Source organism: Hevea brasiliensis, chromosome 1 (genome assembly GCF_030052815.1).
Source record: "Hevea brasiliensis isolate MT/VB/25A 57/8 chromosome 1, ASM3005281v1, whole genome shotgun sequence".
Classification (NCBI taxonomy): Eukaryota; Viridiplantae; Streptophyta; class Magnoliopsida; order Malpighiales; family Euphorbiaceae; genus Hevea; species Hevea brasiliensis.
In genome coordinates this window covers 125142972-125265147 of record NC_079493.1, presented here as the reverse complement: position 1 = coordinate 125265147, position 122176 = coordinate 125142972, and the positions used below count along the sequence as shown (strand labels likewise).

The window sequence follows — 122176 nt, the reverse complement described above, 5'->3', positions numbered from 1 at the left end:
AATTTGAAAGAGATTTGTTAGGTATACTGACTACATTAAAAAGTGTAGTAAGAATATTTTTTTGTTATTTTTTCAGTTTGTATTATTACATTATTGTTTACCATAATGGTTTAGCCGAGTGATTCACAACAATTGTTAGAAGTTTACAGAGGCAAATTTCTTAGTTCTCTTAATTCAATGTGTCCATTAATCTGTGTCTCTGTGAAGTGTTCACACACAGTTGATCTTATTGAAACCTTAATGTGCAACTTCCTTGAAAGATAACTCCAAGTGGGCAATTGGGCATATGTCTTTGTCAAGCCTAACATGTAGCTTCCTCCCTATTAGTTGATTCCTCTCCACAAAATGGTTATGGGCACGGTATCAACAATCTTGACCGAGTAACGTCTTGATCACTCGATAAACCTAAAGCGGGACATATTCCCCTCTTTTCCTCTTCTATTTCAAAGAACTTACTCGAGAGCCAGGACAATGTTTGAATGATACAGTGAGGGAAAGGAAATTCTTGAAACATGGGGATGCACTGCTTAAGCATACTTACATCATTGGGAAAAAAAAATCAAATTTAGACAAAAATGCACCAAGAAAGCAGAAATGTGAGATTAAAAATTCATTAGACCACACATAATAGTTATTCTGAACATTACATGTAACTAAGTAAACAACAACAGCAAGAACAGATAATCTTCAGCGCAAGATCTTTAAGATAATCCAACTGTATGCACATTACTGCTGATCCAGGAACTGACTTTTTCTGCATATAGAAATGATCTTATGCACTTTCTTGCCACAAGAACTCCCCATTCTCTACCAGAACAACTTATTTGAGCCATGGAAATTAAAGTTCCTTGCATAATTTTTTTTTGTTGAAACGCTAAGTTACCAAGTAAACAGGTCCATAGGCTTTGACACCATGAGGGTTATTAAGTTGATCAAGACACATATATGGTGTCTGATTCCCTGTTTTCTTCGTAGGGTTGAAAAGGTTAGTGAGTGGACCAGAAGTTTGTCGCCGGTGCTTTGGTTCGACAGCTCTGCCACTTCCATATATTGGACCAGAGACATGACCCTTTCTTGGATTCGAAATATGAGAGCTATTTGCAGGTTCTGTGCTCCTTTTCTTGTCAGATTTCCACCATTTGAAGAGAGCGTTTTTCCAAGACTTTTTGCTTTTTTTCTCTTCTCCTCCTGTTCTCGTTTTTCCAGCTTCTTCTGCATTTGACAGTGAGGTCTGGAGATTCATTTGTCTTGCATGCTGCCTTGCTTCTTCCAGGAACTGATCAAGCCACAAAAACAGATAAAATTAATGAACTTGTAGAAGACACTTTAGGAAGTCTCCCATATGTCCCCTCTATACCAAATACTACTTGGACATGCCTCCAACTAAATTGTACAATACCACTAAAACATCAAAATCAGAATAGTTCACTGATACTGACAAGCTTAGTTTAGTTTTGTAGATCAATTACTGGTAGAGTACACCATCTATTTTCTGTCTTTGTATCACATCAAGAAACTAAGACAATTATGTTTCGCAAGCATATGCAAACAAAAAATTATTTGCTACTTGAGAAGAGAGAGAATTATTAATACTGATGTTAATTAACTTTTATTTGAAGATATTGCAGTTTCTCTAACAATATGAAAGTAAGGTGGCAGATAAGAAAAACATAGAGCCAGAGGAGAACTAAAAGTGCATACAGGTTGTTTACCTGTGTAAAATCCACTTCAGGATCAAACTCATAGCCACCATAATCACTTGCCTCGTAGTTTGGATATACCGGAGATTTCTTCATCGATCGTTGCCTGAAAATTGTTGGAGTCAATAACACAAACTAAAACCAAGATTAAACAACACAAGAATAATATGTCTTCAGAACAAGTAAGCCATTAATTTATTTGCAATGAAGGTTAGGGGGAATAAATGAAAATATAGGCAGTTGGGATGAAATTAAGAGGCAAGAAGATGAAGAAGTGAAGTTTACAATTGTCTAACTTCAATTATTTCTTTACTAAAGAAAGGTAACAGAGAAAGAGAAAGATGGGTTGAAAAGAAGATCCTATAATCATTTCAGATATGCTATCTCCTAGTGCAAAAAAGGCAATGCCCAACCACCCAACTGATATTTTATCAAGTAAATTGCAGCCTATAGAAATAGAAACTTTTTGGTAGTTGAAATGGTATTGTAAACCTTTAATTAACATTTGGTTTGGAAAGGATATGGGGGGTAAATGGGATGGTAAAATTCATCAGATAACAGCATTCCATTTATACCAAAAAATGATACTCAGAATCAGACAGACATCTAGCCAGCTAATAAACTTTTAATAAAAGAAAGGAAGGTAAATGGAATAGAATAATGAATGAATTATAATTGATAGCTTCCCTATCAATTTTAAACCTTCTCAATCAAAGGCAAGAGCATAAATTAACAAATAAGTAATGTTTATTTGCAGTAATCATACTTCAAGAACCAAATCCCCTTCTGCCGAGTCTTGAATATGAATAAAGGGAAAAGAAAATGTAGCAGCAAGGCTAGCTACTATTTGCAGATTACACAAGTAGACTAATATGGGAGAGAGAGAGAGAGAGAGAGAGAGAGATGCACGTAAATTAAACAATGATTATCTAAAAAATGGTGTAATTATTATAAAGGTGACAGAAATGAAAAGGGCTGTTTTATCTTGCATGGGGGGTTGGGAGATGTGTATTTGCATCATAGTAGCCGCATGTTTCGCAGTGATTGAGGCTTTCCTTTTTGAAGTTTTGGTCGGGAAATTCTTGCCTAAGTATATGATAATAATAACAGCCTGCACTGAGGTGCAATAGCCAGCATGAGGTTTGGTACCCACTTCACAAGTTGATGCTTTTGACCCCTAGAAGCTAGAACTTTATTTCTCAATTTAAGGGGAATCAAACAAAAACAAGAATTATCAATAGACCAGTAGCTCTATCCCTATGCCACTGCTAGAGTTGGTTTTACTGTTTACAGAATATTGCATTGGGTCGAGTTTTTCATTCTTCTTGTCCAAAAATATTCACCTTGTTACATTTTCTTTCGCTTATTCTTTTGAATTGGATGCGAATTGAACAAATTAAAACAAAAGAAAATCAAAGACTGAGTTAATTAAAGATTGGATAAAGATCCGAACATGGAAAAGATTTGACCCCACCATCCATTAATCCTACAGTTAACCAAGAACAATATCATTAACAAACCACAAAGACATGTATAATGGTTTCATATTTACAGACAACAGAACGTGGTTTCCCGTCTCTTTTGGTCAGGCAACGGCGTATGGTTTTACCATGATCATGTTTTACAGGCAACAGATGAATCGGTGAGAGTAGCAGTACATCAAGGCTAGGAGGGAAAGGGAAATCTACAGTACCACATAATGTGGCTGAGATATTAATATTAACATAAATTGTTACGATCACTTGTGCCCCACATTGAAGGTATGGGATTTCAATGTGGGGTATATATCCCAATAACGAGCTTTTCGAGTGTGACGCCGCCGGAATAATAGTGTTTGTCCGAGGCTAGATTAAAATTTTCGTTTCGCAGTCTAGATGTCAAAGCATAGGCAATGTCATTACGATGCCAAAGATGGAAATCAGCAACAACATCACCCTGGTTGGTAATGTCTGCTTCCTGCTGTTTCTTCTTGTGTCCTTCAACGTATCTACTCTTTTCACATCTCCCCATGAATTATCAAGTTTTTCCATTGTAGGTCTGGATTTCTCCTTCTGTGCCACCTGCTCAGAAATAATCTTCCCAGAGTGCTGTTGGTGGTTATAAACTTCTCCACGTACTCTGGAAACCACTTCCCAAATGTTGGGCTGCTCAGAAAAGAATTGCCAATTAAAAAATTTAAAATGAAAAAAAGAGCATAGGAAGGAAAGAGATGACTGAGTGTTATACAAGGCCAGCCATTGCAAAGTCTATTTCGAATACCAATGCACATTTGTAGATCAAGCTTTGCAGAAAGCTAAGACGGCAATGACCAAGAAAAGCATCAAACTTTTCAGTGTCTATGCACATGATAGATACAGTAGACATAGAAACAAGACCCTGTCTGAAATTGAAAAGATCTGCAAAGAAGGAAGAAAAACACTCCATAACCAATAACAATAGAAATGACCAAAAAGGGGGCGTGTTCTTGCATTGGCTGGTCACCATGAAATATGCTTTTGTGTTAAAAAGAAAATAGATATAAATATGAAGAAACAAACCATTTTGCAGAAAACTACGAGAAGTAAAACTTAAAAGTTGAGAAGAAATCCGGCGAAGGTGTAGCAACTTCTTGCAACTTCTTACAATTGAAAGCTGAAGAAGTTTTTGCAAGAAGTGCTTTCTCAGCAACAGTATAAGTTCTGTCGTAACTCAAACTCTATACCTGTATATACGACATATGCAATACAATACAAGTTAACCCTTTGGCTCATCTGTTACAAAAGAATTCGTCCTGGATGAAAAGCAGTTCATAGGAAAGGTGGAAAGGGATGTCAATTTCAGTAATGCTTCGAACGTTCCAATACAAGGATGCCGCAGCATTAAGAACAGAGCCTAGAGTTCCTCCAGGAAAAAAAAAAAAAAAAAAAAAAAACATAACAAGCCCTTTCTCATTAGTCTAGTCAAAATTACAGCATCGCTGATCACCTCTTCTATTTTGAGCTTTTAAGTATCCAGTAATACTCCTAATATGAGCTACTAACTCAACAAGTTCAACAAATAATTCAATTCAATTTGTATATTTTACTATAAATTATAAAACGCCATGTGCTTAGTCTACTTGACAATTTAAATTAGGAGCTTCTTCTTCTTCTTCTTTTTTACTGTCAGCAAGATACATATTAACCCTCGAGTGTAATCATAGAAACTGGCATAAATTTGTCATTTTTTGGCCCTTAAATTTGCGTCTATCTCTATAGTTTTTCTAGATAGAGGAATATCCTCTCTTTGTCCAGTTTCGTTTTTCTCTCTTAGGTTTTAGCCAAGTGCCTTCGGTGGCCCTCCCTTGCCCAGAAGGATATTGTTTTGCTCCGACATGGTGATGGGTTCTCCTCCTCTCTCCAGTCTGGGTAGAATAGTTTTGGGTTTGTTTGTTTCGTTTTGCAGACATTGAAGTTTAATAATGAGAGGCTTTGGAGAAGATCTGTTATAGGAAGCTGTGGCTTGAAGTCTCCTCTCTCGGAGATGCATGGCTTGTTTGAAAGAGCAAGGAATCCAAAGACTGTCCTTGGAAAACTAGCTTAGCAGGAATATAATAAGCTCTAGTCCCCAAAAATGAAAATAATACTAATATCACGTGATAAATCACATGACCCTCCTTCTTCCCGATGTGTCAGCAGTCATCGTAGTCAGAAGGTCAGAGACAAAAATTGTAACAGTCAAAGTGCAGCACATGATCCCACTGGCATTAGATCCCTATTCAGATTTTTACAATCTTTGCTCAAACTTTCAGTTTGTTTATAAACAACAACTATTTAAACAATCTCACCTCCTTCACCATCTTCTTTCCACCGTACTAGAAGCCACGGAAACCAGCTCAAGAATCAAACATGAAGGCATATTCTACAGCACTAACTGCTCTTGCTCTTCTGCTTTTAATTTCTCTATCTGGTTGGCTAAATAGGTCTCAAGCAGAGGGCCGTCCTCTGTCACAGGCACCTTCTTCCTCCTCAGCATCTTCCATGGCTTCAACTTCACAAGCTTTCAGGGACTTGCCAGTGGCTGAGAATAACCCATTCAAGAAACTTGACTCCAGCTTTAGAAGAATACCTCCAAGCACTTCCAATCCCACACAAAATAAGTAACTTCTTGTGCCAACAGTTTTCAAGCCTTTACACCGTCGGCAGGTTTCCTTTAATTGACCCTGTACTACTATGTTTTGGTATCAGGTGCAAACCTCCATTAGATGGCTGAACGAGTTACATAACAGTACATTTAGAGTTTTTGCAGCCCATTCTCCCTTTTTGTTCTTTAAATCGTTTTCTTCTATACTCTTGCTAATGTAGTGTATGGTAGTGTTTTACTTCAACGGCCAACCGGCCAAGTGTAACAGCAGTTCATAATGCATTTACAATATTTGCTGTCTCATGCTACTGAGTTATAAAAAAAAATGTGTTTCTTTTTTTTTTTCAATTTCTTATGTCTAGAATAAACAAATCATAAGGACGCTTAAAAAGCAAGGAAAAAAAAACTATAAAACAACGAAAGGTATCTGCTGTGATGATAATCTATGTGACCAAATTGCCATTCCTGAAATGCATGCTCTGCAAAGCTCAAGTAAGGCATTACAAAGCTAACAGTAAAAATGATACAATGCATCATCATACTTTTAACTTCTTTTTTGAAACTTTTGTAGGTTTATGCTTTCTGTGTCGCTTCTTCCCCTTCATATCAGTAGATAGGAACGGTATCTGGTGTGTGCTTTCCACAACTTTCTTTGATGTTCCAACAGTCTCAGAAACAGCACGACCCTTTCTGTTTTTCTCAGATGTCAGATGATAATCAATCTCTTTCCTCATTTTCTTTATTCCTTTTGGTTGTGATGTATTCTTGGAAGTATCAGCAAGAAATGAGTCACTTCTTGATCGCTTGTTTTCATTAGATCCAAATGCAGCATAAAATTCTTTGTACGTTGATTGTTTTGATGCTTGCATGGCCTTCCATTGATCAGGCCGGTTAGCAAATCTGTTGCAGTAAAGCAAATAACATACAAAGTTCAGACAAAACAGTAAATAGCCAAAACCCAACTCTAACAAGGAATTCTAAAAGCGCCACAAAGTAACATACTGATTTCCAAATTGTCTACGCCTGCATAGGTGCAGGGTAGAAATTAAACTTGTGGCATCATAATTGCTCACGCTCTATGAGAGAGGATCCCTCTATGTGTTTGTATCCAGGAAAAAAAGCAAGATGGAAATAAAATTTCAAGCAAGAACCAACAACAATAGGTGATAAGTTACAATATGCTAAAAAATAATATCTTACCTGTCAATATCTAGTTTCCTTAAGAGATAGGGACCTTGCTTTGTCTTGGATAGTTCAGGTTGCACTGCTAACAAGTCTGATGCTATGGCCTCTCTTAGTGAGACACTACTGGCAGTGAAGCACTTCTCAATGGTGAATGAACCAGATGAATGCATTGCAAGCTCTCCAAAATGTCCTCGTAACCTTCAGAAGTTCAGAGTAATCGAAACAAATTAGAAAGACGAAAAAAAAAAGACATTCAAAGCTGTTCCCAAATAAAGTCCCATGTTCAATTCAAGAAGGATTGATCTTTATGCATATGAGAGCTTCCACGATACAAAGCCCAAATTATTGGAATGCTTCTCATGTTTACTGTCCCTCTCTCTCCTACTAAATGAACAACATTCATGGCCTGAAAAGAAAAACAAAATATTATATCAACTAGAACAGCATGCTCACTGCTCAGTTGTCAGGTCACTGGTCCATGTGGACTTGGGTAGTGACAAATAATTACCCAGTTAATACCAGTTAATACTTTCATCAATTCCATATAATAACCATACTATAGTTTTGTCAGAAAATAAAAGCTAAAATTGAATACAGATCAAAACTTCCCAAAAATAAAGTACATATCATAATATCATTTGAATCCATATCATAAAGTAAATGAGCAAATATTGCAGCAAGACATACTTCATAATTAATCTATGCTTCTGTTTGCCAGAAGCATTGGAACTAAGAAAAGCTTCAATAACACGTGCCCCCCCAGCATCTTTTGCGGTTTGAAGGACATGGTCAATTTCCATGGATGTAAGACTGTTAATGAAAGGCTGAATGAGCTCCTGCCAGTCAAACAGAATATCCAATGCTTGTGTGAGGAATTAGAAGACCACAATGTATTAATATAGACACTGGTTCATTTGAACATTCTGGAGATTCCTCATATGTTATAATAAATAAGACATAAACAATTATAGGAACTAAAGTATCTTACTTCCACATTGCCAGATCATATCATTACAGTTTACACAGAGTTATCTTCTCTTCAGATTCAGGAATTCATGAATAGCCTCACTATAAGTCTTTGAGCTACACTACAATGCATATTTCAAAATGAAATGATAGTCCAAATAATATGACCTTTTACCTCTATAAGATCAAAAATTATGCCAAAAATCTTGGTATCTATAATAGAAATCCATGAACATAAGATATTTTCTCTGAAAATGGGCAACTTCCACTTATATTTCACGTACATTATCTTGATTGGAATGGTGAAGTCCAATACTTATTTTCCAATTTCCTAACCCCTAACTTTTTTGAATTGAAATATCTATAAATAATAAGAAATTTTTCTCTTGACAGTAATATAAGTTGTATATGTAAATCCATAGATGCCATTAATGTGGCAATAAATGCAACATGAAAAAGAACAGCTTAAGCCTTATAAGTCAATAACTACTACTGAGCATGGATAACTCATAATGGCACAAAGTTTAACATGAAAAGAGCAGCTTAAGCCTTAGCAGTGAATAATAATGACAAGTCAGGGCCCAATAGATGTTTATGTTTTGTCAGCTGGAACCAAAACGACAACATAAACTACAGAACAGCTCGGAGACCATACATAGACAGCATAACAAAGGATATCTATAATTTTTACCAGTTCCTTTCAACAGTCAAGAAGAAAGATGGCCAACTAAAAGAATAATAGAAGCTCATACTGGTGTTTTGTTTCACTAGCTTTTATTTCTTCTGTTCACCCAAAGCAAACTATATGTACACACTACACAGACACACATTTATGTACACATGTAGCAGGCATAAAATCACCTAAAAAAAATCATCCCCAGTATGGATGATCCACGTTTATAGCATCTGTTTACAATATGGTGACTGGGCTACCACAAATATAAATGATGAGGAAATAAACATAAATACAAGGCAACATACACTTTGAAATCTGAAAATTGCTTGAAGAATCAGAGAACCCATGACATGCATCTTAAAATCACTCGGCCACTTCCAATTAGACTTGTCCTCAAAGGCAAAGTAACTTTCAAGAAATAGTATCCGAGGAACAATGCATCTTGGAGACTCATTTGGTAAACAAACAGCTGCAGTAAGGGCCTGACAGCACTGCCAAACAAGTAATGAAAAGATAACCATTTTTGAGTGATGATTTGTACTTTTACATAGCACAATTGTCATGAAGTGTATTTCAACTACTTAAAAAAAATCATTAATTTTCATTTATAAGATATAAATATTCAAACATAAGAACAGGAAAATAATACGGCAGTGGTATTCAAGTAATAAACCTTATTTTCATGGATATGAAGCCTTTGGCATGCAGCAATAAGAGATGCAATAACTCCTGACCTCCCCATTTCAAGAAGATCTTTAAATTTTGGACCAAGTGCCTCCCAAATCATCTCCATCTTGTAGTAAAAAATAATTATAAAAAGATAAGGTTCCATTAACACTCAAAGATACTAACTTTTAGTACAACATACTCCAACAGAAATATTTATGCTGATTTTATAGTAACATAATGACCATGGTAAAAGATAAGGACAGGATTCAAGATTTCAAGCATAGAATGTAATTATACACATACTTGTTCTTGATTTCTTGCATGAGAAACTAATGCTTGAATAACAAAGTTGCCACAGTGATGGGATGAAAGCTCAAATAATGATTTCCTGAAAACTTTAGTGAACATTTTGTTATACAAGCTTTCAGGAGCAACTCCCAAGATCACCTGCAGATTTTGCAAATAATTCAAATAATTAACATATATGGATAGCTACCATATGGAAACCAAAAGTGTATTACATAAATTTAGCATCACTATAGCATGTACAACAAATGAGTAAATAGGGATGAGTAAGCATCCAAGTGTAATTCCATGGCTCATTTTGTAGCCATCTTCACAGCAAAGAAACCACGAGTGCAGGCTATGCAGAAATCTATGTGCAGAAATAATTTAGCAAAAGCTAGAATAAATGATTATCCTTGGTCAGTTCTGTCAATATGCCAAAACAATAGTGTTATTTTTCTTATAAAAGATGAAATGAGAAATTGACTCTCAAACAGTGGCCACTGGATGTAAACAATAGTAGAGTGGATTTTATAATATAGCATTTGTCGCATAAAAACATGTTGAAGTTATTACCAGGAAATGGAAAATTGTGCATTGTTTGGATAATGCTTATGAAAACATAATTTGTCAGCATGAAAATTGTTAACAACTATGGACCTTAACAAGGCACATCATGAATGCAACAGAAAAAACAAGTCATATGTTAACAAGAATACAAGTTGCAAAAATAATACATAGAATGGGAAACTTTAATGAAACAGAAATGATATGTTCCTCACCTCCATTAAGTGGCTGTATGCAGTTTCTTTCATCAATTCTACAACTTCAACAACTGCTGTCGTATTTATGAAGTTCTCTTCTGTTAAATTTTCTTCTTTGCATCCAAGCAAAATAGCAATTATTTGCATTAACTCTTGACTTTGCCCAGCTAATAACTTCAAAGCCGTCTGCCACAAGTACAGTGTTAATCACATAGCATGACCTTTTATTCTTAGTATTAGAACTTCATCTGAATTAATGACAAATCAACAAATAAGAATTTTGAAAGATTCATATTACTCAAAAAATATGCACAAAGAGAGGGAGACGGAAATAATCTTTATTAATGGAAATTTGGGTTAAGTTTTACCCAGTGCCCACTCACTAAGAAAATATCTCACATGAAAAGAAGAAGAAGAAGAAGAGCAAGAAGAGCAATAGAGAGTGTGTTTCCAAACACAATGATTGAAACCTACTCGCAAAAGGTAAAATTGACCAAAATAATTTAGCAAAGAATTGATTTATAGGCTTCAGAGCATTAGTAGACAAATGAATAGAAATTTCAATTAGCCAGACTAGCACCTGAGATTATATATCCCAGCTTAAAGTTCTAGAATGGAGTAGTAAGAACTAAAAGTTCATACTCCAATAAAATATCTTTAAGCTTTTCCACCCATCCTTGTAAAAGTGGCATAAGAAAACAGATATAAACTATAAAGAGAAAGAAAGTTCAAACATACCTGCAAAACCAAACTGCTATATTGATCAACTTGCAGGGTTTTAATGTCTTCATGGGTGCATTTCAACATTTCTGACACAAGAAACTTCAATAAACTGGGAAATCCCAGCTGATGTTTAACTGAGTTGTTCCCACCCTCCCGAGTTTCCTTGAGGTTAAGTCGCTCTGCCAAAATTGTTGATGGCTTTGCTCCATGAAACTCTGGGGAATCTAATGGCACTCCCCCACAAAGACAAAGAAGACTTCGAAGAACATGAGATCCATAACAGTTACACATCATATCAACAGGATTGGAAACAATCACCTGTGAGGGATCAGGGATCAAATAATGTTTATAAGAAAATAAAATATAATGTGAAGTTATATTCTTCTTAAGCATAGGCTTTTTCTACCATAAACTTTCAAAGAGAATAAAAATGAAAAGGTACAGGCAATTTTATTTGAAAAAACAGGAATTGGAAAAGCCACCTTGTTGTAAGATTATAATAAAAAAAAAAATCACCTACTAAATACCTTGCATATCATAGTTAGAGTCTCTTCAATAATAGAATAAGCCTCATTATCCTGAAGATGCGTAGCTAAAGACTTGAGTGCTGTCTCAGCAACATGAGAACCAGATCTATCCATTGCAATTAAAGGGAAGATCTTCGCACAGCCCCGAAGGAAACTACAAAGGTGGTCCACATTGCAGCCCTCAAGGAGAGTTTGCAAAGTATGGCTTATAATATAATCAGTTGCCAATTCAAATTCTTTCCCTTGAGCTTCTTCAAGGGCATTAGCACAAATAACTGATCGCTCCTCCAAGTCAATCCCACTACTTTCAAAAAGATTTGCAATCTCTGAAAAGTATTTTACCGTTTCAGGATCAACCTGTTTCCTACAAGTATTATCCAGTAACTGACATGCTTAACTGGCCACAGTCCAAAATTGTAAATTATCACAGCAAAAAGCATGGAAACAAAATAAGATAAGCAAAAACATGCAATTTTAAAAGATAAAAACCAATTCAAATCCTCTTCAACATGAGTTCACAAGTTACCTGATAACCAATGGTTGGAGGTCTGATGTATTTTTATGCTTGGAGGACTTTTTATGACCGATAATTCCAGCACCCACCCATCCAGTTCCAGAAACATTTTTGCTAGAATTATCCCCATCAAAACCAAACCTTTCTTTCTTGGCCTTCCTGCCCATACCCTTTTTCCTTTTACTTTGCTTATATGATTTATCCTCCTCACCCATTGAGCTATCTTCCACCAAATTGCAACTTCTGGTCCTTCTCGAAACTAAAGCTTGCGAACCAACAGAAACCATACGCTACCCAGCAACAACAGTTCCCTATCACAAACCCAGAAAAATGAAAGAGTGAAAATATATTAGATATGGAGAAACTTATGCAAAAGCTAATAGCTCAGCTCAAATGAATCACTCAATATCCCAACACAAATTAGAATTGAGGAAAAACAATTAATACTTATTAAATTCGATAGGCTAAACCATGAATCAAACAAATGGATTCAAGTCAATAAAGCAGCAAAACCTACCTTAAACCCTAACTGGTAAGAACTAACAACGCTCAGAGCCAGAGAGAGATATGGAGAGGAGGCTGTTTTGGGCTCAACGGCCCACATAGAAAGCCCAATTAAATGTTTTTGGGCCTCAGTGACTCATCTTGAATTCCCAATTCAGAGATTTGTTGGGCCTCTTATGGCCCATCTTGGAAGCACAATTAAAGTTTTGGGCCTTGGAGGCCCAACATTGAAGCTAAATTTACAAGTGTTCCTGATAATAATTTTTTCCAACAAAAATTTATTTTTTTAATGTTAATTATTATTATTATTAATTAAACAAGACCATGTATTTTTATTATTATTATTTTATTATTTTTATATTAAAAATAAAGCATATTAAAAAGATGTATCTAATATAAATTTAAATTCATATAATAATAAATTTAATTACTATTAGAATAAATATTTATATTAGGATATATATAAATTAATTAAAATATATATATAAAGTGCTCGAATTCATATAAAAAAATTTAATTTAAACGGTAGATATACTAATCTAATATGAGCTCAAGCTTTTTATAGATATACTCCATTAAAAATTTAAAGTAATTTTATAAAAAATTATAATTGAAAATTAAAAAGCATTATAGAAATACATAATTTTTAAGAATATTTAAATGTAATAAACAAAAAATATATTTCTACACATTTCAATTGATTCCACTTGACAATTGATGGATGGGAGAGGATTATTGTAATTTTAATATTCGAATTTTATATTTCATTTAATTTTAATTAAAATTAAAATTTAATTATTAAATTAATTAAATTAAATTAAATTTATTATTATTCAAATTATTATATTAACATTTAATTAATTTAAATTAATAATGAAGCATAAAATTAAGAAAATTATATTTCAATTTCATAATTAATTATAATGTACGACTTCAATCTTCATGGTTAAAAAAAAATGTAATTAAAAAGTTACCAAATGAATCGCATAAAAAGAATGGAAGATAACTTTTTGCTTTTTTTACCCTTAATTTCTTTGCTTTTGCAAAAGCAAAAGCGAAAGCTTGAGTACGTGGGGAACACAATGACCCTCTTTTCTTGGGTTTTCTCATTAATTATTTTAGAGAAACTTATGATTTTATCTTTAAATTTTATTTAATATCATATTTTAATCTCTAAATTTTAAAATATTAATTATTTAATTTTAAATCTTTAAATTTTAAGAAATAAATTATATAATTTTTATAATTTTAATATATATAATAATTTAATCTCTGTAATATTTATAATAATTTTAATAATTTATAGAATTATTAAATTATTTTATATATTAAAATTATAAAAATTAAAATATGATATAATGTAAAATTTAAAAATTAAATAATTAATTTTTTAAAATTTAAAAATTAAAACTTATTATAAAATAAAATAATCTAAAAATTAAATTGTAAATTTTTCATTATTTTATTTTCCCTAATAATGATAATTTTTCCCTTTTAACAAAAAAAAAATAATTTTTTATCATTTTAAATTTATTTTTTTAATTTAACTTAAAATAAATTATTCATGTTAATTAATATTAAATTGATGGAGGCTCACCATTAAATTTATTTAAAACAATAATTCAATTAAATATTTTTATTTATAAAAAATCATAATCATATTGAAATTAAGTTTTTTTTTATTATATAATAATTTCCCTACAGCTTGAAAGTGAAATTTAAAAGTGTGGCTCTAAAATTAGATATAAGATAAAAGCTAAAATGTTCTATTTATTTTCCATATTTATTGAAAGTTTAATTTAGTTTATTTTTAATTTTTTGTCTAATTTAATTTAAAATTTTTAATTTAAGTTTAATTTAACTTAAAAATCAAGAAATTAAGTTTCTTAATTTTTAAATTTAAAAAAAAATTAAAAAATTTAGTCTTAAAATTAAGAAATTTAAATTTTTTATTTTTTATTTAAATTGATAAATCAAGAAATTTAGTTAATAAATTTTAATTTTTAAGTTAAATTAAACTTAGATTAAAAATTTTAAACTAATTTAATAAAAAATTAAAAATAAACTAAATTAAACTTTTTTAATAAATCCATAAATATAATAAAGCTTTAAGCCAAAGATAAAAAGCCCTGCGTAGGATGTAATCATTTGCATAAGTGACATAAATCTTTTTCATAATATTAGTGTGTAATTCTTTATTGGCATATTCTTAGCTGGCTAAAGTTCAATATAAAATTCTGATATTATTATATTAATTATTATTAAAAAAATATTATTTTAAATATATTTTTTATTTGATATAAATTATTTTAAATATGTTAATTGATAATGTTAAAAATAAAACAAATCATAATAAGCTTAAATGATAAAAATAAAATAAATTAACATATTAATTTGACTAAATAAATAAATTATTACAAGTCTTATCGAATTATTCTCATCCTCATCGTGTTATAAATGAATTGATCCATATTTTTATTAAATTTAAATTTTTTATTTTCATGTCGAATTATATTATGTAATCGAATAGCGTCAAATAATTATATAAAATTTATTTTTCATATTTTAAAAGTGAATTTTTTAAAAATATAAAATAAATTATTTTTTTAATTCATCAAAAATATTTTATAAGCTGCTTTCATATTCACTTATAAATATCATCCATTTGGATAAATATTTAGTCTAATTATTATATATATAATAATAATTTTATTTTAATTATTAATTAAAGTAAATTTCACAATAATTTTTTAAGATTTAATTTATGTGCTGCCAATATGAAAGAGTCTGATAAATAAGACAAGAAACATGTGGGAATTGATGTTCTTCTCCTAACATCCGTATTTTTCTCATTTTCTGTACCAAAAGCACGATTTTCATCATTTTAATTTATTCATCAGTGTTGAAATATTTTAGTTAATGGATATCTAACATAACATAAAAGTTAGATATCATATGAATAAATTTAAATTATTAAATTAAATATTTATAATGAGATATATATAAAATTAATTAAAATGTGTATATAAAATATATAAATTTAAATTTATATGTAAATATTTAATTTAATAGTCGATAAATTTATTTTTATATAAATTTAAAATTTTTAATAATAGCACCTTTTTTTTTGTTAATAGTCTATTTTATATTATTAATTTTTTATTTTAAACAAACGTATATTTTTTGTACTCGTATGTACTCTTAAGTTAATATTTTTATATATTATTTTTTATTAATTTTTTTATTGTATAATATTATTATAATATAATAATAATAATTATTATTATTATATAATATTTTTTTATTTTTCATGATATATATTTTGTATATGCACTTATTTTTTTCAGATTATATTAATGAAAATAAAATCATATCAATAGAAATAATAGAGGTGAAATTTATAATGAAAATTTTATTAATTAGAATTAATTTATATATTAATATAATAATTCAAAATTTTAGAAATATATTTATAATTGAAAAAATATAAATTTATCTTATATGAAATATTTTTTAATGAACTTATAAGAAATTAAATTAAATGTGAATTTTAAAAATATTAATAAAAGAAGTTATATGTTTGGCTAATAAAAATTAATTTATTTTCTTGTTCTTATAATTGTATTAAAATAAATTTATATAAATAATTATAAGATAGAGATAAAAATTTAGAGATAAAAATTTATTAGAATTCATTAACAAATAATTCATATAAATAAAATATCTTCCTATTTTTATAAATAATATAAATTATTAAAATATTTTTATAAAATTTTATTTAAAATTATATTATAATAAAAATTCAATCAAGTAGACTTTAAATACAAGTAAAACTAAAAATTTTATATTTATATAAACTCTAAAATTATGTAGACAATCAAATTTTAAATTCTAAAAATTTTAAATTTATATAAACTTTAAAATTAAATTAAATATTAAAATATATAATTACAAATACTATAAATAATAAAAGCAATTTGAGCCAATATTCCCCCTTCACATATTTATATATTATATAAATTATTTAAATTTATAGTATTTAAAAATACATTTTAATTAAAAAAAATTCTAAAATAACTAATTACATTTTCAATTTTTTTTTCAATAATTTTTTTAAAATAATTTTTTAATCTTCCAACAACTGTCTTAAAACTGGGATCAACAAAATATTCAATTGCCTTGATTAATTAATAGTAGTAAACAACAGTACATGACCAATTATAGTGTTTAGCATCATGGGTTTAGATAAATGTTCCTCTTTCTGTATATATAAATAATTAATTAATAGTAAAGTGAGGAAACCTTCTATTTTGATAAAAAAATAATAAGTGATTTGATTAATTATGTGAAAAATTAATTTATATATGAATTTTATTTATAAAGTTTAAAATTTAAATGGGTAAATTTTAATAATTATTCTTGAATTTATATGGCTGTAATACTACAGTTTTTAAACTTTAAAACGTAACATAAAATCCTCTAAATTTTCAAATTTTATATAGTAAAATCCCTCTAAATTTTCAAATTTTTCAGTTGAAAAACTGATTTGAACAGCTTCGACATAGCTCTTAGTCAGCATTTCTCTTTCCTCTCTTATTCAATTTGTAAAATTATTCTTTCTACACTTGAAAAATAATTATGTTTACAGTGAGAAAAAAAATTTAATTTATACATAACTTGAAAGAGAAAAGAGAAATATTGATTAAGTTTAACGCTATAACTATTCAGGTCAGCGTCTAACTGAAAAATCGATAATTAGAGGTTAGAGGGATTTTACTATATAAAATTTAAAAATTAAAAGGGTTTTATGTTACATTTTTAAGTTAAATATTAGATATGTTTAAAATTTATTTAAATTTAAATATTAAAAATATTTTTATTAAAAAATTTTATTTAAATACCACTTATGGTCCAAAAGGCATTAGTCCCATCTATTAATAAAAACAAACAAATAAATAAAAACAACTGACATATGCATACTATATTGTACTGTAAGCCCAACCCGTTGCTTAATTGCCCTTCGGAATTTGGAAACATCGATCGTGAAACATGTATGTGCGTGAATTTTATATATGATATAGAATTTTGATAAAATTATTATAATTTTATTAAAATATGAAATTTTATCTTTAAATTTCGTGTGTGAAAAAAGAAAAAAGGAAAGGAATAAATAAAAACAAAAGCTAGCAGTCACCTTCCCAATTACTTTAATTAAAAAAACAAAGCTAAGAAAGGAATCATCACTATTCTTCTTTGATACTTATTTATTTTTTATTAATTAACTCTAATTAAAACATAAATTTACAGCTCACAAGCTTAAAAATAATTTTAACAGCATTAAATTAAATTTATTAGTATCTAATATATGCTATTCCCATGATGATATAAAGTAAAAGGTTAAAGAGAATCTAATCCACCAAGGCAAGGCTGTACCGTTGTGTTATTTCGCACTCTATAAAGTTGTAATAATTCATGGGTTAATATGGAAGAGAAGAGGGAGGGAAAGCACCAATGCCAAGAAATTTGCAGAGAGTTGGTGATAATAACCACACGCAAGTGGGGAAAAAATATCATATTTATATCAGAATTGTACAGAGGGATTAGGATTAGGATTAGGATTTAGGATTTTAAAAAAATTAAAGTAGAAAGAAATGAAATAGAAAAAAAAAAATTGCTTTTGGCAAAAAGAAGAAGACATTCTACCTCGTTTTGGTATAAGATTTACAAAAGTTATGCGTTTTAAAATCCAAGTTGCAATTTGCATACCCCATATACAGTCCATAAAGGGAAAATAAATAATTAAATATTACAGCTTTTTCAAATTAATATATAATAATAATAATAACAAAAGTTTTCTAAAAAATAATATTAAAAAATAATAAAAAAGCCCTGCATCCATGTGACTAATAATAGAGTATTTTAAAAATTGTTTAAAAATTTTAAATATATAAAATTAATATAAATAATTATATTTTTAAATTACAAAATTTTTATTTAGTGTAACAATATATGTAATAATTTAATTATAATTATTAATTTAAAATTTATGTGAGATTTATCATAATAATTTTTTAATATATATTGATTTTATTATATTATTTTTTAATTTGACAACATTATGAAGATAAGAGATAAAAAAAAATAAATTAAAAAATTAGAAAAAAGAAAGAAAAAGGCGAAAGAGCAAAGACCAAGACTTCATTGATCTCTTTATAAACTCAAGAGTGGAGGCTTCCCCTCTCCATCCAAATAGTACATGCACTATCTTCTCTATTCTTTCCTTTCTTTCTACACATATCCTCCAAAGAAAATGGCCCAAGATAAGGAAAGCTTGACTAGAATGCCAGAAACCAGCAGCAATTCCTCCTCCAAGAAACGCAAGAAGTTATCCCTTGCTCTCTTTGGTTCTTTGCTCCTTGTTGCCGCTATAATTGCCATTGTCACTGGCATAAACTCACACAAGAACGATGATAATAAGGCAACTTCACCTTCCCATGCCGTGCTCAAATCCTCATGTAGCAGCACAAGATACCCTGATTTGTGCTTCTCAGCTGTAGCTTCTGTCCCTGGAGCCACCAGTAACTTGGCCAGCCAAAAAGATGTGATTGAAGTGTCCTTGAACATTACAATTGCAGCTGTCGAACACAATTATTTCACTGTAAAGAAGCTCATAGCTAGAAGGAAACTCACCAAGAGGGAAAAGACTGCTCTCCATGATTTTCTGGAGACTATAGACGAGACTCTTGATGAGCTACACAAGGCCTTGGAGGATCTAAAGGAGTATCCCAGCAAGAAATCTCTGTCTCAACACGCAGATGATCTCAAGACCCTAATGAGTGCTGCGATGACCAACCAAGAAACATGCTTAGATGGGTTCTCCCATGAGAAAGCCGATAAGAAAGTGCGACAAGTTTTATTGGCTGGTCAAGTTCATGTTGAGAAAATGTGCAGTAATGCACTGGCAATGATCAAGAACATGACAGATACAGATATGGCCTATGCGGCGGCCACTACAAACAGGAAGCTTAAGGAGGAGAAAGATAAAGAAAGTGAGCAGTGGCCGGAGTGGTTGTCGGTGGTGGACAGGCGGCTGTTGCAGTCATCGTCGGTGACTCCAAATGTGGTGGTAGCAGCTGATGGAAGTGGGAAATATAAGACAATATCAGCTGCAGTAGCTGCTGCTCCTAAGAAAAGCAGCAAGAGGTACATTATAAGAATAAAGGCAGGTATTTACAGGGAAAATGTGGATGTGCCAAAAGATAAGACTAACATAATGTTTTTGGGAGATGGAAGAAAAACAACTATTATTACAGCAAGAAGAAATGTGGTTGATGGAAGCACAACCTTCAATTCAGCTACAGTTGGTAATTAAGTCCCTTCCCCTGCCTTTGACTATATTTTCTCATCCGTTAATTTTATTTTTACAAATTTTTAAGAAAATTTCTTTTATTTTTTCCTTTCACTTAATTTTAGTTTATAGGTTTTATCACACTATATTGATACAATGAGAATTCTAAATTTAAATATATTTTAAAGGGTATAAAAAAGATTAATAATTAAATAAAGTCATTTTTTAGAATTATTAGGTCCGTAATTGGTATATATATGCAGATAAGATGAGAAGTATTTGCTGGACTATGGATTTTTCTTTGTTGGGAATATGATTGTGGATATGTTTAATATTAATGGGACATGCACTTTTTGGAAGTTGATAATTAATACAACTTTCAAACAATAAACAATAGTAGCCAACTGAAATTGACGCTTGGTTTCAAAAGTAGATAACATATACATCATCAATGAAGCAAGAAGCAGCTAGCTAGGGAGAAAAAATAATTACATATATATTGCTTCGAGGACAGACGATATGTAATGGAATATGTTCTCCTTGCATATAGAAATCTTCCAGTTCATTATGATTGGTGTCTGAAACATCCCACTGACTATTTCACATATTCCACAAGGATGACAAGTTGTATATGTGATTGTACTTGGTAGTCGGTGTGCAACCCACGATTTTCTGGTTCGATGGGCCACCATTATTGTGAGATATACACACAAAATCCAAGTTAAAATGCATAAACAATCTACTAATCTCTTTATTTAGATACATAATTCACATGGGTTGCTTCACAAAGTCAATTATATATCTTTCATTCCAATCTTATGCCAATTGTGTAGTTAAAGTTTAAAACATTGCAATATTATTCAATAGTTTAAATCATGAAATTTTTTATTTTTACATTTGCTAAAAATAATGCAAGATAATTGTGTTTAGTGCTCTAGGTTTCTTTCTTTTCTTTTCTTTTTTTTTTTTTTTTGATAGAGTGTTGCTTTTGCCATAAATTAATTTCCTTAAGGAATCGGAGAACAAATGCAATTTGTGTTTATTGGCGTGAAGTGTCATTTTCTGTCCTTTTATTCTATCCAATTGGTGGTTTACAGCCCAGCTGTGAGCTGTGAGTGATGAGTAGTAATTTAGAAACTTTTCCTATATAAGTATGTATATAGGGTATGACACCTTTACGTAGTCTTTTTTGCTTGCTATTATATGATTTTGATAGATATGGTGGCTAGTGGGATGCTTCCTTGAGGATATGCTTATTCTTTGTTTAATGCATGTTTCCTTCAATTATTGCTCTTAACAAACAATATCCAAATCAACAGAAGCATTGATCAGGAAAATGACAATTTTTATATGGCCCAATTAAATTTTAACTGTCAATTTGAAATTTGATCTTTAAAACATGTTCAAGACTCCCATGGCACACGCTTCCATTTCTATTCCAGTCTTTTTTCTCCAACCCTCTTATCCTAGTTCTTGTCTGAATTTTCTTCATTTGATATAGTGGTCCTATTTCTATTTTGAGTGAGGTGACAAATGGATGGATTAACAAGAACCTTGCCATGTGGTTGCAGCTGTAGTGGGACAAGGATTCCTAGCCAGGGGTTTGACCTTCGAAAACACAGCTGGTCCTTCCAAGCACCAAGCAGTGGCCCTAAGGGTTGGGGCTGATCTTGCAGCTTTCTACCAGTGTGACATGCTAGCTTACCAAGATACCCTCTATGTCCACTCCAATCGTCAATTCTTTATCAACTGCTTAATTGCAGGAACAGTTGATTTCATTTTTGGCAATTCAGCAGCAGTTTTTCAAGACTGCGACATCCATGCACGTAGACCCAATTCAGGCCAGAAAAATATGGTCACAGCACAAGGCAGAAATGACCCTAACCAGAACACTGGCATTGTAATTCAAAAGAGTAGAATAGGAGCCACTTCTGATCTGGGACATGTTCAACGTAGCTTCCCAACTTATCTTGGCAGGCCCTGGAAAGAGTATTCAAGAACTGTTATAATGCAATCTGTCATCAGTGATGTGATACACCCTGCAGGATGGCACGAATGGAGTGGAAATTTTGCACTGAGCACATTGTTTTATGGAGAGTATCAGAACAGTGGAGCTGGTGCTGGAACATCTAACAGGGTTAAATGGAAGGGTTTCAAGGTGATCACTAGTGCAACTGAGGCTCAAGCGTTTACTCCTGGCAGGTTTATTGCTGGTAGCAGTTGGCTGCGTTCCACAACCTTCCCATTTTCTCTTAGTTAGTAAAAAAAAATAATGATAATAATGTGTAACTGCATAACCTTGTATTAGTTCTAGCTAGTTTTTGCTTCGTTGGAGTGTCCTATGCGGCCATATATGTACGCTTTCTTGATTAATCAATAAGAGCATGCAAGGATTTCTAAATTATTAATGATCATCCAATTCACAATTTAATAAGTAATTCAAAAATAGTTGCTCAATCGATCACCCTCAATCTTTTCTATCTCATAAGGAAAATTCGATGTTCTTCAAAAATTTTTCTATATAAATTAATAAATACAATTGAAATAGTTAATTATAGTAGTATCTATGCTTTATTCTGCTGAAAATGAGAGAAAAGAAAACTTATTATTAATCGCATCAATATTAGAAAAATAATTGAAGCATAAATATAAAATTATACTTACAAAAAAATTATAACATATTAATTTGTACTCCCCTTTTGCATTCTATTTTTAATTAATGAAATATTTTTTTATATAAAAAATTAATTAATTTAGAAGTTGCAGTAAACATGTTTAATGACTTTAAAATCATTGTTGTTCCTCCAAACACTTGACATAATTAGCTACATTTCTTGGAAATATCCTAATCTCTGTAGCTAGGACTTCTTCCAGGATTGTTATGATTCCATTCCCAACCTTTTGCTTTTTCTAGACCCATATATATCATTCAAATTGATTAGTAGTTATTGGAAGCTAATCTACAAAAAGAAAAGCAATCAAAAGTGAAATTTGTGGCCTACACGTTGAGTGTTAGACAGAAGACACCTTGGTTGGTAGAGTTGTTTGAATCTTATCTTGTGTTGGCTATAGATTTGGTTCTTGATTATGGTGATAAAGACTGTGATTTGGCAACTTCTTTGCAATCTTATTGAAGTTGACACTGCAGGGGCAGCAAAGCACCGGACAGTGGCCTTCAGGTCAGGCTCAGACATGTCTGTTTATTACCAATGTGTATTTGATGCATTTCAGGACACACTCAATGCTCACTCTAACCGACTCTTCCGTCAGGATTGTGACATTACAGGCACCATTGACTTCATCTTCGGCAACGCAGATGTGGTTTTCCAGAGTTGCAACATCGAGCCCAGGCAACCCTTAGCAAACCAATTCAACACCATCAATGCTCAGGGCAAGAAAGACCCAAACCAAAACACTGGCATTTCAATTCATAAGTGCGCATTTTCTGCTTTGGATACCAACCTTAAAGCCGCTGCAAACCTTGGTAGGCCCTGGAAAGATTTTTCCACTACTGTTATTTTGCAGTCTAAAATTTGGGCCATTCTTGAACCCAGTGGCCTGGATGTCATGGGTTCAGCAGTATTGACCCGCCCAAGTACGAAGTCTCATGGAGAGTACCTGAACTCTGGGCTTGGATCTAGTGTGGATAAAAAGGGTTGAATGGGCTGGTTAGCCTGCTCAATCATTTGTCATCAATGTAAAACAAATGATCTGTATATGTGTGTGGCTTTGTGGTGAAGGTATAATTAAGACCACCTTTTTTGAGCTGCTATAATTAAGACCACTGTGTGAAGGCCATGATTTGGAAAATAAATGGCCTTTTGGTTCTCTTTTAGAGTATTGGAAGAGATGATGGCTCCTTTTTCTGTATAAGGACTCAGTTTCTCATATTTATTAATGTTTGTGAGTTGTATTGGAAAAGATGATGGCTCTTTTCTCCACGAGGAGTCAGTTTCTCATATTTAATAATGTCTCTAAGTTAAAACTAAATTTGGCTGTTCCTCATATTTATTAATGTTATATTTATTCATTGATAATTATGTAATTTTATATTAAAAAAATAATTTTATACTGCCTTTTCAATCTCACAAAAATATGCTAACTTTTTTTATTCATTTTAAATTATAGATGACTTTTCTTTTTAAAATAATATTTTTAGAAATTTTTTATACAAAATTAATAAAAAATAATTATTATTCTTATAATTTTTAACTCTTTATTAATATTATTTAGATATATACTAAAAGAAACTATATTAATTTTTCACTTTCTCTTAAAGAGTTAAATATACACAATCGTAACATTTAAATTTAAATTTTTTAATATTCAATTAAATACATTCTTAATTTCAAATATAATTTAGTAATATAAGTTATTTAATTTTTAATGAAGTAATACAAATAAATATTATATTAAAAAAATAAATAAAATTCATTATTTTAATTATATTAAATATATTTTTTAATTCATATAAAAATGAATATAATTCTATCTTCGTAGGACAGACATGTCTTTTAATTAACTTTTATAGGAGAATATGTGGTACTGAAGACTGTTCATAGTAAGTATATGTAGAACGCCTTCATATACAAAATATTTTTTATTTTTTAATTTAAGATTACACGCCATAAAAAAAAATCTAATTAAGATCATATTAATTCATTTAGAATAAATTAATAATTTTAAAGTATTCTCTAATAAAATTAATTCTAATTAATAACATTCTTACTAACTAAAGCTTATGATAATTATAATTATCTAATATACAAAAGTCGAGTCAAATTTTAGCAATAATAGCAGCTACGTATTTTCTAAATTAAAACAACAATCCAAACCTAACCATGGAATTAACTCAACATTATTATTATTATTATTAATTAATTAATTAATTAATTAATTTAATTAAGCTTTCATAAATTGCATCTACTCCACACTCAACTCTTAAAAAGTGTTTGATAAAGGATTAATAAACATAATTATTATTTTTATAATTTTTAATTTTTATTAATATTATTTAAATATTTAAAAAATAAATTAACTTTTCATTCCATTAACACTTACATCTTTTGAAATAATTAAAAATTAATTTAAAAAGACGCAAATTAATAACTATCTTCTTCAAAACTTACAAAATTTTTAACGTTTTATTAAACACAAATCCTTAATATTTATTAATTAATCCTCATTATGTTAAAATGTTTAAAAAATAAATAAGTAATAGAGCACACCAGATTTGAAAGCTTGCAAGAAAGTCTGTGGGCACGGCGGTCTGGAACTTGCAGATTATTCAAAACCAAGAAAGAATGGAAGTACGCTCTCGTTTTTCTTTAATTTTCTGTCTTTAAATAAAAAAGGAAAAAAAGAGAGCACGTCAAAATCAATCTCTCTCTCTCTCTCCTATCGTGAGCGATCGACATCTGTACGATATATACAAAGGATGCGGAGGTACGTGGTTGACAGAGCTAAAAGCCTCCTAAACCGTTCGTTATCAAAGTCAAGCTTTGCCGCGTCCCCTCGCCCCTTCTCATTGCCGTTTCTTGTCTTCTACTTCTTCTGTTCTTGATTTCCCTTCTACTTTTTCTGTTTCTGGTTCATCCATGGCTCCTCCCGTATCTCGTGATACCCTTAATCCTAAGGTGCTGATTTGTTTTTTTTTTTTCCTTTTTCTATATAAATTTGGCTGCTTTTGATTCAGATTCGCTGTTTTATTGAGGGTTATCTGTTCAATTTGAATGTTGGGTTTGCTTTGTTTTTATCTATTTCTTCACCTTTTATTATGGTTTATGCTCTGGGACTATATTATATTATACCTTGTTGTAAAGCTTTCCTTTTTTAAAAATAAAGAGAGAAAAAAATTCTTTCGGGCTATTGGGTGTTCTTGTTTTTGTCTTCCTTTTGGAGCTCTGGTTTAATAAAATGCTATTGCTGATTGGGCGTTTATGCTCCTCTAGTTGAAGTTGAAGTTCAATAAGAAGTGCATCAGAGATCTTTGATACTTTTTATTTCTCAAACAAAATAGAATGCTATGTAGAATACGCAAAAGCTCATTCTTTACTACGCACCTGAAAGAATGCCATTTTGCAATTCACATGCTGAAACACCAATTTCAATGATGAAAACGTCATATACTCAAAATCATCTTATAGTTAAAAAGTTTAATCAATAAATTTTTGGATATTGATGGTCAAAAGAATGAGTTCTCTCCTTATTCTGTAATTTAGTAAATGTATGGTTTTTGGCAGCCTTTTCCTGTTCTCATTTTTGTTTCCATTTCTTTACTACTTTATTTTGTATTTCAGGTTTTGCAATGTGAATATGCTGTTCGTGGTGAGATTGTCACCATTGCACAGGTATAGATTTTGTGTTAGATCAGTGCATATATCAAGATTCAAACTTGTTTGAAGTTTTAGTATTACTTTTCCTTGTTCTGTAAAAGAGCTATATGCACCTGTGTGTGATGGAATCTATATATTTTTACACAGCGGTTACAAGATGAGTTGAAGGCCAAGCCAGGTTCTCAGCCATTTGACGAGGTATGTTTCTTTTTTTGTGTACTAAAATAAAAAAACCAGTCTCTTGAATGGCCATGATTGACTCATAAAGAAACAAATAAGGAGACTTTCCATATGCATGTTTGCTTTTAACTGGATGCTCTCTACCGCACATTTAACGCTGGTTTTTTATCATCATATAACAGATACTTTACTGCAACATTGGAAATCCTCAGTCTCTTAGCCAGCAGCCAATAACGTTCTTTCGAGAGGTTAGTTTGCAGCAGCCTCTTAAAGAAATGAACTGCACTATGTATTTTACTAGACCAATTCTCATGGATGATCATTTCTTCCTTAGGTTCTTGCATTATGTGACCATCCTGCTATTTTGGACAAAAGTGAAACACAGGGTTTGTTCAGGTATTTTATTTTCATGATTTGGGTTATTGAACTTCACTATCTGCTTGTTTCAATTCCAAATATAGTAGACAGCGTATTGTACCTCTTCCTGCCTGATGAGCAAACATTTTGAGTCTTATTCCTTTATTTCCAGCTTCAGAACGAGTTTCGCATTTTGTGATGAAAATATTACTCGTTTCCCAACTCTGTGTATGAAAATGGGAACTGGAGTTGCTGAAGAGTCTAAGAGACTTCTATCCGAATTTGTGAATTAACCATTAGCCTTCTCATTCTGTTTGAAGATCTACTTCATATTTTCTTTTGTAGATTTTACTACAATCCTTCCACCCTGATTGAGCTGGTGAAAACAGAAGGAATGTCATCCATTTCTATCCTTATTTTTCTTGCAGAATGGATATGGTGATCTTTAAGACATCTTTTCACAATGCCTTATTTAACTAACCTTATAACCTATTACAGTGCTGATGCCATACAACGAGCTTGGCAGATTCTTGATCAAATTCCTGGAAGAGCAACTGGTGCTTACAGTCACAGTCAGGTTTTTATCACATCATCCACATCCATGAACTTTGAATTTGCATTAAAATGTAATGGCTGTTGTGATAATACAAGATGATCCTTATTTTTCTTCCCACATCAGGGTATCAAAGGATTACGTGATGCAATTGCTGCTGGAATTGAAGCTCGTGATGGTTTTCCTGCTAATCCAAATGATATTTTCTTGACGGATGGTGCAAGTCCAGCGGTAACAGTCAATCCCACATACTAATTATTTGAAATTTGATTAAATTCAAGTCCCATAAAGAATGTTTATATGCATATGATCAATTGTAAAATTGTACATGCACCTTCCATACACATGAACATATTCAAAGCATTTAATAACTGATTATTATACCTTTTACCAGGTCCATATGATGATGCAGTTACTAATAAGCTCAGAAAAGGATGGAATACTCTGTCCCATTCCTCAGTACCCCTTGTACTCTGCTTCAATTGCTCTCCATGGTGGCAGTCTTGTATGTCAGAAACATTATGCATGAACTTGAGTAAAATTTGTTGCCTAGCTCTCCTATGTTGACTGTTTGCTGGCTGTAAATAGCTAGTTGCTTCAATGGTTCTAGTAGAATGGTTCTAGTAGAATGGTCAAATTGACTTAACCGAATAGAAGATGAGGAAATTAGATGTTTGACATACCTTTTAAATGGTTTTTTTGACTTTTCATTCTCAAATTAAACTGTGGTTTGTACAGGTTCCATACTATCTTGATGAAGCAACTGGGTGGGGATTGGAAATTTCTGAGCTTAAGAAGCAATTAGAAGATGCAAAGTCTAAGGGTATCACTGTCAGGGCCTTGGTTGTAATAAATCCAGGGAACCCAACAGGGCAGGTAAGCAACAACTGACTTTTGTATCACATGATGGAGGTAACTGCTTATAGTCTTTGTTAAATAATTGATTTTGTTGGCAGGTCCTTGCTGAGGACAACCAGCGAGCAATTGTGGAGTTCTGCAAGCAAGAAGGTCTTGTTCTTTTGGCAGATGAGGTAGGGTGGATGCAAGTAGTTAGGAAATTATGATGAGCCTGACATTCTATTTCTTGGCCTCTTACCAAAATGAATCTGGCTTGAAAATCTTATATGAATTCCATGCAGGTTTATCAAGAAAATGTATATGTTCCTCAGAAGAAGTTTCACTCCTTTAAAAAGATTTCACGGTCTATGGGTTATGGTGAAGAGGATATATGTCTAGTATCTTTTCAGTCAGTCTCCAAAGGTGAAGCGGTTATATCAATTATATCAAGATGATAAGAAAAGATTTTTTTTTTTTAATTTTCTAAATTTGATGTTGAGGGCCTTCTTAATTTTTGCATGTTTTCAGGGTACTATGGAGAGTGTGGAAAAAGAGGAGGTTATATGGAGGTCACTGGGTTTAGTCCTGAAGTAAGGGAGCAAATATACAAAGTGGCATCAGTGAATCTTTGTTCCAATATATCTGGTCAGATTCTTGCTAGTCTTGTCATGAGCCCACCAAAGGTTATTTTCTTTTCCTTCTTTTATTATTTTAACCATTGACCAGCTTCAGTTTAGCAAGCTTGAGTTAGTACCTGATGTCAGTGTTATTAAGGAGATGGAAACCCCTATTTTACTAGTTCGCTATTGCAACTGATGAAAATAGTTGCATGTATGCAGGTCGGTGATGAATCATATGAATCATATTCTGCTGAAAAAAATAGAATCCTGTCATCCCTTGCAAGGCGTGCAAAGGTCAGTTCAATGAAGTCAACATATTTTATGAATTAAGGTATTAGGGAAAAAGAGAAAAAGAAAGAACTCTAGGTAGTAGCATTAGTGTGACTGCTGAATCATGTGGTTCAATGGAAACCTTGTGAAGTGTTTGCAAGCTTCTTTCTCCCCAGTTTACATGTGATATTGATAATTCTTTGTTATCTATTTAATGGCAGACATTGGAAGATGCATTCAACAGTTTGGAGGGTGTAACATGCAACAAGGCAGAGGGAGCAATGTATCTCTTCCCCCGTATCCGTCTGCCGCAAAAGGCAATTAAAGCTGCAGAAGCTGCAAAAAAAGCCCCAGATGCATTTTATTGTCAGCGTCTCCTCAATGCCACTGGAGTTGTTGTTGTTCCTGGTTCTGGCTTTGGGCAGGTGAGTTTTATTTATTTCTGCTAGTATGTTAGTTTAATGCAGATTCTGTTGTTGGATTTTGTGTTCTGATTTTAACATTGGCAATGTTGCTAAGATATCTTAAAAACCAACAACTGTACCCTAACAAACATGTATGATTGAATTAGCTTTTATCTTAGAATGTTTAGAAGTCTGTTACTGACTAATTGATGCTTCTTTCCCTAATTTTCTCTGAAAATTTTCTGAGCAAAGTGGCTTTGTGATACTAATTGATTCCCTAGCATTTCATTTCAGACGTTTGACTGGTTCTTTTTGTGTTTGTAAAAAGGTCCCAGGCACTTGGCATTTTAGGTGCACCATACTGCCTCAAGAGGATAAGATTCCGGCCATTGTCTCCCGGCTGACGGAGTTCCACAAAAGTTTCATGGCTGAGTTTCATGACTGAGGGAGCTTTGCTTCTTAGTGTTTAAGCAAGTTGCAGAATAAGATGTAGTTGAACATTGTAAAAACGCATAGGTAAGCATCTGCTAGGTGCATTTACATCGTTCTGTGAAAGAAAGTGACATTTTGCTTTTCCTTTACATGGTATCAGATGTGGAGTTTTATAAAAAAGAATTCTTTTCAGTCTGGGATTTATGGATTTATTTTCACAAAAACATCATTTATATTTTGGCCATCAAAGAAACCGCAGCTGGGATGTCCAGTTGACACATTCCCTTTGCGAGGGTAACTGGGCTGCAGATTGGTTAGCTTCTCAAGCTATTGATGGCCCTATACTCTTATGATCTTCAGATAATCGAGTCTCCATCAGCTCGTGTTAAAAATCTTTTGAAGCTAATTTACTTGTCACGTGACCTTGAGGGTTCTCTATGTAATTGAATTTTGATGCTCTCCTGTTGATCAAAAAATGAACCTCGGGAGTAATCTTCATCAACACGAGGCATAAAACTCTCATCTCCTGAAAATTAAGATTAGAAAAATCTGTAGATGTTGTTTGGCTACAGTATGCACCGTACTTATCCCAAGGTCCCCAGTTAGTTGTTGGTTAAAAAGTTGCAACTGATAGAGATGCCAAGTCCTGAGAATTGCAAAACTCTGCCATGAACCTTGTGCTGGTCATTTGCACTTATACAAATTCGATCCAGTAGGACCTTTCCCATTGTTTATAGTGGGTTCTCATTCATCATCCTAGTGAATTTTGAATGCCATGAGCCAAATATACAACTTGTTTATGCGAAATCTTTTAAACAAAGAAAGATTGTTAATGGCGCTTGGAATGTAAAACGTGCAAGAAAGTCCAAAAAAAAAATATTTGTGTTTCATTCTGATGAGATGAGATCCAGTTGCACAACTAAGTAGCACAACAACTTAGCCCCATTCCAGACAAAATTGTGTGGAATTCCAATCCTCTGCTTTCCCAACTAATAAGGAGACAAGCAGTTTAGGCAAGAAATCGGAATAAAAATCATGTCGAAGGAAATTTCACGACATTGTTTTTCTTCTTATAAGCGACTAATGACGGTCTCCACCTCTGCAGGGGTATACAAATGATATGTTGGAGCCACCCTTGCAATGTTAACATTGTTGGGAGTCACCTGAAATCAACAGCACAATTTAGTTAGTGAAAATTTAATGTAGAAGCACTATATGATAGTATATTTCCATTGGTGATGCTAAATGAATAAATAATTTAAAGCATTAAATGATAAATCATATGCATAAATGTTGAGATTGAGATCCAATGTAGGTAAACAGTATAACTTTTACCTTTTCTTCCATAACTTGCTTCAGAATGGAAAGTGCAATTGCCTCAGCCTCTTGAAGAGTCATGTCCTGCACAAATTAGCAAGTTACATCATCACATCAGAAATCAAATCAAACGTACATGAGATGGTAGAAAAAGCTTACTGACTTCTAATATTAGCACAGATGGCAAACCATCGTATTTAGCACAGGTGACCACATTGAAGTGTGACATTCATTTTGAGCCACTCATGGAGCTACCAAGTTATTCAGCATTGGGAAGGGGATGGAGGAAGAAAAGGCCCATGAGAGTGTAAGTATCAATACCTTGTTATATTGCTCTTGCAAAGAGCTATCTGCACCCTCTGATCCTGAACCAATAGCCTTTGCATTGCATTGCCAAAATGAGCCAGATGGATCTGTATAATACCTGTGCATATACAACACCTTTTAAGCCCAATAACAATTACTGTAACAGGTGATAGCAAGATCAAAGCATTTCCACAGGGTTGATTGTAGCAGTTTCTATGACTATTAACTTGTACATTTCAGAGCAACAAGTATCAAAATCCTATGCAACAAGTAATATAGTTGCACCATCTATTGATAGTTATTAAATTCCAATACATTCAGAAAGGTGGCTATGCACCCAAAGGGACACAAGGAGCAGAACTTCTCTAACATACCCATACTAAAATCTAGTCCCTTGGCAGCCATATATATAAAAATAGAACTTAGAGTCATTATTTTTATAGAGGTGGGAATACATTTGCCAATGGTTAGTACTCACAGGCTAGGACCATTCTCATCATGACCAGCAATGAGAAGTGACACCCCAAATGGACGAGACTGCAAAGAAATAAGATAACCATAAATCAAAAGCAAATAAAATAATTGAAAAAAGTGATATATCCCGGATTTAACAGCACATGACCACATGAAAAATCAGTTTTAAAACACATTTTATTTGCACAGCGAAGGAGAAAGTATAGAAACTTGCTTATGTGAATTTCTAAACGAAGGTTACTGAATGAAATGGTAGAGTGCAATTGAAGGTAATTGAATGAAAGATAGTCCTTGTTTTATATGCATTTCACAAAGAAATGAAAACAGGTATTTTCACATTATCAGAAGTAACATTTTTTTTCCAAATAAGTGAAAATGCTGTACCATGGACTCCTCATCGCCTTCACCAAATCGTAGAGCCAGATCACAGAGTGCTTGTGTTGTAGACTCCACTGTCATGGGCTCACCATAAGAGAATCTATGGTTCTGAAGAATTAATTAAAATAATCAGTAAAGGAGCTATTCTAGTATGCGTACAAAGAATTGGAACAACTATGAAAAAAGCACCTGAGTTTCTACACGTGCATGCTCAACAAGCGTACGAGCATCGGCAATTAATCCACTCATAGCACATCCAATATGTGAGTCAATTTCCATAACTTTCTCCACACTACCGGGCTCCTGAGAGAATCGAAAAGAAATAATGGCTTTAACAAGTTGCACTCCTTCACAACTATAATGCATATCAATAACTTGGGCTGACCAGATTGCGGGTTTGTCACATTAAAGATGTAAGACATGCATTTCATGCGAATAAAAAGACGTAAGGAGATAGAGGCAAACAGATTGCGGGTTTATCACATTAAAGATGTAAGACATGCATTTCATGCGAATAAAAAGACATAAGGAGATAGAGGCAAACCAGCAGTGGCGAAGTGATACGCTTCTCAACTGCAAGCACAACACCTTCACGTGTCTTTAACCCAATTGCAGTTGAACCTAGCTGTAATTAAAATAAAACATGTTATTTTTAATCAAATAAGCACCTGCTTAACCTCAGTAACAATTCCCTTCTTTTTCTGGACTGGGATGGGTAGGAATTTGTTTTGCAGTGGAATAAAGAACAATTGAGATATGATACAACAATTATCAACTATCAAGGGCATTCCTGAACTGGGTTATTCACTATCACAGAGAACCCCCCCAAAAAAAAATTCTATGCTTTGTCGCGTACTATAGATGATATCACAATTAACATGCTAATGCAATAAAAAAAAAGACTAATCCTTTATTACCCAGTTGAAATAATTCCCAAGAAAACTGTTTTAGCCAAGTGAAATTAATAGAAATTGAACATCTAATGCAGGTAGCGAAAACTTCTCCAGCGAAAGAAAACAAATGTGGAACTTTATACGGAAACAAACTGGGTTTTTAGGGGGTTTAGATTACCTTGATGGCTTCAATAGCATATTCAACCTGAAACAATCTTCCTTCAGGAGAGAAAGTGTTCACTCCTCGGTCATACTCGGTCCTTCAAGATCACATACACGAAAAAAGCAAGAAAATGAAATACAATGCATTGTGCAACTCAAATGGCAGCATTGTTGTAAGGGAATTACAAGATTTACCTTGTGAGGAACATCTTTAGTTTGATCCAAAAGCTGGATCCTCGAGAGATAGAAAGAAGAATAGGGATGTTTGCTTTGGCTTTTCTTGGTAAACAAGACAGGTTGCGAAACCCGAAAGGTTTCATTTCATCCATTGAACTTTTGGGCTCAATCCAGGCCTAGATTCGCACCTGGTTAGAGTTCTTGAATCCAATGGGCTTTCTTGGTGAACACCAAATTCTCTGTCATATTCCCCTATTCTTTATGATTATCTAAAAAAAAAACGTTAATATTTATTTATTATAATAAATATTTTATTCCATACTATTTCAGAATTAAAAATAAGGACAAAATAGTTTATTTATTTATTTATTTTTTAAGTATGAACATGTATTTTTTTTTTTTTGGGTAAATCGGTATTTTGTGTTTTGCTCAAACTAGTAATTTATGTTGATTGAAATAAATCAAAGGAACCCTTCAATCTAGTTCTGGTCCCCCTCGTCTTGGAAACGAAACTAGACCATGGACACCCCTAGCCACATCCATGCTAAATGAAACAATAGGTTTGAAGAATAGAGGCATGGAATGGTGAAAGTATATTTGTAAGGATGTGTGAATTATTTAGTGGAGTATGCGTACAAAGACATGCACAATATCTAAAATTAGATACAACGGCAGTGAATGATAAAAAAAAAAAAGATGACTGCTCTAACTCTGAAAATTTGCAGAAAGAAAGGCCAAAAATAATGCACCTAATACTCTAAAAACGTAGGCAATGAAAAAACAAAGATAATGTTTCCAAAGTACTTCAACTTTTGTCAACTTTCGTTTCCAGCTATAAAGATACAAATGTTTCCTTCTCTTTTGCTAAATTTAGAGTTGTAGCATCAGCATGGTGTGTTCAGGAGATCAGAAAAGCCTCCCTAGGCTTATAGTTTAAGAGATTGGCAGGGATTCTTGGTCCCTCATAGTCCCTTGTAATAGCCTAGAAACTCTTAAAAAGTGAGATGTCATGCACAGTGCTAATGGCTAGCCTAGCATACCATTTTGTAAAGGGTGTGATTTCATTTCTCCAAATGTGGAATTTTATTTGGTTTGAACTAGAGAGAAGATAAGAAATAGAAATTTAATGATTTCACTTCTCATGAGGTGAAATTTTGTTAGCTCACAAGTTGAAATTCGAATTCCTAAACTTATAGCAATGGTGAAAATTGTAGTACTATTAAATAAAAATTCATCGATATCAATTTCAACTTGGCATAATAAAGATTTTTTCTTTGCCCACCTAAAAAAATTTATTATCCAAACGAAATAGAGCAGCACTGAAATTTCTGGAGGGGAATTTGGATTGAAGCTTGTAGGGACATAGGGTACTCATTTCTTTAAAGCAATCATCTAGACTTCCTATCAGTAGTAGTTATCAGTAGTAGTTTCAGGTCTACTTCGGCAATTTTTATGCTATCAGGTAAGAACGCCATATGTCTATCCCAGCAAATTCAAAATTTGCAGAAATTGGCCCTCCATCGTCAGGCAAGCTGCACCTGCATGTGGTTATAAGAGAACCCGGTTGTTGGTTTGATTCAAGTTTGTACTTCATTATGCCTCTAAATTCCACAGTCATTTAATGGACAGTGATATACTATTATCATATTGACATCTCCAGTCAATAATCATTTAATGGACGGTGGGATTCTTTATTTTGCACTAACCACTTATTTGGCATTCCTTGTCCTAGAATCAAACAGCCTAGGCCCCCTCTTCAATGTGCACTGAGAGATTTTTTTTGGCAAGTTCAAACTGAGACCTTCTGTTTAGTTATTAGATTCTTTATATCAGAGAGATATTAAACCAAGCGTTGTTCACGTTTAAATTCCTTCAATTTTTTATGAGCATTCGCGTGTGGTTTGCAGAAGTGTATTAGAGATATAAAACTGTAGTTGGAGAAGAAAAGAATGTGATATTATTTGGGTTTTGCTTAGAAAAAGCAGGAGATACATCTGTCTTTTATTTCTAGATCAAGGATGGGTGTTGCAAGGGAAGCAACCACAAGAAGTGTGGATAGAAAAGTGTCGTTTCGTCATCTTCTTTGTTTGTTCACTAGCTCTTTGAATCTGCTCAGTGTGTTGCTGGAGAGCTGCAGTTTTCCATTCTTCAGCTTTTCTGTGAACAACTGCCATTCTCTTCATCAACTTCTCTTCTAAGTTCGATCTCATCTTTTGTATTTTCACCTGTTCCATTTTGAAAGGAAACTCAATACCATTTTGAAACCTTTGGCAGCCTCAAGAGACAGGCATTCGTCCATATAAAGTGAATGCAAGAAGCAGAAAGTAAAGTGACAACTAGTGCCATCTTTTTTAAATTATACTTGGGGAATTATTATTTTAATCAACTTAAACTAATAAGCCAAGCTTCCAAGCAAGAGAAAACTCAAGTTTAAGTGTATATTCCAGTTCCCCACAAAATTTTAAATGCTAGCTGACATGGGGCTTACAAGTTACAACAAAAACTACGGAATTATTTATGCATGAACATGATGACTTCTAGCCTTCTTTGTATTTCTTTAAGACTGAAGCATGAAGAAAGAATATATAGAATTGAGTATTACAGTCCAACAGAGGTGGACCAGTCAAGAAAACAGGAGGACAAAGGTGATCAAGGGCAGTGAGGGGCTCGAGGCAACGAAGCTTACCATGAACCAGGCATAGTCAACATTATAAAGCCATATAACAGATATATGAACTGGATAGGATAAATTTAGATCATTTATGCTACTTTTCAACTCCAGAATACAGCTTCTTCACATGGCTTACATCAATCCCAACTATTAGGAATAACATTAATCTAATTATATGACAGGATGAGAGTTTAATTTACTCAACTAGAAGACAAAAACTGGAATGCTATTGAAAAGGCAAGTATTAGGCTCAATCTTCTTGAATTTGCATTGGGAGGGAATGTTCACAATTCATCAAAGACATAAAAACTAGTGAAAAAGGCAAGAATTAAGGGTGTCCTAGCGCATTGGGTTTCCCACATTGCGAGGTTTGGCAAGTGTTAGCTTTATGTAGCCATTACCTTGCAATGCCAGGAGGCTATCTTTGTGGTTTCCCATGAGAATGAAAGAAACAATAATGCAACTTAAATAAAACAGGATAAGCAAAGCACCTCAAGCTTTCTTGATTGAGCTTCCGTTTTTGCAGTTTGGAGGTTCAACCAAGCTTGAATTTTTGCTTCCTCTCTTTGATACCTGTAGCTCAATTCAAAACTAATACTATCAATACAGGAGAGAATGCTGCAAAAAATTATGCATATTTTCAAGTTTTAACCATAAATTACCTAAGACAGCACTTTGTCTTTTCCTCTTCCTCCCATGGAGCAGCTCTTGAATCTGAAACACTTCTCCTGCCAGTGATGCCTGTTTCAAAATGTCTCAGGCTCTTTGATATTTCCTCTTCCTCTTCTTCCCTTGAGCTCCAATTTGTTGTAACAGAATCAAATTGTGACCCATGTTGTAGCTTAGCCAAATGGCAAGCTTGTAACTGGGAGATGTTAATGCTATTGTTGGTGCCACTAGAATTCCCCGAAGGCAAAGGACCTGACTCATTGGCAGGCGTGTTGTGGCGAGCAGGCGATGAGTTTTTGATTGGTGTGTGGCATCTTGAAGTTGTGGAACTGCCTAGAGGAGTCATTTCTGTACCAGTATCTCTGTGTTCCACCTCATGAAATACTTCAGTACCAACATCTTTCATCGCTTCACTGGCTGAGTTTCTAAAAAGAAATCCTTCTTTTGATGGCACTGAGTATCTAAAATTTGGCAAAACTGGTTCTACCTCATCAGTGAACTTGTCTGCAGTTGCAAATGAACTTCAAGTAAGAACAGAACAAAATAAACAATATTTATGAACATACCATTCAAGAATTGGATAGAAAATACACCTCCAAGAAGATAAGCATCTTAAATAGAACAATGATTATTTAGTTGTACATGACCAAAAATTTCAATTTATCATTCAAGAACTGCATACATATTACATACTTTTTGAAGCTACATAAAGGCATTAGCAGTATAAAGTATCAATGTATCATTCAATGAGACTTCTGTTGCTTGCTGAGTAAATACTGCAAAGTCAAGTAATTAGAATGCTGCGTCCTTATTTTCATCCTCTAGGGTCAATGAAAACCAAACCCACACCAAATTGAGCCTAATACAATAGTTTGAAACAAGAAGATGCATCATAATTTCACAGTTCATTGTCTTTTATTTGCTTCAATTTCTCAGCCACTGAACCAGGTGTAAAATCCGTGGGGGTTCTGTTCCCAAATAAATAGTGCAAGCAACAGTAGAGATAAAAAGTTCAAAGCTTTGTTAAGCTTTTAGAAGACAAAAGAAAAGGGCTATAATGAGGATAATAGTGGTGCAAAAAGGGACCAAGCTGAGAAGTAAAAGCCAAATGGTTAAAGATTTCATTAAAATTTCAAGGAAGAAAAATCCTACCTTTTAGAAACACATCTGGAGAAACAGTAACCCCATTAAAGGATATTCCCAGTTTGTGTTGGTCCAAAGCTACCGACCCCTGAAAGCTAGAAACAAGCTTTGAGACTTTTTCCTCTGCAACCCTTGATTTCTCTGCAAATACCTCCATTTGCTGCCTAAAATTATCATTCTGTTTCTGAATCTTTAAAGACTCTGGCGATGGCTGAAAGGCATGAGCAGGAGATTCATGGCAAGAACTGCTTATCAGCCACTTCTCTGCATCCTCCCACTTAGAGGGAAAGTTCTTTTTTGCAAGATTACCAATACTGTAGCTGAATATTGGCCTACCAGGTGTAGAAGGAGCTTCTATTCTCCTCTGAGTCACCAAGTTCACTTCTTCTCTTCTCCTTTGAGCTGGAACTTCAAGAAACCCTCTGCATTCTGTACTGTTACGTGGCATTGGAAATGACTTGACAAACTCAGATGTCTCCTTGAGATTAAGCTTGCAAAGTGGGTCTTGAAAGTGGTCTGCAAAAGGGTTGTCTATACTTTTCCGATACAGGATTGTGTTCGTCTCCAATGCTGGTTCCTAAATCACAAAATAAAAACCACAAGAAGAAGAAAAACCATAAAAGATTAATTAAGAATCAAAAAGCCTAAATGGGAAACAAAAGCAATAAATAAAAAAGAATCAAATGTGGGTGTTCTTTACCCCATTAGAAGCACAAATAGGAGGAGCTTGAAAATATTTGGGACTTGTGAGATCCATAGTAGTGACTTTTGAGCTTCTGGGGATGACTGATTTAGACCAACTCGAGGAATCTCTTGTAAATGCTAACTCTCTTGTTATAAATTTGGTCTAGTAGGTGTGTATCTGCCTCATTTGGAACACAAAAAATAATGTCATGAGAGAAGGCGACTGAGGAAGCAGTTGGAACATTGTAGCTTTGCAATAAAAAAGCGTCTAAGATACTGTTACAATATAAGAATTAAGACCCACATGGAGATGTGAGAATAACCCCTCAACCAGTGTTTCTTCAATAAATGAGAGTGATATCAGCGTATGTGTCACTGTGACATGGGTATTAGTTTTTGGTCTCTAAGGAAGGAGACGAAAGAGTACTTCATGAAAAGAAGAGTGAGAGCTTTGGGAGGTGCAAAATACACACACGGGTATTGAGAAAGGGCAATATATATATATATATATACATATATATATATATATATGATTTTATTAAATAATCTCTTTGCTGTGATTTTATATTCTTTATTTCTTTTTTAGGAAGGTTCTTATTGGCTTCGAAAACTTAGATCCCTCGCTCTCTTTATAACTGCAATATCATCCACAGCTCACAGAAGGATATGACAGGTAAGCAGAAGCAGTAGCTCCGTGTATTTTTCTTGCTGTTGCATGAACTTTCGACTTTCAAGTTTCAACCCAGAATGGTTGAGTTATGAAAATAGCATTTCTATAAGGCAATGGCAAGAATGCATGTATTAATCCACTTTAGAACATTGATTTACTCTTTTTAATTTAAATAACAATAATTAAATTTTAATCTTGGAGTGTGTTGCATAAATTCTTTATCATTATTTAATTTTATTAGACATTAAATTCATATTAATATCTAACATTTGAAAATCTTTTAATCGTGTCATCTTTGGTCTCACGTTCCCCTTCTCACTCAGTTCTGGAACTCAACTACCAAACTTATTCCGAAATTTCCCACTTTTTATTCAAAACTAACTTGATTTTTGAGAACTGAAAAGGTTTGTTTTGTTATTGCAGAACTCTCTTTATTCTGTATAAGCAAAAGCCATAAATCAATTGGATATATGGGTTTGGATTGGATAAATTGTTCTGGTTTATATGCATGGAGTAATCCATCTCTAAGATTTTCATTAAATTTTCCTTTTTTTATTTAATTTTAATTGAAATTTAAACATGAGATGCCATTAATTTCACTGAATTTTCCAGTTTCAGGTTACATCCAATCCAGCCCTACCTAAAACATCATTTTCTTAATACATTATTTAACTAGTGTGTGTAAGGAACCAAAATGCAAGAAAAGTTGAGGGAAAGATCACCACAATAACCAGCCAATTCCTGGAAAAACCTCTCAAAAGTCTCCGGCGGATATGACCCTGTTTCTCTTTTCACCTGGCACTGACCTAAGGCCTCAGTGTCGGAGAAAACAGAGTCAGGCACGTGATTACCACGTGTGAAGTTAGATGGCCTCCCTTTTGTGAAATTTTATACATGGGTTATTACTATTTACTTAATTCACATGCAACTTGTCCCTTACACGTGGCTCTTATGTCTTACGTGTCGTGTCAGGCAGATTCAGTAGGATTAATATATTTAAAAATATAATTTTGTGAACAATAATTTTAATAAGATTTAATAAACTAATGTTTTTTATCATTTTCATGTTTTAATTGTATATTGTTATAAACTTATGATTAAAATATTTAATATTCTATATAACTAAAAATTTAATTTTAAATAAAATAGTATAAATTAAATTTCGTTCATTAAAAAAAACTAAAAAAATGATTAAATCAAACTAATAAAAAACTGATTAAATGATTAATCGGTTCAATGATTCGATTTATAAAATTACTCAACAATTTAGTTAAATCGAACCGTGAGCCCTGCAAATCACTTATTAATAGAAAATAATTATGTTTTATTATATAGTCCAAATCTGAATAAATTACTAATTAATGGACAAAAAATGAAAAATTATGTGACATCACAGCTCCATTTACAAATTTAATTATTACAAGGATGCAATATTTATTTTATTCTATCCTAAAATACGACTTTTAAAACACATAAGCAAATGTATACGTATATAATATATTAATAATTAATTAATAAATTTTAATAATATTAAAATATTTTTAAAATTATAACTCAAAATAAAAAATTAATATTGAAAGGTTAATACAGAGTGGAATGGCCCTAAAAAAAAAAAGAAAATTGTTTTTCCTTATTTTGTGGCCTTGAAGAGCCAATGCCATTGAGTGGAACCATCGCCACATGACAATTATATTTTATATACCCACTTCTATGATTATGCTCTAACTATATTTAAATCTATTAAATAATTAAATATACAAATGAGGTATAAACTTACACAGAAAAGAAAACTCATAAAGAACTATGACAACCCATCTAACAAAATACTCAACCAAATCGCAACCCAAGCCCCAAATATAAAATCTTAGGTGAAACAGGATGAGCTAGGAACAAGGAGAAGCGCCGATCACCATCACCTACGATTACCATCTTCCAAAAACATAGAGCAAACCGAAGCCGAACACCATTCAACAATGCAAAGAGCACAGATTGCCCATCCACTGACTGCACTTTAACGGAGAAAACTTATGCTTTCCAAATTCTGCAAACAGGACATGTAAACCACCATACATGAAAGAGAGGTGCTGCTGCAAAGCTCTGGCACACTAGCCTCCAAGGGACCATCTGCCATATCCTCTTCATCTAATACTAACACAACAGCTTATATACTACATGTCTTGAAAGAAGCCCTCATACTAAAACTAGACCTATATGCAGACAGGAGAAAGACCAACACATAAAATCACATATGGTCGAACCCAACGGCAGAAGGGCGATCTACTTCACTAGGCTAGGGAACCAAAGAGGTAGGGAAAGCTGATGGTGAGACGATCGGAGCTCGGTCAAATATATTTATTTATTATTAATTTTAGATAAAAAATTATCAACCTCTTTGGTACCTCAAGCTTCTTATTGTGAAAGGACCCACCAACTAATTGATTAGAAACAACGTTTGGTATCAACCAACAATGTTTGAAAGGGGCAACAGGTTGAAGACAAGCAGCATGGGGTCCATTTGCTTATATCCTTATAATGCTTGATGACAAGGCATACCCTGTCAATAATGGAATTTATATCCAAACTTGAAAACTTGTAATCTTTTCCATTATTCTATTCCTGCCAAGCCAAACATTCCCACCAAAGATCATACGAGCCTTTTTTTTAATTCCATTTCTTTCTTCTTCTCCTTCTTGTTGCATATGATCAATGGCTGTAGCAAGCTTTTCTTCTCTGGTCCTAGTTCAAAATTCTGGTCCAATTATAAAGCCTAGAAGCAAAACTAAGATGCTTAAACTCACTCAATTTCCACTAAAGAAAGCCCCTGCACTTCAAGTCAGATCATCTTTCAAAGACAAGGTTTTCTTCTGAACATGAATCTTTATATATGCAATCAAACAAAAGTGAATTATTGTATCAGATTGTTACCAAAAGAATCAAGAATGATCATTGAAAACAGTGCTTAATGATGTCTATTTGTTTTCTGTTTATTTTTGTTTTCTTTAAAACAGGTCTTTGAGAATCAATCCGAGGGCATAATTTGTTACAGGGATGATAGTGGAGAGATAATCTGTGAAGGATTGGATGAAGGCCCTCGGTTCCATCAACAGCTTCCAAGAACAGCATACCATTCAAGGTAAAGATAGATAATCCCAATACAAATATGATGACGAATCAAATTTAACTTTAATATTTAGTAAATCATAACTAAGTCTCTTCTCCGGGCGGTTTCAAGAGCGCATTTTATGGTCTGATGCATTCAAAATTTTTAAATAATCATGAAGTGTTCTCTAAAAGAATCGAATTATCAATCATTTTGATTGACAAGAAAGAAAATCTCTCTTTATTGTCAACTGAATTAATCCAATTGGGTTATTATTATTATTATTATTATTATTATTATTCAATTAAATCCTGTTTTCATTGCAATTTACTACTAAACACAATATCTGAGATTTTTTTTCCCTTCTTTATTGGTGATCTTATTGTAAATACTTGATGAGAATTTTTAGCCCGAATTTGATTGAATTCAGGGATACAGAGATTATCAATCTGCTTCAACAAAGATTGCTTCAAGTTGTTAGTGGTGGTGAGTTTAACAAGGTTGACAATGGGGTTGCTGCTGTGCAAGAGGACTTCAAAAGGAATGGCTTCAACAAATTCTGCTGATCAATGATTAACTATTGTCAATTTCATCAATGCAATTCAAAATGATGTGCATCAGTATTAGGGAAATAAAAAGTACTACATTTCTTCTAATCTCAGAATGTAAATACTAAGCATGAAAGCACTTTATCTGTCTTGAATGGTAAAAATTTCAGGTTTTTTTATTTTCCTCCTAGCTGTTTTTCTTGCATTTTTCCTTCAGAGGAATATATCAGCAACCGGTAATAGATTAAAAATAAGGTCAATATTTCAAGGAATAAGAATGGCATCAAGTTCCAACTTATGCAGAATAAACTGAGTACATTCTAAATGCTCCAATAGATCAAATTATGCTCAGAGCAAATAAATTCCCTTTTGTGATTAGAGACAAGGAACAAATTCTACATGGTTTCTAAACACATGATAAATGAAAAAAAAAGGAAGAGAGGGGGGGGGGGGGGAGAGATTTGGTGTTTGTTTTGTAAAATGATCTTTCTACTGTATCATAAGAACTGCCATTCACATATTTGTTGCAGCACAAAATTATCAGCTAGTAAGAATTATTACAGCACATATTTGTCTTCAAATTCCAGCATCATTTACTTATTTTCCCTGGGGGAAAGAAGGGAGTTCTCTTTCTAAATGGTCCATCCAATCCAATGGAAAGCTCTTCATTCTGTTGTCAAGGAACTTCAACACAAGAAGGACAAGAGATCCATATGCCCAAACATAGAACACAAACCAAATATAGTATTGGGAAAGAATATCAAAATCTAAGTATTAAAATGTCAAACATAAAATTTGCTCGAAGTTCAGACACTGCAATTGTAAATAGACAAATAAATACATTGTGCAGAGATTTCATGGAGAGATCATCCATATTAATACCTCTTCCTGAAATTCCTGTGGCTTTAACAGCCTTCTTCTGCTTCACCTAACAAACAATTATGACTTTTCATTCTTAACTAACATATAATTCCTATAAAAAAATAATCAAAATATAAGGAAAAAAGATATGAACATGGGAAAAATAATGTGGGACTGTTGTCCCAAAGTGCATATGTAAAATGTACAAGCTTACAGACTCCCGGTGTCATTCAACTGAATTCCCGCCTTGTGAGTTCTCTTCAAACAAATCTGACTGGGATTTACTTGGAATGATAGTGGGAGGTGACCACTGATCTGGGACCATTAGAAAATAGGTAGTCATTGCTTTCCTGAACCTTTTCTTGTATTGCTCTGGAGAAATAACCGTCGGAGATGAGTTCTTTGGCCCACCAAGTATGCCTGAAGCTTTCACCCATGTTTCCAGGTGCTTGTCCCACGTATATTGCCTCATGAAATCAATGATTCCAAGAACCAATTCACCCTTCTCTTCATCCAGCCCAACCAATAATGAGTAATCCATTACATCAATAGACTGCATCAGCACAAGCACAAAACAAATTAACATGGAAAACAAAGTTATTTTAGTGCTAGGCAACCTACACAAAATAGATATTTCAGTTGTTCTGCAATTTTCCAAGTGAACACAACCATCCATCCCCTCAAACCGTGCACTCTCACAGAGTTTGACACTTACCCCAAGAAAAGAAGTATCATTCCAGACAGCTCTCTCCAGTAACCGCTTTGCCTTGTTTCCAACAAAAATAGGAGAAGTTGGCATTGCTTCAATCAAGTTCTGATCCAATAGAACTTTATTGCTCCCACTGGAATCAGGATTATATCGTGATCTGGAAGATCCTTTAAGATCATAAAGGCGAGTCACATTCCTCCCAAACAGAAGATTCTCCATGACCAGAACATCCATTTTTGATTCTTTCCCACCTTTCAAATGTTTTGATGTAACCTTCCAACATAAAGGCAACAATAGACATAATAAATTCCAGGCAAACATATAGTTTTTTGTATGGACAAGTTCAATGAATGGGTCTGGAAAGCTGTAAGATTAAACTAATGACTCGGATAATTTACCATAATTTCTATTTGAGGTTTAGAGACAAAGTACCTGATAGATCCCCAAAATTTTAGCCAGGCATGTTGGACTTCTTGAGCTAATTGATTTAGAGAGATACTTGAAATATTCAGGAGCAAATTTTATAAATGACTCTAATTCTGTCTTTGTGACTTGTTTGATAATAAAGCGATCGTCCAATGTTTTTGCAAAGAAGACATTACTCTTGCCACCTTGAGCTCCCCACTTCTTACAACGACTGAGAGACCTTATAAAATCAAGCTCAGATGGACAACATACCCTTCTTAAGGCTTCAAACCGTTTTGCATAGTAACATGTCACAGAATGTTTCACCTTACCAAGTGGGCCTTCATCTCCAAAAGAAACTCTGGCATGCATAGCTTTTGCGTGAAAGAGTGGGTCTAGAAGCAGAGGGCTTCGAGATCCAGGCATAGGCAAGATACTCTCATCTGTAGACCCAAGGCATCTGTGAGAATCGATGGTAACTTCATCAACAGTGTGGAATGACTGAGAAGTCATGGGTTCAGATAAACTTAAGGAAGAATTTAAGTCTCCATCATCAGTCAGTTGGCCATGATACTCTGGTGATAGTAGTGCATAAGATATAATGCTTGTAGGCTCATCATCATACACAGGAATGACAGTGTCATTCACCCCCACAGGCAGGAGGAGCCTAGCCCCACCCTGGAGTTCCAACTCCCTGAAGGATGAAACATAGATTGGACTATACTCGCCCATTATATTAAGCTTCTCAGAGCTTGCCAAAAAGTTCTTGTTCAATGAGCGGTAAAAGTTCAAGAAAGGCATTCTCAGGTAGCTTACAGAATCTTCCATATTATCAGAGCCCTTGACAGACAATGCAGGTGAAGGTGAACAGCTGACCTTGGGCCCATTTTGGTCTTCCACTCGATTGTACAAATCCAACCCTTCCAGCACTGTAGATGTGGTTGACAAATCTGCCACAGCTGAATCAGAAAGCACACTGATATCATCTTTTGATATTCCAACTCCTAGGAGATTCTCTCCTGTCCATGCAGCATCAAGGGTATCAGATAAATTTGACATGATAGGAACCTGTCCCTCAGAAACGGTCCTGCGAACATTTCCACTGTATTCCAGGCTGCTGGGTTGATCACAGATGGGAATGACAGCTGAAAGCTTAGTGTGGTCTTCCTTTCCCAGATTAGAACCTTGACTCTTATCTTTTTCATGGGCTGTGTCAGAGTGGTCAGGATTACTGCCAAGTCCTCCTTGCCGATCAGGGATTTTAAGCAACAATGTATCTACAGGCAGAGAGTTGCAGCTACTAAAACCTTTTCCTGGTTTGGCATTCACATTCATCTCATTGAGCTGCTCAGTATTAGCTATGGGTTTTTCCTCATGTCCTGAACTTGACCAATTCAAATTATCATGAAAACTGTTGTTATCTAAACTGGCTGCATATATTAGCCGGTGGTCCCACATGTAAGATTGGAAAAGCAACTGCCGCCGCAGTCTATTGATCTCAAGAATGTCAATAACAGGCTGAACCTTTTTTGCTTCTCTATTCAAAGCTTTTTGGAGCAACTCCTAAAACAATAAAGAGAACAATTGGAACTTGTATATTAGATGTAGAAAAAAAAAATTATCTACCATTTTGATGGAGGAAAAACTTCATATGTAAGTATAGATTTGAAAACCTAGAAAAATGTATCTTTTCAAATTCAAAAGAACTAACCACATTCATGAATCTAATCCAGACTTATAAATCTAACAAATACCAGAATGGAATAACTTTCATTCAAGCAATTTTAAAAAAAAATCCAAATCAATTTATCCAAACACAAAATAGATTTTGTGTTTATGCAAAAATCTAATGTATAATATCCATAGAAAACTAAGGATATGTTTGATAGGACATAAAGTGATATAGCGTAATCAATCACATAATGCAAATTTCATTCCATTTTCAAGTCTGGTTTCAAAAATAAAAATAAATTCAATGTAATGCAATGATAATCTTTTTTCAATATTTATTTTATTTGTGGTGGTAATAACAACAAAGTGGTGGTGGTAGTGGCGACAGTTGTTGCTGGACGTGGTGGTGGCTACTGCTTGTGGGTGGTGATTGTAGTAAAAAAATTGTAACAGTGACAAAAATTAAACAAAATAAGTAATCATGATTATATACATTTTATATTTAATAAGCAATGTTAGTTAAACTGTAATTAATTACATGGCCATTACATTACATCAGCTTTTTTTTTTTGAGCAACCAAAGTAATGGAACATGCAATGGAATTATGAATTACAGTTTTGATTATATCCTACCAAACATGTCCTAAGGGAAATATTATAGAATTTCCATTAATGCGAAATCAAGGCACATTAAAATTCCCATGTCTGATGATGTGATGTGGCCCATGCTTGTGATTAAGAACTGACTTGACCAGCTTCAAAATTACTAGGTAATAAAATGTTGATCAATTATCCAAATGTGCTCAATGAGAAGGATACAGATTACTGTCATTTTAGACATGAGGACACTTGTAGATAAATTGGATAACAAACAGTGACCTAGGATACAGTAAAAGACAGTCAAATGTATACTTTCAATAATAATTTAAAGAGCATTTTTAAGTAAATTTTAGTTCATCATAGTGACTTGAAGGCTTACACAGAAAGATTGTGGACTAAAGGCTACTTAGACTAAGAGGTTCCCAATTCATCTACATGCATATCCATTGCTTAAAATGGTCTACATAAACTCAATGGCAATGCGTAAACCTTGGCTAGTAGGATATGACTTTTATGTAACTAAGGGCTAGAAGAAGAAGACTAATATATGGAGAAAGCCTGACCTCAAATTCTACCTTCTCCTTTTCTAACATTGCTTCAAGTTCTCCAATTTGGCGCCTTGATTCAGGTAGTTTTGTGCCACTATTTGGTGGTGCTGCACTAGATCTTTTCTCTGCAATTTGACTCAAAGCATTGAGTACTTCAGAAAATAGAAGCTCTGCCCGGTCAACAACCTGTTATAATCAGATAATTAAATCACCCATATGCAAACTGATTTAAATGAAATATTCAAAAATTAAAAATGGGGACCACTGCACCTCAACTGTTTCTTTCTGTATCCACTCCTGGTTCTCAAAGTTGAAATCAAGTTTTGAGGGTGGAAGGTACACAGAGAGAACATGAATTGATGCATAACGAAAGCAAGCAACCATATTCCCAAATCTGCACATGTTAAATTGGTGAGAAACACAGACACACAGAGACAGGAACAGAGAGGTTTGTTAGAAGTGAAAGGGAAAAAAAGGGTTTTTGTTACTATTGCCAATATAACTTGAGATCCATGTTGAATGAATTCAATTACACAAATGAATTTAATAATCAGTTCCACTAAACTTAAAGCACTCACTTAACATCCAAAAAAGGCATTCCAGCTGATGACATCCAAAATGGTCTCAATCACACATCTTGATTCTCTAATGTGCCATAAATTCATCTTTAGGATTAAGATTGCATACATGTGTCATCATTCCTATGCTTTCCACATCAAGACACTTGCAGCACAATAAAATAACGAAATTAAGATAAATACCCATAGAATCGAAGACAATCCCTATGCAGAGAATGACCACAACTTGCCACCCTGCTTGCAGCTGCATGGTTTGAAAAACTAAGCTCCAAAAATTTCCCAAAAGATAAACCCCAAGCAGCATCAGACATCACTACTCTCCGGGTAGCTGGAGGAAAACCATTTGTCCGGGGACACCTTAAGCATCTGTGCCACATCCAGATCTTTCCATCCTTTTCACCTGGTAATATTATTTCTGGTAGCTTCTTAACTGATATAGTCAGGGTGCCTTGTCGATGAGTGTAACAATGAACATGGGCTTCTGATGGCATCTCACAAGATCGGCATATGTAACTCTTAAGAAATAATTACTATTTGTCAGTTTTAAAATGCAATAACTATATTTTATAAACAAACATATAGATAAATCTAAGCAAAAGGAACTTACATTATTGAATAAATGGTCTCGCAAAAACCGACCCAAAGGTTTGTCAAAGCTACCATAGTATTTAATTCGAAAAAGATGAGACCTTTCACAGACAGTCCCCTTCCATACACAGCGGGAAGACAAGGAAACCAAAATGCTCTGATGATCTGAAGGTGATGGAGGAAATTCTTCTTTTAAAGGTCCTGGCTCCTCAAGATTACTTTTATTATCTTGTCGTGCAGATGATACCTCTGAGCTGTGCGACAGAGTGGGAACCATTTCACCAAGATCATTTGGGGAATGATTTTCCATAATACCTTCTGAATGCTCAAAGCCATTAACAGTAAGATGATCACCCATGGCAGCCACCTTGTTGTTAACCGGAATTATTTCTGCTACCAGAGAACCTCCAGGTTGCATTTTATTTTTCTGCTCAAAAGTACAGTAAGAATCTGAAACAACTTTCATTGTATAAGGAACAGTTGAAAGAAATGCAGCTGAGTTGATGCCAGATGAAGGGAGTGCTGTGGATTGAGAGCTAGGACCATCAGCTAGCGGTTTCCTTTCAACTTGGTCTGCAGAAGAACTGCTGACTGTTGAGTCAATATATGCAATATGGATGCTGTTGGATGTTTGTGGTTCACTACTAGCGTGCAGTCCCTGAGGCTTTTCATTGGCAGGGATAGTGAAACCAGGTACAGTTGATATAGATCTATCAACGCTTGAAGGTTTATCAGGGAGTGCCACTGTTATTGGAGAGTTCAGTGGGAGTTCTGGTAGAGACGCTCCTTCATCAGCAAGAAAAGACGTCTCCAAAGCCAGGTGATATGCTGCAAAAACTCCATATTGGACCACGTGTTTCACTTTCTTCAACTCATCCCCATTAGCACCTCTAAGTAAAATCTGAAACAGATAGAAATAGAAGAGGTAAATACAACTTGGCAGTAGATCCAGCTTATCATTGTCAAAGAAGTATACTAGATCAATGAAATGATATATTAATGATATATTAATGACATAGCTACACAATTTGCATAGATCAATGCTGTTGAGAGTTCAGACAAGAAGCCAAATCATGAACTAAAAAGTGGTCCAAAAGGAGATAAAGCATGAATTAACATAAAAGGATACGAATAATATGATTGACAAACTTGATCAAGCGTCAGCCTAATCTTTCTACCTTGTCTACTTGTTATAAAATGAAACCGAATATCTGATAATCATCAAATTCTCTATTATTTGAAGTTTCAAGGACTTACGGTAAAACCCAATGGCTTTGGGCAGTCCTCAAAATACATCAATCTCTTCACCAATTTTTTTCCACCCTGCCCAGCAGTACCAAGATCTTCCAAAAATTTCTCTACGTGAAACATATCGCAGTAGCCCAACTTTGGGGAAGAGAGATGATCGATTGAAGGAACTATTTGAGCACCTGTGCAACGGGCTATGCGCTCTAAAAGTGGCCTCTTGATATTGAGAACAAGAGATATGTCTTTAGCAAGAAGGTACTCCTGCGCAAATCGTGAAACTGATTTCTCTACTAAAAGAACATCAGGTTGGTGTGCATCTATCCTGGCCACAGCCATCTTTAGATGGTCCATTTCCTAGAGAGGGAGGAAACCCATGCAAAAGAAGAGAAGAAAAGGTTCAAAGACTGAAAATAATTGCATTTGAACATACAGAAGTAATATGCAGCTATATGATGCATAATAAGCTGGGGGAAGTAAAGGATCACAACCTGCTGTAGCAGGGTATCAAAACTTGATAAGTGGTTAGAAACCCGTTGGTACTCAAGAGCCCCTCCAAGGATCAACAATCGAGGTCTCTCTATTTTTGATTTCATTCGGCGATGAGCCACATTTTTCTTACAAACAACTCCTTTGACCACCATACTAGAAAAGAAACAATCAAAAGCCGAGTAAGAACAATAGAACTTAGAAACACTGCAACAAGAAGACCAGATAAAGCAAAAGTCATTATGGTAAGCAAATACCTTTTCTAGCCTCTAATGCACTTTTTGATAAGCTTAATGTGGACAAGTATGGTCATCTATAAAAAGATGTCAACTTGATAATTCCATATATCTTATGATAGAAGCAAAACAAAGATCCCTAAATGGGAGCTAATCAAAGTTTCCAGTAGAGCAACGTTAGAAATTACCAGGGCTTGAAGAAAAAGTTTCCAAAGCAATTGTATGCATCAGTTCCTATGTCAATCTCCTTATGTTTTCTCCATGATTGTGAAATTATCAAGTTGTATTGTTCACTAATCTGGCCCATAGATTAGAGCAAAGTTGTGAAATTACCATTTATTACAGGTCCTGTAGTCACATAATAGGTTTATATATGTTTACCAGTACAATGGTTGTTCCAGTTTAAATTTTTAGGTTCTTTCACTGGTTAATGAAATGTAGAAACTACTTATTTCAGGAACCATGTTTCCACCTTCCAACAAGCAAACTTTATCAGCAAATTTAAGCCAGAGACATATGCCAAAACAATTCTATAAACAGTGTCACAGCCTTGCTCAATGATCAACTTCTATAAGAAAAATCCATATGGAGGAGTCTTATCTAAGAATGTGGAACAAGACAACACAGTTTATTATGCATGGACAATGTAAATCATTGTGGCAACTACCTCTCACAGCGGCATCCAGAAGCAATGCATTTTACTTTCACATATCCACCAGGGTCCATTCCTCCACTTTTGCTCATATCTGGCTTCAGTAGTGTAGCTGCCTCCCATGACAGAGATGTAATGATTTCCAACCAGCTTTCCTTATCATCTTCATCACCCACAGGAATATTCTCAACCTGTAATAGCTGGGCTACCAAAGCCCTGAAATGCCCATCAACCACATTTTTCATGGCCTTCTTTTGCTCCTCACCTGTCTTGTCTCTATTACGGAATTCTCCACTTCCAAAACTGTTTGAGGTGCGTAAACGTCCCCACTCTCCGGCTGCATGCCCATCATCGTCATCCTCATCATCATCAAACAAACCAGCTTCCCTCTCATCTTCTTCATCTTCTGGTTCAGGGGGAAGCCAGAGCAGTCCATTGTTCTCAAAATCCACAGGTTCAGCATCACTGTTTTCCCCCGGATACATGGAGGAAGGTACTTCACACTCATCATCCATATCAAGCCCATCTTTTTTCCCATGCTGTGGCATTCCTTCTAGACTATGTGAGCCAAAAGTATGGTTCAATGGAGAGCTGCTTAAGCTTTTTGAGTCAATATTTTCTCCATCAAGACGAGCTTTATGTGATCCCTCATCATTGCTCATGTCATCAAACTCAACTTGATGAAAATACTCAGTGTCTTGGGGAAAATGCCTCGTTTCAGAATCAGTGCGAAATACACCATAGTCATCATCATCGTCATCGCTTCTGATGCCAAACAATGACCGAGCATCAAATAAACTATCATTATATATGAATAAAAACATTCTAATTATGTACCACTTGTGTCTTTTTTTTTCCCCTTCTTTTTTTCTTGGTGAGTACCTACTAAATGTAATGCAAGTGTACTAATGCTTGTAAATGAAATTGCAAAATGTAATTTTGCCAGATAAGATAGTAAGCAACTGATATTTTCAAACAAAAGCATTTTTTGTGATATTTTTATAAATTACACTTTCAGTAGCTAATAAATAGCATGTCAGTTTCTGCAAAACACGTGACTTAACAAAATATACTTGATTGTTATGCTACTATGCATTTCTAATGCATAACTAGACAATAACTGCACAAGGAGTACTTAACATGAGATGATTATCAAACCTGTTCATAGAAAATGCATAGAGGTTTGGAGAATGATAGCCCATGTCTGAAACAATGCCATTGCTCCTTCCAAATGCTAATTCTCTTTGTTTATCCGAAGAATTTGTTTCCATTTCAGATGTTTGATGTGGGCTGGGAACTGCAATTTGTTGAGCTCGTTGATATGGCCCAACTGAGTATGGCATCGAGCCAAGAGTGAAGGTACTACTGTTAATAGTGCCACTAGATTTAGAGCTGGCCAAACTTGCCGCTGATGGTGAACTGCTAAGATCCAGGCTAGGAACCTGGATTCCATTATCCAAAGTAGCTATCCCCTGCTGCCATTGTTTGAAACAATAATTACATACCCGAATTTTTTCCCACTCTTCCTGTGGAGACTTTGGATCACTTGATGGGGCAGGAACTGAGTTGGCTGTACACTTGGCACAGAAAATACGACCACAAAGTCTACAGTGGTGCCTACGGTTAATTATTGTGAACTGAGAATCGCACTCATAGCATACTCTACAACTCTGATCGGGCATCCAAAAATCCCTTGACACAGTTGCTGACTCAGATCGCCAAGGCATCCAGGATTTCAATATGCCAACTAGCTCAGAAAATGTCTTGTCAGGGGAATTCATCTACAAACACTCCTTACAGCCCCGTTCATCATGCTATACTCATTTGCCACTTTTAACAAACCTTATCCCAAAAATTTCAGCTACAATCAAGAAACCAAACCCTCGCAACAACTTTAAAAGATAAAAGAAAAATACACGTATAAATATGCTGCTGCTGCTACTAACACAATCTAATATGAAAATTCAAATGATCACATGCCAGTGACAGATTATAACAGCACTATAGCAGCTCCTATCTCAATCCAAATATTAGATCTTCTAAACCACTGCCTTTTCTAATAAACCTCAATTGTACCTCAATCCTACACTTCCAACTACTCTGGAAAAAATGTTGATATATAACCCCTTTCACCAGAAACTAGAGCTCAATATACCAACGACCCAAGTCCCCAAATAAATTGTACACAGACCAAAAGAACACTAAATTGAAAGAACACAGAAGCTCAGAACTGTATAAAACCATAAAAGCCCATCTCAATGCATCAAAACGTATATCCCATAAGAAAAAGAAAATTTTATTTTCATTTGTACACAATTCTAACGAGGAACCAAATGTTACCTTGAAAAGGCAATCACAACAACAATAACATCAAAATCAAGATCTTTTCCTTCAAGGGACTCGAGCCACGTAGTCAATGAATCCGTGACAAAAGGGCAGGTGGTAATTTTGCAGAAGCCCGCCTACCCGGATACGATTCTTCAAAGAATCAATATGATCCAATTCTTGATCACAATCTTGAATTCATGATGGTGAATTTATGGCGCTTTTTCATGTAGAGAAACTAGATGAAGATCATCTTTAATATGAAAAATAATACATAAACCATCATATATATATCAGATTTTTAATATAAAAAATATAAAGCTATTTAGCTTTTTTTTTTTTTTTCTAAATAACGTGGGCACACGTCCACGCAACCATGTAATGGACTCGAGAGAGACGGAAAAAACGACGTCATTTCAGAACAGTAATTTTGTACAAGGTTCCTAAAATACCCTCTCCTTTGCAATTCTCGTGGAAGCGGAAAATGGATGTCGTTTTCTTAGGAGTTTGGGTTTTAGTTTTGACGGTTGACTTTTAACAACTGTAAAGCTGTGTTGTGTACTTGTATTATATTTCTGTGTCCAATCATATTGACTGTTCATATTTTCCCAAAATTATCTCCAAACGCGTTTTTTATTTTTATTTTTCATAAATAATTAATGTTTATAATAAAATTTATTTTTTAAATCTCATTAAAAAATTAATTACATTTTATTTTTTAATTAACATTTGATTAAAGTATGATATTATATAAATAAAATCTATAATCTTGATAGGCATGCTGATTTTTTTTTTTTAATTTTAAGATAGATAAATGCACACATATAATTTAATAATAAAATATATTCTTTAATAAAATTATTTAAAATTTTAATAAAAAATATGCTTAATCAAGGCATGCTTGTTTGAAGGAGAAGCAAAGCAAAAGATTGTTTTTGTGAAAGAAAGAAAAACAAAAATAGCCATCAATAAATGAGATGTTTATCGCAAAGACAAAACATGCTTACTTGTGTTTTGAGGAAAAATATAATTAAATTAGATTTGAATGCTAACTGGCACCTCACTTTGCCAGTTTGTGATGGTGTCTATCCTTTGCCAGTTAACCACACGGACACATCACCCCTCTAACAATGGTATTTTATTTTTTTTTTTTATTATTACAATTTATAATCCACTCATATTAAAAGCCCCATTATCATTGGGATTTCAATGCCAAAAAGGCACCTTTTTTTTAATATTACTAAACATTTTAAATTTTTTTATTATTTTAATATTTTTATAAGTAAAATTGAAAAAAAAAAACTTTTTAAATATGATGGTTATAACCCTTTTAAATTTAAAACTCGGATCACTAGTTGATGCTCTCAATTTAATCCCTTTTATAGAAGGGGCTCACCACCAAACTCAGGGTGAATCCCAATAAATTATACATTAAAATATTTCATAATAAATCAACACATTTTAAATAGAAGCAATATTTAACCATTATACTGATGTGGCATAAATCGAACATGGTAATGTGGCAATGCCACTCCATTCGACTTATGAGACTAACATGCTTAGTGGTAAGTAAAATAATATACTTAATAATATGTTTTTTTTTTTCCTTTAAATAGTTTTGTTTTAGCCGATAGATTTTGTTCATATTGTCCTCTTCATCAAGCCTTTTTTGGTGGTTGAGTAATTCTCTTTTGAATAAAGTGTCTTTCATCTTATTTTGTCACAACGCAACCTATGGGCCGAACCGGCACTAGGACCTGGGCCAGCCTAAAGCCCCCGAGACTCATAGTAAGTCTAACTATTCCTCAACCCAACTCTAAGGCTCATTTGGGCCCAATTTCAAGAATTCAACTGGACAGAGTCTGACTATAAAATGAACCATTCAATGGGGAGTTTTTGACTCGCCCGACCTGTAAACACAATATATAATAAATTGGGGAGCTCAGCTCACCATCCACATAATCAAAATGTCATAACTCAAATATGAGCTCAGCTCCCTCATCCAATCCCATCATGCATACAGTTAATAATTTTACAGGTCCAACATAACTTTTATAATACAAGCCCAAAATAAAAATAAGTGCTTCTAACACATGCAGAGTCTAAAATTTAATTCAATTGTACAAAATACATTAAATGCTATTAATGGACCTGTAAAGAAGAAGAGCAGGTTAGCCACAACAAATAATCCTCCTATAGCCTGGAAAAATAGATGAACAGAAGTGAGCGTTCAATTTAGAGAGTAAAATATCAATTTTAATCAGAATCTCTATAACTATCTAAAGCTAATACACCATGTGGAGTAAAAAGCAACATCGTCATAATTTTCATATTATAACAGCAAAAAAGCAATTTGGAGCACTCACACACCCAACACTGTCAAGTAATACATATATGGTAGCTGATCCCCTATACAGCCTTCTTAATCCAACCTCTGCCAGCGAGTGTCTCTCAAGCTGGACTTTCACTTAATAAACTAAATGTGGGGTCCCAGCGAGTGTCTCTCAAGCCATGTCTACCCATCTTGTCCATATCCAATACCATACCACACGCACGCTACGCACACACACTACTCCAAATTACCACAAACAACATCCATGGCACTTCAACAATTATGAATGTAATATAAAACGTGCCTAGTATTTAACTACATAAATACATATTTATAAATGATGCATGGGCATGCTTGAACATATAATAATATAGAAATTACAATTAAAAATTAATATTTTACTCACAAACTTGAACTTAGGTCACTGCGGCGGCTGGGAGGAGGAGAAAGACTGTCCCGGCTCACCTGACAATTTTATTGCAATTATTTAATATATTTGACTCAATACAAGTTTAGAAAAGACCAAAGACACCCTAAGTTGTGCTGAAAATCCGACAGAGTCTCTCCTATACCTATGACCTATCCAACCTGTAAAATGGTTCAAATAACACTTTTAAACTCAACCCATATCTCATTATCATTATATGGCCTCTCCTGAGTCCTCCAAACCAAGCAATAATCACAACATCAGACAACTCAATTATAAGACTTCAAAACTAATATTTTTCAAAAACTATCCAAACTAACTTTAAAAATTCTATAAACCTGCCCCGCGGTCCTTAACAATATTATAAGGCTATTGCAATAGGAATCGTCATTTTCTTATCATCCATGAATATTTTATAAATTTTATTCTAACCCAGTACAAGGCAAAAATTGAGTAATGTAGAGTTCGAGTTTACCTATGCCAAATCTGACAACTGGAACGTGTCCAGAACGTCTGAAAACGGTGCGGTAGCCTATAATCTTGACCCGGTTCTGAAATAGTTCCAGCTGCTTATCTGCTTGACCCAAAATTGCAGATCCGGGCGACAATCAAATTTTCATAAAATGAAAGTACCTACGCAAAGTCCACAATACCAGGACTAGAATAATATATATATATATTATTTGAAAATTAGGAATGTTATTTGAAAATTAGGAATGTTACATTCTTTCCCTCTTATAGAAAAATCGTCATATATATATATATATATATTATTTGAAAATTAGGAATGTTACATTCTTTCCCTCTTATAGAAAAATCGTCCTCGAATTTTACACAAGGCAAAACAATGACACATAGTTGCATATAAAACTTATAAGTACTTGCTGCGCATATCCCTCTCTAACTTCCAAGTGCATCCCACCATAGATTAACTCCTCTGCAGGACTAATCATAGGGATTTGCCTTGACCAAAGTTGTCTCATCTGATAGTCTACTATAGCTACTAGTTGCTCCTCAAAGATCAAATTCTCATTTAACTCCACTGTGTCTTTGTCGCAGCACATGAGAAGGATCGGGAACATACTTTCTAAGCATGAAAATGCGGAATACCGGGTGGATATGAGAAAGGTTTGGTGGCAACTTTAACTGATAGGCAACTGCTCCCACTCTGTCCATGATCTTAAAAGGTCCTATATAATGGAGTGTCAATTTGCCTTTTCTTTCCAAATCTCATAACCCTTTTCATAGGAGGAACCTTCAAGAACACAGTCACCCATTGCAAATTTTACATCTTTCCGCTTTGGATCTGCATGGATGGTTAAAAATTTTTATGTCTATCTGCCCCTATTGTAGTATGCCAGCTACCATCCTCCTTATGAGTCTAAACCATCACATTTGACTACTCATTTACCCCTCTTTTTTTTTTTCGTCATCTCTAGTACTCATTATACTTCACTACTCTCGACTTGATATCTAATAACTTTAATCAACTTTGACGCTTACCTCATTTTTATTACGCCCTAACGTCTCTCTTGGTGACTTCAGTTCTCATTCCTTTGTTTCAATAATCTCTGTTTTTCAAAAACATGACTTATGTTCCTTACCCTATAGTATCCTATGAAATGATTTCCTGTAGCACCTATCATATACATGTTGTTCGAAACCTTTACTTGTCCTATGACCTCAATGGTCAATACCTATATATCTTCTCACTCCCATGATACTTCAAATTTTCAATCTCTTTGTGTCATTACTAAGGTCCTTAGACCAGCCCTTGTCCATCTTATATAACTAGTTATGTAGAACTCCATCCAAGTGTCAAGCGCACCCTACACCACTTATCAATATTGGAAAGTGAACTGGGTCTCTTCTCTTATAGGACAAATGTATTTGTATTCCCTGACAACCCAGTTAATGCAACTTTATCGTTTCCCACTCCTTCTTTGGAATGAAAATATCTAGACTTCTTCCTAAAGCTTCTTAGTATGTGGCCTACTTCTGACACATTGGCACTTATATCGAGGCTCTACTACTCCTTTAATCTATCATTTCATAATAACTTGTTTCAAACATCTCTTAGTGTGTTCCTAGCATACATATTCCTTTTTATCCTCATCATTATAACTAGCTCTACCTAGCTTTCTTCCTGTCCTTTGGATCTTATCCACTTTTTTTTCTTATTTCTGCTATTGTTGATATCTTTTCAACATGCTGTACTTATTCCTTAATCTTAGTCCTATCTCACCCTTACACCTTTTCCTTCAAGGATGTCCATCCCATCATCAACTTTAACTTTCTTTTTTTTTTTTGTTATTTCTTAGTCTTATCTTGATTACTAGTTCCATTACTTCGAGAATTCTAACTTTACGATTGACTCCTACCAGCACATTCTTCACATTACGTAACACTTATAATTAATCATAGAAAATTCTTTTTGTATCCCCTTTCCCAACTTACCTATCTGAACATTATCATTCTCTATCAGTCTTAGTAGGAAATTGCTCATCCTGAATGGATAGGAGCCCTATAAATTATAAGTTCCATATGAACTAACACGGCTGTGGAAAATATGTGTCATGCTTTAATTCTAAACAAGATACTTCACGTGTTCATTCTCCTTAATATAATCACATATGCTACCCATAGCTTTCCAAACTTCAGCCTCAACTTTTCCCTTTAGCAACAATTTCATTCGCTGTAACTCATTAGCAAATAGCACTTCCTCCAGCTTATAGTTCAAAAGGGTTGTAAGTCCTAGTAACTAGCTCGATTTAACTCCTGTCACCTCTCTGATCATTCTTTTATACTTAACATTAGGTACACCATTATCGTCATTTTCGCCTCAAAAGATTGGATATGTACTAACGCCCATCAAATTTTCAATTAATTGGGCTACTTGGACATGACCTCTCTTCTTAACATAATCTCCTAGAATCGAAACACGAGCCAATTTGAAAAGAAGGAGAAATGTTCTCCCACCATTTATGGTATACCATTGTTTGACAAACAAAATTTAGCTCATACCCCTTAGTCTCCCTTTTTAGTTTTATTATTTCTTTGTAATTATTGTGCGTTATTACAAGATATCAGTTGTATCTACCATTTGTTATACTGTTGACCTGCCTGACATATCATCTTAGAATTTACTATTTTCTTTTTACTCTCCATTTATCTTCCATACTTATAATTATTTGTCCAATACTCCTTATACTTAGCTATATTCTAGAAGATAAAAGCACTCACAGATTCTTTCAGATCTACTCCAATCTTACCAACAATCACTCCTCTAATCCATGCACCTCTCAATATCTTATAATTACACCTATACCTATCTTGTCCTATTATGACCGTTATTAGCGTGCTGCTACATATTATCATACTATTATTTATTTATTTATTTATTATTACTCTTTTTTTTTACATAATTATTCTATCGATCACACTGAAAATATATGTCTAACTCCAATTTTTGACTCTAGATCTCACCACTCTAAATTTTAATATTAAGCCTCTGTGACATTATCCCCCCATCTTGCATATTTAAATCCCTTATGTTGACTTTTATCCAGCTTACTCCTACTGATCTTGCTTCTTTATCTGACAGTACAATTCAAGTTACCACAGCACGCTCAACAGCTACTACCTACTTTGGTCGCACACCTCACCTAATTTCCATTATATTGTCAACAACCAAAAGGGTTCTTATGTCATTGCCCCATTATCCTACCTTGGGAGTAGAAAACATATAAGATCTAATCTAAATCCTGTAACTCTAAGCTCTAGGTTCAAGCTCCTAACACTACATCAACTATGACCTGCTCTAAGTCCTGTACTTCTGGGTTTCATAACTTGACAATGTTCTTCATAATGCTATCATTTTCTACGCTCTATATCCTTTTTTTTTTTTTATCTCGTTTACCCTTCCTATAACCACATTCACCTCCTCGGTATCTTAGCTCTATTCTTCCTAATCTTATCCTAATCTGTTTTTCCAGTTTATTCTTTACCCAACTCTTTTTATCTTACCCAAATTCAAACTTTCACTCTTCCATTTTTAGCTCTATTTTCTTTTTGAACCTGATTGTCATGTCAGAAACTTATACCTTTCCACTATCCCTACCACGTCATCTATACGTCAATGTTACTCATAATTGATCCTCTAACTACCCTAGCTAGACTTCTACTGGCATTTAAGCTATCTCTCCTACTGCATTTGAACCGCACTCCATCTATATATATATATATATATAAATATTCTATGATTTATCGATGCTAACTTTCGTCCTTTTTCTTTTACTTTATTTGGAGTATACTTTTATCTTAAGCATTAAGAAGCTAAGGATAAACTTAGAGAATAGCAGTCATACTTCTCCTTCGTGATCTCTGTCCTTACCCTTTTAGACTACATACTACCCCCTACTACCTTAGGGAGGGGATCTGTTGTAACTCTAATTTCTCATATCCATTTAATTAGCTGAAACTTAAAATACTAGGTATCAAAACCTGTCATTCAATTTAGAGGCTTACATACATCTTGATCTTACATCATATAATTCCTATATGGAACTTGTACCATCTCCAGAACACCTGAGCTAACAACTCTCTATCTCATGCTACAATCCCATCTCGGACACTACTCCATAAGTCATCATTATCAGTAATAACCTTCGATCCCTTCTGAAAAGATAGAACTATACCCTAACTTACTGCAACAAAGGTACTACATTTACCACCTTGCCAAAATCATGTCAAATTAATGACTATCTTAACATTTGATTAAAGTATGATATTATATAAATAAAAATCTATAATTTTGATAGGCATGCTGGGTTTTTTTTTTATTTTAAGATAGATAAATGCACACACATAATTTAATAATAAAATATATTATTTAATAAAATTATTTAAAATTTTATCAAAAAATATGCTTAATCAAGGCATGCTTGTTTGAAGGAGAAGCAAAGCAAAAGATTGTTTTTGTGAAACAAAAATAGCCATCAATAAATGAGATGTTTATCGCAAAGACAAAACATGCTTACTTGTGTTTTGAGGAAAAATATAATTAAATTAGATTTGAATGCTAACTGGCACCTCACTTTGCCAGTTTGTGATGGTGTCTATCCTTTGCCAGTTAACTACACGGACACATCACCCCTCTAACAATGGTATTTGATTTTTTTTTTTATTTTATTATTACAATTAATAATCCACTCATATTAAAAGCCCCATTATCATTGGGATTTCAATGCCAAAAAGGCACCTTTTTTTAATATTACTAAACATTTTAATTTTTTTTATTATTTTAATATTTTTATAAGTAAAATTAAAAAAAAAACTTTTTAAATATAACGGTTATAATTCTTTTAAATTTAAAACTCGGAATCACTAGTTGATGCTCTCAATTTAATCCCTTTTATAGAAAGGGCCTACCACCAAACTCAGGATGAATCTCAATAAGTCACACATTAAAATATTTCATAATAAATCAACATATCTAAAATAGAAGCAATATTTAACCATTGTACTTATGTGGCATAGATCGAACATGGAAATGTGGCAATGCCACTCCACTCGACTTATCAGACTACTATGCTTAGTGGTAAGTAAAATAATATACTTAATAATATGTTTTTTTTTTCCTTTAATTAGTTTTGTTTTAACTGATAGATTTTGTTCATATTGTCCTCCTCATCAAGCCTTTTTTGGTGGTTGAGTAATTCTCTTTTGAATAATGTGTCTTTCATCTCGTTTATAGTTTAAATTTTAAATAATTATATATTTTATACTTAAAATATAACAAATATACATATTTATGTACTATATCTAAAATAATATAAATAATTTTTTTATCAAGTTATGTTTCTTATATTGTATCTTAATTATTTTTTTTAAATAAATGTCTTTCAATATTCATATTATATTATAAATATGTTTTTTATGTCCATATTCATTCTTCATAGCTCATTAATTTTATCATCTATTTAATCTTATTATCAGGGTTAATGAGAAAAATTATGTCTTGTTATTGAATCGATAAAGATAAATAATTAAGAATTTAAAGTTCAATCAGTATTGAATTAAATTTTAATTAATATATTATTAAATAAATATTTTAAAATTAATAATAATAATAATACAGAACAAGTGTTGTTGAACGTATATTGAGAAGGCATCAACTTATAGTTCAATTCAAATAGATTTCAATTCAAGAGTTAAAAGATTAAATTAAATCTTTAATTTTAATCTCAATTTTAATTTGATAATTAATTATTATTTTATATTTTAATTAAAAAAAATAACTTTCACTAAAAATAAAATATTGATCCATGATACCTATAGATAAGGATATAATTAGATGATTCAAAAGAGAGATACTCAACCACGAAGAAAAGGAGGACAATATGAACAAAATCTATCGGCTAAAACAAAAATAATTAAAGAAATTATACATAGCTTTGCAAACAAGAAATTGAATACTATGGTCAAGTGTAACATATAAATACATTAAATGAGCGGTCCATGTTTGGCAACGCTTCCACCTCAATACACCTCTTGCCATTTTTTATTAATTTTTAAAACCAATGAAAACCATCAACTTCCTCCTAAACGTTCCATCATTATGCCATTTTTTTATAATATAAATTTTTATGTTTCGTATTTAAATTTTTTTATTTAAAGTCATTTATTATATTTAAAAAATTAAAGGGTATTAATTTTTTTTTAATTATATTCTTTAATTGTATTAAATATAATAAATATTATATGGTTAGGTAATAATATTGGGTGAATTAGATGAGTGTATTGGAACCTTTGTTAGGAGCAGATGATCATGAGGTGACGAAATCTACAATTGGGAACAGTTATGAAATTGGGTAATGGATTGAGTCACTAATGCTCTGTTTGGGTGGGTGAGAAAATAGTAAATAAGGGTAAGAAGGGGTAAGTAACTATTATACCCTTATTTGAGAAAATGTGAGTTAGTAAAAGATAAGGGTAAGAAAGGGTAAGTCTTACCCTCCCTTACCCCTCAAATCCCTTTTTTTTTTACACTCCAAATTGGGGTGTAAACAGGGGGAGATGAGAGTTAAAAATTACTTTATTTTTTATTTTTTTTATTGTGTCCTTAATTTTTTTATTAAAAATCTAATTATATCCATTAAAAATAAACCTAGTGTACCACTATAAATAAATGTATTTTCTCTCAAGTGGCCATACATAATTTCTCTGTTTTCAATCATTTGTTTTTAAATAGTTTGCTGTAATTATTATTCTTCAATTATTATTATTTTATTTATTCTTTCAATAGTTTACTTTAATTATTATTGTTTTGATCTATTAATTTTATGATTTATTTATAGTGAATCATTATTATTTGTAAATTTAATATTTATCATAATGAGTTTAACATTTAATAAATTATCTAATAAAAAAAAGTATTTTTATACTTCTAATAATTATTTATCCTTCTTTCACCTCTTTACAAATATGAAAAATATACATTATATTTCATCATCTTTCTATCAATTCGCCTCTTTTCAAACATGAGATTTTTTTTATTGTAACTCTCTTCACCCTTCCCCTTCCTTACCCTCCCTTATCCTTCCATTAGGTACCCTTCCCTCGCCTCACCCAAACATATCCTACAGCGATAAGATTCCATTTGAGCCAACCAATATATACAACTAAATTTATTATTTTCAATCACATTTTAAATTTCTGCTGATTGCTTCATGATATCTTTGTTTATTCCCTCTTTTACCTGCCCATAAAATAATTGCAATTTCCCACTTTGCCAACTTGGGACCTTTTCTTGTCCCTTGTTATTGTTACTATACAAAATTTTAAATAACAAAATATTTTTTAAAATTATTTTTTCAGTATTTACAATAATATATTTTTCAAAAAATTATTGTTTTCCCCTAAAATCTGAATGTTAAACAAGATTTTAATTATTTTGAATAATTTTAATGGGTGTAAATTAATTAAAAGGATACTTTTAATCATAAATACAAAAAGATAAGATTTATATAATTAATGAAATTCCATTCATGATAGCCACCCATTTGCAATATATTTTTTTTTTTAATTGAATATAATAAGTTAATTTCATGTATTAAAGTATTGTTTTTATGAAAGATACAACAATTGAAAAATAAACTTAGTACTTTTATAGAGTTATTCTAAGTCGGTCCAATGGATCTCTTTTTTTTTATTAAAATAAATAAAATTAATCTATTTATAATGTCACTTTTGCAAAAATGCAGCCGAGGATTAATTCTCTAATTCCAAGTTGTGATATAATATTGTTTATTAGAAATTTTTTATATTTAATAAATAAATTTCATCATTTATTTATATTTTAAATTCGTGATAGGTGAAGTTTACACGTAAAACATACTATTGTTTAGCTTTAGGCTGTAGCTAAGCATAAATGCCTTGCTCTATTTAAGCATTTAAAACTCACTTAAGACTAAGTGAAGTTGAAAATTACAAATAAAACTTCTCTGCAAAAAAACTGATGGCAAAGATACACCCCCGAGAACCTCTTTCTTCAGCTCCCTGTTACTTCACATCTAAACAGGAAACTTTCACCATATGGATGAAGTCTCTGGTTCTCAGTGGCAATGGCTGCACCGTGTTCGATTCAAACGGCCATGTCGTTTATCGTGTTGATAACTACAACTGCAAGTCTGGAAATCAAGTTCATCTCATGGATTCCTGGGGCAACGTCCTCTTCACCATATTCAGAAAGGTACGTAAAAGAAGCAAAAAAAACCTGGATTTTGATGTTGTTGGGGTTGGATTTCTAATTTAATAAGCTTACTCTTTAGCAATATCTGTGTATATATAGAAATTCAAGTTGCTGGGTTGTTGGGAGGGCTACAAAACCTCTGGCTCTGGTGCAGATGACGAGAGAAAGCCAGGTTTTCAAGTGAGAAAAAGCTTCAGGCTTTTAAGAGGAGGGTCATTATGCAGAGCTCTTGTGGGGTTAGACCAGAATCAACCATCGCAATACAAGATTCAAAGCTGGACTCGCAACTCAACATGCAGGATAATAGACGACTCTGGGGGACTCATCGCAGAGGTGAGCTCATAATCCTGGAGAAGATTACAATTTACCGATTAAAATTCATTATTAATGTGAGTTTTATTATATGTAGGTGAAGAGAAAGGAGTCAAAGGGTGGAGTTGTGTTAGGTGAAGATGTTTTAACGATGGTGGTGGAGCCCTGTATGGATCATTCTCTCATCATGGGACTTCTTGTCGTCTACAATCTCATCAAATGTAAAATCTGAAGTTTTGGGAAAAAAAAAAAAAGGGGCTTTCTGTACATATATAAAACTAGCTATTCTCTCATCATGGGACTTCTGGTAGTCTACAATCTCATCAAATGTAAAATCTGAAGTTTTGGCCAAAGAAAAAAGCTTTCTGTACATATATAACACTAGCTAATAAAAAAAAAAAAAAATCTTTAACCAATGTTTTTCATTTAATGGTTCTGAAATAGGAAAAATTTTACAAAACAGTTGTATGATGAGTTATATTACGACTTTCGATTACGATGAATTTCCATAACATTTACTATGATTAATGATAATCAAATTCTTGAACATATAATAATTATATTGATTAAATCATTTTTGACAAAGCAAAATTCTGCAGAAATTTTTGTTATATCACTCTTTTAGTCTTTGGAAGTTCGTTCACCATCGGATCAAACTCAAATTTTATTTACATGTTCATGAACAATTTGAACAATGAAAATTGGAATTGGAGAGTTGTGGGTTGATGATTTGGTCCACGAATTATGTTCTCTATTTTGATATACTTCTACTATTTATTTTCCATTTCTCTTATAATTAATTTCCTTATTGCTAAGATTATTTGGTGAATTTATTGTGAGACTATTAAAAAATATTATAATCTTATTTCGGTGACAGTGAAGATCTGAGGGTGGATTCCAAAAGTTCCATGATTTTTTTTATTCAATTTGAATAGGTTTTCACATAATTCATTTAATCGAAAATTTCTTATTTAAGTTAATATATAATTCATTTAATTTATACAAAATCAACCTTAGACTAAGTACTCCTATACATAACACTCGAATCAATTTTTTATATATAAAGAAGGTGATATCAAATTCTTTAATTTTAATGCCTATTAAAAATGATAAATTTTATAAAATATTGAAAATTGGACGGTACAAAAAAATGAATATATTATTTCCACTAATAGAATGACATCATTTGCCAACTCGAAATGAATATATTATTTCCACTAAAAAATGAATCTATACTTTGCTCAATTAGCTAAATACTATTTTCTTTAATTAGCCATTTTTTTCTTTTAATTTAGAAATGCATGAAGCTAAACTGTTTTAAATTCAAATATTATTATTAATTCGTTTTGAAATTTATTATTTTTATAATAAAAAAATAATTATAATTCATCGATTATTATTTAATTCATTAAACTTTTATTAAATAAAAAAAATTACTTTCTTTAATTAAGCATGCTGAATGAGAGAGTTTATATCCTTCATAAAATTAAATTAAATTAAAATTAAATTGAAATTAATTAATTCAATTTTAAGTTAAAATCAAATTCTTAAAAAAAAATTTCTAAAAAATTTTGATTTTAATTTCCATCTCCTATACTTTAAATTAGAATTGCTGATTTCAACTCGAAATTGAGCACCATATTATGAGGGTATGAGAAATGACAACTTTTTACATTTTCTTTTAATTAACGACTAGGGCAGCTAAAAGAACAACAACACTAAAACTTAAGGTGACATGTGAGTCGAAACAAAGCAAACTTGCTCAATAGGATTGTTAATAAAAAAAATTACTGTGACCTACTCGAGAGGTTAGGGAGTGAGTAGTAATGTGAGGTCTTCTAAGATGCCTTGGATGCTTAGAAGAATCAGACCTCTTTTCGTAACTTTAATCACTATTTGAGAATCACCTTCGACCTTGATATACCTGAAGTCCTCAGTTCTTGCAAGCAACAAGGCTTCTCTCGACAAGCAAGACATTCAGGCATTTCAGCATAACAGGCTCAATGATATCTATGAAGGTCTTGCACGACCAACCATAAAGATATCCCTGAAAATTTCATACTACAGACTTTACTACTCCTCCATTAAAATTGATTTTGATGCTTTGGGGCATCCACAAACAATATCTTATAAGTAATATTGATTTTTTAATCCTGAATTGCAACGCAATTTGCATACATAATAATAAGCAGATTACCACGAAATTATATTTGGATGTAGTGTATAAAAAATTTTTAAAATAAAATAAGATAAAATAATAGAATGTAAATTATTTTAATTTGTCAAATTTATTAATTTTTTTTATTGATAATTTAAAATTCATTAATTTAATAAGTTAAAAAATAAGAGTTGTAAAATTTTTTAAATCCTCTAAAAATTTTATATATTTTTTTTTAAAGAAAAAACTTTCTTCCCAATATCCTTATTATAAATTTTCCGAGAAAGTGACACCAGTTTTAATAATTTTAGACGCAAAATAAACGCCCAAAAAACCCAAAACAAATAACGTCGTCAGATGCGGTGGAGATCAGCCTCTTTCATTATCGACAGACAACAAGACGACACCGCACAGCCCAGCCCGGAAATCCTCACTCTTTCCTCCGTCTCTTTCCTCCATGGCCGACACTTTCCAAAACCTTAACCCAAAGAATATTAATAATAACATTTCCGCTTATTATCAGACTCGTGCAGCCCACCATGGCGTCGTCACTAGCGACTGGCTCGCCCAGGCGTAGGCAGCTGTCGCGGTTGGCCGCCATTCTGATGATTTATTGCCGTCGGAACCTGAACTCAGAGTCGCTGGAAAGCCGTTTAGTGTGATCGATTAGTTTAATAACTGGAGGGAGCAACCGAACTTAGCGGAGGCTGTTGCGGCGATTAGGGCTCTTACGGCTGTGATTAGGAATAGTGAGGCGACGACGACGACGGGGCTTGAAATCGAGCTCTGGGAGGCGTCGGATTCGCTCAAGGTGAGTTGTCTCTCCTTTTTCTCTTTTTCCCCCTTCTTTGTTTGATAGTTTTTAATTGTCTGGTCATGTTAATGATTAATGTGTGTTGTGTTAAAATTTGGAATGCAATGCGTCAATTAGAGCTGAAATTGGATTATTTATCTATTTTGACCAATTAGAATTGAAAATTATGAATATTGGTTTTGGAAGGAATCGAATCTGTGGATTAATGAAAATGTTACATGGGGATGCTTATGTTCCATGATCAAAAGTGTGCCATTTTTGAAGCCGGAGTTTCTTCAGCAATTTCTTGGAGGTTTCAGCACATGTTGCTTTCTTTGATTAGTGTTGCCTCTTTTTGGTAGTTACTTGCATTTTAGAAAAGTATGTGTTACCCAGTCTTGGGACACAACTTCTATCTCTTTGACAGCGGGCTGTGATGTTTATGTGGTATGTAACCAAAACTTCGGCCTTGAAATATGAGGACTTCAATTCTGCTAAATCTCGCTTGATTGACTGTGCAGAGAAGTTTGGAGGGATATCTTATAAGGTAGTTTAGTTAATTATGGCTCTATGAAGCAATTAACTTGTTACTGGGTATTTTTACATGTCGTTCTTGTGACTACTCATGATAAAAGGAATTGTTGTTATGTATTGCAGGCACGCAGAACCATTGCAATGCTTAGTCAAGATTTCATTTTTGATGGCTGTGCAATTTTGGTGCATGGTTTCTCCAGACTTGTGTTGGCTGAAGACAGCAACTCTGAATAGGAAACTCTTTCAAGTTTTCTGCGCAGGTTCTGTTTTAGAACACACTGTTGTCCATATATCTGTTTGTCATTGCATCTGAAACTACTTTTTGGTTAGCATCTCTGACAAACACTTTCAGATGCGTTTCCAAAGAGCAATTTCTCACTGCCTTTTGAGCTGTTCTATATTTATAACTGCTTCCAATCAATGGATTTTAGAGGTTCTTTTATCAAAAGCAACTTTAATGTCAATTCAAAACAGACCCATGTAAAAGTATGCCTGAGTGGATCACAAATTATGTGCTATCATTTAAACTGAGTCCTGGTCATTTTCTGAATTATGTGCATTGGTTTTCACATCCTTTGCTGCATGAAATCACTTTGATTACAAAATTAGCACAAGTTTTAACTATAATTGCTTATTTATTGTCTTTCTGTCAATTATTAATCTATTAAAGGTATGGGGTGATGCTTATCCAGTAAATATGGTGTTTAATTTAAAAATAAATAAATAAATCGTTGTGGTGTTCTTTTGTTGGCAATGGAATCTTTGCCTATGCCTAATAATTTTTGTCATTGATGAATAGGTTCCAGCTTTAGCTCTTAAGTTCAGGATTGATAAACAGGTTGCACTTTTTTTTCTTTTTTCTTTTTTTTTTTTTTAACTTTTTTGATCTCCCATCCCTCTCTTTTAACTTTTCCATGCTTCTAAAAGGCAGAGGGAAGGCCTGACAGGACAGGATTAATATTGTCCAATAACTAGCCAAGCTTGATGCTCCTGTGGTACTCCTAACAGACTCTGCTGCAGTATATTCTATGAATGAAATGGACATGTTATTTGTTGGACATACGAGATTGCACTTAACCACTACTTACAGTCAGCACAAGGTTTTGGATAATTAATGTATAATTAGAACTCCAGCAGAGGAGTTTAGGGTTCAGTTCATTGATCTGTTTTGTCAATTTAAGAATATCTGCTTTGCAGATTGCTCATCTTTATCTTTTAGACCAAAAAGACATGGCACCTGCCTTACGGCCTATTGATTGGGGTGCCCATCCCATTGAAGGTGGAGGTTGAAACATCCGCCATTGATTATACTTCTCAATACCTGACATTGCTCTTTACTGATCTTGGTTTGCCCACCCCTACTGTAGTCAGCGATGAATTGATTCAGCTATACTTGTGGTCATGTTTGAATTCTTCTTCATCGTACTAGATTTAGACATGATGCAAATGTGTATGCATTGTATTCCTTGACAATTCTGAATTCAATGCATAAACTTTTGTGTTAAATGTAATGGGGTCAAATTGCATCATATGCAACCTTGTGCTTGTGTTTTTTATGGTAAGGTAGTTAATTTCTTCTATTGTGCAATTATAGAAGAAAAATGTCAAACTATATCGATGTCATGTCGTTTTCTTGGTTAATGTAGTACCTCATGGCATTTTCTTTTCTAATATAAATCCTGATGCTAAACCTGTTAGCATCTGAAAAAAAAAGGGCAGCCCAGCAAAGAAAGGAAAAACAGAACATATATTTAGTTGATTATAAGATGATAGAACAAGCAGACTGGATTGTAGACATGTATAGAAAATAGGAGTGTCTTCCCTATTCCAGATGAAGCAAAATAGTCGAACTGGTTTAAAATTGATCTTTTTTGGTGAGGAACTTGTCTCTCAAGTCTGCAACATCAATCTGGTCAAAATGAGTCTCAGGAATCCAGTTTCCAGTCTTGGGATCTCTCATCCAAAAGTCCTCCTTCTGCTTCACCTTCTTCTTCTCTGCCAAATCTTTTGCCTGTCTTATAACTGACAATTCTGTTTGCCTGCTCAGGTTTTCTGTTGCAACTGCATATGATCGTCTGGTGCAAATGATATACACAAAAGCCTTTTTCAATATGATAGTCATCATCATCAAAGCACATTTAAATCTATGAACTTTTAAGTTGGCATTAAAAGAGTCGGCTCTAAAATTATGAGTTATAGAGTTTGAGGTTCTGTCAAAATTAAATAAAGAAAAAAAAAACATATTTAAATCTCGCAAGAACTATTATTGAAATAAATAAATAAACAAAACCAACCTTAGGAGCAGAAAGTTAAAGAGTTGAAGCTTATCCATGTTGAACGGATTAAAAAAAGGAAAAGATTAATAATATGATGTGGAGGGGGTTACGAAAGATGTTTTTAGGGTTTTCTGCGTAAGAGCATTGAGTGAAGCTTTGTTTTATAGGCGTTAGAAGTAGAATCCTACTCGGAGTTTTTCTTTTTTTTTTTTTTAAAGTTTGAGAATATTTGTAATGCTTTTAGAAAGAAAATCTTTAATTAAGAAAAATATAATTCTAAAAATCCACTTACTCTTAGAAAGTGAATTAATGGGATATAGACTGATATTTGTAAATATTTAAATTTAAATTCCATATTCGTCATTAATATTTAAATATACTGGTCGATCACTGCTATTGGATACCTATAAAGATTTTGAATAACTTGGGGTATCTTCTTTTTTTTTTTTTTTTTTGAGTTGGAGAATCAATATCAGAAAACAAATCCCCAGTCAATAATAATAATAATAATAATAAATTCCATATTGATTAATATTTTTTTCACTTTTACATTATATATGGCCACGAGTAAACTTGATCAATGTTTGGTTTAAACCCGAAATTTGCTTGGTCAAACATATCGGTTTATAGTTTTGAATCGAATTAAAATCATAAATGTCAATTTCAATTTCTCTTCCTTTTGAACTTTGAATCAAATCAAACTTAATGGTTCAAATCAATGGTCTAGCCTCTTTCAATCCATCAATTTAAAAAAAAAAATCCAAAAATTATTTCAACTCTGAATTTTTCTCAACTCAAATTGATCTTCAAATGGAAATCGAAATCGCCTTTAAATTGATATTAAAACAGCGGAGAATCAAAACTGCTGAAAATTGAGATCCAACGATTCGATTAAGGATTATTCCAGCCACAGCTCAAAATGGAACAGTGAATAAAGGATGGAAAGTGAATACTTTTAAGGAAGAGTGAAAGAGAAATTATTCAAACTTATTGTGCTCCACAAATTAAAAATTATTTAGTAAAGGGAGGAGAAGGGAAATGTTTTCATTGTGTTTGGATAATGAAGAGGAGAAGGGAAGGAAGAGAAATTTTAGTTGTATAAGATCAAAAATTCATTAATGATAAATGAATCAGCATTATATTTTTTTATAATTAAATAATTTTATTAAAAATCAAATAATTTTATGTTAAACATCATAAAAATAATTTTATGTTTTATGTCTTAATTATGTTAAAATAATGACTTGATTCTCATATTTTAAAAATAAATGATTTAATCTTTCACATTTAATTTTATTCACTGTTTAGTCTCGTTGACTATTTGCCTCAGTTTCCCGTAACTCAAGCAGCAATGCAAGTGCCTCAGTCATTTCCACCTCAAGACTCCTTAACCTACACTGCATAGCCAAAATCCAGTACACCTGACAGCGCATTAAGTGTGGCATCAACATTGACCTTCACGACATCCTCCGGCGGAGCTTCCCACACTTTTGTTACTTGTTCCTGCACCTCGCCATCTTCTGTATTAGACACGAAGGGCTGGACTTCATGATAGAATTTAATCATCTCTGAAACAACAACCGCAGGCAGTTGATCTTTTTGAGCCATAACAAACTTATTCCGCTCTCGCCAAATACACCACATGATGATCACAACATATGTTAGCTCTTGGTCTTGCAACTTCTGCGATAAAGCACCATACCAATCAGAAATGAAAGCCTCATTCATGTCATCCACCCGGAGTCCTGGTGGAAAAAGCAGCCATATCTCCCTACTCCATGGACAATCTCGGAGCACATGTGAAACCGTCTCCTCCTTCCCATGACACCGAGGACAAATCACACTAACTTCAACACCCCTCGCAGCCAAATTCACAAAATACGGCAGAATACCATAAAAAACTCTCCATGAAAACAAGTTATATCTAGGCAGAGAGGCCAAATTCCAAACCTTCTTCCAGTTAAAACTTGAAGAATTATTGGAAGAATTTGCATCATGCGATAACTTTATTTGCAATGCCAAAAAATAACCAGTGCAAACTGAGTACAACCCATGTCAAAAAGGGAGCATCCGATGGCTTTCGATAAATGTGATGACATTATTAAAAAGATGTATTTAATATAAGATTAATTTTATATAGGATATGGTTATTATAAATGAAAATAAATTTAATAATTGATAAATTAAATATTTATATTAAAATTCATATATATATATATATGTCTATATATTATAATTATTTATACATAATTTTTAATATAAATATTTAATCTAATCTTTATATAAAATCAAACCTATATTATATATATATTTTTCTTATACATAAGAATGAGTTTAACAGTCTTTAAATTACATATTTATATTAAAATTTATACAAAATTTAAAATATATGTATAATTAAAATAATAAATTTCAATGTAAATATTTAATATAAGAAGTATTAAATTTATTTTTATAATCAGGCTATATTTAACAAAAAAAAAATGGATAATTAAGAAAAAGTTTTAACTTTCATTAATTGAAGAATCTGCTTTGATCACTTGATATCGCCAGATGCCATTCGTCAGCAAATAGATATTTGTTTTTTTTTTAAAACAAGAGAAATTTTATGAAAATTCATTAATAAATTTGAATGTTCATAAAATCCACTTAAATTTATGTAAGTTATTTATAAAAAATTATTTTGCAATTTATCTTTAAAAAAATGAATTTAATATTTTTTGGTTTTAAATATTTTTTATGATTAATTAATAATCAGGTATTGAATCAAATTATATATATTGAAGTTAAATATTCTTCGCAGAATTTTAAAAATATATTTTCTCATATCGTCTAATACATTTAAAATTACTATTTCTGAAATCCTTTTTAATAAAGTCAAAATATTTGAATTTTCATTGATTTATTATTCTTAATTTTTAGTTTTTTAAGAAAAATAAAAATTTTGGCTTATATAATAAAATTTCTCCATTTAAATTTTTAAGGGTATGATTGAATCAATAGTTACAATTGTAAAACAGCTTTGCTTATTTTCAATGACTGATATCCAAATAAAAATTTAATTTTATTGTAAAACAGCTCAAAAAGTGTTATTTTTTTTTATTAATTTTAATTTTCATTGAAATTCAAACTTGGAACGTCATAGTATGATTCTAACATTATTAAATTAAATATCATTCATAAAAAAAAAAATAAATAAACAAAGGAATCCAAATCTTGATTTTATGTCTGTATAATGAAAAGAAGAGGTTGATGGTGATACTGAGCATGGATTTTCCATCTTTGAAATTCTAATATATTTTTCCAATGACTTTGTAAAAGAAGCATTTCATTGAATCTTGAAATTGAAGCAAAGCATCTTTTGCAAAAATCTCTCCAAGCCATATGCAATTCTTATCCTTAGAAGAAATGTTATTACTGATCAGTCTGCATCAATAAAGTTGGTTTTTATAATGATAAATTTTAATTCAATGATACTGAAATTATCTTTAGAATTATAAAATTTTAAATTAAAATTATTTGATTCATAATTATTTAATTTAAAATAATTTATAATTTATTCTAATTTATATAAATTTACAAAAATATAAAAATAAATATTCAATTAAGAATCAATCCAATGATTCATGTAACTTCATCAGAAGTTGAATCATTTTAGTTGATAGAATTATCTTAAATTTTGATTAAAAATTAAATGAATAAAATTTATTTTAAACAATTTGTAATCTATAAGTGATGATTAATTTTTTTTTGTTGATTTAATTGAGCATACATATTATTTATGTTCTAAATATATAGATGTTACACATTTATTTATAGATTTATTATGAATCGAATTTAGAAAAAAAAATTATCGTTAATAATAATATAGTATAACCGACAACTTTGAAAAATTACCTAAAATCCCAATAAAATTACCTCTTTTAAATATACAAATTTATATAATATATGAAAAATATTCATGTTTGATTTGCAACGAAAGTCAAAAAGAAATTTGAGGATGATCACTCATTCTTTTTCAATCTTTGAAACCAAATCTTTTTGAAAAGTTTCATTGAAAAAGTGGCCATAAAACAATACTGTAATTGCTTACCTTTTTTTTAAATGAAAAAATAGAGTTCTTTAGGTGTAGATTATAATTTTCTTAAATTCGATATTTGAATCACTGATTGATATCTTCAATTTAATTAAATTTCATAAGCATCTATCACTAAATATGAGATAACATTCAACGAGACGAACTATTAAACAACCTACTGCTAACTCTCATTACACTTCTAAATAGAAATAATATTTACTGATTATATTTATACAAAAAATTAAATCAGGATGAGACAAGATCATCTCACTAAAATAAAACTTCATATAATAATAATAATAATAATATTCTTATTTATAATATTATTTTTTTATCATAATGAAAATTTTTTACTCATATCTTAGTATTATTATTTATAAATATAAATTTTTAATATAATTAATTTCGATTATAACTTAAATTTAAAATTATATAATTCTGAAAATTATTAGAGCAACGTTCGATTAAAATTTATAATTGAATAACATAAATTTTGTATAATTATTTTTTTATTTATATTATGATTACATAAAAACACGTCTGAATGATGTGTAAGATAGAAGGCCATAAATATAAATTTTGTATTTGTTCCAGCCACAGAAATCCATGTCAAATACTGTCACAATTTCCACGTTTTCATATTGGAATTTATTATTATTATTATTATTATTATTATTATTATTTTATTATGGGTTCTTCACAAATTGGTTTGGAATCTTATCAATTTATTATTCAATTATTTATTATTATTATTATTTTCAAAATAAATAAATAAAGACTTTTAAGCATTATTTGCTGAGTGTGTGTGTGGGGCCAAGATGATGCTTTCTATTTCTATATATCCATCTCATCTCTTTGCTTCACTAAACATTTCACCAATGCCTGACTAATTTTCTTCTCATTTCTCTTTCTTTCCTTCAAAATTCAAGAATCCCTCTGGAATGCTAAGAAATTTCAATTTCAAGAATCCCATTGAAATGCTTGGAGGTTTCTCTCAGGATTCCAATTCAACTTCTACAACTTCTAGAGAGGGATTAATGGTTGTTGGGTTGCAAACCCTTGTTCAGATATCATCATCAGAAGGAAAATCCAAATCCAATGTTGTTTTAAAAACTTCAATGAAAAAAGTAAATCATCATCACCTTCCTCCTGCTTCTTCAGCCACCACCATTGAATCTTATTGCTACCTCAAATCTTGTTATTTATGCAAAAAGAAGTTGAGCCTACACAAAGACATCTACATGTACAGGTAACTATAAATACTTCATTAACTTCACCATTAATTCTTGGAGCTAAATTATCTTTCAATATTTTTTGTTTTTCCCTTGCAATTTGTCGATCTATATATTTATAGTACAGCAGGCAATTTAAATAATCTTTAATTATCACCAGGAAAAGAAAACTTTCATATACATGCACCTTTTAATTAGTTTAGTTTAGTCCTTTGCTGGGATGATCATAGAGAGAAACGAACAGATCTAACATGGTTTGATAACAGGGGAGATCAAGGCTTTTGCAGCATAGAATGCAGAAACAGGCAGATTGTTTTGGATGAAATGAAAGAACTAGAAATATCTACCAAGCAAATAACAAAATCTTATAGGCACTGCAGTGCTTCTGGCAGGCACGAGACTCGCCAACTCCTAGAGGATCTTCGCCGGAGACATAAGCCAGTTCCTCATCAGAAGCACTGGGCACTACCTTCTTAGTTAATAGACCTTTTTCTTCTCCTACTTATTTTTCTCTTTTTTCCTCTTGTACTGCACCAATGGGATATTCAAAGAGAATGTAAGGTGCAAAATAAAGTGGCATGGTGGGTGATCTTCCTTTTTTTTTTTTCGTTTCTATGCATATAACAACAGATACGAAGATGATCTACAAGGCAATGTTTCTTGTTTCACATCATAATTATCTTTTTTGTCTGTGAAAGAGTGAGTTGTCTAGGTTGGATACACAATGACCTTCTTTAATAGGCTACCCTCTAGATATTTTGCTCTTGCTATTTATTTTTATTTTCCTTCATATATATATATTGCACACATACATATATATATTCCAAAGGTAGAATGATGTCATTTAAATAATCAGACTACAAATGAGAATAACACTCGTAGTAAATCAATATACTTTCGCATCTATACTTATTAATAAAATTTAATAAAAAAAATATCCTTACAAAGATTTAGAAAATAAAAGATTTTTGTTCTTTGCATATATAGATATTATAAACAGTGAGAATTGCTTTGATCTTTTAAGATATGGATTCAAAGGATTTACCATTATAAATTGGTGACATAACAAAAATTTATCATGATATTCATAGTTATTTGAAAATATTTCATCAATTAAGTATGCTAAAGCAAAAATCTTTAAAAATCTGAAAAGATAATCAAATCTATGAAATCTGAAAAAGCAACCTGAGAGGATAGTCATAAAAGTTATACTGGCCAAAATCTCCATCAAAAGGAGAAAAAAAAATCTGAAAAACTTATCCTTATTCATTGAGAAAATAACTAAGAAATAAAAAAAAATAAAAAATAAAAAAAGAGAGAAAGGGCCTGTCATGACCCAAAATTCTGAATCGTGACCGGCGCATAATTTAAGTATTCTTAAATCATGCAAGCCTTATCAGAGTATCTTAAATGAATATATTGTCACTTACTAATCCCAAAAATAGACAAAATCCAAATAAACAAAATGCTGAATAAACATCATAATTATCTCATAGGTAAACTGCGGAGTCTCTACAGATTTCAATAAAAACTCAAACTGTTCAATAAACTAAATTAATTATTAGCCCGAGAAAACATGAATTCGGGCATACTATGAGAACAAATCAAAGTTGTCCCTCTCCAGAAAATGGACTGAATATTTGGATCATTGCGAGTTCTCTTGATGCAAAACAGATATGAGAGAGAAAATGTGGTTTGAGCTAGATGCTCAGTGAATGATAATATAGCACACAACGGAATAGGAACAGGCAGACGCTTGATTAATTTCACAATAAATTTTCTATTCAATAAAATCATGCTCATGCTGTCAAAATCATTAATAAAATAACTTCGTAAAACATATATATAAAAGAAATTTATTCAATAAAAATTTTATGGTACAGTGCACCAGGGTGATGATACCCCACATCACCAAAGGTCAGATGGTAAGCGCGCTACCAGATATCAGATACATTCCTCCTCCTTCACAGATATCAATGCATATGATACTAATGCAAGCCATAAACTGCAATGATGCATGACTCGATAATGCAACCTAATACCGTGATAGTCCACACGGCGGGGCGGACATGAAGCGAATCGGGCGCAGTGCCGATTCAAAACAAAAATCAATTTGTACAAATCAATCAAAATCAATAAAAAAATTCAGATAGCAAATAATAACTGATAGTACAATTCCAATAGCGTATTTCAATAGTTTCAGAGAGTCAATAAAATCAAATCAATCTCAAATCATTTCAATAAAATCAAATCAATCTTAAATCAATTCAGTAACACATCGGTAAATTTTATAGTCAAATATCAATCAATATAAATACATTAAAGGCCTGTTCCCAGAATCCTAATGGGTCTAATGCAGAGATAGTTGGCAAAATTAATTATTTAATCAAAATCGAGATAAAATTCAATAATAAAATAAAACTCTAGAAAATCACATATAAAATCATTGTTAAAATATTGATTTAAAATTTCATTTAATAACAAACTTAATGCTAAGAAATTTTTTTAAAGGGACAAAAACGGTGCCATGTACTATAATTACCACTCACCTGGAATCTCCAAAATAATAGCTAGATTCAATAAAAGAAAAATAATTTCAGCTGACAGAATGAATATTTGAATCTCCTACATATCCAAAATATAAAAGAAATATTAAATAATAATAAAATAAAATAATTTTAATATATATATATATATAAATCTTGGATGGACGTGGATACAAGGGGATTCAAATGCGTGGACGAAGGGATTCAAATGCGTGGATACAAGGGGACTCATATATATATATATATATATATATAAACCTTGGATGGACGTGGACGAACATACAAAGGTTTATATGTGTATATAATCTAAATTGAAGGTTACTTATCTCACAGTAATCATGATCAACCCAATTCAATACCAATGGTCAAAGAAAAAAAATAAATTTCTAGAGTAGTTGTAACAAATCGAGGAAAGAAAATAAAATTAAATTCACCCATTATTGAATAAAGAATGAGAATTTTTATTTTGAAAACGTAATCAAAGGTGATGAATTGAGAAATAAAAATTTAAGAATTATCTGCGGACATCAGATTATTTTATATATATACGTATAACAATAAATAAAAGATTATGAAAATACCTGTTGAGAGTATTTGGTAGGAAAAGGAGGTGACAAACAGGTTTTGAGAGCAAAGTTTAGCAGAATAGATGATTAGGGTATATATATATATTTCAAGAGTTCTATTAGGTGTAGAATGGGACAAGAGTTATTATTGAACTGGGTTGTTCAGATTGCAGATATATATTTAATTTCAAAAATAATATATATATCTAAAAATAAATAAGCAGATCATCCAATAAAATATATATATTTTTTATAAATATATTAAATTATTGTTAGCTAATTAAAATAAAATAATAATAAATAATAAATGTATATGGGTTTTCACATACTTCCCCCCTTAAAAAAAAATCCGGTCTCCGAATTTGAATAGACAAAATTCTAACCTGAAAAATCAAATAAGTGAGGATATTTGGCTCGCATTTCAGATTCTGCCTCCCATGTGGCCTCACTACTTGAGTGATTATGCCACAAGACTTTGATCAAAGCCACTTCCTTAGACCAGAGTTCCCTAATTTGTCGATCTAAAATCTTTACTGGCTCCTCATATGACATATCATCCCTAAATTGCATGGTTTGAGATTGTAAAACATGAGATGGATCTGGTATATACTTCCTAAGCATAGAAATATGGAAAACTGGATGTACATGTGCAAAACCAGGTGGAAGGGCTAAACGGTAAGCAACTGCTCCAATTCTCTCCAAAATTTCAAATGGACCAACAAAACATGGGCTAAGCTTCCCTTTCTTCCCAAACCTCATGATTCCTTTCATAGGGGAAACTCTCAGAAATACATGATCACCAATCATAAATTCTACATATTTACGCTTAGGATCGGCATAACTTCTCTGTCGACTTTGAGCAGTCAAAAGTCGATCACGAATTAGTCGAACCTTCTCTGAAGTTAACTGTATCAACTCTGGTCTAGTAAGCCTTCTTTCTCCAACTTCCTCCCAACAAACCGGTGACCTACACTTTCGACCATATAATGCCTCATATGGAGCCATCTCTATACTTGCCTGATAACTGTAATTATAAGTAAACTCCACTAAAGGCAAATGATGATCCCAACAGCCACCAAAATCCATAACGCATGCACGAAGTATGTCCTCTAATGTCTGTATGGTCCTTTCTGACTGTCCATCCGTCTGAGGGTGAAAAGCAGTACTAAAGTCTACTCGTGTTCCTAAAGCTTCTTGGAATTTCTTCCAAAATCGAGAAGTAAACTGAGTACCACGATCAGAGACAATGGAAACTGGAACTCCATGAAGACTAACAATCTTATTTATATACAACTGTGCAAGTTTAGCAAAGTCATATGTAGTCTTCACAGGAAGGAAATGAGCAGATTTTGTCAATCTGTCCACTATCACCCAGATTGCATTGTAACCACCTCGTGTACTAGGTAAACCCACAACAAAGTCCATGGCAATATGCTCCCACTTCCACTCGGGAATAGGCAATGGCTGAAGTAACCCAGATGGTCTCTGATGTTCTGCCTTAACCTGCTGACAAGTCAAACATTTAGCAACAAAGTCTGCAACATCCCTCTTCATGCCACCCCACCAATAATGCTCCCTTAAATCACGGTACATCTTAGTTGAACCTGGGTGTACTGTGTAAGCAGAATGGTGTGCCTCCTCCATGATTTCTCTTCTCAACTCATCAACATTGGGGACACAAAGTCTAGTGCCATAACGAAGAACTCCATCATCATTCAACATGAACCCTTGAGCTTGGTCTTGATGAATATTATCTATAATCTCACACAGTTGAGAATCCCTCTTTTGAGCAGCCTTAATTCGATCAATTAAGATAGGCCTAACTCGAAAATGTGCTAAGAATGATCCAGCTATGATTTTAAACTTTACTCCCTGATCTAACAACTCATGTAATTCACCAATCAAAGGCCTCGTCTTGGTAGATATATGGGCTAAACTACCAGAAGACTTCCTGCTTAGAGCATCAGCCACCACATTAGCCTTTCCAGGGTGTTACTGTATGGTGCAATCATAATCCTTCAGCAATTCTACCCATCTCCTTTGCCTAAGATTAAGATCACGTTGGTCAAAGATGTATTTGAGACTTTTGTGGTCAGTGAAGATTTCACAAGTCTCACCATACAGATAGTGCCTCCAGATTTTCAAAGCAAAAATTACTGCAGCCATTTCCAAATCATGAGTTGGATAATTCTGCTCGTGCCTTTTCAACTGACGAGAAGCATATGCAATAACCCGTCCATGCTGCATCAAAACACATCCTAAACCAATCCTAGAAGCATCACAATATACTACATAACCCCCTGATCCAGATGAAAGGGTTAACACTGGTGCTGTAGTTAAACGAGTCTTAAGCTCCTGAAAACTTTTTTCACAAGCCTCAGACCACTGAAATTTCACATTCTTTTGTGTCAACTTAGTTAAAGGTGCTGCAATACGAGAGAAGTCTTGAACAAACCGTCTATAATACCCTGCTAAACCCAAGAAACTACGAATCTCTGACACAGTCGTGGGTCTAGGCCATTGAAGTACTGCCTCAACTTTCTTCTTATCAACGCACACCCCATCCTTAGATACTGTATGGCCTAGGAAAGCCACACTATCTAACCAAAACTCACATTTTGAGAACTTGGCATATAGCTTGTGTTCTCGTAAGGTCTGAAGGACAATTCTCAAATGCTGTTCATGCTCCTCCTTACTCTTTGAGTACACTAGAATGTCATCGATGAATACTATAACAAATTGATCTAAGAAAGGCTTGAAAACTCTGTTCATGAGATCCATAAAAGCGGCCGGAGCATTGGTAAGACCAAAAGACATTACAAGAAATTCATAGTGTCCATACCTAGTCCTAAAGGCTGTCTTAAGTATGTCTTCTTTCTTGACCCTCAATTGATGATACCCAGATCGAAGATCAATCTTGGAAAAATACTTTGCACCTTGAAGTTGGTCAAACAGGTCATCTATGCGTGGAAGAGGATACTTATTACGCACAGTTACCTTATTCAATTGCCTATAATTAATGCACATTCTCAAAGACCCATCCTTCTTCCGTACAAATAACACAGGAGCACCCCATGGGGTAAACCTGATAAATCTTCTGGAAACACATCAGGAAACTCCTTAACCACTGCAACATTCTCCAAACCTGCACCTTCTACCTGAACATCTCTAACATAAGCTAGATACCCTTTACACCTCTTTCGCAATAATCGTCTAGCACTCATTACGGAGATAAGATTATTAGAGGCTATACTGCGATCTCCCTGAAATTGAAATTCTGCCTCCCCAGGAATTTTAAAGAGTACAACTTTATTATGACAATCCAATGAAACGTGATAAGTGGCTAACCAATCCATGCCTAAAATCACATCAAACTCAAACATATCCAAAGAAACAAGATCTGCAGCTAATTCCCTATCTCCAATGTGAACTATACATCCCTTATACACCATATCAGTGTCTATTGCATCCCCCATAGGTGTTGATACAGATAAAGGATACTCTAACAAAGTAGGTGGTGTACTAAATCTCATGGAAAAGTATGGAGAAACAAAGGAATTGTTGTGCCTCAGTCTTAGCCATAGGCGTCTGTTCAGATGTCTGATTAATAGTTTGAGGTGGTACCTCCCTTGTTGGATCAAGGTTTGCACCATTAAGACCCATAGCCCTAGCTCTCCTCTTACGTTTAACAGACTCAGACACCTATTCATTTTAATAAATAAGTATTAAATCTGAAAATGTGAGCCAAATTAAGACAGGTGAAAAAGTACGAAGGACGCAGATATTTAAAGCAATAATAAACTGAAAAGACGTTAAGGATCCTATGCTCCGCAAATTTACTAGACCTCAACCGAGCTCTAATACCAACTTTGTCACGACCCAAAATTCTGAATCATGACCGGCGCATAATTTAAGTATTCTTAAATCATGCAAGCCTTATCAGAGTATCTTAAATGAATATATTGTCACTTACTAATCCCAAAAATAGACAAAATCCAAATAAACAAAATGCTGAATAAACATCATAATTATCCCATAGGTAAACTGCGGAGTCTCTACAGATTTCAATAAAAACTCAAACTGTTCAATAAACTAAATTAATTATTAGCCCGAGAAAACATGAATTCGGGCATACCATGAGAACAAACCAAAGTTGTCCCTCTCCAAAAAATGGACTGAATATTTGGATCAGCTGCAGAGTTCTACTTATCTGAAACAGATAACAGACAGAGAAAACGTGGTTTGAGCTAGATGCTCAGTGAATGATAATTATAGCACACAACGGAATAGGAACAGGCAGACGCTTGATTAATTTCACAATAAATTTTCTATTCAATAAAATCATGCTCATGCTGTCAAAATCATTAATAAAATAACTTCGTAAAACATATATATAAAAGAAATTTATTCAATAAAAATTTTATGGTACAGTGCACCAGGGTGATGATACCCCACATCACCAAAGGTCAGATGGTAAGCGCTACGGATATCAGATACATTCCTCCTCCTTCACAGATATCAATGCATATGATACTAATGCAAGCCATAAACTGCAATGATGCATGACTCGATAATGCAACCTAATACCGTGATAGTCCACACGGCGGGGCCAGATAACAGAAACAGATACTGGGCACAGGTACCGATTCAAAACAAAAATCAATTTGTACAAATCAATCAAAATCAATAAAAAAATTCAGATAGCAAATAATAACTGATAGTACAATTCCAATAGCGTATTTCAATAGTTTCAGAGAGTCAATAAAATCAAATCAATCTCAAATCATTTCAATAAAATCAAATCAATCTTAAATCAATTCAGTAACACATCGGTAAATTTTATAGTCAAATATCAATCAATATAAATACATTAAAGGCCTGTTCCCAGAATCCTAATGGGTCTAATGCAGAGATAGTTGGCAAAATTAATTATTTAATCAAAATCGAGATAAAATTCAATAATAAAATAAAACTCTAGAAAATCACATATAAAATCATTGTTAAAATATTGATTTAAAATTTCATTTAATAACAAACTTAATGCTAAGAAATTTTTTTAAAGGGACAAAAACGGTGTCATGTACTATAATTACCACTCACCTGGAACCTCCAAAATAATAGCTAGATTCAATAAAAGAGAAACAATTTCAGCTGACAGAATGAATATTTGAATCTCCTACATATCCAAAATATAAAAGAAATATTAAATAATAATAAAATAAAATAATTTTAATATATATATATATATATAGACGGACGTGGATACAAGGGGATTCAAATGCGTGGACGAAGGGATTCAAATGCGTGGATACAAGGGGATTCAAATATATATATATATATATATATATATATATATATATATATATATATATATATATATATATAAACCTTGGACGAAGGGATTCAAATGCGTGGATACAAGGGGATTCAAATGTTTATATATATATATATATATATATATATATATATAAACCTTGGACGGACGTGGACGAACATACAAAGGTTTATATATGTATATAATCTAAATTGAAGGTTACTTATCTCACAGTAATCATGATCAACCCAATTCAATACCAATGGTCAAAGAAAAAAAATAAATTTCTAGAGTAGTTGTAACAAATCGAGGAAAGAAAATAAAATTAAATTCACCCATTATTGAATAAAGAATGAGAATTTTTATTTTGAAAACATAATCAAAGGTGATGAATTGAGAAATAAAAATTTAAGAATTATCTGCGCACATCAGATTATTTTATATATATACGTATAACAATAAATAAAAGATTATGAAAATACCTGTTGAGAGTATTTGGTAGGAAAAGGAGGTGACAAACAGGTTTTGAGAGCAAAGTTTAGCAGAAGAGATGATTAGGGTATATATATATATTTCAAGAGTTCTATTAGGTGTAGAATGGGATAAGAGTTATTATTGAACTGGGTTGTTCAGATTGCAGATATATATTTAATTTCAAAAATAATATATATATATCTAAAAATAAATAAGCAGATCATCCAATAAAATATATATATTTTTTATAAATATATTAAATTATTGTTAGCTAATTAAAATAAAATAATAATAAATAATAAATGTATATGGGTTTTCACAGGGCCACTGCAGTGTGACCACTTGTCTAGCCTCTTGAGACGGCAGTGTGCTCATGTTAGGTTGTTCTTCTAAACCCATATTTATATTAGCACTTTGCAGTAATATGAAATCTTTAACCATATAGCTCCCTAGAATACTGGGATTAATTTGAAGTGAACTCTTGTAGAGTTAATTCTGTGTAAAAGAATCTTGTTTAGACAGGTCTAATAAACTGAATTCATGACTGATATAAATTGTTGAGTAGCACAAGTCATTAAGGTAGAATTCATCACAAGTTGCTGAAGTTCAACCACATGAGGAATCAATCACTTAGATAGAACTCACTTTAAAAATCGGCTTATAAGAAAAGAGTGCTTAAAGACTTATTAACTTCTTATCTCATTAAGGTAGATTTCATCACAAGTTGCTAATTCATCACAAGTTGCTGAAGTTTAACCATGTGAGAAACAAGCTACTTAGATAGAACTCACTTTAAAAATCAGCTTATAAGAAAAGGGTGCTTAAAGATTTATTAACTTCTCATCAAGGTTGTTCTCTAGCGACGTGGGATCGTAACAATGACATTGCAGCTTTTTGAATTTAAATAAAAATTTTTTATCGTAAAATACAATAGAATTATGTTGCATAACAAAATTTAAGAATATATATGTGACGCTAGCTAGCTTGGTCCATGCATCTACTTGGACTTCCTGATTTTTTTTTTTTTTTCAGGGTGGAGTGGTTTTTCTCAATAATGGACTTCCCTGGTAGTGATAAGAATCTCATTATTTATTGCCTGAACACATATATTAATAGCATTACTTCTTCTTCTTCTTCTTCTTCTTTTAAATCCATATTCATTCACCTGATAAATGTTTTGATACTCTTCGGCTACATTTGATCCAAAGACTTGAAGAAGATCTCTATGACTCCTTTTCCGGTTAAAAAAACTTGGAACTGAAAATTGAGCTACTGCAAAAATTAGTGTTGAAAGCTTGGAAGAAAAGGGGCCAAAGAAAAAGATTGGATATGCATTTAGATGGTGAATTTTCTTTTGGTTATCTAAGAATATTTCCAATTCATGGCTCTACTAAAACAGATAAAACCAGAAACTACCAAGAATCCCAATTATTTCTATTGCCGTCTCCTGTTCTGTCCAACTAATCTCAATTGGCAAATTTAGCGAAGGAAGATTAAACTTGCTGCTGAGTAAACCAACTCTTTCAGTCCTACTGATTTATTAATAATTTTCTTTGCAAATGTGTTTTAGTCCTGTAGACTTCTTTTTTTTTTGGGTATTTTGAAAATTGTTAAAAGGAATTGTTGGGATTATAGATCTTATATTGGGAGAGTATAAAAATGAAAGGGTACATATGAGTGGTTAGATAACAATATTGACTTTACTAGTAATTTTAATATGTAAAGTAATCTAATAATTTATGTAAGCCTATATTAAAATGAATTAATACGTAATTTGCTCAGCACTCTCTCGAACATATTTTGATGTGTAAAGTAATCTAATCATTTATATAAATTCAGATTAAAATAAATTAATGCATAATTTACCTAACACTCTCTCCAAATTTAACAGGAATGAAATTGTTAAGATTTGAACTCCTGAGCTCCTTCAAGCATTGCTTTAGAAGTGTTAGTGTCGCAAGTTTGAAAGATTAGATATGTATTTAGATTGTTAATGTTCTTTTGATTCTTTAAGAATATTTCCTAGTCGTGGCTGTACTAAAACAGATAAAACCAGAAACTATCAAGAACCTCAATTAACTTTCTACGGCTGTCTCCTGTTCTGTTCAACTAATCAACTGCAAAGTTTGGCAAAGGGAGATTAAACTTGTTGCTCAACAAATTATTTGTAACACTTGTAATTAACCATAGAAAATTTTTCTTATATCCCCTTTTTCCAACTTAACTATCAGAACATTATCATTCCCTACCCGCCTTAGTAGGAAATTGCTTATCCTGAATGGATATGAGCCCCATAAACTATAAGTTCCATCTGAACTAACACGGCTGTGGGAAATGTGTGCCATGCCTTAATTCCAAACAAGATACTTCACGTGTTCATTCTCCTTAATATAATCACATATACTGTCCATAGCTTTCTAAACTTCAACCTCAAATTACCCATCAGCAACAATTTCATCTATTGAAACTCATCCATAAATAGTACTCCATCTAGCTCATGGTTTAAAACAGTCGCAAGCCTTAGTAGCTAACTCAATTTTACTCCTGTCATTACTTTGATCGTTCTTTCATACTTAACACTAGGTATGCACTTACTGTCATTCTCATATCAAGAAAATGTGTATGAATTGGTGCCTAACAAACTCTCAAATAACTAAGTCTCCTTGACTCAATCTCTGTTCCTTATATAACCTTCTAGAACCAAAAGCACAAGCTAAACTTGAAAAAAAGAAAAATATCCTCTTATATTCAACTACGCCGATTGTCCATATAATAACGTTTAACCTATGTTTTTTTTTTTTTTTTTTGGTCTTTCTCTTCAAATTTCATCATCTCTTAGCACAATTGTGCTCTACCTATAAGGTATCATCTGCATGAACCCTTTACCGTACCATTCTCCTTCTTGACATAATATTTTATAATTTATTAACTTTACTTATACTCGACCAATGATTCACATCTATCATCATTTATATTGTGTCCTTAACTTTTGTTGATTCCTGAAAGATTTCTCTCACTAATAGATTCTTCCAACACTAATTCCACCCTTATCTATGGTCATTAATTTGATCCTTGAACTTTCTAGTGATTTATAACCACCCAGACTTGTCACTTTTCGTTCTACCCCTACTGTTGTTCTGTCGTTATTGCTTCACTGCAAAGTGATTCTGTTGATCACACTAAAAATGTTTGCCTGACATTCATAACGAACCTCTAACTACCTTCTCACTATCTCAAAAGTCTAACCTCAAGCCTATGTGTCATTATCTATAATTCTTTCCACTCATCATACCTATTTGATCCCTTAGATTAACTTTTATTCAACTTACTACTTACTAATTTCTTCTTCTCTGCCTAATTAGATAGTCCACAATATCATCGTACACCTTCTAGCTTTTGCTCATTATTATTGTATTCCTCGCCTAATCTTCTTGATACTGTTAACAAGTTAAAAGAATCTTGCCCCATTGCTATCTACTTTACTTTAGAAATAGAGAATAGATAGAGTATGATCCAATCATGAAACTCCAAGCTCTATAATTTAGCCCCTGGCACCACCTCAACTACATCATGCTATGAGTATCACATTACTAGATTCCACACCTCCATCACTATTCTTACTAATATGGTCCCATTTTGGGTTCTCCATCCTTGTCATTCACCTTGTCAATAATAACACTTAGCCTACCCTATATCTTAACTTTGTTCCTTTTATTATGCGCTCTTTAGATTGTCCTTTCATTTATTTCCTTTGTCTTACCCAAAATAGAACTTAACTATTCTATCCCTGGTTCCATTCTTCTTCCTAACATGACAGCTGTACTTGCTAACTATTTCTTTCAGAGTCTCTATCGCGTTATCATATGTCTGTGCTACTCAGATTTGGTCCTTTGACTACTCTAGCTAGTACTTCCACTGACCTTTAGATTATATTGCATCTGCAATCAATTGTCCAAACCTTCATTCTGCACTTTCTCTATCCATTGGCCTTCTATAATTTATCTTTGCTAATTTATTACTCTTAATACTGTTATAATTAGATTATACTATGGTTTTGAACAATACGAAATTAGAAAGGAACTCAGGAAATTACAGTCATACCTTTATTGTATGATCTCTATTCTTATCCTTTAGCTTACATAATATCCTTACTACCTTGAGAACTGATTCTGCAGTAATTTTATTTATTTGTTATTATTATTTATTTATTTTATTATTATTTTTTATGTTTACTCAATTAGCCAAAACTTAAGATTCCGGGCACCCAAACCCGTCATCCAATTCAAAGGATTTACATCCATCGTGATCTGATTATATATGATTTCTATAATGAAACTTATATCCTCTGCAGGATACCTGAGCCAACTACTCTCTACCACACTCTACAATCCCATCTGGGGCACTATTTTGTTGGTCACCATTATTAGTAATAACCTTCGATCCCTTCTGAAAATATAGGACTATACCCTAACTTACTGCAACAAAGGTACTACATTTACCACCTTGCCCAAACCATGTCAAATTAATGACTCTCCTATCATATCATATCTCTGTGAATCATCAATTCATAGTTTCGACCTTCCCTAGGTAGTAGGGTTGTACTTTATTCCATACTGATACACACAAGGTATACTATTCTCACTAAGCTATAAGCAAAACGTCTGCCGTACTACAAAAATGATCCAAAATTCCATACTGAAGACTAGATGATCTCACTCTATAAGTGTCGCCTTTACTTTGCAACTAGTCCGAAACCTCTGGTCTGATGGCAACTCTTAATGCAACTCTAGCTCATGCTAGGGTAACTGAGTCATTGACTCTAGTTACCACCCAACTGTAACCTTTCGATATTCTAGCTCTAGACTCTTAACCAAGAGTTCCCAACTCCTCTACAAATATAGAACTCTGTTCTGGTATTACTGTACCAAAACAGAAGCCATTTGTAAACACCCTCATTATGGAGCACCACGTGGATGTACGCAGCTATACACAATAATCTCATGTTGGTACTGTAATCTGCAGTTTACAGAGCAGACATCGAGAACATTGTATAGTTACTACGATACGTCCTGACAGACTAAGTCTCTTAATCTCTTATCTCTCTTGAATTTTTCTATTATCATAAACTTATTCTGACTAGGTCATCCACTGATGACTGCCAGCAGTGGTATCCTCATCCTTATCTAGGGCAACTGTACTTTCAAGACTCACCTTTATGTACTCGTGCCTTGCACGAAATGGGCACACCATTTAAACCAATACAGACAGAAACAGTGTTTCTTGGAGTACGTATCCTTATGATAGACCTCACATGTCTACTAACTCTATTTCACATTTCTGTGTACTCCATGAAAATCAAGACACTAATTGAGGCACTTTTATATTTCTCGAGGTATAACGCAGAATCTAGAAACAAAGAATTACAGAAAAAGACAAAACAGAATCCTATACTCCGCATGTAACATCCTAACAAGACTCATTTTACACTCTCAATTATATTATTTCCCATGAATCTAGAGCCTAAGCTCTGATACCAACTTTGTCACGACCCAACCTATGGGCCGGACCGGCACTAGGACCTGGGCCAGCTTAAAGCCCCCGAGGCCCGTAGTAAGCCTAAATATTCCTCAAATCCATAACCAGGCCCACAATTTAGGCCCAATATGCATATAAAATAATTTAAATCAAACTATTATAATTTCATTTCGGGCCAACTTAGCCCATAAATTTTCAGAAACTAAAATCAGGGGAGCCCATCTCAACCCTGTTATCTCATTTAGAAACTGTTTAAATACCATACAAATCTTCATTTATTAACCTCAAAAATTTAAATTAACACAACCTCTACCAAGGTCCACACTATTTCTAACACATGCGGAGTTCTAGATTTTAAATTTAGAAAAGATAGTAAAACAACTAAATAATCGACGTTAAACCTGCGAGGAAGAAAACAGGTTGCTCTGTAAAATAACTCCTCCTGTGGCCTGAAAAAATATTGAACATGAGTGAGCGTTCGACTCAGAGAGTAAAATATCAATTTTAACCATAATCTCTATAACTATCTAAAACTAATGCACCCTGTAGAGTGAAATGCGACATCAACAACATTTTCACATCATAACATCAAAAAGGTAATTTGGAGCACTCACACACCCTGTAGTATCAATCATAATATATGGGAGCTGATCCCCTATACAGCTCTCTTAAATCCAACCTGGTGCCAGCGAAGAACTCAAGCCGGACTTTCGCTTAATAAACCAAATCGGGGGTCCCAGCGAAGAACTCAAGCCGTGACTACCCCCCGAAGGATCGGGTCCCAGCGAAGAACTCAAGCCGTGACTACCCGTCCTATCCATAGTCCACACCACATCACACGCACGCCAACGCACGCACACTGGTCCAAATTACCACAACAATGTCCATGGCACTTTAACAGTTATGAATGCAACATAAAACGTGCCTAGAGTTTAACTACATAGATACATATATATAAGTGATGCATGGGCATGCTTAAACATATAATAATATCGAAATTACAATTAAAATTAATATTTTACTCACTGTACATCGATGACTATTGTGGCTGCTGGATGCAAAAAAACAGCTGATCTCGGTCACCTAATAATTAAATTATAAATTTATTAGTACTAAGTTAAGATAAAACTTTAAAGAGGCAATAGACAGCCTAATTCATGCCGGAAATCCGGCAGAGTTTCCCCTATACCTGGGACCTACCCAACCTGCAAAAAGGTTCAAATAACACTTCTAGATTCTCAATTTTCACAATCACATCTCATCAATATCACATGGCCCCTCCTGGGCCCTCCAAATCAGATAATACTCAAAATCTTGAAAATTACGTTTTAGTCCCTATAATTGACATTTTATAAAAATCCACTCAAACAAGCTCTAAAAATTCTAAAATTTTGCCCCGCAGTCCTTAATAATATTATAAGGCTATTGCAAAATGAATTGTAATTTTCTAGTCACCCATGAATATTTTATTCAAGAATTTTTCTCAATTTCAAAAGTTCCCAACAGCTAACATATTCTTAATTCGACCCAATTTAATATTCACATATTTAAACCTCCATCCTCAAGCTTCAATCAATTTTATAAAATTTAAATATCTTAATTTCAAATAATCTTATATGCCCACATGCTAAAAATCTAACTAAAATCCATCTATATTCTTCAAAAATATTATACAATCACTCAAAAATTCAAGAAACACTATAGAATATCTCCAAATAATTTTACTTTCATCATATATTTTTCTTAGAATTTTTCTCCAATTTTTCCTGTTTAAGAAACACTGTATTTATGCTCCACAGACAGAGAAATAATAAAAATTGTCTTACCCGAAGTTTATCTGTGTCTCAAAAATTCCAAAAATTTATGAGGAAGCCTTTGGAAGTTGAATTATCTCTATAGCCCACCGGAGCCACCGCCGGAACCACCGCCGGTCGCCGGTGACATTTTCCGGATCTGATCATACCACCATATTCCTCTCCTCTTCCTCAGTCCATAGGTGGTCTCGGATCGTCGATCCAACGGTCGGATCGTCGTAGATCTGACGAAAAAGCTTGAAAAACTCGAAACTTCTCTCCTCCATATCTCACTCATCCGATCTCCATTTATTGCAAAATTGGTATCAAAAGAAAGGTCTCGGAACAAGCTTTCCAACGCCACCTGAATCGCCTCGATCGGACGTCGAAAGAAGCCGGAATCGGCCCGGAAAGCCGCTGCCCACTGTGCGCGCGTTTTCTCTCTCTTCTCCCACTCTTGCCGCCGTTTCTGGTGGTCCTGGCCGTCGCCGGAGGGTCGCCGGCCGGTGGAGAGCCGCTCGGAAGGTCGCCGGCCAGTCACCGGAAAAAGAAAGAAGAAGAAGAGAGGGAAGAAGAGGGAGAGAAGAGAAAATTGGGGGGGGGGGGTTTCCTCCTCCCGATTTTTGAAGGTTTTTTTTTATTTTATTTTTTTTTATTTAAACTTTGGCAGTGACAGTGGAAATCCACTGTCACACGCCAAAGTCAAATCTCATCAGTTTTTTTTTTTTATATGGGTTGTTATAGATTCTATACTCGAATCACTTATTGATATCTTCAATTTAACTCAATTTCATAAGTATCTATCACTAAATATGAGATAACACCCAATGAGACGAACTATTAAACAACCTACTGCTGACTCTCATTACACTTCTAAATAGAAATAATATTTACTGATTATAATGATACAAGAAATTAAATTAGGATGAGATAAGACCATCTCACTAAAATAAAACTTCATATAATAATAATAATAATAATAATAATAATAATAATAATAATAATAATAATAATAATAATATTTTTATTTATAATATCATTTTTTTATGATGATGAAAATTTTTTACTCATATCTTAGTATTATTATTTATAAATATAAAATTTTAATATAATTAATTTGGATTATAAATTAAATTTAAAATTATATAATTCTGAAAATTATTAGAGCAACGTTCAATTAAAATTTATAATTGAATAATATAAATTTTGTATAATTATTTTTTTATTTATATTATGATTATATAAAAACACGTCTGAATGATGTGTAAGATGAGAAGGCCATAAATATAAATTTTGTATTTGTTCCAGCCACAGAAATCCATGTCAAATACTGTCACAATTTCCACGTTTTCATATTGGAATTTATTATTATTATTATGGGGTCTTCACAAATTGGTTTGGAATCTTATCAATTTATTATTCAATTATTTATTATTATTATTATTTTCAAAATAAATAAATGAAGACTTTTAAGCATTATTTGCTAAGTGTGTGTGTGGGGCCAAGATAATGCTTTCTATTTCTATATATCCATCTCATCTCTTTGCTTCACCAAACATTTCACCAATGCCTGACTAATTTTCTTCTCATTTCTCTTTCTTTCCTTCAAAATTCAAGAACCCCTCTGGAATGCTAAGAAATTTCAATTTCAAGAATCCCTTTGAAATGCTTGGAGGTTTCTCTCAGGACTCCAATTCAACTTCTACAACTTCTAGAGAGGGATTAATGGTTGTTGGGTTGCAAACCATTGTACAGATATCATCATCGGAAGGAAAATCCAAATCCAAATCCAATGTTGTTTTAAAAACTTCAATGAAAAAAGTAAATCATCATCACCTTCCTCCTGCTTCTTCAGCCACCACCATTGAATCTTATTGCTACCTCAAATCTTGTTATTTATGCAAAAAGAAGTTGAGCCTACACAAAGACATCTACATGTACAGGTAACTATAAATACTTCATTAGCTTCACCATTAATTCTTGGAGCTAAATTATCTTTCAATATTTTTTGTTTTTCCCTTGCAATTTGTCGATCTATATATTTATAGTACAGCAGGCAATTTAAATAATCTTTAATTATCACCAGGAAAAGAAAACTTTCATATACATGCACCTTTTAATTAGTTTAGTTAGTCCTTTGCTGGGATGATCATAGAGAGAAACGAACAGATCTAAAATGGTTTGATAACAGGGGAGATCAAGGCTTTTGCAGCATAGAATGCAGAAACAGGCAGATTGTTTTGGATGAAATGAAAGAACAAGAAATATCTAACAAGCAAATAACAAAATCTTATAGGCACTGCAGTGCTTCTGGCAGGCACGAGACTCGCCAACTCGTAGAGGATCTTCGCCGGAGACATAAGCCAGTTCCTCATCAGAAGCACAGGGCACTAGCTTCTTAGTTAATAGACCTTTTTCTTCTCCTACTTATTTTTCTCTTTTTTCCTCTTGTACTGCACCAATGGGATATTCAAAGAGAATGTAAAGTGCAAAAGAAAGTGGCATGGTGGGTGATCTTCCTTTTTTTTTTTTCGTTTCTATACATATAACAACAGATACGAAGATGATCTACAAGGCAATGTTTCTTGTTTCACATCATAATTATCTTTTTTGTCTGTGACAGAGTGAGTTGTCTAGGTTGGATACACAATGACCTTCTTTAATAGGCTACCCTCTAGATATTTTGCTCTTGCTATTTATTTTTATTTTCCTTCGTATATATATATTGCACACATACATATACATATATTCCAAAGGTAGAATGATGTCATTTAAATAATCAGACTACAAATGAGAATAACACTCCTAGTAAATCAATATACTTCCGCATCTATACTCATTAATAAAATTTAATAAAAAAAATATCCTTACAAAGATTTAGAAAATAAAAGGATTTTTTTTCTTTGCATGAATAGATATTATAAACAGTGAGAATTGCTTTGATCTTTTAATATATGGATTCAAAGGATTTACCATTATAAATTGGTGACATAACAAAAATTTATCATGATATTCATAGTTATTTGAAAATATTTCATCAATTAAGTATGCTAAAGCAAAAATCTTTAAAAATCTGAAAAGATAATCAAATCTATGAAATCTGAAAAAGCAACCTGAGAGAATAGTCATAAAAGTTATACTGGCCAAAATCTCCATCAAAAGGAGAAAAAAAAAATCTGAAAAGTTTATCCTTATTCATTGAGAAAATAACGAAGAAATAAAAATAAATAAATAAATAAATAAAAGAGAGAAAGGGCCACTGCAGTGTGACCACTTTTCTAGCCTCTTGAGACGGCAGTGTGCTCATGTTAGGTTGTTCTTCTAAACCCATATTTATATTAGCACTTTGCAGTAATATGAAATCTTTAACCATATAGCTCCCTAGAATACTGGGATTAATTTGAAGTGAACTCTTGTAGAGTTAATTCTGTGTAAAAGAATCTTGTTTAGACAGGTCTAATAAACTGAATTCATGACTGATATAAATTGTTGAGTAGCACAAGTCATTAAGGTAGAATTCATCACAAGTTGCTGAAGTTCAACCACACGGGGAATAAATCACTTAGGTAGAACTCACTTTAAAAATCAGTTTATAAGAAAAGAGTGCTTAAAAACTTATTAACTTCTCATCTCGTTAAGGTAGAATTCATCACAAATTGCTGAAGTTTAACCATGTGAGAAATAAGCTACTTAGGTAGAACTCACTTTAAAAATCAGCTTATAAGAAAATGGTGCTTAAAGATTTATTAACTTCTCGTCAAGGTTCTTCTCTAGCGACGTGGGATCGTAACAATGACATTGCAGCTTTTGAATTTAAATAAAATTTTTTTATCTAAAATACAATAGAATTATGTTGCATAACAAAATTTAAGAATATATATGTGATGCTAGCTAGCTTGGTCCATGCATCAACTTGGACTTCCTGATTTTTTTTTTTTTTTCAGGGTGGAGTGGTTTTTCTCAATACTGGACTTCCCTGGTAGTGATAAGAATCTCATTATTTATTGCCTGAACACATATATTAATAGCATTACTTCTTCTTCTTCTTCTTCTTTTAAATCCATATTCATTCACCTGATAAATGTTTTGACACTCTTCGGCTACATTTGATCCAAAGACTTGAAGAAGATCTCTATTACTCCTTTTCCTGTAAAAAATACTTGGAACTGAAAATTGAGCTACTGCAAAAATTAGTGTTGAAAGCTTGGAAGAAAAGGGGCCAAAGAAAAAGATTGGATATGCATTTAGATGGTGAATTTTCTTTTGGTTATCTAAGAATATTTCCTATTCATGGCTCTACTAAAACAGATAAAACCAGAAACTACCAAGAATCCCAATTATTTCTATTGCCGTCTCCTGTTCTGTCCAACTAATCTCAATTGGCAAATTTAGCGAAGGAAGATTAAACTTGCTGCTGAGTAAACCAACTCTTTCAGTCCTACTGATTTATTAATAATTTTCTTTGCAAATGTGTTTTAGTCCTGTAGACATTTTTTTTTGGGTATTTTGAAAATTGTTAAAAGGAATTGTTGGGATTATAAATCCTATATTGGAAGAGTATAAAAATGAAAAGGTACATATAAGTGGTTAGATAACAATATTGACTTTACTAGTCATTTTAATGTGTAAAATAATCTAATAACTTATATAAGCCTAGATTAAAATGAATTAATATGTAATTTGCTCAGCACTCTCTCGGACATATTTTAATGCGTAAAGTAATCTAATCATTTATATAAATTCAGATTAAAATAAATTAATACATAATTTATCTAACACTCTCTCCAAATTTAATAGGAATGAAATTGTTAGGATTTGAACTCCTGAGCTCCTACAGGAATTGCTTTAGAAGTGTTAGTGTCGCAAGTTTGAAAGATTAGATATGTATTTGGATGGTTAATTTTCTTTTGGTTCTTTAAGAATATTTCCTAGTCATGGCTGTACTAAAACAGATAAAACCAGAAACTATCAAGAACCTCAATTAACTTTCTACGGCTGTCTCCTGTTCTGTTCAACTAATCAACTGCAAAATTTGGCAAAGGGAGATTAAACTTGTTGCTCAACAAATTATTTGTTTTAGTTAGTCCTATTGATTCATTAATAAACTTTCTTTGTAAACATGTTTGTTCTGTGGATCAAGTGAAATTGTATAATACATCTATTTACTGATTGGCTGATTGCTTTATCTACCAATAAAAATTAACTTGGAAGACTCCTATGATATAAGGGTTTTGTTTTCCAGAGCTTAGAGAATGAGAAGGTTTTCTTTAGCCTTTGTCCCTTGCAGATCAATACACTTAGTATGAGGATGCATGACTGATTGACAAGCTAGCTTTTGTTTTTCCACATCCATACAAGAGTAATAAATATAAAGATTTAAGTAGATTTAAGTAATTCTCCTTCTCTAACTAATTTTTTTAGAGTTAAGCTAGACCCTATATCTACTTTCCTTACAGCTTTTTCAGATGTATTTTGGTGGTCGATTACTCTGCCACACTTGTGCTCTTTTTACATAAGTTTTAGCTCACAGCCGGGCATATCTGCCAAAACTAGGGAATTTATGACTACGTCAGATAGTCCTAAGCCTATATTAATTGTGGTGCAGCTCTGCGCATGGACCAAACCTCGAGCCCAATTGGAGAACTCTCCTTAATAGATTTGATCCAATTAAGCAACAGAAAAAAGCCATTGTACAGTAGCTTGCATTGATTGAAGTTGCCAGAAATTGATCGAGTCATGGTAAGGTCCATTAATGATGAAGTTAATTGAGTATTCATTCTTCCAACCAGAAAAATAGATTAAAAAATTTGCTTTCTGATTGCATTTCATCCAGAGACTTGATTATAATATTTGCTCATTGAAGTTCATGATTACAAACCCTTCTAGGCAACCTTAATCATTCACCATTTCATCTAAAGACTTGATTATAATGCTAGCTCATCAAAGTTCATCTTATTCTACATTCTTAAAAATTATGAGATTCTCTTAAGCCAGAAAATGAGGAAAGCTTTAGTTAGGTTGAGCTCTTTTAAAAGTAAATAAAGGTAGCAAGTTTACCTAACCCCATTTTAATATGATGATTAATATATAGTACTTTATTAGCTAGCTAATAAAGATCTCAGATTAGTGCATGCATGGTCCTATTAAGCTCTTCTAAATGAATGTATTATTTCCTGGAAATTAAAGTTCTTGCTTTTGCTTTAAAGACAAAGATGATCAAGTCATTCTATTTCTACAGGTCATAGTGCAAAATCTACTTGAGTAGTCTCTAATCTTTAATCCAATAACCATCCAAAAGGGTCTACTAGATAGATGTTATAACACATAAAAAGAAGCGAAAATGGTGTAGCTATGTGTGCACTCTCTTTCATATATGATCAAATCATTAGCCTAACTTTGCCATCGCTATCATAATCCTTGTGTTTAACAAAAGTTGGTAAAGATTAGAAGGCAATAATTTGAGTTAAGAGGGTCAATAAGATAGAAAATATAAGAACCTTCTCACAAACCCTAACTGTTCTTTTCCTTTAACAAAGGCAGTTCAATTCAAATAATAATAAATAATCAACATACCCATGAAAAAGTCCTCAGAGATAAGATCAAAAGACCTTGAAAATAAGGAGGGAGAAAAAAAGAAAGTGCTCTAAAATATGGGTATGAAATGTTTTATTACTTTGACTCAAAATATCAAATCCAAGCCCCCACATTCAGAGGCCCATTCCTCTTCTTTCTTTAAGAGTATAGTGCTAATAATAATAATATTGAGACTCTCAATTATGGCATGTGAACTGTTCCAACCCCACACTCCTTCCTTCTTTTTTTTTTTCCTTGCCTTCTTCTGCTTCTTTTGTTTTTTTCATTTTTAACCTTGTAATTCAACGACTCATGGGGTCTCATGTCCTCCTTTTTATTGTTTCATCTTCTTCTTATCTCTCTTCTTTTCAACGGTTTTAGAGGGAAGTTTAATAATGGAAGGATTAATAATGACAGCCTTGCTTCTTTATTTTTCATACTCAATTTCATTATGAGGAAGCAGTTGAATAAATATTATAGAGTTGATTTTTAGGTGAATCTTACCTATAAAGTTAAAAGATTTAATCTTAAAATTATTCTTATTAAGGTAATTTTACCTAAATAATACTTGCGATCTATACATAAATTAGTCTCATCTACATGTACATGTATGAATGAAGATATCATATGATAAATTAAAAACATATATTTTATATTGATAAAAAGAGAGAGAGAAAAAATAGTGGTAGGAAAGCAATATCCTTTCATTTGAAATTCAAAGATTTAGACAATATTTCTTAGAGGCAACCAAGTTTGTCCCCTCTAGAGTCCCCACCATTCCAAAGTTCAGCAGAAGAAACATTTAACCAATGGTTCATGATAAAAAAAACAAAAATATTGATCATGGCACTATAGTAATGTTTTAGTTTCTGTACTAATTGAGGACCCACCTTCAATTTATTTTTCTCCTTCTAAAGTGGCAATCATGTCTCAAGATTATAGACAACTGTCCTTGCCATGAGTGGAGCACCTCTCTTAATTAAACCAATACCTAATTGAAGACTTCTTGTATATAAATATAAAGAGGTGATGTGATAATCTCTCTATCAATTTTTGTAGGTTTGCTTAATTAATTATGGCTTCTACTAATTATTGTATGCATAATCAATATATGGAAATTTTAATTATAGATTAGGTAAACTAGGTAATTACTAATTATAATTTTTTTCTTTAAGTTAGAAAATACACGCACACAAATTAAAAGTAGGATTATATCGCTGTTAAAATTATAGCAATTTTAACAAAAAATTCTTAGTTATATATAATTTACACATATTCTTGTAACACAATGTAAAATCTCGAAAGATCAACTAAACTTTTTAACATGTCCAACTCCATCGCAAACCTTAACTAGGGCCACACCATAGACTAAGATAAAAAACACACGCACACAAGTCAGAAATAGGATTGAATTACTGTTAAAAATATAGTAATTTTAATAAAGTTTTTTATCCTATATAATTCACACACACACACTTTTATCACATGACGTGAGTTCCCAAAAGATCCATTTATGGGTAGTTAATGCGGGAGACTTAGTGTATTTTAATTCTTATATTCATTAATAGTCATGCACACATTCAATCATTAGATAAGGTTTTATTTATCATTATTATTAAAAATATTATTAGGAAAATAATTTCTTAAATATGTTAGTAAGATTTTAAAAAATAAAATAAAATTATATAAGGAAAAACCCAAATTGCAATATGGTGGACACCTTGTTGGGATTTTGAACCTTTTGGCAAAGTCCAAAAATTTAAAGGGAAAAGGATGGACCAAAGACAATTAGTAGATTGTTGTTGGATATGTGCTTTTTAGACACACCATCATTACTTTCTATTTTAAATTTCTTGAAAAGGACTTGGTGGATGGGTAACTTCTTTAAACCTTATGAAAATTAACATTTTCTAATAAATATAATACAATCTTTCTATGCTTTTTCATTAATTTTAGCCAGAAGGATAGGTAATATATTAATAAATTAAATTAAAATTTTAATTCAATTTAATGTAAATTAGTTGCTGATTCCTTTTTTTAAATAAATTTTAATTTATTTAATTCATAAAAAAATAAATAGACTTAACTCCCTTCTAAAAATTAACTTAAAAGAAATTGATTTATTAAGATATTTTTTACGCATGATATAAATATTTGAAACAATTATATGTTAACACATATCATATATAAAAATAAAATAAAATTAACTCTACTCTAAAAAATTAACACAAAAAGAGAAAATTTAATCAAGTATTATATATAATTTAATTACATTATTTTAAATTTACGTGAAATAACATAATTTTATAAAATTTTAATTAAACCGAATGGGACGAATATTTTTAAAATAAAAAGGACACAGTAGAAAACGTACCAACATAGACAGACAGAGGTCAATGTCACCTGTGAAGTGTCTACACGTTAGAGGAAATAGGTGGATTCTTGCAGACATGACGGTGGTGCAACTGAAAGCATTGTTTGGTTAATTAGTTTGGATAAGTTTGTCGTTTATGCCATTTTTTTGTCGTTTTTGGTTTTCAGAATGGGTTTGCATTGCATCACTTAGGTTTCTAGTTTGCATCACTTGATGGGTATGAGAGTTGGGTGATGCAGATGATTTTTGTGGCCACCCTTATTTTCTTTAAACAATTAAAATACATGTTCAAATATTGGATTATTAATCACTTAATTATTTTTAATTAATTTTTATATTATATAAAACAATTAAATTCATCATACTATTGTAAACATTAAACTCCGCCTAAGTAGTTTGTGCTTAGCCGGTCCCAAGCCCGGATAAAGGAGGAGGGTTGCGGTAGGTGACAATCAGCGTAAAAATTTCGTCACACCCTATGATATGGATTCAAATGATATAAACGTTGGGGCGTCCTCTACTAACGACGCGCTACATCGGAGCCCAGGTATAGTGATAAATATGCAAGGGTGTAGGGCGTTAACCGAAAGCGACGCGCCATGCCGGCGCCCGGGTGTGGTGTTAAGTGAGCAAGGGTTCCCACATCATGGACGGGTGTGGGTAAAGAAGTTAGTCCATAAGACAGATAATAGAACAAATAGTGGAACAGAACACAAGATAGACATAGAAAATAATAGAAGATATCATAGAAGGAGACCAATTAGGAAGGAGCAGGATAGGAGGAGGATCAGGGTTGGTACTTGGAATGTTGGATCACTTACAGGAAAATTAATGGAGCTTGTGGATACCTTGGAAAGGAGAAGGGTGAATATTGCTTGCATTCAGGAGACTAAATGGGTAGGAGAGAAAAGTAAGGAAGTGGGTAATTCATTGTATTAATTGTGGTTTCTGAAAGGAGAGAAACAAGACAGTGGGTATAATCATAGACAGGACATTGAAAGGCAGAGTAGTGTGAAAAGAGTAGGAGATAGAATTATACTAGTAAAGCTAGTACTAGACGGAGAAACAATAAATATAGTTAGTGCTTATGCCCCACAAATAGGACTAGACGGTGAGAGTAAACAAAGGTTTTGGGAAGATATGGATGATTTAATGCAAAGCATCTTGAATTAAGAGAATGTTTTCATTGGTGGAGATTTGAATGGACATGTAGGAAGTGATATGCAAGGTTATGAGAATGTTCATGGAGGTTTTGGTTTTGGCAGTCGAAATGAGGATGGAAAAAGCATCCTGTATTTTGCTATGGCATACGACCTAATACTAGCAAATACCTACTTTATAAAAAGAGATTCACATTTAGTGACTTTCAAAGTGGGAAACATAGAAGCCAAATCGACTTCCTCTTAACCAGGAAGACAAATAGAGCTCTATGCAAGGATTGCAAGGTCATTCGGAGAGGCTTTAACAAGTCAACATAGGTTGGTGGTCTTGGATGTCAAGTTTAGGAACAATTCAAGTAAGGTCAAGAAATAGTGTAGCTCGAATAAAGTGGTGGGAGTTCAAAGGAGTAAAGCAAGTGAAGTTAAAAAATGAGCTTCTTGAGTCCGAAACATGGAAGCTAGATGTGGAGACCAATGATATATGGATACAGATGGCATCAAAGACTAAAGAAGTAGCTAAAAAAGTACTTAGAGAGCCTAAAGGACATGGACCACCCTCAAAAGAGAGATGGTGGTGGAATGAGGAAGTACAAAAGGTTGAAGAGAAAAAGGGAATGGTATAAGAAATTACCTAAATGTGATAATAATGAGGCATATGAACAGTACAAGATAGCAAAGAAAGAGGCAAAAAGGCGATTAGCCAAGCAAGAGCCTTTGAAAAGTTATATGAGAAACTTGGAACTAAAGAAGGGAGAAAGATATTTATAGATTAGCAAGGAGTAGAGAAAGGAAATGTCAAGATCTCAATCAAGTTAGGTGCATTAAGGATAAAGAAGGAAAAGTGTTGGTGAAAGATGAGGACATTAAAGAAAGATGGAGAAATTATTTTAATGATCTCTTTAATAATAGTCAAAATGGAAATAGCGTGAATATAGATTATAGAACAATAGAAAAGAATGTAAATTATACTAGAAGGATTAGATCTTTAGAAGTAAAGGAAGCACTTAAGAGAATGAAAGTAGGTAAAGCCTGGACCCGATGAAATACGAATTGAAGTGTGGAAGTATTTGGGAGATATGGGAGTGGCATGGTTAACTAAATTATTTAATAAGATTCTAAACTCAAAGATAATGCATGATGAATGGAGGAAGAGTATTTTAGTACCTATTTTTAAAAATAAGGGAGACATACAGAGTTGCTCAAACTATAGGGGAATTAAACTCATGAGCCATACTATGAAGTTGTGGGAGAGAGTTGTGGAGCATCGACTACGTCATGATACTTCTATCTCTCTCAATCAATTTGGTTTCATGCACGGTCGTTCAACTATGGAAGCGATCTTTCTCATTAGAAGCTTGATGGAGAAATATAGAGATGGGAAGAAAGATCTACACATGGTTTTTATTGATTTGGAGAAGGCTTATGATAGTGTTCCAAGAGAGGTCTTATGGAATGCGTTAGAACAAAAGAGGGTATCTATTAGGTACATACAAGTATTGAAAGATATGTATGAAGGAGCAACTACTATTGTGCGCAGTGGGAGGGGACACAAGAGATTTTCCGATCTCAATTGGATTACACCAAGGATCACCATAAGCCCTTACCTTTTTACATTAGTTTTAGATGAACTGATGAAACATATACAAGAGAGTAATCCTAGGTGCATGATGATTGCGGATGATATTATTCAGATATATGAGACACGAGAAGGATTCAATATAAAGCTAGAAATTTGGAGAATTAATATAGAGTCAAAGGGTTTTAAGTTAATTAGAACGAAGACAGAATACATGCATTGCAAGTTCATGAAGGCCAAGCGGTGATAGGGAAGGAGTTAGTTTGAATGGAGTGACTGTCCCAAAGTAATCACTTTAAATATCTAGGCTCGATCCTTCAAGTAGATGGGGATGTGAGGAGGATGTTAGTCATAGGATTAAAGCGGGATGGTTGAAGTGGAGGCGTGCCACGGGAGTTTTATTTGATCGTAAGATTCCCAATAAATTAAAAGGAAAATTTTACGTCATGACCATACGGCTATGCTATATGGTAGTGAGTGTTGGGCCTTTGAAAGAGTCGTATGCATCTAAGATAAGAGTTGCAGAGATGAGAATGTTAAGGTGGATGAGTGGTCATACTAGACTAGATAAAGTCCGTAATGAAAGTATTAGAGAAAAGGTAGGAGTGGTGCCAATTGAAGATAAGTTGAGAGAAGGGAGATTGAGGTGGTTTGGTCATGTGAAGCGTAGACATACGGAGGCTCCAGTTAGACAAGTAGAACACATTAGGCTAGAGGATAGAAAGAAAAAAAGGGGTAGACCTAAATTGACTTGGAGGAGAGTAGTACAGCATGACTTAGAAGCATTACACATTTCTGAGGATTTAACCCAAAATCGTTCAGAGTGGAAAAAGCGAATCCATATAGCCGACCCCAAATTTTTGGGATAAAGGCTTAGTTGAGTTGAGTTGAGTTGAGTTGTATTGTAAACATTAATTTTAATAATGAAAAAGAATTCAAATATTTTGACAATCGTGATTCTAAAATAGAGATAAAATTATCATAAAACTAAATGGTATTACTATTCGTTGAAATTATGAATCCAAATTTCACTTTTTTAGTATTTGCAATTTAGGAATGTTTTCAAATCAAATTTCTCATGAGAGATTAATTTTATAACATATATTTTGAATTAGCTTCATCATTAATTAGAGTTGGACTTTATTAAAATCCACACTAAAATTATTTATTTAAAATGCAGCAAATCAATTTAAAAGAATTTGTCCTTAAACATCTCTTAAACAATAAATCTAATTTTGATATGTAAAAATTAATTTAAAAATATCTTTAATAGTAAATATAAAATAATGTTATTTTGTTGTTGAAATATAAATTTCATTGTTTAGAGTGTATACAATTTAAGGATATTTTTTCACGCAAGATTTGTCTTTTTCATTAATTATTTTAAAAGTTTACTGTATATATTAACTTCGTGTCTATTTAATATTGCCTTAGGTGTGTTAAAATTATTTTTCTAAATAATAGTATTATCTTAAATATTATTAAAAAAATAATTTATAAAAATTATTTCATTATTTTAATATTTTTATAATTAAAATTTATTTAATTTTAAATTATTTTTTAATACTACTTAATTAATTTATTTTAAAAAATAATTTTCTAATAACAATATTAAATAAATTTTTAGTATATTTAAAAATGATATTTTAAAAGTATTTTTTATGAAAATTAAACTTTAATTAATAAGCTAGAGAATGGGAGCTTGGTCGTATTAATTATTAAAATAAAATAAATAAGAAATATATATATATATATACACTATTCTATGTGACAAACACATCCCGCCCCAAATAAAATATAGAAACAAACAGTACTACGTCTGATACATTAATTAATTAATCAACATTGTAACAAAGTAGGACGATAGCTATCCATTCCAATCCAAAGTTTCAATTTAAATTAGAAATGATACATTCTGCAGAAATTTAATTTCATGCAAGCAAATGGGTGTTCGAGATTTCTTGAAATTGAATACAAAAAGAAAAGGAAAATCTTCCAGGAATTTGAAAATCTTGACCCACTAGTAACCCAACAAACACCAGTCACCACACATGCCATGCCACGCCACCATCCCTCTTTCATTTTAAAGCTGCTTAGTGACAAAGCTCACCATCCCATACTCCTCTTCTTCTTCTTCTTTCTTTCTTTCTTTCTCTTCAATGGCTACTGTTTTCCTTCTCTTCTTTCTCTCCATTCTTTCTTTTTCTTCTGCTTCTTCTACAAATGACCTGCCAAGAACCTTCATTGTTAAAGTCCAACACGATGCCAAGCCTTCCATTTTCACTCTCCACAAGCACTGGTACGATTCTTTCCTTTCCTCCCTTTCCTCTTCCTCCAATAAAACGCCGTCGTCTTCTTCTCCTCCTGCTGAGTCTCGCATCATCCACACTTACGACACTGTTTTCCATGGCTTTTCTGTCAAACTCTCCCCCACCGAGGCTCTTAAGATCCAAGCCCTCCCCCATGTCATTGCCGTCATACCTGAACGTCTCCGGCACGTGCAAACCACTCGATCCCCTGAATTTCTTGGCCTGAAGACCACAGATAGTGCTGGGTTGCTTAAAGAATCAGACTTTGGGTCGGATCTTGTCATCGGGGTTATCGACACTGGAATCTGGCCAGAGCGGCAAAGCTTCAACGACAGAGACTTGGGTCCAGTTCCGGCGAAATGGAAAGGTACATGTGTGAGTGGTAAAGACTTTAGTCCAGCTTCTTGTAACAGAAAGCTTATAGGAGCTCGCTTCTTTTGCAATGGCTACGAGGCAACCAACGGCAAGATGAACGAGTCGACGGAGTACCGATCTCCGCGGGACTCCGATGGCCACGGCACCCATACCGCATCCATAGCCGCCGGCCGTTATGTGTTCCCAGCTTCGACACTAGGCTACGCGAAGGGTATTGCTGCAGGGATGGCACCGAAAGCTCGGCTTGCCACTTACAAAGTATGCTGGAATGCTGGATGTTACGACTCCGACATTCTCGCTGCATTCGATGCTGCTGTTAATGATGGGGTCGATGTTATTTCGCTCAGTGTCGGCGGCGTTGTAGTTCCCTATTATCTGGATGCAATTGCTATTGGCTCTTTCGGAGCTGTAGATCGTGGGGTCTTCGTCTCTGCCTCTGCCGGTAATGGCGGCCCTGGTGGACTTACGGTCACCAATGTAGCTCCCTGGGTTGCTACCATTGGTGCTGGAACTATTGACAGGGATTTCCCAGCTGATGTGAAGCTTGGAAATGGAAAGGTGATACCTGGTGTGAGTGTTTATGGTGGTCCAGGTTTGGCTCCAGGGAAAATGTATCCTCTCATTTATGCTGGTAGTGAAGGTACTGGAGATGGTTACTCTAGTTCTTTATGCTTGGAGGGTTCTTTAGATCCCAAGCTTGTTAAAGGCAAAATTGTGTTGTGTGATAGAGGGATCAATTCCAGGGCTGCTAAAGGTGATGTTGTGAAGAAGACAGGAGGAGTAGGAATGATTTTAGCTAATGGGGTTTTTGATGGTGAGGGTTTAGTTGCTGATTGCCATGTACTGCCTGCTACTGCTGTGGGTGCATCTGCTGGTGATGAGATTAGAAGGTACATTTCTGTGGCTTCTAAATCAAACTCACCACCTACTGCTACTATCGTTTTTAAGGGGACTAGACTCGGTGTTCGGCCAGCACCAGTTGTGGCTTCATTTTCAGCTAGAGGGCCAAATCCTGTGTCTCCTGAAATTTTGAAGCCTGATGTTATTGCTCCTGGTTTGAACATTCTTGCTGCTTGGCCCGATAAAATTGGGCCCTCTGGTGTTCCTACTGACAACAGAAGAACTGAATTTAACATTCTTTCAGGTACTTCTATGGCTTGTCCTCATGTTTCTGGGTTAGCTGCCTTGTTAAAGGCTGCACACCCAGATTGGAGCCCAGCAGCAATAAAATCAGCTTTGATGACAACTGCTTATACAGTTGATAATCGCGGTGAAACAATGCTTGATGAGTCTACAGGAAATACTTCAACTGTGATGGATTTTGGTGCAGGTCATGTTCATCCACAGAAGGCTATAGATCCTGGGTTAATCTACGATATATCAACATTTGATTATGTGGATTTTCTATGCAATTCAAATTACACAGTAAACAACATTCAGGTTGTGACTAGGAAAACTGCAGATTGCAGTGGAGCAAAAAGAGCAGGCCATGCAGGGAACTTGAATTACCCTTCAATGTCCGCTGTGTTTCAACAATATGGGAAGCATAAGATGTCTACCCATTTCATTAGGACAGTTACTAATGTTGGGGATCCAAATTCTGTGTACAAAGTTACAATTAAGCCAGCCAGTGGGACTCTGGTGACAGTGCAGCCAGAGAAGCTTGTGTTTAGGAGGGTTGGGCAAAAATTGAGCTTCCTTGTTAGAGTGGAAACCACAGCAGTGAAGCTCTCACCTGGAGGCTCAAGCTTGAAGAGTGGTTCTATAGTGTGGTCAGATGGGAAGCACACAGTCACTAGTCCTATAGTTGCGACAATGCAGCAACCACTTTAGTTTGGTTTTTAGGAATTTTGCTTTATTTGCTATTATAGATTTTTATATATTATCTCTATATGTATAAAAGGAATGCATGAGGCGTTTTCTATATCAGAAAGCGATTGGAGTTGAATTTGTTATGCATATGCAGAGTGAATTAATGTATAATTTTCCTAGCAAAAAGAGGTGAGAACATGCCTGTAGAAAATGCTGTGTTTGACTAAGAAGCACATCATAATGAAATACCTCTCTTTTCCATTTGGAAGAATCTTCAACCAATTCTAATTTCTGTCTAGTGCATGTGGGAAGGATTTAGCATCAATTATGATTGATTATTGTTAATATGAATGCAATTTCATAGTGAAAGTATGAGTATCCAAGTGTAGTAAGTGGGAAAAAAGGCATAGTAATAATCACAATGATTAGGACAAAAATCATGTGGGGATTGTTTTTCTTAATGCTGTAATGGCCAAAGTTCCTCTTCTTTTGTGTTTAGCACCTCATTTGTGCTGCTTTTGTTCCCAGCTGAACTTAAAATGTTGTCTTCAGGATTCTTTTATATACAGTTATGGTGTTGGAGATTACCATAAGTCATCTGACCAAATCCAGATTGAGAAATCCTGAAGCATGTCGGCGCAATTGCACCTAATATGCCCTCCTCCAGACTAGAGTTTCATTATGCTTCTATTGCCAATAGCAGTACAAATACAGTCTTCAAATGGGGACCTTCTCTGCGCCTATATATGGAACATATTAGCAATAACTCAACTCCTTTTTGAGAATACCATCATCTTCTGTTGATGAAAGCTACCTATTTAGAATTTTTTTTGCTTTACAACTAATGGAACATCAAAGTATGGTTTTTAGCAGCTGGCATTTCTGGTTCTTGCTGGTTCATAAATCATGATGCCTCTTTTTTGCTCATTTCATATTGTTCGTTGAAATTCTGTTTGCGTAAATTGCAAAGAAGGAAAAGAGACCTCGGCTTTGTAAAACCCTTGGCGCTTTTCAATTCTCAGAACCGAATTCTTCGGCTTGTTAGAAATATCCATAGGTACAGGTATTGGGTTGTCTAAGCCTGTCTCAGGGATGTGGTTCATCTGCTACTTGCTGATCATTATTGTCCTGGGAATCCAAGAGGTGGATTTTGATGTGACGATATTTGAATTTGCCATGCCATATTCCATTCGCCAGAAGCCAAGAACTAGTGGACATGGCATTAACACAAGCAAATAGCAAGCTTCTTGGGCGACACAGGCAGCTGCAAGCCCAATAGTAGCTTAAGGTAATTTTAAGTTACACAATCATGTTTGAGGCCCACAAAGAAGAACCCATTTTTAAATTGTAAAGGCTTGTTCCTTCTTGACCTCTGCTAATCCAAACCCACAATTCAATCAAATGAAAGAAACTTCATTAGTGATAGGTTACTCAATCTAGGCACCTCAAGCCCACAGCCAAGGTGGTGGCCTAGTTTGTCGGTGTCACATCCACCAAAAGCTCAACATGTAGAAAGTGGCAGCCCTAAGCTCAATAGCCAAATTTTGTGGTTAAAGAGTTTCACATAGTTGATAAAAACATGATTTTGGAACTAAATGAGCATATTGACTAACACACTTAGTAGCCCATTTTTTTACGGTTCAAAAGAAAATTACATGAAGCTCAATTAATATTACCTAGAAAAATTCATGGCAGATATTGTGAAAATTACGCTCACATAAATTAAAAAATACAAAATTTAACATGATTTGGCATAAGCATACTCCATTAATAAATTTAATATCAGTAAAAAATAATTACAATCACTAATTATTTTTTCACCTTCAAAATCACTCGAATAAAACTCACAAAATTCAATACGCCTCTTCACTTTGTGAGCTCTCTACAGTACATCCCATATAATGGCCAATCAACTGTACATATGTAACATTTTAAATTTTTAAATAATTATCTTATGTATAAATTTTTAATATTTTAATGTATTAAATATTATGATATTTAATTTAAATTTTTTGAATTTTTAAAACCAGGTTTTTATTTTTTTAAGATAATTTATTTTAATTATTTTTAAAAATTAATTTAGAGATTATGTGGCAAGTTTGAAAATATTTTTAAACTTCATAATTTTTTTTTGAATTTTTTGTAATTTTTTCAAGATTTTTGGACTTCGTTTTGGGTCTCAGGGTATAGCAAAAATTAAATTTTGAGTATCCTGAATCGAACTGAACGAATCAAACTGGATCGGATCGGATCGATCAAATCAGATCTGCCCTTTTTCTTTTTCCCTCTTCTTCTCCCACCCGCCTTGGACCTTCTCCCTTTCTCTCTTCATTTTCTCTTTCCTCCCCCTTTACCACTAGTGGCCACCACCTCCCCCGCCTTCCTCCCTTGCCGATGCACCACTAGCACGCCTTCCATGCCGCCACCTTTTCCGGCCAGAATCGCAGCCCAAAACGCCCCCTTCTTTCACGAGCATTTTTCCACTTTCTCTCGCTGTTTCAGGCGATTCTATCCACCAATCGAATCGAGTCTTATCCCTATTTTATTTTACTCATCGAAAGCTTTTTATAGACACTAATTTAACCAATTTTCATTGAGTAATTTGTGTGAATCGAATTTGAAAAGTTTTAGCCTTTTCAACTTCTGGGCTAGATTTCTCCCAACTCGTGAACCCCACTGAAATTCCGAGACTACTAGCGCATACTACTCGTCTAGAGCTTTGCAATGACACTAATTTGAAATTTTTCTGACATAAAAAATTCAATGGCTCCCACAAATTTACTAGTAACTTTTTAGATCTTTAATGAGTCTTTTTAATTAAATAAAAATTATATTATATTCTAACTTCTGGTGTTATGGGCTTCACGTAAGTATTTTCATTCAAAAAAATACCAGTGGGTCAATATTACAGTACTTTCCACCATTTTCAGATGCTCCGAATGCGTTCCAGGTGTCAGAATTAGGGTAGATAAATCCAAACCCCAATTGCTCTTTTTTACTTAATGTTGAGTTTAGAATAAAAATACATAAAATATTTATGGGTAGCTAGAAATTATGATTTCAATTGTATTAGTATAATAGCATTGTTAAGAATTGCGGGGCATAATTATAGAATTTTTGGGGTTAGTTTGTGCAGTTTTTGCAAAATGTTAGTTTTAACCTTAATAGTTGAATAGTGTAAATATGTGAGATTTGATTATTTTGACAGGCTCAAGAGGGGTATTATGTAGTTGTTATATTTGTGGACCTGAGGCATTTGGATTAGGAAGTGTTATTTGAGCTGTTTTGCAGGTTGGATAGGTCTTAGGTATAAGAAAAATTTTGTTAGATTTCCAGCATAAAATTTAGGGTTTTTTTTTTTTTTTAATTCTTTGAGTTCTTTATTTTATTTTATTATTGATAAATTTATGAATATAATTGTTTAGGTGATCCGAGTTAACATTCCTCTTCTCTTCAGCAGCCCCAGTGACTTTTGAATAATCTGTGAATTGATATTGATTTTAATTATAATTTTAATATTATCAATTTATATTCGAGGTATACTTATGCATTCACTTGTAAATATATATATATATATATATATATATATATATATATATATATATATATATATATATATATATATATATATATATATATATACACAAATAGCAAATACTAAGCAAATTCTTGTGTTGCAAATATTAATGAACTTATTTGTAGATGTCGCCTTAAGGTAAATTGTAGTTGTGTGCGTATGTTGATGTGAGTATTGTGTGGATATGGATATAGTAGTATGGGTAGTCGTGGCTGGAGCTTGACTTGCTGAGACTCGATCCTTACATATGGATAAGTTGGGATGAGCACGGCTTTTAGTTAATCTCGTTGGCCCCTGCACTTAGATTATTAAGTGAAAGTCTGGCTTGAGTTGACTTCGCTAGCACGTATTAGATTAAGACAACTATTTAGGGGATCAACTCCCATAAATATATTGATGTAACACACGGATGTGTACGTGCTTTAAATTATCTTTTGTGTGAATATTGTTTGAACTGTTTGAAACTATGTGAATATGTTGCATTTCATACACATGAATGCATTAGATTTAAGTAGTTATAAAAAATATATTTAAAATTAATATCTTACTCTATGAGTCGAGCACTCACCCCTGTTCAACTATTTTTCTCAGATGACAGATGGATTTATTAAGATTAACTTGCTTTCTTTTCCAGCAAATTTAACCAAAAACATTTAATTTTACTTTTATTACTTTTTGTTCAATTCTAGAACTTCGCATGTACCAGTAGTTGTATTATTTTTATATGGGGTTGTAATAACTTAATTGTCTAGAATTGTAAACTTATTTATGTGAGACTGCTTAGATGCATATGATATTTATTATTGTGGATGGAAAGATCTGAGCTCTCAAATGTTGATTTATGTATTTTTGAAGTTTGTAAGAGTGAGCTGAGCTCCTCAGATTACTGATGTTATTGTTAGTAGTATGCCCTAGAGCATATCATTTAGTATGTATCTTGTACATATTTTAATAATAAAAGGCATTTCCACTTTTCCGTTTACATAATATATTTATGTGTAATAGAAAAGGTCCATTGATATTTTGTTAGAAATATTATTCTTAAGTTGTTAAGAATATGAGTGACAATATTTCTAGCACAAAGTATCATAAATAGGTTCACAATCGAGGATACTTCATAATAAAGACATGACTTATCCAGAAAGATTGTATTCATGTTTGTTCCCAAGTTATTTATATGAGATATAAATAAGATGGAATGGTGAGTCTCATGCCATATAACAAACATGATAGGCACTTATAAATGATAAGTAGGCCGAACCAGTGACACTTATGACAAGCACATGGAGTTTACTCTTGTCAATGTTTTGTCATAAATCATATCGATGCATATAATCTTTAGACACGAGATAGCACAATTATCTTGTATATAGGTAGTTTGAGTTTGATCGCTTTCATACTTGTACTATGTATGGGTATATGGGCATGTGTTGGCTCTGCTAGTTATATATGGAGGTAGGTGTTGATCAAGAAGGAATCTGTTCCTCTAAGTAAATAGAGATAAAATCCTATGTTCATTTAATTGTTCTTGATGTTTCAAGTTCTGGCCAGACAGATAGATTTATTCGAGAAAAGAGTTTACGATGAGAAAATCTTTTAATCAAGAACTGGAATTAAAAGAGAACATAATATTCATAGCAAATGGAGTTTGACATAAACCATGACTCGGCTTGAGTTGGGATTTTGTAACAGAGAGATTCTAGTGCATGGTAACATATGATTATAGGTTCATTTAAGGTAAATCTTATTACTAATTGGGTGGCCATGGCATGCTATGCTAGGTGTTAACCATGGTCTATGAGGTTCATAAAATGATTTAGAGAAATCATTTAGGGTAAGAAAGAGTTCAGATCATATTAAGAGTTGATATCATGTCTCATTGCCAATTAGTGATGAGCCTAGTAAGTCACACACATACACAAGTTATCACCTATTTAAATATGATTTAATTAATTAATTAAAGAGTTTAATTGATTAATTAAATAGATTTGGTTTGCAATTAAATTGCAAAGTCCCTAGCATGACTTGAAACCAAATCTAGATTATTGGATGTGTAGTATAAATTAAATTTATATTTAAAGTGTTTAAATATGAATTTAATTGATGAGAAATTAATTAATAGAGATTAATTAATTAATTTATATTTGATATAAATTAATTAGAAGAAGAAAATAATTATTTTGGGTTAAGAACTCAAAATTAAGACACAGGGGCATTTTGGTCATTTCACAGTGTGACACGTGGCACCATGAGATGGTGACACATGGCATAACACATAAGCTTGCCAAATATTTTTTTTTAATCATGTAAGATGATTAAAATCAAGATTAAGTATAGGTTTGACACTTGGCACAATGTGATTGGGTCACTTAAACCTAGAGCTAATCAAAGGGTGACATGTGGCTAGGGTTTAATGTGTTAACCTAGCTATTTAAGTGTTGTTATGAGAAAATAAAATACAACCAGCAGCCTCTCCTCTCATATGTCACGCCACTTTGAGCCTCTCCAGTTATTTCTCTTCATCTCTCATCAATTCAAAGAGATTAGCCATCAATCTCTTGAATTAAGAACACTAGAAATTGTTTCTAGTGTCCTGTTTACATCTTTAATCTCTTAAAAGGCAGAACTTGATTTTCTAATTAATAGAAAAAGCTTTAGAAGCCATTCAAGGGCTGCCATAGGTGTTCTTGGTGTGGACAAGCTAGAGGGACAACATCTGGTGTCCTGAAGACGAATCTCAAAGGCGCAGATACGCTGCAGTGCATCAAGAGGTTAGTGTAATCGTTCTTGATTTAATCTAGGGTTCTAAAATTAATCTGATTAATTTTAAAATCTTAAATGGCAAATACAGATCCAAAAACATATTAAAAGAGTTTTAATATGTTGTTTATCATTGAAATCAAATAGATAAAAATAAATCTTGCATGATGCATGTGACCCTAGGTAAAAATTTTTGAATTCAATGGTATAAACTTGTGTTTTTCACGCTTCCGTTCCTTCAATTGGTATCAGAGCCACTATATTTGCCATTTAGATTGTTGATTATATAATTTAATTGTGTGTTTGATCATGAGATCAAAAGATTATTGCTGGTTGCAAAGCAAGGTGGCGGCATACTAGAAAAAAAACCATCAATGGTGCGCATGGTTTGGCTACCATGGGTGGTTCAAGGTTTGGCTTTTAATTCTGCAATTGTTGTATGATCTAAGGCCTATTCTTTGACTAATTAAAGTGTTTAATTAGTTGTTTTAATCACACAATTAAATTATGATTCAAATCAGAATTTTAAAAATTGTTTGAATGTGATTCAAATCTGAATTTTAAAAGTTGTTTGAATGTGATTCAAATCTGAATTTTTAAAGTTGTTTGAATCATATTTAAATCTGATTTTTCAAAATTGATTCAATAAAATTCAGATCTGATTTTTTAAAAAATATTTGAATGTGATTCAAATCTGATTTTTTAAAAAATGTTTGAATGTGATTCAAATCTGAATTTTTGAAGTTGTTTGAATGTGATTCAAATCTGAATTTTTAAATTTGTTTGAATGAGATTCAAATCTGAATTTTTAAATTTATGTGAATCATATTCAAATCTGGATTTTTAAGTTGAATATGAGATATTCAATTTAATTTAAGTATGTATATTTTATTTAATTGTTAAATAGTGATATGCATGATGGATGATCATGGACTATAAAAGACCAATGTGATTGGATTTATTTCTTTTATGTTTCTTTGGGATTGTAAATTAATTAATTTATTTTAATTTATTTTGGGCATGTATTATTAAGTTTGTAATATTTTTGGGTTGTAATTTCATTTATTTAAGTTCTTGTATATTCGCCTTGGTATGCCAAGGATTACTATGTAATATTGGATTGCAAGAAGTTCAAGGAGGTCAAGAGCATTGGTGGGACCAGTGGGAGGAATTCAATATCAAGTGTTGATTATGTACTCCTTCAGCAACTCTTGTAAAATGAATGAATGAAATGTACCTAGGAATGCCCTGATTCAATTCTTGGTGGCTCAGAATTGAATCCCTTAGAAAGTCCATGATCATACCATATTTACTGCTTATCCATGAATGCATGAGATGTATAGGAATGTATGCAATTATATGATATATGCATGCTAAATGGATAATGTGCAAAGTGAGACCTTAATAGTAATTAGAATGGCTATAAAATCTTCCAAACAAATGATTAAGTTGGAAATGCTATAATTAAAGTAATTATAACATAGGCCCTCCATTGGGGCAATTATTTTAAGAAATTTTAAATAGTTGCATGAGATGCAATTAATTTAAGAGATTTTCTTAAGAATAATTGTTAAGCATGAGATGTTGTAAATATGTAAATGGTTTGGTGGCCAATATTGGATGTACCTGAGGACATTAAAATTATTTGCATAATTCTTGACTCAATGGGATCAACTTAACTAATGCAAGATAAGTCAATAATGGATGTACCGAGATTTTGAGCATTAGGGGCTAGGTAAAGGATTGAACCTCACATGAGATGTGATGGGCAAGGAGTTGCTCACTTATAGTTTATTGTAATTCCAATAATGGATGTAACTGAGGATGATCAATAGAAATATAAGAATACAATCAACCACTAGAAATACATCCAAATATGATTTCCGTTTTCTACTTTGTAAGTGTAGGATTAGATAATATAGTGGGAGGACCAATTTGATTAAAAGACCATAATCATTTTGGTTAATTACATGATACATTTACTAATTAATCTGGTTATTTTCTGATTAATTTTACGATAAAAATGAGCACAAAACAACCACCACCATCCAATATCCTTGCAAGCATACTTGATCACAACAGTTGACAGGACCTAATCTGCGATTGGCTAAGAAATTTGAAACTTGTCCTGAACCTTGAACATATAGGATATGTTCTAGATTCAAATGTTCCTAGTCCCTTACCTCCAGAGGCCACACAAGAGGAACATGATACTTTGGACAAGTGGAAGGAGCATGATATGAGAGCTAAGTATTACATGCTTGCTTCCATGAGTAATGAGTTACAGAAGCAACATGAGAACATGCAGAGTGCGAGTGAGATCCTCCTTCACCTACAAGAGTTGTATGGTGAGCACAGCAGGAATGCTAGGTATGAGATATCTAGACAGCTATTCCGTATGAGGATGTCTGAGGGACAGAATGTTGGGGATCATGTCCATAAGATGATTCGGCTGATTGAGCAGTTAGAACATCTTGACTTCAACATGGATTTCCAACTACAAACGAATTTGATCCTTCAGTCCCTTCCTGAGTCTTTTGGGAATTTTGTGATAAATTTCCATATGACTAAACAGGAATGCACCTTAGCTGAATTACTTAACATGCTGGTTATTGCCCAAAAGAATATGCCAGGCAATAAAGGAAAAGAGGTAGCTTTGGTTGCATTTTCTTCTGCTGGAAAGTCCAACAAGAAGAAGGGCAACAAGAAAAAGAAACCTCAGATTCCTGGTCCTTCCAAGAAAATAGCTAAACAGAAAAGGAAGACTAAAGCTGATAAAGGCAAAGGAAAGTGTCTCCACTGCCAACAGGAAAGTGTTTCCATTACCAACAGGAAAGTGTTTCCATTGCCAGTAAGAAAGTGTTTCCACTGGCCAGAGTATAGCAATCTAAATGAATGCAATGCCATGGTGAAAACCAACTCAAGTTCAAAATATATTTGGCACTTAAGGTTATGTCATGTTGCAGAAGATAGGATTGCAAAATTGGAGAAAATGGGGATTTTATCCTCATTGGGCTCTGAGCCTACTCTAACTTGTGAATCTTGCCTTCAAGGCAAAATGACTAGATCACCCTTTGTTGGACAAGAGCTAAGAGCTGAAAATATTTTGGAGCTAATACATAGTGATGTATGTGGTCCATTTAAAGAAATGGCTAGAGGGGGCTTTCATTATTTTATTACCTTTACTGATGATAAATCAAGGTTTGGGTATTTGTATTTGATGAAATACAAACATGAATCCTTTGAAAAGTTCAAAGAATTTAAATCTGAAGTAGAAAATCAAACAGGAAAAAGTATTAAAGCTCTTCGATCAGATCGTGGAGGTGAATATTTGAGTACTGAATTTGATGAATACTTGAGAGAGCATGGCATTGTTTCTCGGTGACTCCTCCAGAACGCCATACGGTGAATGGTGTATCCGAAAGGAGAAATCGTACCCTATTGGATATGGTACGTAGTATGATGAGCTATCTTGATATGCCAATCTCCTTTTGGGGATTTGCATTAGAATCACTTTGTATATTCGAATAGGATTCCATCAAAATCGTTTCTTCCACACCTTATGAGATTTGGCATGGAAGAAAACCAAGTTTTAAGCATGTTAAGATTTGGGGTTGTCCGACTTATATCAAAAAGTGAACACCGATAAATTGGAGACCGGATCGTAAAAGGTCGATTTGTTGGATATCCAAAAGATAGTTTTGGATATTATTTTTATTTGCCTACTTCACAAAAGGTTGTAATAAGTAGAGATGCCACATTTCTTGAACAACGGTTTGTTCAAGAAGGAGGCAAAGGAAGGCAAATAGAGTTAGAATTGGAGAATTCGACCAATCAGCATCGATGGATATAGATCCATCTAGTCAACCTATACCCATTGATGAAACATCTACGATTGTTCCTCGTAGAACAACTGGGTATCTCACCCACTGAGATATGGTTTTCTTCATGAAGAAGAACAAGAGTTGTCTACTCATGAAGAAGTAGATCATGGAGATGATCCACTTACCTATGAAGAAGCTATATCAGATATATACTCTTCAAAATGGATTGATGCTATGAAATCCGAGATTGATTCCATGTATAAGAATCAAGTTTGGGATCTTGTTGACCCAACTGAAGGTATTGTACCTATAGGGAACAAATGGGTTTTCAAGAAGAAAATTGGTTATGATGGAAAGGTAGAGACCTATAAGGCAAGGCTAGTAGCGAAAGGGTTTCGCCAAAGGCAAGGAATAGACTATGAGGAGACTTTCTCGCCTGTTGCCATGCTTAAATCAATTAGGATTTTATTAGCAATAGCTGCATACTATGACTATGAGATTTGGCAGATGGATGTCAAAACAGCCTTTCTCAATGGATACATTGAAGAAAACATTTTCATGGAACAACCTAAGGGATTTGAATCCCAAGATGGTTCCAAGGTATGCAAGCTAAAGCGATCCATTTATGGGTTGAAACAAGCTTCGAGGAGTTGGAACATCCGTTTTGATGAAGCCATTAAATCTTTTGGTTTTATCAAAAATGAGGATGAGCCATGTGTATATAAGAAGGTTAGTGACAGTGCTATCACTTTTCTTGTCTTATATGTGGATGACATACTATTGATGGGTAATGATACAGGTATGTTGACGACTATAAAGGTATGGTTGTCAAATATATTCTCCATGAAAGACTTAGGAGAGGCAACCTATATTCTTGGGATTCGCATCTATAGAGATAGAGCGAAAAGAATAATTGGTTTATCCCAAAGTCTATACTTGGAAAAGGTGTTAAAGAGGTTTAACATGCTTGATTCCAAGAGAGGATTGTTACCAGTGAGACATGGTATCCACCTTTCTAAAGAGATGTCTCCAAAGACACCTGAAGAAAGAGATAAGATGGCCAGGATTCCATATGCTTCGGCTATTGGAAGTTTAATGTATGCAATGTTGTGTACTAGGCGGATATCGCATATCTCGTTAGTTTGACTAGCGGTATCAATCCAATCCAGGTTTGGAACATCGGATAGTATCAAGAATATCCTTAAGTACTTGAGAAGAACTAAGGATTTATTCTTGATTTATGGAGGTGGAGACTTGCAATTGGATGGTTATCACGATTACGATTTCCAATCGGATATCGATGATAGAAAGTCTACCGGATATGTGTTCATTTGTAATGGAGGTGCGATTAGTTGGAAGAGTTCCAAGCGAGCACGCATTGCAGATTCCACTCACGAGGTGAGTATATTCTTGCATCGAGATCTTGCAAAAGAAGTTTAGATAAAGAAGTTCGTGATGAGAACTTACGAGTTCCTTCCATTGAGTCGTGGTTCCATTACATTGTGACAATAATGGAGCGATCATCTGAGCTAAGGAACCAAGGTCTCACCAAATCCAAACACATAGAAAGGCGCTACCACATTATCGGAGAAATAGTTGGGCGAGGCGATGTAGCCATGCAGAAAATAGCATCGGTGAAAATCCGGTGATCCATTCACTAAGCCTATGTCACAGACTCGATTAGACCGACATCTTGAGAAGATAGGTCTAAGATATTGTAATGAATGGCTCTAGTGCTAGTGGGAGATTGTTAGTAGTATGCCCTAGAGCATATCATTTAGTATGTATCTTGTACATATTTTAATAATAAAGGCATTTCCACTTTTCCGTTTACATAATATATTTATGTGTAATAGAAAAGGTCCATTGATATTTTGTTAGAAATATTATTCTTAAGTTGTTAAGAATATGAGTGACAATATTTCTAGCACAAAGTATCATAAATAGGTTCACAATCGAGGATACTTCATAATAAGGACATGACTTATCCAGAAAGATTGTATTCATGTTTGTTCCCAAGTTATTTATATGAGATATAAATAAGATGGAATGGTGAGTCTCATGCCATATAACAAAAATGATAGGCACTTATAAATGATAAGTAGGGAACCAATGACACTTATGACAAGCACATGGAGTTTACTCTTGTCAATGTTTTGTCATAAATCATATCGATGCATATAATCTTTAGACACGAGATAGCACAGTTATCTTGTATATAGGTAGTTTGAGTTTGATACTGCTTTCATACTTGTACTATGTATGGGTATATGGGCATGTGTTGGCTCCTGCTAGTTATATATGGAGGTAGGTGTTGATCAAGAAGGAATTTGTTCCTCTAAGTAAATAGAGATAAAATCCTATGTTCATTTAATTGTTCTTGATGTTTCAAGTTCTGGCCAGACAGATAGATTTATTGAAAAGAGTTTCGATGAGAAAATCTTTTAATCAAGAACTGGAATTAAAAGAGAACATAATATTCATAGCAAATGGAGTTTGACATAAACCATGACTCGGCTTGAGTTGGGATTTTGTAGAGAGATTCTAGTGCATGGTAACATATGATTATAGGTTCATTTAAGGTAAATCTTATTACTAATTGGGTGGCCATGGCATGCTATGCTAGGTGTTAACCATGGTCTATGAGGTTCATAAAATGATTTAG

The 122176-nt window shown here is 33.1% G+C and overlaps 12 protein-coding genes, 1 long non-coding RNA gene and 1 pseudogene across 19 annotated transcripts; 8 read left to right on the top strand and 6 right to left on the bottom strand.

Moving 5' to 3' along the window:
* Nucleotides 1-576: 576 nt before the first annotated feature.
* LOC110645388 (uncharacterized) lies at nt 577-2057 on the bottom strand. Its single transcript, XM_058151578.1, has 3 exons — nt 1986-2057; nt 1713-1806; nt 577-1276 (listed from the first exon to the last, which is right to left on the bottom strand). The coding sequence occupies exons 2-3, from the start codon at nt 1794-1796 to the stop codon at nt 875-877; spliced, it is 486 nt and encodes a 161-aa protein (XP_058007561.1). The 5' UTR covers nt 1797-1806; nt 1986-2057; the 3' UTR covers nt 577-874.
* Nucleotides 2058-6229: 4172 nt separating this feature from the next.
* LOC110645403 (pumilio homolog 23) lies at nt 6230-12695 on the bottom strand. 4 transcript variants are annotated; one of them, XM_021798557.2, is made up of 11 exons: nt 12628-12695; nt 12123-12421; nt 11597-11960; nt 11085-11387; nt 10365-10532; nt 9601-9744; nt 9302-9421; nt 8934-9119; nt 7674-7822; nt 7002-7184; nt 6230-6701 (listed from the first exon to the last, which is right to left on the bottom strand). In XM_021798557.2, exons 2-11 carry the CDS (start codon nt 12395-12397, stop codon nt 6338-6340), a joined length of 2256 nt encoding a protein of 751 aa, XP_021654249.2. In that variant the 5' UTR covers nt 12398-12421; nt 12628-12695; the 3' UTR covers nt 6230-6337. The 4 variants fall into 4 exon arrangements, with proteins under 4 accessions (XP_021654249.2, XP_021654248.2, XP_021654247.2 ...); XM_021798556.2 differs by having other exon boundaries at nt 12558-12635; XM_021798555.2 differs by lacking the exon at nt 12628-12695 and having other exon boundaries at nt 12123-12571.
* A 6153-nt stretch (nt 12696-18848) lies between these two features.
* Nucleotides 18849-22370, top strand: LOC110634660 (pectinesterase). Its single transcript, XM_021783749.2, has 2 exons — nt 18849-19978; nt 21534-22370. The coding sequence occupies exons 1-2, from the start codon at nt 18871-18873 to the stop codon at nt 22220-22222; spliced, it is 1797 nt and encodes a 598-aa protein (XP_021639441.2). The 5' UTR covers nt 18849-18870; the 3' UTR covers nt 22223-22370.
* A 3014-nt stretch (nt 22371-25384) lies between these two features.
* LOC110634643 (alanine aminotransferase 2-like) lies at nt 25385-30142 on the top strand (annotated as a pseudogene).
* A 675-nt stretch (nt 30143-30817) lies between these two features.
* Nucleotides 30818-33831, bottom strand: LOC110634642 (proteasome subunit alpha type-5). The gene is made up of 9 exons (XM_021783718.2): nt 33676-33831; nt 33497-33578; nt 32970-33050; nt 32615-32728; nt 32432-32533; nt 32052-32110; nt 31589-31691; nt 31286-31351; nt 30818-31113 (listed from the first exon to the last, which is right to left on the bottom strand). Exons 1-9 carry the CDS (start codon nt 33807-33809, stop codon nt 31021-31023), a joined length of 834 nt encoding a protein of 277 aa, XP_021639410.2. The 5' UTR covers nt 33810-33831; the 3' UTR covers nt 30818-31020.
* A 1760-nt stretch (nt 33832-35591) lies between these two features.
* Nucleotides 35592-39275, bottom strand: LOC110634656 (uncharacterized). The gene is made up of 5 exons (XM_021783745.2): nt 38841-39275; nt 38150-38717; nt 36991-37501; nt 36820-36901; nt 35592-35882 (listed from the first exon to the last, which is right to left on the bottom strand). Exons 1-5 carry the CDS (start codon nt 38895-38897, stop codon nt 35670-35672), a joined length of 1431 nt encoding a protein of 476 aa, XP_021639437.2. The 5' UTR covers nt 38898-39275; the 3' UTR covers nt 35592-35669.
* A 2770-nt stretch (nt 39276-42045) lies between these two features.
* Nucleotides 42046-43321, top strand: LOC110634653 (uncharacterized). 2 transcript variants are annotated; one of them, XM_021783741.2, is made up of 3 exons: nt 42046-42350; nt 42503-42627; nt 43025-43321. In XM_021783741.2, exons 1-3 carry the CDS (start codon nt 42201-42203, stop codon nt 43158-43160), a joined length of 411 nt encoding a protein of 136 aa, XP_021639433.2. In that variant the 5' UTR covers nt 42046-42200; the 3' UTR covers nt 43161-43321. The 2 variants fall into 2 exon arrangements, with proteins under 2 accessions (XP_021639433.2, XP_021639432.2); XM_021783740.2 differs by having other exon boundaries at nt 42048-42350; nt 43004-43321.
* A 563-nt stretch (nt 43322-43884) lies between these two features.
* Nucleotides 43885-54325, bottom strand: LOC131182337 (1-phosphatidylinositol-3-phosphate 5-kinase FAB1B-like). 3 transcript variants are annotated; one of them, XM_058151534.1, is made up of 11 exons: nt 52883-54325; nt 51740-52489; nt 50839-50992; nt 50360-50704; nt 49122-50003; nt 48698-49029; nt 48207-48330; nt 47952-48122; nt 45145-46680; nt 44719-44985; nt 43885-44556 (listed from the first exon to the last, which is right to left on the bottom strand). In XM_058151534.1, the coding sequence occupies exons 1-11, from the start codon at nt 53503-53505 to the stop codon at nt 44230-44232; spliced, it is 5511 nt and encodes a 1836-aa protein (XP_058007517.1). In that variant the 5' UTR covers nt 53506-54325; the 3' UTR covers nt 43885-44229. The 3 variants fall into 3 exon arrangements, with proteins under 3 accessions (XP_058007517.1, XP_058007522.1, XP_058007519.1); XM_058151539.1 differs by having other exon boundaries at nt 47964-48122; XM_058151536.1 differs by having other exon boundaries at nt 51740-52486; nt 52883-54074.
* A 10968-nt stretch (nt 54326-65293) lies between these two features.
* LOC110634670 (protein LURP-one-related 11-like) lies at nt 65294-66297 on the top strand. Its single transcript, XM_021783761.2, has 3 exons — nt 65294-65560; nt 65660-65893; nt 65970-66297. The coding sequence occupies exons 1-3, from the start codon at nt 65327-65329 to the stop codon at nt 66102-66104; spliced, it is 603 nt and encodes a 200-aa protein (XP_021639453.1). The 5' UTR covers nt 65294-65326; the 3' UTR covers nt 66105-66297.
* A 2200-nt stretch (nt 66298-68497) lies between these two features.
* LOC110634636 (uncharacterized) lies at nt 68498-69568 on the top strand. The gene is made up of 3 exons (XR_009150675.1): nt 68498-68841; nt 69251-69370; nt 69481-69568. It is a non-coding gene; the product is annotated as an uncharacterized LOC110634636 (long non-coding RNA).
* Nucleotides 69569-70684: 1116 nt separating this feature from the next.
* Nucleotides 70685-71785, bottom strand: LOC110634671 (uncharacterized). Its single transcript, XM_021783762.2, has 2 exons — nt 71652-71785; nt 70685-71432 (listed from the first exon to the last, which is right to left on the bottom strand). Exons 1-2 carry the CDS (start codon nt 71687-71689, stop codon nt 71213-71215), a joined length of 258 nt encoding a protein of 85 aa, XP_021639454.2. The 5' UTR covers nt 71690-71785; the 3' UTR covers nt 70685-71212.
* A 4801-nt stretch (nt 71786-76586) lies between these two features.
* On the top strand, nt 76587-77538 carry LOC131181990 (FCS-Like Zinc finger 17-like). Its single transcript, XM_058150625.1, has 2 exons — nt 76587-76960; nt 77210-77538. Exons 1-2 carry the CDS (start codon nt 76653-76655, stop codon nt 77418-77420), a joined length of 519 nt encoding a protein of 172 aa, XP_058006608.1. The 5' UTR covers nt 76587-76652; the 3' UTR covers nt 77421-77538.
* A 17196-nt stretch (nt 77539-94734) lies between these two features.
* Nucleotides 94735-95699, top strand: LOC110634606 (FCS-Like Zinc finger 17). Its single transcript, XM_021783678.2, has 2 exons — nt 94735-95114; nt 95363-95699. The coding sequence occupies exons 1-2, from the start codon at nt 94801-94803 to the stop codon at nt 95571-95573; spliced, it is 525 nt and encodes a 174-aa protein (XP_021639370.2). The 5' UTR covers nt 94735-94800; the 3' UTR covers nt 95574-95699.
* An 11266-nt stretch (nt 95700-106965) lies between these two features.
* LOC110634647 (subtilisin-like protease SBT1.5) lies at nt 106966-109611 on the top strand. The gene has a single exon (XM_021783725.2). The coding sequence runs from the start codon at nt 107014-107016 to the stop codon at nt 109369-109371; it is 2358 nt and encodes a 785-aa protein (XP_021639417.2). The 5' UTR covers nt 106966-107013; the 3' UTR covers nt 109372-109611.
* Nucleotides 109612-122176: the final 12565 nt, after the last annotated feature.

What these genes read in the sequence shown, in the direction of transcription:
- LOC110645403 (XM_021798557.2), bottom strand. Translation starts at nt 12,397, where the DNA reads ATGGTTTCTGTTGGTTCGCAAGCTTTAGTTTCGAGAAGGACCAGAAGT. An exon ending in ATAGCAGTTTGGTTTTGCAG is followed by an intron (nt 10,533 to 11,084) that starts GTATGTTTGAAC and finishes TACTTGTGGCAG; the next exon opens with ACGGCTTTGAAGTTATTAGC. An exon ending in TTCATATCCATGAAAATAAG is followed by an intron (nt 9,120 to 9,301) that starts GTTTATTACTTG and finishes CTTGTTTGGCAG; the next exon opens with TGCTGTCAGGCCCTTACTGC.
- LOC110634653 (XM_021783740.2), top strand. Translation starts at nt 42,201, where the DNA reads ATGGCTGTAGCAAGCTTTTCTTCTCTGGTCCTAGTTCAAAATTCTGGT. An exon ending in GATCATCTTTCAAAGACAAG is followed by an intron (nt 42,351 to 42,502) that starts GTTTTCTTCTGA and finishes TCTTTAAAACAG; the next exon opens with GTCTTTGAGAATCAATCCGA. An exon ending in AGAACAGCATACCATTCAAG is followed by an intron (nt 42,628 to 43,003) that starts GTAAAGATAGAT and finishes GAGAATTTTTAG; the next exon opens with CCCGAATTTGATTGAATTCA.
- LOC110634647 (XM_021783725.2), top strand. Translation starts at nt 107,014, where the DNA reads ATGGCTACTGTTTTCCTTCTCTTCTTTCTCTCCATTCTTTCTTTTTCT.
- LOC110634671 (XM_021783762.2), bottom strand. Translation starts at nt 71,689, where the DNA reads ATGGATAAGCTTCAACTCTTTAACTTTCTGCTCCTAAG. An exon ending in TTTAACTTTCTGCTCCTAAG is followed by an intron (nt 71,433 to 71,651) that starts GTTGGTTTTGTT and finishes CATTTGCACCAG; the next exon opens with ACGATCATATGCAGTTGCAA.
- LOC110645388 (XM_058151578.1), bottom strand. Translation starts at nt 1,796, where the DNA reads ATGAAGAAATCTCCGGTATATCCAAACTACGAGGCAAGTGATTATGGT. An exon ending in CTGAAGTGGATTTTACACAG is followed by an intron (nt 1,277 to 1,712) that starts GTAAACAACCTG and finishes TGGCTTGATCAG; the next exon opens with TTCCTGGAAGAAGCAAGGCA.
- LOC110634660 (XM_021783749.2), top strand. Translation starts at nt 18,871, where the DNA reads ATGCACTATCTTCTCTATTCTTTCCTTTCTTTCTACACATATCCTCCA. An exon ending in CTTCAATTCAGCTACAGTTG is followed by an intron (nt 19,979 to 21,533) that starts GTAATTAAGTCC and finishes ATGTGGTTGCAG; the next exon opens with CTGTAGTGGGACAAGGATTC.
- LOC110634670 (XM_021783761.2), top strand. Translation starts at nt 65,327, where the DNA reads ATGGCAAAGATACACCCCCGAGAACCTCTTTCTTCAGCTCCCTGTTAC. An exon ending in TCTTCACCATATTCAGAAAG is followed by an intron (nt 65,561 to 65,659) that starts GTACGTAAAAGA and finishes GTGTATATATAG; the next exon opens with AAATTCAAGTTGCTGGGTTG. An exon ending in CTGGGGGACTCATCGCAGAG is followed by an intron (nt 65,894 to 65,969) that starts GTGAGCTCATAA and finishes TATTATATGTAG; the next exon opens with GTGAAGAGAAAGGAGTCAAA.
- LOC131182337 (XM_058151534.1), bottom strand. Translation starts at nt 53,505, where the DNA reads ATGAATTCCCCTGACAAGACATTTTCTGAGCTAGTTGGCATATTGAAA. An exon ending in TATGCATTTTCTATGAACAG is followed by an intron (nt 52,490 to 52,882) that starts GTTTGATAATCA and finishes GTTTGGCATCAG; the next exon opens with AAGCGATGACGATGATGATG. An exon ending in TCTGGATGCCGCTGTGAGAG is followed by an intron (nt 50,993 to 51,739) that starts GTAGTTGCCACA and finishes TTTCTTTTCTAG; the next exon opens with TATGGTGGTCAAAGGAGTTG.
- LOC110634606 (XM_021783678.2), top strand. Translation starts at nt 94,801, where the DNA reads ATGCTAAGAAATTTCAATTTCAAGAATCCCTTTGAAATGCTTGGAGGT. An exon ending in AAAGACATCTACATGTACAG is followed by an intron (nt 95,115 to 95,362) that starts GTAACTATAAAT and finishes GTTTGATAACAG; the next exon opens with GGGAGATCAAGGCTTTTGCA.
- LOC110634642 (XM_021783718.2), bottom strand. Translation starts at nt 33,809, where the DNA reads ATGGATGAAATGAAACCTTTCGGGTTTCGCAACCTGTCTTGTTTACCA. An exon ending in ATGCTATTGAAGCCATCAAG is followed by an intron (nt 33,051 to 33,496) that starts GTAATCTAAACC and finishes TTTTAATTACAG; the next exon opens with CTAGGTTCAACTGCAATTGG. An exon ending in ATGCACGTGTAGAAACTCAG is followed by an intron (nt 32,534 to 32,614) that starts GTGCTTTTTTCA and finishes TTAATTCTTCAG; the next exon opens with AACCATAGATTCTCTTATGG.
- LOC110634656 (XM_021783745.2), bottom strand. Translation starts at nt 38,897, where the DNA reads ATGGATCTCACAAGTCCCAAATATTTTCAAGCTCCTCCTATTTGTGCT. An exon ending in TCCAGATGTGTTTCTAAAAG is followed by an intron (nt 37,502 to 38,149) that starts GTAGGATTTTTC and finishes TTGCAACTGCAG; the next exon opens with ACAAGTTCACTGATGAGGTA. An exon ending in AAGACAAAGTGCTGTCTTAG is followed by an intron (nt 36,902 to 36,990) that starts GTAATTTATGGT and finishes ATTGAGCTACAG; the next exon opens with GTATCAAAGAGAGGAAGCAA.
- LOC131181990 (XM_058150625.1), top strand. Translation starts at nt 76,653, where the DNA reads ATGCTAAGAAATTTCAATTTCAAGAATCCCATTGAAATGCTTGGAGGT. An exon ending in AAAGACATCTACATGTACAG is followed by an intron (nt 76,961 to 77,209) that starts GTAACTATAAAT and finishes GTTTGATAACAG; the next exon opens with GGGAGATCAAGGCTTTTGCA.